This window comes from Labrus mixtus, chromosome 17 (assembly GCF_963584025.1).
Source record: "Labrus mixtus chromosome 17, fLabMix1.1, whole genome shotgun sequence".
NCBI classification, from domain to species: Eukaryota; Metazoa; Chordata; class Actinopteri; order Labriformes; family Labridae; genus Labrus; species Labrus mixtus.
In genome coordinates, this window is record NC_083628.1 from 13,584,495 (window position 1) to 13,718,471 (window position 133,977).

General features: G+C 40.0%; 3 protein-coding genes across 8 annotated transcripts; all 3 read left to right on the forward strand.

Annotated features, from left to right (window-relative positions):
* The first annotated feature begins 29,649 nt into the window (after positions 1-29,649).
* sh2d3ca (SH2 domain containing 3Ca) lies at positions 29,650-87,898 on the forward strand. 6 transcript variants are annotated; one of them, XM_061061992.1, is made up of 16 exons: positions 29,650-30,005; positions 31,126-31,413; positions 31,999-32,497; positions 36,794-36,833; positions 74,231-74,359; positions 76,511-76,660; positions 77,017-77,294; positions 77,398-77,475; positions 78,211-78,338; positions 78,417-78,789; positions 80,976-81,105; positions 81,279-81,394; positions 81,818-81,989; positions 82,099-82,210; positions 82,726-82,932; positions 85,585-87,898. In XM_061061992.1, the coding sequence occupies exons 1-16, from the start codon at positions 29,987-29,989 to the stop codon at positions 85,758-85,760; spliced, it is 2,895 nt and encodes a 964-aa protein (XP_060917975.1). In that variant the 5' UTR covers positions 29,650-29,986; the 3' UTR covers positions 85,761-87,898. The 6 variants fall into 6 exon arrangements, with proteins under 6 accessions (XP_060917975.1, XP_060917976.1, XP_060917977.1 ...); XM_061061993.1 differs by lacking the exon at positions 77,398-77,475 and having other exon boundaries at positions 29,651-30,005; XM_061061994.1 differs by lacking the exons at positions 29,650-30,005; positions 31,126-31,413; positions 31,999-32,497 and adding an exon at positions 34,480-34,574.
* Positions 87,899-92,069: 4,171 nt separating this feature from the next.
* On the forward strand, positions 92,070-102,954 carry urm1 (ubiquitin related modifier 1). The gene is made up of 5 exons (XM_061061438.1): positions 92,070-92,168; positions 94,240-94,310; positions 99,607-99,688; positions 101,460-101,508; positions 102,059-102,954. The coding sequence occupies exons 1-5, from the start codon at positions 92,134-92,136 to the stop codon at positions 102,125-102,127; spliced, it is 306 nt and encodes a 101-aa protein (XP_060917421.1). The 5' UTR covers positions 92,070-92,133; the 3' UTR covers positions 102,128-102,954.
* A 14,574-nt stretch (positions 102,955-117,528) lies between these two features.
* On the forward strand, positions 117,529-132,522 carry cercam (cerebral endothelial cell adhesion molecule). The gene is made up of 12 exons (XM_061061541.1): positions 117,529-118,028; positions 119,237-119,347; positions 120,724-120,841; positions 121,040-121,174; positions 121,251-121,455; positions 121,570-121,689; positions 121,829-121,905; positions 126,005-126,111; positions 126,841-126,973; positions 127,791-127,918; positions 128,459-128,662; positions 130,681-132,522. Exons 1-12 carry the CDS (start codon positions 117,826-117,828, stop codon positions 130,910-130,912), a joined length of 1,773 nt encoding a protein of 590 aa, XP_060917524.1. The 5' UTR covers positions 117,529-117,825; the 3' UTR covers positions 130,913-132,522.
* Positions 132,523-133,977: the final 1,455 nt, after the last annotated feature.

Below are 133,977 nucleotides of genomic sequence, written 5' to 3' on the forward strand. Positions count from 1 at the left end.
AACGTTCATCAAACTTCAAAGTCAATTAAAACAGCAGAAATAAACACACAGAAAAATAAAAACCTGTGAAATCATAAATGTCCGTTGAAAAATTAACAAAAGTGATAGTTATTTTATTGTTATTTGTTTTTGATAAATCAAACAATAGATAAAATCAATAATTGTTGCTTAATGTAATAATCATATGAAGAAACATGATATAAAATAATGAAGCTGTTTTTGCATTTATAATTACATTCATGTGTATGCTGCCATAAAGTAAAACACTTTTGCACGGTCCACGCTTCTATTTAAATGCTGAGTAAGGGTTTCTTGCTGGACCATTAGTTAAGTTTCATTATTTCACTCGTGGCAAATATTGAGGTCAAACAACTCCTTGATTCAACCCCTGTTTGTTTGTTTTTTTAGTAAAAGCCTAATATCAATATCAAAAAGTGTTGACATTTTTGCTGTGAAAGGATTGTGTGGTTCAGTAATTGAAAGTTGCACAAATTGGGTCTTGGCATTTGCCAGCATTCTAGTACCTGCTTCTTATTCTTGTCACTGCATGAGTGTGAAACTTCATTAAGGCTGCAAAGAACTGGAAATAGAATTTTATATATCAATCAACTGTTGCTACATTTAAAAGGCATCCGAAAGGCGTTACGCTGGAAGGGCTTTGTACGTGTACCCCTGGCCAAACACACAAAGAGACTTTAAAAGAGGAAAAGAAACAGAAGCTGAGTGAACAGATGTTAGCTAAAAGAGACCGTTAGCTAGATGATGTAAAGCAGTGAAACCAGCTACTCATGCTGGTGTATTTGACGGTGTCTTAGGTTGGCTTTGCAATGTGCCACTCGATGACTTTGACATAAGAAAGAGAGAGAGACAAATAGAGACTGAAAGCCAGGGAGGCAGAGATACACAGAGAAGAGCGAAAACTGAAGAGGAGCTCTGATTGCAGCATTGATCTCAACCTAGACGAATATTGGTTATTTTATATCAGCGGGTGACATCAATCCAGCCTGTCCAACATCTACTCCACATACTCAATCATCTCCTGTCAAACACCTTCTCCTTCGCTGCTTCTCCATCCTACACACCATGTCAGTACTTTCATCTTCCCCCATCTTTACATCCTTCCAATTCAAATCTGGCCGCCCCATCTCTTGAGATTCCCTCCAAACCGTAGCATCTACGTTTCTGTGAAGCACTTCAAAAGCTGCAGGAACAGGGAGAGAGCCCAAAGGGGAGAAATAGAGACATATATAGAGGCTCCTATATATATATAAACTGTAAAGCCCCTATTTTCTACATCCACATTCTTTCCATGCTTTTTTAAATAACTAGAATAAACAGTCTCAAGCTAAAGGAATTGACTATTTCATGCAGGGAGTAGGTGTTAAAAATGTGATAATAACCTCATATCACGATCACTGTTTATATATGTGTATATATATATATACACATATATATAAATATATCATGTTCATTATGGCAGATGATCTTGAAAGAAAATCTTGCATCTGTTTTTATGTGCTTGCATTTGCCAGTGAATTTTGTGTGTGTATGTGTGTGTTTGAGGAACATATAATGTCTGCCTAAATCCTTCCATCTGTTGACCACTAACAGCTTTCCTTTTAAATCAGGTTTGACTGTGAAAATTGTAAACAACAATATTCCAGATCACCAGTTTCTTAACTTTATGTAACTGACAATAATCACCAACTGTCAATTATGTCCTTTCGAATGTTTTAGTTTGAAAGGAAGGTCTGAACTTAAGTCTTACAATGTGACATTTGGAAGATGTTGGATTTGATTTAATGCCACGGTTATGTTATCTTGGAAAAATATTGAATTTCCAACCAGGGTATGTTGTTTTTGTGATGATTTACTGTCATACCTTCCTCACCAGGCAAAATCGTCTTGGTTTTGTCTTTTTCTCTACTTACTTTGTAGGGGCTTCATCAAATAATAAATAATCTTTGAGTATGCTTTTTTAAATCCACATGAACTGTTTAGGATCATGTGATAGCTCAGATAAAAAGCTGGAGATACTTTTAAGATACTTAAGGTGTATACCGACTTATTGTAATAACAACCTTTATTTAGAACTCAGCATACCTTTGTCAAGGTATTTAATGGGCAGGTATAACTGAGTATCATCAGCAAAATAACGATAAGATTAAAACCAATCTAAGACTGCACTAGAAACCCCGACCCCAGTGCCTCAGTATGTTCTACAGGATGTTTTAATCACTTGTGTCGAAGGACTTAAACTGAACCAGCAAATATTGATGAACAATCCAACATAAGTATCCTAAAATGATGTGCTTTAACTGCAGAAGCATCACTTTCCAAAGTGTTTAATATGAACTAGTTGTGATTGGCGGTGCTATGAAGGGGACTGGTTTGTTAATATCAGGGGCTAGCAAATATTGACAAAACAATTAACAATAAATGAAGGGCATTTAGACAGTAGAATTTAAATGCACTTTACTTATCTACAACACAAGCTCATCAAATTTGGTAAATTATGAATGAACATTTTCCAATGCATAACCAAAGCACACAACAGTCGTGACCAGTTGAAATCCAAATCAAAGCAACCTTAAAAAAAAGGGAAGATACCCAACAATTCAGTGGTGAGCACATAATATGTAATAGCAGATTTTTCAAATGTAACTGGTGACACCACATGACAACCAACCCGTGCTAGGTAGCAGCAGCTTGCTAGTGATGTCACATTACTGTAAACAACCGATCAAAATACCTTACTTTCAACCAAAAGCATTAAATAACTAACTAATAGCTGCCTTCAAAAGTATCTGGTTTTATCTCAAAGAACTCAGCACATGACTGAACTAGCCGAGTTGTAGCTAGAAACAACAAGGCCTACACCATTTCTTTTGGCTAGCAGCTGCCAGACAAATCATGACAGAAGTATTTTATTTTCTCACTCGAACTTAACCTAATAATGAAGCCCGTTCAAACAATTCTCCTTTACACCGCCCTACTCATTGTCCTTATTTTCTTCCATATTTGGCCTCACAGCATCCTCCCACATGTTAGAAATTAGCATTTTCATTGCTGGCCAGGTTAGCAGTCTGTGATGTTTGCCACTGGCTCCATCCACCTTCCCTCATTTCCAAACAATAGCAAAATGAATGTGGCCCGTAAATGGTGAATAAGAATAAAATATTATTGTCATTGTGATAGCCAGAGCCACAGAGGGGTAATATCACCCACATTCTCACCTCATTAGTTCTTCACCAGCACATGTTTATTTTGCAGTCGACCATACTAAAAGCTTACGCTCTTAGTTTGATTTGTAATTAGTTAATTTTTGCATTTGGTCTTTCCTTTTTTAAAATTTAGGTCACAAAGTTTATACATTGTAAGGTTAAACACTCATTTCACTTGTACAAATCATAATTTCTTTCTTTTGAGTTACCTGGATGTTTGGTGAGGGAACTTCCTGGTCTTGGCAAAAGGTGTGGCCAAGGGCAGACCAAGATCTTATGCTGAAGCCAGCTTATTGGAGCAGACCATGTGCTGTGATGTCATGGGGGGAATTTGGGTTTAGTTGTTTTTTCCTTGTATTTAGTTAATTGGGCGTACATTTTGTTACCCCTTGTGTTTGAGACACAAAAGCAAAGGACAACTGACCACTTGTACAAAATTACATTATTATTCGATCAATGTCTTCAATATATATGTACAGTATATAATCCATTGCATTTTTGTCACATGTGGCGGAAGGTTAAGGAGTAACTCATAGGTTTTTATGGGGGATTTAGACCTTGCTAGCACCAGTCCCAGTTCCTTCATGATATACTCTTACCTAGCCTGATATAGTTAAAAATATCAAAACCACTTACATGCTTCTTGTTCATGCACTTTTTGTGTATTTAATTTTATTGAAAGATATTCACTCAATTGTTTTCATTTGATCATCCGGGGCCATGTTGAGAAGAATATATGAAGCAGATCTTTGTTGATGCTGTAATGTAATGCTTCCAAATGAAACGGATCCAGGGTTTTCACTTAAATCCAGGCTATGAAACACCATGAAATTAATTAAATATCAGTGGGAGGCCATCTGCTGTAGCGACTGAATGCTAAAAAAAAGCATAATATAATGTAGTACTCTAATTTATTTATGATAACACCACACAGTATCATGGTACAAATTGACACCATAGGCATTAGGGTAATTATCTGATGATATCAATAAAAACTATCATATAATTTACATACAAAATGACTGGCAGAGGTACTATAGCCTATATTAGGCTTATTATATTGGTGCACATTTCTGGTGTCCGATAATTGAAATGTTTCTAATATGGAACAGTTTATTTAGATGCAATGCAAACCCCCCTGGACTGAGATCCAAAGGAGTACAATGTGACTGACTGTGACAAAAACTCCTCTCTTGCCCCAAAACATTTGCATATACTTTCATGCCATCCTAGTTCCCTAATGATGGTTCAGTTCAGGATGTGTTCTGGGGCTACTATGATGAAAATTAGCACAGGATATTTACATCTTAGGGGCTAAATCCACTTTGAATGTGCCCCAGGCCCTTAATCACCTTGAGTGAGTCTGGTATGTTAAGTTTAAAGATGCTAATGATGGTTCTGTTTTAGAGAGGCAGCTGTCTACCGCTCCTTAAACAGACAGCAGAGGGAGGTGTGTGTGTTTTTGCATGTGTCTGCATTTTTGGGTGGCCAATTGAAAGTTCAAACGGACACACATTCAATTATAATGTGTGTTGCACTAACTCGCCTCTTGGAAATGGACATGTTTGTTCATGAAGGAGTGTATGTGCAGGAAAATATGTTGATGTTTTCTTAATAGTTTTTATCATCCTGTCAGTGATAACTTCTTCTTAGAAATGCTTTGTTCTTTCAGTCTCTCATTTCTATTGAAGGACAAAAAGGCACAAACGTGTCAGGACCTGAGATATTTTATGACAGCAGATTAAGAAAAGCTCAAATGATTACACTGATGAAGCTTGACATTTACCATAACGCAAAAATGAAGCTTTTATTCAAAGTTACATTCAGATCTATTCCTATCATTCTATTGATTCAAATGGTTAACGTTTCTGATATAAATAGCTGTTTAGAAAAAAAAGGAAAAAGCAGGAACATTTCATAAAAAGACAAGTCCAAACAAGTCACATTTCACTTTGTAGAAAATCTCGTTTTCAAGGGGGTCTCTGCAAATACTATTTTGACACAGTTTTATTGGTTGGTCACCCCTGGTTTCTTGTGCTTGTCTGGGAAATAACTGCAGTCATTTTTAGATCAATAACATTTTGGTCTTGGCCTCTTCAATGGTGATGGCTGCACAAACTTCTGCACACACAAAGACCAAGATTAGCTTTTGTTAAAAAGACAGAAGGGTTCACATTTATTGAGGGACTAGCATCATGGACCTCGCGTCAGGCTGCATGAATCTGGTCTGGAAACTTCAGTTATGGTATACAAGGGTTATATCTTTAAGTTCAAAGGTTCAATAAATGGTCTGACAAAAACACACATGGGATGTTTCAAACATCAGTGCTGTAATGCCGTCTCATGTGAAAGTAAAAAGAATGAGTGCAAGGGAGTGCAGTCTTTAAATAAGCAGTGTCAGGTGAATTAAAAGTGATCTACAGGAAACATATAATTTCTTATGTTACAGCATTTAAGAAAAGACGTTTAAATTATGAGATTACAGGAAAATATTATAGTGTTTTTTTTATTTTTTTGATAAAGTGGCTTCTTTGTGGTCCTACAAACTACACAACATTTTCTGATTTCTTAGAATTGTCTTCACTTTGTCCTGACTTTCTTTATTAAGACAATGTAATCAATGGATCAAAATGAAATCTTCCTCTTGAAAGAATCAGCGGTCAAGCATGTTGTTGTTCCAAAAAAAAACACAGAAAGAGAAGAAACTGATCAAATGAATGAAAAATCCATCTCAAATGGTCTAAAACAAATGTATGTTTGACTGATTAGAGACAGGGAGTTCAAATGAAAAAGAAGGGAAACTGACGACAGCTTGCCAGTCAAAAACCTGTGTCTCAGTTGTCTGTTTTAGGTGCAAGTACGGGTTCACTGTGTATGTGTCTGCCTCTCATCTGCAGCCTGAGACTAGATTCACACCTGCTGAACATTTTTCCCAGACACTCAGAAATCTGTCACCTCCACATTTCATCTCTCCATGTCTCTTACTGTTAGGTTTTCAAAGATCTTTTTTTCCCTCCTTCCTCTCGTCTGGTTCCTTTCTTAAACTTAATTTTCACTCCTCCAATGAGTTTTAGGGCATATATATCTTTCCCAGAGATATTCTGCTTTTTCTGTGACCCTCTCACTTTTTTTTTGATGTGTCTCTCTCCTCCCACGATGAACCTCTCATTACTTCTTCCTTTCTCGGTTTCACAATCCCCTCTTGTGACTTGTTTTTCTCTTCTTCTATTCCCCTTAGTCTATTTTCAGAATAATGGGAGCTTCTGATCACACATAAGAATACATAACAGAATGAAACACATTTACCTTATACGATTTAAGTTGACTAAAAGACAGTTAAGGCGTATGTTTTCCGTTTTTGGCTTTTTGTTATCTAGACCCATTGCCTAGTTTATTATTTTGTTAGTTAATATCAGCTTACCATAAACACAAGCATGCTAACATAGCCACACTGATAATGCTAAACAGCTAATAAATTGAAAGTTGTCTACCATGTTCACCATGCAAGCTTAGCATGAGTTAAATGAAGGTTTTAGATATACTGGTAGTTTTCAGTTTTCTTTTTGCAAAAATAAATAAATAATATTAATAAAGGTAATAAAAAATACTAAACAAATGACAAGCTTTTCAGCCTCCTGATAGCACTAATATCTAATAGGAAAATGCAAAAGACATAAGGGCTTTCTTCTTTTTAAAAAAGTCTTAAAATGTCATGGCAATCAATCACTTTGTTGATGACATGTTTCAGTTCAGATCACACAAACTAAAAGACTGACAGACAGTGCCATCATTTTAGCCAAAGGGCGAGCATGGCTAAGAACAGCTTATTTCCTTTAGCTTTTGAAAGCTTGAGTGGCAGTTAAGCTAGCAGTCTACAAAGAGAGCCAGAGGGACACAGATTTTACTGTCAAATTGTGATTTTCCAGGTTGAAAAATTAAGCCAATATGAAATTACAAAAACCAGCAGTTCATCATGTGGGGAGCATGCCTATGTTCCCACATTTCTACGATTTTTTTCAAAATTAGGCCCTATGTTCCCACATTTCCTTTTTCATAAATTTGAATCAGATTGCATCCTCCTTTCTCCAAATTTGGTAGCCAATTACACCCAACCAATTATCCATTAGCAATGGACTACAGATGGAATGTAGATTTTAGCTAAATCTGGTGCGCCCATCTCTTTGTTTATTGCAAACATTTAGTGTAAGTGCACATTGTCCTTTTAAATAAACAAACTAAACTAAGTAGCACAGAGGCCTCGCATTGACTAGCTTCCGGTCAGATCAGTCGAATGAAGTGCAGCAACTGGACGCAAACCATAGTTTGCAGTGAGAGAGGGGGTGCTCCTGGGATGCTTGGAGTCACTTTCCAGCTCTCTGGAAATAAAGTGCTTCCAAAAAATCTTGTGGGAGGATAGGGCTTAAATTGAAGGGAAATGTAGGAACACAAGACCTAATTTTGAAAATGTCCTAGAAATGTGGGAACATAGGGCTGTGGGATCATTGGGCTGTGGGAACATAGGGCATACCCCATCGTGGGTCCGCTTGAGGCTTGCCACAGAAACACAGGAAGTCACCTACATTAAAAGCCCTGTTTAAACAGCAAAAACGATGATGTTCACAGCCTGATTCCACTATTGTTTACAGTCAGTGGGTTTTACTGGTGTTTATTTCTGTTTCTGTTAGTTTTGGAAGGAAGGATACGTCTAAAGATGATCTTGGCCCCGGTGATTCCCTCCGCTACATTAAACACTGAAGGAAAGCTGCATTTATAACAAGCTAAGCACTCCCAAACAAGCTAACGGCAGCTCAGCTCCCAGCCCCTCCTGATGTCACATTGGAGCAGAAGACACTGACGCAATGCGTAACTGAGACATTCAGGGGTTTTAGAAGTTTTATTCACCTTCTGTCTTATTTTTCCAAGAAGGAGACTTTTGTGGATCAATAACAAGGGATGAATTTGAGACTAAGATTGTAAAGTAACTTACCTGCTTAGTTTTGTTCATTCATTGTTCTGTGCAAAAAAAAACTTTACTTCAACTTTGACTGTGACATCAGACCTCAGACCTCAGATAAGGCTGATTTGAATTATCCATACAAAGCATTGTGCAGAGTTTCAAATGATTGAAAGAATAACATAGTTTGACACGCTTATCTGAGTGTTACCAAACCTGCCCCTTTCAGTCTGGACTTAAAGTGGATGTATCAACAGCTGGTCGTCATTGCATGCCAAACATGTGTATTGCAATTATTATATCCAATTATGTTCAAATTTGAGGGATGACCTGGCCTTGCCATGGAGGTAATCTCTCCCCTAAGCCATTAGTGAATCCTGTCCAAACAAAACATTGTAAATGTATCTTTGAACTCTCTCCACTGTGACTACTTGTATTGGTTAAGATTTTTTATCCAGTGTGTATTCAATGTTGTCATCAGTTTAGGTTGCAACACCCGACAGCTGATGGAGGTATTGTGTTTTAAGAGTTAGGATCAAGACAGGCCAGCTGTTTCCCAGTTTCAAGTTCTTTTTGCTAAGCTAAGCTTACTAACTGCATGCTCAAGCTTCATTTTTACAGATACGGCAGTGACAATCAACTCTCCCCTCATCTAACGCTCTCCCTCAGACTTGCTGCAACCCCCATGTGTAGGACTTTCCTGGTCTTTTTAATTGTTGTAAATTGTATTTTACCCACACGTTCTTGGAATAGCAAGACAAATCAAGGACATTGCTTCCTTAAAAACTCACAGACTAATTAGAGAATGACAGCTTGTTTTTTTTTTTGGATTATCATTTGAGTGTCTCCATCACATAGACACTTCTCTCATAAGCCAAATAAAGCTGTCTACATCTCTGGACCCATTTATGGTTAAAGAACATACTGAACAAATGTATCAGATGTCCACAGATTCACCTCAACCTGCAAACCCAATGGAGAAAAACTGCCTGGACTTATACATGTAAGAATTATCATTTATGAGTTAAGATGTAAAGGATGTAACACAACACCAGATTTTTTTTGTGAAACTTTTATTCCACCAATTATACTCTTTACATAAAAGTTTTGATAACAGAATGTATTATGTCATTGTAGCATATAAATGAGATAAGAGATCAAATAATTAGAGTTAATTAGATAATCTGTACCACCCCTGAGACCCAGCTGTGTTCTTCCTGTGTGGTCTTCAGCTTTGGTTTTTCTCCTGGTCCAGCAGATACATGCTTCCTTCATCCACACCCAACACCACTGTATATTTAGACAATGAGATCTTATTTTTAGCAGTCTATTATCCACACACATACAGACACTTAGAAGGCATGCATACACACATGGAGGGTCCGCTGCTATTTGTCAACAATGCTGTTGTACGGACAGTTGTTGCTTAGCTGGAGAAAAGATCATCTTTGCAATGAGGCCAAGATGTGTTTGGAATTTCCGTCATGCTAACCAGCGTTGTTTGTGGAATACATGTGTCAGGGCTGAGATATTTGCAGGACGACAACAAAAGACCCTCAGCAGACAGAAATAGTTCCGCAGAGTGGGGGCTTCATTACTGTAAGTGGGATTATTTCTGCACTTTATTAAACACAGTCATTATCAAGTAAATCACACTAGAGCTGCAGAGCAGAGGGCCACTTTTGATCCGTCTCATTATGTGCTTGAGCTATTATTCTTTTTGGCAAATCGGCTGCATGAAATAGCTCCTGAAATTTCCTGTCTAAGAATGCAATGGTGTAGTTACAGTCTGAGGATGGATTTACAGAAAGGGAAACATATTAACGGTAACCCTGCAATGGAAGTATTTATAGAGGTTTTTTGGAAAGCAGTAACAACCAAACCATCTGTTCCTTTTATTTTTACTGAGGTAGACCACCAGGAGAGTGAGTGTGTGTGTGTGTGTGTGTGTGTGTGTGTGTGTGTGTGTGTGTGTGTGTGTGTGTGTGTGTGTGTGCATGCATGTGTGTTTGAAAAAAAGACAGAGCCAGAGAGACAGAGAGTGAAATAAACAGTGGAGGATAATACTTTTACACCAATAAATCATTTGAAAAGCCTTCATTGAAATTCAAAACAGCCAAATGTAGAAAGTATGTACACCAGCAAACATAATGAAAATAATTGTGTTTAAAAAGATAGTATTAATGATCCATTTAGTGTACACAGGACAATAAAAAGCTATTAATCTTAAGCATGAGTGACATGACCAACACACTTTGGCTCTTCTTCCTGAAAGGTTAATGTTTTATTTGTTTTAAAATGTATACATTTGAGTGCTTTTCTTCTATTATAAAACATAACTGGAAAGGCTAGGGTTAAAAAAGAGTCATCCTGAAAAATTAGGTAAAAAGGTAAAACTTTATGTCACAATTCTGTAATTGTATATCATAACTCCCGCTGAAAGCCCCAACCTAATCCATACTCATTATACCTAAATAATCAATGATCATGTTTACTGGTCACGTGCCCCAAGGAGTAAGGATGAGTTCCACCAGGGACAGGCAACATAATGCCTCGGATCAATACACTCATACTAATTGGGTTGAGAGCCAATTGAAGTGGTCAGAAGTGAGGTCACACATCTTCAGATCAATCAGAAAAAGTGATCCGAGATGAGCTTGTGAGCGATTTACCTGTTACCTTCACCTGCACTCCTACTGACCTCAGAGGAAGAAAACCCTGATGTACAATATTTATAGACTGAGGTGTTTAGTTCAAATAAATAATAGCTACAGTGAAGTAAATGTATCAAATGTAGTGAAGTTGTTGCACTGAATTTAGAATTTCACCCACTCCCTCACCAGTAGGTAAAATGAATGATTCCCATTATTCATGTGATATGTGTATATCCGCTAATGTAAACATACACTTTAGTTTAAAACCACACAATATGACAAATATTTTATCATATTTTTTTATTGTATTTAGATGGGTTTTTTAAAATCCTGAACCACAAAGAGCTTCTTAAATGATTTGCCTCATGCAAAACCATTAAGTATACATAATATTTGTTTCACTCACTGTGTATGATTCCATTTTTTGTTTTGGACTATTTTCCCATTAAAAAAAACCTAATCAGGCCATTGTGCATCACATACATTTGTCCATCTCAATTTGAGTTTTTCTCCTGTTTGCTTTACTTTGTAAGGTCAGCTATCCACTGTTGTGTTTTTGCAGGCATGTGTCTTGAAAGAGTGCAGGGTCACAGTGCGTTAAACAATAACTGATGCAAAGCAGCAGCTAGGAGAACTACGAGATATATAATATAGAATAGAGTAGAGTAGAATCAAATCAAATCAAATCAAATCAAATCAAATCAAATCAAATCAAATCAAATCAAATCAAATCGATTAGAATATAATAGACTAAATCTTTATTTATGATATAATACAATGTCACCTGGATGGAGCAATGGCTGAAAATCATGCCTATCAGTAATATAAATGCTGGTTGTTAAAGGTTTTCTTTTAGCTTTTCAAACAAAATAATCGTGTTTTTGGTAATGCATGAGTGCTATTTTGCCTCAATCTAAGTACTGCCCTGCAATCCATTTATCTGATCTGAGATTGTAGTTTATGATTGATTTGTCTCATCAACAAGAGGACGATTAATGCTGGAGAACAATTTTTCATAACATACGATCTTTACATCCTCAATCATTCGGCTTAAGTCCGACAGTTACCCTAAAGGATCTTTCCTGTTTACTACTCTGGCATTTGTTTTTTTTTGTTTTTTTACAGTGAACTGAGCGCAGTGAGCGCTTCAAGTATAACTGAATTTGAAAAGGAAATTACTGCCAAGATAGAAAAAATGACCAGGAGCGATATAAGAAAGGAAAAAAAAAAAGCATGTATGTGGAAATGAGAATGTGTTTTGTAGAGCAGCATGGCCTCAGGTTACCAAAGGGAGGAGAGAGGGGAGAATAAAGGAGGAGGAGGAGGATGAGGAGGAAAGGAGAAATGAAGGATCAACTCCCTCTTTTATGAATCGGAACACCTGAGGCCCCATAACCTCTGCCTCTCTCCTGTGAGTGGCAGGATGACGGCATGATTCATCTTTTTGGAGCACAGAGGTATAAAAAGTGTGTTTGTGTCAGATAATGATACCACAAATAAATATTGTGCTTTAAAGCAACTATTATGTAACTTTTCCACCTTAAAATAGTAGTTTCAAAGGTTGATCTCACAGAACTTTCAACAAGGAGAATGGTGTCTCTCTCAGTGCGGTGCGATTGCCCGTTAACTGCAGTATGTAGCTTTGGCAAGAGGCCGAGGTCATCTCATCTCATCTTTGCAGAAAGTCATCTAACCCATGATGTGTTTCAGGTGTGCATACAAATAAATAAAACCATGTTGCGCCAGAAAGTTCTCTCTTTCCTCGTCGATCTTCAAGTTAGCTTGAGAAGTTTGGAACCTTGCAAACCAATCTCAACTAACATGTAATAAATGAACCTCTGAAAGCCCATCCACAAAGCCTACTCCACATGCAGTTTTCGAACAACGGGCTGCAGATGCTTGCAGAGTCCTTTTTGCTCAAATTCTGGTAATATCACTGAACCCTGTCAGTCGACATGGTTGTTTAGCTTCTTGAAACGTCTTCGCTGGCTTCACATCTTCTGCTTGTAAACAAATGTACGTTGTCTAAGATTAGAAGGCATAACAGCACCGTGTCTTAAGACAGTGCAGTTGCACTCAGAGACCTTTGATGGGCGCTCAAGTGCACCTACATCTTGTTGCTTTAGCTGCATATTTTTCTGAGCCCCTGAAGTCCCAAAAAGATGTGTGCACAACATAAAAACTTGTGCGGGAGAGAGGAAGGGGAATGACGTGGGAAAGGAGCAACATGTCGGAATCTCAAACGTGGGCTGCTCACTAGGAGGACTATAGCCTTTGTACATTGGGGTGTGAACTAACTGCTAAGCCCTCTAACCCCCCCACCAATGATACAATGACGTTTAATTGGCCAAAATAATATTGTGTACATTAATGTCAAAGACTTGAAGTGTAGTCCTGCAATTATTATTATTTTTTAAATCCCTTAAATTGAACATAACATAACAGAATTGGATAATAATCAAATTAATTCTATCCATTTGTGCATCAAGTTTTGAAGAGGAATGATGTTTTACAACACTTTCACGTTGTCTCACTTTGTAACATGTTCACGTCTTCTAAACAGTCTGTTGTTCCTTCACTCTGATGACCAGCAACTTTTTTGTTCCCCTCTTGCTTACTCATGGCAATCATGTCTGATCTTTGAATAGCCCGTTATTGATTGCTCAAAGGTTTATAAAAAGGTCAACATTCTGAAAGCTCCCTGATTGTTGCAGCTAAAGTCAAAAACTAAGAAGAATGAGGCACAGACGTTTTAATATTTTTCTGGGTGCCGCAGAAAGTTTCCAAACTAACACTTTTTCTGACAGACATGCGAACATTGAGATCAAGTAATGCGTCAAGTCACTTGTCAGGAGAGCACGGAGAGTTTAATAGGCAGGCAGCGAAGGCATCATTAGAGGCAGCAGCCTGCAGAGCATGTTGCAGATGCTCTCTGTGCTTGTCAAGCTGGATCTGACATGAGCGCTGAAGTGGGAGAAGAGACTTCTTCTTGCACAAATCAAGATGAGAGGTTAAGACAGGGCCAGCGACATGTACAGAGGTGATGTATTTATAAATACCAGCGTCTGTTTGTATCACAGCTTCTGTTAATCACCTCCTTGTGTTTGTCTGTCTGTCTGTCTGTCTGTGAGTTATGAAGGGTCTTTTCCTTTGCCTTGCCAAGTTCTCTGTGTCCTAATTGGAGACTTCCAGGCTTCATGTTTGCCCTTATGTCACAATAGAGGAAAACTCAAGAGACCCAGGTGTGCTGCTGGTCAGCCTGTGAGCCCTTTGAGTTAAATCTGTTGTGACCTCAGGTGAAAAATACCCCTTTAAGCTAAATGTTAGCCTAACCCTTCTTCCTCTGACCCTACCACATAGGGTTTTACTGATCAACTTTGCCGTTTGAAGCACATATGAATACTACATTTGGGGGTATTATGGACATGATGCCATGGTAGCATTTCACCAACGACTTCCTGAAACATAAACCAACGCATTTAAGCTTAATCAAATGCAAGGTTGTACTTTAATATCTACAATGCAACACATGTGTGCTTCCTGCTGTGCGTGTGAGAGAGAACGTGTGAAGGCGTGACATTGCATGATCAAACGTGTCGTGTATGTATTTCACTGATCCTCCATATTACAGACGAAGCAAACACAATAATTCGCCCTCGTCAGCAAATCCTTCACACACACACACACACACACACACACACACAAAAAAACACACACACACACACACACACACACACACACACACACACACACACACACACACACACACAGGGAGATGGGTAACGGGATACATATTTTTTTAGGGGGGCACACACACTGATTAGAAATACTTACTGTATAGTATGATAAGATTTGCTTAATGTAGCTTTCTGTGTCATCTCTTACCAGAGTGCACACCTATGGATATTACCTTTCAAAAAAAAAAATTATAGATCTGATGGACGATAAAGGTGAAATCCATATTTTCTAATTTAATATCACCCAAATAATCTGAACTAATTTACACCACAAGCAGTCACTTAAAACTGCTTCTCACACCTTCCCTGGGGGGATTTCTTTCAATTTTAAGAAAAACATCATTAGTTCCATTACTCACCATTTCCCTGTCACCTCATTACACCTGTTCACTTCCCTCTCCTCGATTTCTCACAAAGAAGTTGATTTCATCAGGTCTTGAGCGAAACCCTTTCAGGATTTCATCTTTAGATTCTTTGAACTTTCCTTGATATAAATTGCATCAATACATAGTAGGAAAGTGGTAATGAGACTGAAGCATCACCTTGTGAGTCACTTTGTGTTTGTCAGAGGTCGTGAAGCAGCACTACGTACAACAAACAACAGACCTGTGCACTGTGCAAGCCGTGAAGGTCAAACTCTGAATTAAAGAGTTTTTTTCCCCTCTATTGCTGCAAGGCAAGGACAGCGTACTGATTAGTGCTGCTCAAAGCGTCAAAAAATGACATTTGAAAACACCTTCAGCCTTTCTATTGAACAATCAATGTTTTCATGACTCAGAGTAACCCAAAGATGTTTCATTGTTTTTACAAGATGTTTCATTCTTTTCCATTCAATGTGAAAGTAGAGAGATAACCCTTTACAAAGGCTGTAACTTAGTGCAAATATGTGCATTGTTGTTTTACATTTTGTCGTATTGTAAGGCAGATGTTTAAAAGAAATCATATACAAACCTCCAAAAAGAAAAAGTGAACTACCTGCATGGCCTGGATACAAAAGGGACAGTCGATCACACAGAATGTCAAGTGACAGATAAATAAAAATATGTGTCACTTGGGTTAGGGTTAGGGTTAAATGTAGGTAAAATGTAAAATTTTATTTAAATTGACACCAAGCAATCTTAACATGTTTGAACCTGCAATTACAGACTTTCCCCCCCAAGAAAAGCTGTAATGCAAACAATGAAAAACTATATAAACTGAAAAAACTATTAAAAAACCTATAAAAACTATATACACATTATTAGGGTGCATTCACACCTTAGCCGTTTGTTCCGTTTGAATGAAACTCTGGTGCGCTTTGTCACATAGTTTGTTTGTTTTGGGATGGTGTGAATTACTTAAACCAACTCTAGTGCGGACAAAAGAACAAAACTCTGGTCCACTTAAAAACACGGGTCTCAGTTCGCTTCCAAGGGCAGCAGAGATCTGTTCGTCGTAGGTGAGAATGCATTCTGAACCGAACAAGAAAAGTAAAACAAAAAGCAGTGCATTGTGGGTTAAATTTGGCCGTCTGTAAATCATGTCAAATAGGTTTGACTTGACGAGCGTGGCTAACAGTTAGCATTGCTAACAACACCAGCCTTCAGCTCCCTTGCGGGTTAACGTGGATCTTCTCATTTGAGAGTGACCGTAGTCATTTATTCTCAGCAGCATTTCCGTACACAATTTCCCATAAGCCCCTGTCCCCAGGAACTAAAAGGGCCTAACTACTCTAATCTTGTCTGTACAAACAACCAATAAGGGGGCGAGCTTTGGTGGATGTAGATGTAAAAAAAAAAAAAAGGTATTGCCATACAGTATGAGACATTTGCCGCTCTGCAGGTTTCTTTTCATGGGAGATGTAGTTTTTTGTCTCACAATTGAACATGCTTTTTAAATTAAATCTTCATCACTGTGAAGACTGTTTATTTTTTAAAACTGCTTTAGCTGTTGGTACATTCACACATGGGCACGTAAACAAAATACTCTAAATTATGAGAAACAAACAGTTGATTGACTGACCTCAAATTCAAATCAGTATTTAGAAAATATGGACAAAATAATTTGTTATATAGCAACATACAACTACTACAGAATAAAGTAAATTATTACTTTTTACCAAAAAAGAAATCATCAGATGAGATGATTTGGAAAAATGATCTTAATAAAGAGGAGAGAATGATCGGTGCTGCTTACTGATACTTCACTCTTACAGGCAGAGCTGCAAAAACACCAATAAAGTTAAATAAAGAGACTGACATTATTTTTTTCACATTCCAGCTTTTTTTTCAGGAAAATAATTTTGTGACGTTGCAGCAAACAGGCACTCTGCTTATCCATCAACACGCTCTTTGCCAATCCAAACCCCTGCCTCTTATTAGATTTCACCCATAAATAATTGATGACTTTGCACCTCCCCCACCTCCCTCGATCTCTCTCTTTGCGTCTCACCCTCTGCAGCAGCTGTGGAGAAGGACACTCAAGGTTGAACAATGTTATATTGTGCGTGAATATGTGTGTTCGTATGTGTGTGAAACAGAGATCAGAAATCAGCGTCTTGATTTTATTCAATGAGGTTGAAACAAATGGATCTTTGAAAAAATATATATCCAGGAAAAAATAGAAACAAAGGCACAGAGTGTTTCATACATCACAAAATGTACACTACTGCATAATACAGTGAAGTGCATTAACTAAACAACAATATGATATAGATGGTGTGGATGAAATTTTTATGATGCGTGCAGAAATTAGGTCACAGTGCAGGAAAAAAAGGGAACCATTAGACAAATGACATGGATGCAGAAAAAATACAGCTTTTTATAACCTGGGGAACAAAACCTTAACAAGGATTGTCTCTGTGTGTTGGCCATTTACATTTACAGGTTTGCGTGATATAAAATGTTTACAGTTTAAGAGTGAGGAACTTCACATGAAACAGATCCACACATTCAAGCAGGTGATTGTAACCTGCTCTTAAAAGAACATGAACGCAGAATTATGAAAATGCACGGTGTACATCTGAATTTCAAAACACTTCATTTATCCCTACAAGCACAAGGATTCCCATACAGAACGACACTCTAACCGTTTAAATGTGCTGATTATGGATGTGGAAATAACCTCTATAAAATAAAAAAAAGAGATCAATTAATAAATATATTTTCTGCAATGATTTTAAAGTGGTTTACTTTGATCATCTGAGACGCTCTTAAATTCAGTAACGGTAAAAAAAAATACTAAAAGAGTTAAAAAGCGTTCAGGTGCTTACAGAGTTCAAAGATCAGAATCAGTCAGAAATCTGAGTCAGAAATGCTTCATTAATCCCCAGGGAGAAATATTGCTGTTACAGTTACTCGAAATATAGTTTTATCAATATAAATATGAATCAAATAAGTAGTGTAAAGTGTACACACATAAGAGACTGTTGGAGAAATACAGGACATGTTATTGAAGAATAAGCTATACTATATAAAGCCCAGACTATCACAGAAATTAAAGTAATAAATGAGTTATATACGAAAGCACAGAGAGTTGTAGGACAAATTAGCAATATATAAAAAGGCCAGTATTAACAGATTCTTGACCGGTTAAGATTCAGATTGTACTTTGAAGAATAATAAATAATATATAAATAGGAGGAGTTTACAGTTGTCAGTGTGAAATAGTCCAGGGTTAGACAGAGTGATGGACACTCAGAGGGAGGAGTTGTAAAGTTTGATGGCCACAGGCAGGAATGACCTCCTGTGGCACATCCTTGGGAAATCAATCTAGCACTAAATGTGCTCCTGTGACTGACCGACTCGCCTTTGAGTGGGTTGAAGACGTTGTCCAACTTAGACAGCATCCTCCTCTCTGACACCCCCCTTCAGGGAGTCCAGCTCCACCCCCACAGCATAACTGGCCTTGCACATCTGTTCAGCCTGCTGCCCTACCACACAACAGTAAAACAGGATAGCACTGGCCACCACAGACTTATAAAACCTCCTCAGCATCATCCTCAGCTTCCTCGAGAAGTAGAGGCAGCTCAGGCCCTTCTTGTGGGAGCAACTGAAACAGACTGCTTGCACGGTCGGCGCATGCACACTGCTCATACGAATGTAAGGTGCTGCATGACCTTGTAAGGCTTTAAAAACAAGCAATGCAATCTTCAAATCAATCTGGAAATCAATCCTAATAGTGACCGGTAACCAGTGAAGGTCAGCAAGAATTTGAGCGATGTGGTCAGTCGTGCTGTAATAAGTTAAAAGCCAAGCAGCAGCATCCTGGACTACTTGCAGCCTATGAATGCTTCCCTTACTGATACCAGAGTAAAGTGAGTTAGATGGAAGCACTAAAGCTTCATACTGTATACCAGTGATGCAGGAGAAGAAGAAGAATCACATCCGTGATAACAGTGTGTACATATGGCTAACAGCTCATTTGACACTGATTTTCTTTCTTCAGAACTGCAGAAAGCAAAACATCTCAATCTTATCACACGATGTCATTCAATTGATGAATTTCTTCAATTTGGAATTTTAGAAAGTAAAAGGTCAGTTTTTAAGTACATATCCCGTTAGAGGAAACTGGAGATAGCGCTGCATCATCAGTATAACAAGACATTCTATTTTGATGATCGCATGACGTGTTTTGATTAGACACCAACGAGACAATTTGAAATGATGCTACTGTTGATGGGAAAACTGACATGAAGATGGATAATGAGATGTTGCCAGATCACTTTCCTTGAATAAAGATGTATAGACAATAAACAAGTGAAGTGAGATAAACTCAGGATCATCTTCAAGCTGTGTTTAATTTTGAGGGTATAAACATTCACAATGATGCGCGGCACCATCTGCTCTCTTCCTTTCTTTGTCTCCCTCTCTCCCTCTGTCCTGGCTCTTTGTTTATCAGGTTTATTTTTTGGCACACACACACACACGCAGACGCACACGCACACACACACACACACACACACACACACACACACACACACACACACACACACACACACACACACACACACACACACTTCCTCTTTGTTTTCAGCAACAATACCTTCCGTTCTTTACAGTTTTTTCTTTTCTTCATTCTCCAGCTCACGGTTCAGTATGACAGTCACATGTTGACTGGGTCAGGGTCTGTGCCGGGTGATGCCGAGGGAATAAGAAAGAAGCTGATACAGTGTGTGTGTGTGTGGTCGTGGGTCTGTGTATGTGTGTGTGTGTGTGTGTGTGTGTGTGTGTGTGTGTGTGTGTGTGTGTGTGTATGCATGAGCGAAAGGCAGAAAGGAAGCTAAAAAAAATGCTTTCATTTCATACCCTTGATAAGCTTTCTCACTCACATAACTAAATGTTAACAATCCAAAGTCATTGTAATTTGCGCTTAATCAAGGACATCCGGAACTAGTGGAAATGCTTTTAGTACAATATGTAAAAAAAAATCCCTTGTAAAGTGGTGAGCTATCAGAAGCAGTGGAAGTAATACACATTTACTGTAAGTAGAGATTACGTCTTCAGAATGTTTACAAAAAAATAAAACTTAGCCAAATATTTTTGTTTGGCTGAAATCTAAAAATCAGTGCAAATAGACAGATAGGGGGGAAGTATTATTTCTTTGAATTCAGTTCTGATGACACTTTGACTGTACACTACCAGTATAGTGCACTTTGTGAAGACTTGCGTTTTGTATATTTCTATATTCCTTGTATTCTTTATTCGCCCCTAAACTCTTCAGAGTGTTTGTGGCACCTACAGGCATCCATTCAACTGAAAATACAGCGATAGTATGGATTGTCACACAAGGTAAGATAATCCTTTATTGATCCCCAATGGGGAAATTAGTGTTGTAGCAGTAAAAGACAAGAACAAGAGTATGCATATGAGTACAAATAAAATAAGAATATATAGGAATAAAATAAAAATAAAGATAAAGGTTCTATGTATTTACAACCAAGCAAGTATTACTTAATGTAAACTATACACCAATTAAGATCTTAAATATACACTAAAAACTATACAGGGCATTGAGACATATTAAGTTGTAGTTAAAGTGACCAGTTATGAGATAAAGCAATAAATATTAAACTAAGCATCTAGAAGTAATATGACATGAGTGAGAGAGTCCAGGGAATGTCAGTGTTTATGATGTAGACAGACTGTATGACCTGCCGCTGTTGTACAGTCTGATGGTGGTGCACAAACGAGCGCCTGAAGCCCTCAGTTTTGCACCTGGGGGGAGGGGGGGGGGGGGGGGGGGGGAATCAGACGATGGCTGAAGAAACTGCCCATCTGTCACAGCTCATCATGGAGAGAGTGAGAGGAGTTGTCCAGGATGGCTGTGATTTTGTCCCTCTCAACCACCGTCTCCAAGCTGTCCAGTTCTATAAGGCCAACAACAGAGCGGGGCCTTCCTCACCAGCTTGTTGAGCCTGCTGACCTCATCAGTTCTAATGCCACCCCGCCAGCACACCACAGCAAAGAAGAGTGCGCTGGCCACCACAGACTGGAAGAAACTGAGTGATCTGAATGTCCTCAGGAAGAACAGCCTGCTCTGTCACTTCCTGAAGAGGTCGTCAGTGTCGTTAGATCGGTCCAGTTTACGAATGATGTGGAGCCCAAGGTACTTGTAAGAGTTCACCGTCTCCTCTTCATCCCCCAGGACGATGACTGGGGCAGGGGGGGCCTCCTCTTCCTCCGGTTGTCCACTTCCACCTCCTTGGTATTGCCGATGTTGAGCTTCAGGTGGTTGCTGTTCCACCGTGAGACTAAGCTCTCTATCAGTCCTCTGCACTCCTTCTCCTCTTCATCCGTGACGCACCCAACAATGGAGGAGTCGTCGGAAAAGTAGAGACATGTACATGAAGTAAGTTTAAAAGAAATGTTGTCTTCTGTGATGCATCTAAACCAGCTTTCAAAGGAGAGCGGTCAGGATTTTTTAAGGCATACCTTTGAGGATATTGAAAAAACTGTCATTGTCTCATCAGGACAGGAAATGACACACTCTTTATTATCTGTGTCCCAGTTTCTAGGAATATGAATTAGTATAACTGGCTTTATAAATAGCACTCATCACAGAATTGCATCTTAATATCAGATCGTATTGTTGAGTAGTGATTGTTGATGAAATACACAGTCCTCCACATGAATCGATTTAACCTGTAGAAAGAGTAAAAGAAGTAATATATTCAGTTAAGTCCAAACATTTTATTTACATTGGTCCATTATCATCGTTAATTATCCAATCATACCACTAATGGGACTTTCAGGAAATCTTAGGCAATGATGTCAGCAACTATTTTTTTTACTGAGCCAGACCGACAAAGACATCTGTAATATTTCTGTAATTCCTCCTCTTCTTGCCCTTACCGTTTGTACTGAAAGCCCATTTGTTTGCACACTGACGTGAACCCTTTCAACAGGACGTACCCTACATTAGCAGAGTAATAATTCCTTTTTAATGGGAGTTGTATATTTGCCGTTCTTTTTTAAGGCTTTCTTGCATTTTTTCTTCTTCTTCAGTCTAGACCACTGTCCATGGTGCTGATCACTGCACGCGAGACAATTCAAACTACAAAGATTTTCTTTTATCTCTTCAGTGTCAAAAAGAGAAAAAGAGGAGATATATTTAAGCAACAATAAAGCAGACAACATGTGTGTGCGACTTCTTGCCCACAATATGATCCAGATCATTATTTTCCTTTACTGACTTATTCGATAATCTTTCTGCACCCAATATTAGAGAGTGTGCTCAGACAGACTAGGACAGGACCTGCCTCCGGCTCTCCTCGGCCAGGGAACCATTTGTTTCATAACTTGACCTCGGGGAGATCAATCGCAGTAATCGTCACGACCCCTTTGAAGCTCGATAGTGTCTGTCTGTGAATTATCATTTTACTCATTCAGCCCACTTGGGATTTATTCCTCACACAAAATCAATCACTAAGATTGAACTATCCATTGGTTGAAACTTACTTTACCACAGCGAGATCACTGCCATGCAAAGTTTTATGCTGCTACTGAGTTTTAAAACTTTCAAGTACAGCTAACATGATGTTCTATTGTGTTTTGAACAGTGTTGATATAATACATAAAATGCAGGGCTTGTCATTTATCTTGTCAGCCTCACGCCAGACTTCATATTTTCTTCATCAAACCATGGGCGGTTCTAGGCAGGGGCCAACAGGGGCCAGTGCCCCTGTAACACTGAGCTTGGTCCCCCCTGTGGCCACCCCCTCCAAAAGGAAGAGCCCCCCTCATAACACATACACAGTATTTGACTCAACAACCGGACTCACAATCTAGTATGAAATACTGTTACTGAAACAAATATAAATCATGGTATTTAATGTTGTGGTATTTAATGATGTGCGCTATTATTTGGCATAATATATATATTTTTAAAGAGATCATCTTTGTTTATTTTTCACCTGGGTTTAATGTTCCCCTCTGACAAAACAACTGGCCCCAGTTTGGCCCCCTCAGTAAAAGTGGTCTAGAACCACCACTGCATCAAACCAAAACACTATTGCACAGTAAATGCAGATCCTTCTTCTGCTGCAGTCAAACATCATTGTTGCTTCAGTGACACACAGTTCTATTGTGATACACTCTGAGTGGATTACATTAAATAAAGCACTCAAATTTGCATCTCACTGCAACTTCAGTTCTTTGCAGCCCTCTAGTGGTAAACAAATGTCAGTACAAAATGGTAGAAGAATGCACTGAATTTACAGAGTGCACCAAAGCATTTCTCTATTATTAATGCCGACATAAAATTGAAGAAGTTGCAGTTAGAGCTCAGTGTATCACAATACAACTAAGGGATTGTTTAAGGGTTTGTTGTATTTTGTCATTTGTAAAAGAAAAAAAAGTGGGTTTTGATCTGCTGGTAGACATAAGAAGCTATTTAAAAAAAAACACTTTGGACATTTGGGAATTGTATGAAGAATTTTTTGGAACTTTTTTTGACATTTTAAAGATTTTTTTAATCAGTTGATTGTTGAAAGATAAGCATATGTATCAATAAAAAAGAATAGTTAGTGACAGGCCTTAATACAAATACAGTATTAGAAAAGGCACACGCTGCCTTGATGTTGTGGAGAAGATCACTTAACGAAAGCAGCAATGTTGCAATGTGGAAACCTCACAGTTTATTGCTCTATAATCATGAGCTTGAGTTAAATTATTTTTATAGCCACTTGGCCTCCTGTGACTGTTATACAACACTACAAATCTAAAGCGAAGCAGCGCCTGTATAAATTTAGAGACGAGTGCATGAGTTGAAGGCCGGTGGATTGAATCCTTGGAACGCCAATCATACTTCAGATCATAGTAAGTGAAATAGAACTGTCTCATCCTTCAGCAACTTCCTGAAGTATTATTAAGTACTTAATCCCCAACTGCTCCAGTGAACCCCATCTGGGGTCTAAAGAAATGTGAAACACCGCCTCAGCAGAGTCAGAGCATGAGTGTAACTCCGTGTGACCTGCAGCTTTGTCCAATTAATATACAGAAGACATTTCTAAACAGCAAATTTGGCTTTTCCAAGCACAGACAAAGCAAGACGTTCACATTTTATAATATATTTCAGAATAAATGAATCCTGGCAACCTAGTAAATATTAAACAAAAAGAATGTTCTTCCTTTAAAATTCAGGTTGCTTGATAAACCCTTTTATTTTCATTTTGTATCGCCTTGGTGCACAATATTTTTTTATTACAGACTTTATTTATAAAAAGAAAATCTTATTTTGTTAAACATGCCAATTACATAAAAAAAAGTCAAAACTATAAATTGCTAAAATATTAGTGAAAAAATGTAAAACTGCATTTCTTATCATTCTAGTTTAAAATGCCTCATCTGTGTGATGATACAACAACCACAATGTGGGGGTTTTTTGTATTTAGTGACACTACTTTTTACGGATCTTATGAAACAGTATAGAGAATTGTTGGTTGCAGAAAACAAAACATTGCATGCAATATTGCAGGGGATTTTGACACTTTTTTTGGGGGCGCTCCCCACACGTTTAGATGTGTTTTCTCGTTACACGAATGTACAAGCCTTACAAGTTATACCTTGTTGTAAAGGAGAACAATCAGGCTTTCCAACGATATATAATACAACATCAATTAGTAAACTATTAAAGGGGCGAAATAATTTTTTGAGGAGTTTATACATATATGTAAACTCAACAAAAAGGTGTAACATTTGTGTAAATTATTTTATACTTCCATAAATGAAATGCTCTAGCAAAAACAAGTGGCTGCAGCTGTCATGGCTTGTAATGATATACAGAGGATTTTCCTCCTCAGGCTAAAACTAGTGAGCTCATCTCACAAGAAGTCATTTGTATTTGCGTCTGCAGGAGAGTACTTTTCTCTGGTTGCATACTCCTTTAGAATCTCGTTCAGTCTTGCTGTTTTATTTTATAGAGGGTTTTAATAGGCTCTGTAAAGCCTCGGGCCATGCATTACAGCTCCATAATTTCTACCCCTTACGGTACTTCTATTTTTCACGGTGTTGATTACACTATTAAAAGGTGTTAATAGCACATGCTTGTTGGTTAGTGGTGGTGTTGAAAGGGACTGCATCACATTAAGAAACACCTATTACACATGTCTGATGAAGTCATCACAAACAGAACTGTAAGCCCTTTGTAAAGATAGACTTTGCACAGAACTAAAGAACAGTTGTGTCTAATAATGTATAGTTATCTTTTCTAACAATTCACACATATTTTACAAAAGATATGGCTCAAATATAAACAAAGCAATGGAGCAAAGTAGGGGAAGGTTTTTGCAACTTCAAGCCAAATCCTTAATGTCTTCGTCGTCTTCAAATTTAGAGAGGTTTATTTCTCTTTTTCCCATGTTTAAAGTTTCCCATCTGTTGTTTTTTTGTAAAGGTCTCCTTTATTGCAGAGGGGGAATTACTTTCATCACATAGTCCTTTGCATGCCCATCCATTATCTAACTTAGGTTTTCCTCTTTTCCATTCCAGTATTGAGATATTTAGATATCAAGCAAACAATAATACAATCTTCATATTCTTAAACTTGGAAACCCATCAACTGTGCAGAACTTATCTGATAGTTTTAAAATTCTGAATTAATAGATGATACATGTGATTGGTAAACTAAAAGATATCAAATACACAACAGCAGCATATCATATGAACGTTTGTTTAATTAAATTGTACTTACGGGGACAGTAGGGAGACAGGTCCTCACATTGTGACATTAGGTACTGTAATGGTCCTCACAAGTCAGGAAAAACATGTGTGTGTGTGTGTGTGTGTGTGTGTGTGTGTGTGTGTGTGTGTGTGTGTGTGTGTGATGCTTTCATTTTCTCATTGATGACAAACAAGGCGTCAGTAATACAGCGCTCTGTCTCCCTTATGTTTGACAAATACCGACCGCGTCAATAGCACAATGTGAAACGCTGTTGACTTGACCTTTTCGCCTCTCACTCTCATTTATTTATTTTTTGTGTGTGTTTTTTTCTGCAGTGTCTCTCTTTTATTGGACAGTATACAATCATAATGACAGGTACTAGAATGACTGAAAAAGAACAAAGGTTGCCATGACGCAAAGGAAGAGGGAGACGTAGAGGCAAGGTTACTGGTTCTGTAGCCAAAATAATTTGTCTATTTTTCTTCTGTGATATTTCTTTATTTTTCTATGTCCATCTATTCAAATTTTGATAAATAAAACCATTAATTATAGATAAAACCTCATAACAGACATTTAAGTTGGCTCAGCATTGACTAATATATTCCTATATATTTATGCATCAGTGTTATTGTAATGAAAACCCCTTGCATGAAAATAAAACTTTGTATTAGGTTCTATTCCTTTCAGTACATTTACATTTCATGTATTTATGCATTAAGTTACAAAAAGTTTTCACAGCAGAGCAAGTTTTTTTCATATTGTTTTTTGCACCTTCCTGCAGCGTTCTGAGTGGAGTCCACTATAAATCTTAGTGAGAGCCGGTGTTATCAACCATCCACAAAGACAGCCGACAGCAGGATCAGACTAAAGGTCACAGTTGCACTCTAATAAAGACACTTAATTGTTTTTGGAGTAAAAGTAAAGACAAATGATCTTGAAAGCAGTTTGCACAGTAAAGCAGAACAGATACATCAGACATTTTAGAAGTCATGCACAAGTTTAGAATTTATGTTCAACAAGTGGCATCTCAAGTCAGTCACTTCAAGTGCTGTTTGGGTGCTCAAGGGGAGCAAACCTTTGCAAATCTGTATCAAAATAAAGCAGGCTTGGGGCGCTGGAGGTGTCCTCCAAGCGGGCGGCCCAGGTTCAAATCCAGCCTGTAGCTCCTTTGCCGCATGTTATTCCCCCACTCTCTCTCTCTCCATGATTTCCAACTCTATCCACTGTCCTGTCTCTCCATTAAAGGCACTAAATACCCAAAAATAAAAATCTAATAAAATAAAATAAAGCAGGCTTAGCTGGAGAAAGAAATACTGTACAGGCGAACAACAATAATATTCAAAACAAGCAAATGAATGTATGTAGCTTCACCAAAAGATGACGTTTCCTTTAATAGGATATGTATAGTTTGTATCTCTCTAAGCTAGAGTGCAAGGCTTTAAACATATATTTCTTTTTCAATGAGAGATAAGCATTTGTTAGTTCTGTTTCTTTTAGAGGTAATATAAGCATAAATGTATACACAAGTAATGTATGTTGTATTAACTATTTATTGATTTATTCCTCTAATTATGAGCTGCACCATACACATTTATAATAAACCAGGAAGCAAAAGCTTTTAAAGAACGTAAATAAGAACGGAAGTGATTCCTATTGAACATTTTTATTTTGTATTTCTAGAAGACAAAATGATTACTTTAATTCAGTAATTTCTGTATTAAGATGTATGATAAACTGATTGATGTTGCTCTTTATCACTGCACAGAATAAAATAGAATACAAGTAAACACACAGGGGGTGGGACTTCACACATTTCTATTTTGGTTCAAATAAGGTTTCGGTTTTGTGTGTCTCTCTCACAGGGTTGTGTGTGTGTATCAGCGTGGCCTTGGGTCAAAGTGACTGTTATTTGTCATCGTGTGAGGAGGGAGCGGGCTTAATAATTGAAGGCTTGTTTTTCATCATGGTGAAATTAAAGTGGCACACACCCGTCCTGCAGTCATTCACAGCAAATTACCTCTGTGGAAAGGAAAACACGAAGTCTAGCCCATTGCTTTGGGGCACAACTGTGTATTTGTGTGTGTGTTTGTGTTTATGTGTGTGAGTATATACAATATAATTTGACCCATTTTACTCAGTTTACCTCCATTCTGTTGGATTACAGAGTAGTGATTAGCGGTCACGTTCAGTTAGCTCTGTCTTTATAGCACAACTGACCTATTTTCCCTAAGGGGAGCCTGTCCTGATGGTCACATTACCTGAGAGACCCATCCATCCAATGGTAACATGCAAAATATGTCATCTCAAAAGTCAACAATTTAATGCTACACGTAGGATTTTGAATATCTGCGTATAATGAAATGAAATGAACCATTAGGCTGTTAATAAGACAATGACTGTAAGTCCTGCAGGGGTCATTACAAAATGTCAATATTCCTAATGAATCCTAATTGGAAACATGACGGCCAATTTGTCGGTAATTTTCCAGCTCAAACATGAATGTACTATCAGCATTAATCTGCAGTCAGGTGTGTACAGGGTAGATAGAGGTCGATGTGTTTTATTCAGGGACATTTGGTGCCCTCCAGAGGACAATTTGCAAAGGATAAGGAGGACCTGCTGCATGCTAAACTCTGTTTACACTGTTTTATTAGAACACTGTCGTTCTAGTTAAACTTCTTAGACCAACAGTGACACTTTCAGGTGATGAGACCTTAACTGAGCCTGTTCCTTTTAAAGCAGAATCTGATATATTGCAAAAAGTGTTATGACTGGGGATGTAGGTTTGCATTCAATAATCCATTTAGAAGATATATATATATATTAAAAACGTTATATTATATCTAGTGTTTGTTCTGGGCTTTCACAGTTCAACGCTTCATAAATATGTAGGATGGGTGTTAACACACAAACACAGAGCCACTTCCTGTGACTAAAGAAGCCACACACCTTTTAAAAGTCTACAAGAAGCAAAAACTTCAGTAAAAAACAACAACACTTATTTATATTATTTCACTTTAGAATCTTATCTCTTCTCTTCTACCTGACATTTGAAAAATAAATGTTTAACGTGCCAAAAACAGTAAATAACTAACATAAAGACATAAATCAGCAACAATCAAACTAAAAAGGATATCATACATTTTAGTGTTTGCAAACTGAATTACACTATTTTGGAAGTTTCAATATTCTACATAATAATAACAACAAAATATACACAGTTATAATGAATATAAAATATATATTTTAAAAGGTAGATAGGGGAAAATTCTGTGAATATTGTTTTACTGTGTTGTGGTTAGGATTTGCAGAAGTGTAACAGCTGCTGCAAAGAAACCATACCGTGACCGCTGGTAAAAGACAGGATGCTGAAACTTTTTGTCGGCCTCTTTTTTTAGGACCAGCCTTCGTCTCCACAATAAGGTTAGGTGTAGAGAACACATTAACAAACTGCATGCGCTGCTGATGTGCAAGTTAGTCACAGTTTGTCAGCGGTTAAAACACAAAGAGCCATTTGCAACCAGTGTTTCCAGAAACACGAGGAATATCTTGAATGAAAGACCTTCATTTAAACACGATAAACTTATCACAAGCATGACATAAATGTTTATTTGAATCAGGCCAGACTCTTTCATTTCTTCTTAAAATATAGACCTACTGTACATTATCTTTATTCCCCATGTGTGCAGGAGCGTAATGAGAGATTAAGAACATCTACCTTAATCAAGATGAACTCTGTGTATGAAATGCATTGGGGGAGATAAAAGAAGGCCTAGTTGTGAGTAATAAATGATATCAAAGCTGATTTTATGACCAGCCTTTTCATTTCAATGGGACAAAAGTCACTTATCAGCACTGTAATTACAACTGTCACAGTTTCCATCACCACTCTATCTATCACATCAGCACTTCCTGCTATAGGGCACTCTCATGTTTAATTTATTCATTTTTTTTTTTTATCTCACCCTTTCAGCCCCTGCCATCTTGTCTCATGTTTTCATGAGCTCTCACCATTGCTCATCTCGGCTTCACACAGGAAGTGTCACGTTCTGCCCTGCTCCTCTTGCTGCCTCGCATCTCAAAGTTTGGTCTCTTTCTCGCACACTCGAACTGTGTGCAGCATTTTCCCCGCAGAGAAGAACCGTGGTTTGAGGTTTGGCTTTCTGAGCATCGAGTGATCCTCCCTATCAGGTTCTTCTTTTTCTGTCTGTTTCACTGCATCTCCTCTCAGATGATCCATCTGTCAGCCACCTGCAGCTGTTGTTATACAGCCACAACATGAGCCTACGAAAACTGAGTAAGTTCTGTGTGTGTGTGTGTGTGTGTGTGTGTGTGTGTGTGTGTGTGTGTGTGTGTGTGTGCGTGTGTGTGTGTGTGTGTGTGTGTGTGTGTGTGTGTGTGTGTGTATGTAGAGCAGCTGAACTTTGTTTTTTTTATGTCTTTACACATTCTCTCAGCCAGGCTGTGAGCCTTTAGGTCAACCTGTGTTGACTGTTGTTTTGAAATGAATTTGAATTTGAATGAAATGCACAAAATTAACCTAAGTTGAATACAGTTCAAGAAGTTTTTTTTTTCTTGCAATGTGATTGCTAAATAAACTATATGATTCAATATACACTATGAGTTTTGTAAAAAAAAAGCAGTTTTTGTATGTAAGTGGAAAAACAAAGACAACCTAATCATGATGATAATACATTAAAAACTAAGTCCTGTAATTAAACCCAAATCAAGAACTGGGCAGAAAGAGACGTTTTAAAATGTTCAAATCAAAGCAGCATGTATTGATTGTTCTTGTCCACTAGGGGCCAGCACAACAAGTTAAAACACAACTGGTATAAACGTATCTCTATAATTTTTTTTTTTTCAAATAACACACATCATAGGAATTTGAGAAACATCAATTCATTTGAAGTAATTTCACTATAAACTAAACACTTTCAGACAAATATGTTATGTTGGCTTGTTTAAGATCTCATGAGTTCACAAGAAAATGTAGTTTGCTTATTTTAGCCGAACAGAAATATGTGGTGTAACCCTTGTGTTGCTAACTTTAACTTGTTCTGTTGCATGACTGAAAAAACACACACTATAATGTAGAGTTAAGAGAAGTAAGGCGGCAAAGTTTGGTTTGCTCTCTTCATATCTGACTATCCAGCTGTTTGATTCAGCTTTTGTTCTACCAGGTTCCTGATAATTTCAGTTTTCTCCTTGAAAAAAATACCAGCTCTATTCACATGTTCTTTCATCTAAAAGGAATAACATTTGATCAACCACTTAAAAATGTCGTAAGAATTAGAGTGTAGTGCAGAACAACTATCAATATGAAGAATGAAGACTCAGAAACATCCACTATTAAAACAGCATAAACTGAATTGTTTTTTACCACATTTTAAACATTTTCTTCTTCTCTGTTTTAGGTTTCAAATGGTTTGGTAGCCTCACCAACCTCACTTTCCGCCGCTCCACTGAAAAATCAGACGCAAAGTCCAAGTCCAAAGAGGGAGCTGGATCAGAGCTGAAGGATGGCACTGAATTTTGTGGTTCTGTCGCCGCAGCGAGCCTTGCTCCAGTTGTCGAGACCACAGTGGACGACATGGATGTCGTACGCCCTCGCACCTCCAGCTACGTCCGCTCCAGTGAGAGCTACACGCACATGGGGACGCTGCCACGGCTACTGAGGAAGAAGAAAGACAAGAGTGATAAAGGTAAACGTGACAGAAGTTCTAATCTAGACTTGAATGATATCTGAGTTGGGGAATAAAGTCGATGCAGAAGAGCAGAAAACTGAAGTTCCTCATGGGTCCTCTTTCTGCAAAACCCTAAAATCCCCATTAGAACTCATATTAAGATGTATGAATTTACAGCAGAAATAAACAGGTTTACAGCCTAGTACAAACAATGGTTTTGGTCTCTATAACTCATGTGTTTATCGATAAGAACTGTACACAGGAAACAGTGTTTTATAATTCATCTTTTTTTATTATATTAAGGCTTAGAGTTATGCATAATAAGGCATAATAAGGGTTGTGGAAAATTTAAATTACAGGTGAGCGTGTTGTAGCTGTTTGCAAGGAGGCTGACCTGCGCCTTCTGTCAGTTTTGTGTGTGTTGTTTTGATTGTTTGGGATAAACTAGAGCTAGATGAGCTAGATGAGCTAGATACACGTCATTGGGCTTCATAACCCCTCTTCAGAAACCAAAGGGTGACATCACTTTGGTTTGTGGGAAAGGTCCGGAAATAGGACAACAATTTCCACCAACACAAAACCTTTTTTCTTTTGCACCTGTAGGAGGCACAGGCAGCAGTAAGAAGAGTAAAGAGAAGAGCAACATCAGCAGAAGTCAAAGCCAGCGACCTGCATGTGGCCAAATTCGTCAGCAATGCCAGATCACAGCTACGTCATCAAAAGAGGCCGAGGATGGCCCTGGATATAGAGCTGAACCTGGGTCTCACCAAAATTATCTCTGTGATCCAAATACCCAACATGAGCCTTCAATTGAAACTAAAATCACAAAAACCCCAAGCGTCATCTCTGAGCCTGAAGTTCCAGGTAAAGATTTGTCTCCATCTGGTGGCTCAAGTGCTGCTCTTCAACCTGTGACCTGTGTCAAGCAAGGGCTTGAGGAGGCTCCAAAACCTGTACCCTGTGAGGAGAATGATCAGACCCAGGATCATGGGGATGATGGTCTAGATCTCAGGCCTGCACTCGAGCCAGAGGAGGAGGCAGAGAATTTAAAGCAGACACAAGGGGTAGACAGAGGAAACCAACACCTCAACAACAGTAGCAGGTAATGTTCTTCTCTCATTCATTTTTGGGAAGGTTAAGGAGATCACAAACTTTCTTTGTTCACTCTGCCACTTGCTATTGAGCTAATTTAAGTTTTAATGATATTAATCAAAGTTAATAAAGAAAACACACCCTAACCTCTACTTTTTAGACGGTCAACTTGTTTGTAGTTTAGAATCGTGCAATACCAAAGCAGAGTGTCATTTGTCTGGATTAAGATCATGAGGTGGCTCCTGCTTGCTTCCTGAACTGTGGGCCCTTTTGACAAGGATCAAAACAGAACCCGAATTGCATTTTCTTAAAGGAGCAATATGTAAGACTAAATCATAAAATGACCTACTATATCATTACACATTAAGGAGGCATGCTGTAAAGTGCTGGCTTCTCTGACAACAACGAAACAGTTTCAGTCCGGTCCAGAATGGTGCGCAAACTAGTTCACAAAGCCTCAGAAAATAAAAGATAAATATTGGTGATGCTTTTTTTTTTTTTTTTTTTTTTTTTTTTTTAAATGGAGAGAGGTTAGAGCGCAGAAAGGTTTTCAAGACTGATGCAGAGCTGGCTAAACACTGAAGCTTCCGTGTCAGTGACATGAAATTTCAAAGGAAGTAATAAAAATGTTTTTCCTGTTCTACTTAATTAATTATTGCAGAGCCCAACAAACATGTTACCTCTAAAGGCCCTGACACACAAAGCAGATGGCAAAGAACTAGTGGCGACAAAGGCAGACTGTGGCGTCGCCTCACATTGCCTCACGATGCCTTTGTCTTGGCCAAAAAGTTGCACTTTGAACACATCGCAAAGACTACAGCCAACGGCCAACCACAACGTGCATTCTGCGCATGCAAGAGAGGAAATAACTTTGCTTGCCAGCAGGCGGCGGTATTATGTTGTTATGATACGAGAAGACCTTTTTCACACTGCTGTTGCGTACCACTCGTATTATAGCCTACTAATCGAGAATAATGTCTGAAAATGGCACTGGCGTCGTCAACCGTTGGTCTTTTTAGTGGAAAAAGAAAAGAAGAGGTGGAGGCGACAAATAAGGAGAAACTGCACTAATGGGTGAAAGGATGGATACTACAGCGGCGTGCTCAAGGGGCTTTCCTGAAACCTGTGGTCGAGAGCTGGAGATAAATGAAACCTCCGAACAGCCAATCAGAGAAATTCCTCTCACCATCGTGCCGACCGAGCCGGACACACCGCAAAAAATTAGGGTGACGATCGCTCACCGACGGTCCAACTAGGACGATCTTCTTGGTGTGTCAGGGCCATTACACCTATTATAGAAAAAAAAAAAAAGTTTAAAACTCTAAGTAAAGGCTACTGTAAATGTTTTAAACATAACTTCATCAGTGTTGACAGTCATTTGCATGATATGTATAATATTGAATAATGACCTACTTGTATGGAGTATTTTAAATTGTTGTACTGTTTACTGATCATTAATTGATCAAACCACTACATTAGCTGAGTTGAAAATTCCTAGAGTGATAAAGAATCAACGAGAGAGACTTTATTCCAGCAAAGGAAAATTTGGCCTATACATTTAGGGGGTGGGACGCTGGACATTTGTTTTGCCCCTAGGCCTCAGAAATGGATGAATCCGGCCCTGCTGTTCCGTGTAAGGTAGGAGGGAGTGTAAGTGGGGGTGTTAACTTCTACGACAGGGAAATGTGGACTTTCCACCGCGATCTCACCGTGGAGTGACACTAGGACTTGTCCGAGACGATGAGTGTGGGCTGAGACGAAAACAGGATTCATCACTTCACTTTTTTTAAAGTCTGTAGGTAAAATCGATTACTTTTATTGATTTGAATGCGCTCGAAAGCTGCCGCACTGTTGATGTGACGTTATTTTATTTCGCATTGACCTTTTCTGACACACAGGAGACATATATAATAAGCCTTTGTGTGCTCTCTTTTTGTTTGCTTCATAACTTCGTAGTTGGGTAGTCAAAAAAAGGTCCGAACTTTTTTTCGAAGAGAGTGAGGGAAAATGTGCCCTCCTCCTCCTCCTCATTCTCCTCTCAGCCGAGCAGATTGCATTTCCTCGCTGCTTTCCCATGGCATCCCAAGGTCTCTACCTCCAATATCCCTTATGCATGATAGCAGAGTGTGTGTATCGTGTTACAGCGGGATTTGCACCGCACATATGTGCATGCTTGTGTGTAGTGCAGCATCAGCCCATTAGTTCAGCTCAGGGACCGTGGGAAATGTAACTGTATGTTGAAGTGCAGGTCCAGTATGTTCACATCAAAGAGCTGTCTCTGCTCTCTGTCCGTCTGTTCAGCCTTAAATCACAGCTCCTGCAGACCTCTGACTCTGTCCATTTCCCCCCAACAATTCTCATTCTGTCCAAAGTGCAGCTCTTCACTTCTGTGCCTGAAAACCAATTTAAGTTTATTCTCAGACAGTTTTGGTGGTTCCTTTGGGTGGCTGGTGTAGGTTTTGACTCTTAACTGAAGAGCTGTCATGTTATTTTTATGAGGAACTTGGAAGTTAACTCACGTTCAGCTCGAGTTGTAACAAAACAGTGAGTGTATGGATTGACTGATTGATGGACAGAAATTGCATCAGCAGCAGCAATTTTGACTTTTTGTTTTATTTCACAGAGAAAATAATAATAATTATGAAAAGCCGTGGAAATGACCTGCAGTTTTATTGACAATTAAATGACTCATTGCAACTTTATTCGGTGTCAATTTAAGAAAACAGTCCCAAAACACAGGTTGCTCTTAGAGTTTTACAAAAATGTACAATGTATGACAACCTAAGAGATCTTTTCACCATATAATACAAAGTATTCATCTTATAAATAGACAATGAAGCCTATTCTTATGAATGCATTATTTATTTATTTTCATATTTAGGTGGTTATTTTGTGTAATTATTTCAGGAGCTAGGTGTTCATGAGCTTAACACTGTACAACATCTCTAGTTTAATGTGCTGGTGTTCAGGTGCAGCGAATGGATTAGTACCCTTTACCACATGCTTCGTTTACCTGGAGAATTTTCGGTCGAAACTTCTTTAGAAATCAAATAAAAACACAGAGGAACAGAAACACCTGCAAGTAGGTTCACATAAGAAAGCCAACCCAAGTCATATGAGAGGTTTTTTTTTCCCGAATGTGAAAATCTACCTAAAGTTTTTTTAAACAATTGTTAACAGCACATTCCCAAGATCCACTTTCTAATTTTTCCGCAAATCCAAGATCATCATCTCCAACCACTTTACCTGAGTGATTGACCTTTTTTGATTTGGTTTGATTGTGCATTTTTCTGCATCCTGCTAATTTTGCGAATACAGGTTTTTCTCAATGAGCTTTAAGGCTTAAATTAGGATTTTAATAAAGGTTTGAATTAATATGATTGTGTGGAGCAACAGTTTCAACAATTTCCATCATTTCAAAGCTTAAACAAGGACCGTTTTATCCAAATAGCCCGTGTGACAATAACTGTAGCTCTAGAGTCTGCCTTCGTCCGAGATGATGTTCTGACTGTTCTCAGAGCCTCATGTATGATTGGTATGTTTTTGTACTCAGTTCAGTTACACTCTGTTCCAGATGAATACTGATGTTATCAGAGCAAATTATGGAGGCAAATATCTTTCATTTGCGCAACCTTTTTTTTTTTTCAAACTACCAGCACAGGCTCAGCTTGGGAGGGGTTTGTAAAGCTCCTCTTGTGGGACCTATTAACATTCCCGAGCCTGCTGACTGCCATGTTGGCACCCTTTGATCCAGCCTCTCTGTGGTCATGTGTAACAAGGCTTTGCTCTGGGCCCTGTGAGACCCATCATGCAATTGGGATCTGCGCTGATTGATCTTTAAACTTGTCTAGGGGGTGTAATAGCCCCCTTTTAGCTCACGCCCGCTCCATATCACAAAGCTGCGCAGTGCTATATGGCTCCCAAGACTGCAGCACAGCGGGGGGGTTTCGACACATGATCCGGATCCATCATGAGTGTGAAAGTGTGAGTTATCGCGCCCAGGAGGTTTGAGAGGCCAGCTTCAAATTCAGCAACCTTAGATGCTCAGTGGGGTTTGTTATCTTTCTGTTTTACATGACTGCTGCATCAACATTTTACTCACAGGAGAGGCTGCTGCAGAAATGGGTCATGGGAAAACAGGCAGGTTTTTTATGTCTGTAGTAACATGCAGTGCACCTGTTACCACATCAAACACAAGAGAGGGTTTCAATAGAGGTTTACAGCCTTTTTTTCTGTTATTGCGTTGACCAATGATAAGCCCTCTCTCATCTATTCTTCCCTCCCTTTTCTGTTTTCTTTTCTTTAGCAATATGGAGCCAGCTGAGAGCCAGACTGAGTATGTCCAGGTAAGTCTACTTTGTCCAGGTGTGTGTCATGTCTGCTTTCTACAGTATGTGTGTCTGTCTTCTAAAATATACTGTTTAATATTTGTGATACCTAAGATTCCAGGAAGTTTAAAGTTTTTATGTGCACCCAGCTTAGAAACTGTTTGAAGTCCATCCTTTATGCCATATTTTTAAACGAGATTCTTTTTTGTACCCCTCAGATATAAATTGTCTGGTTAAACAGTTGAGCCACATTCTGCAAGCTCACTCTGTATTTATCCTTATGCAGCCAGTCTTGTATTTAGATAATTAAATGTGGAGTGTTAGTGCTGAAGTCAGCATTGCACAGCTGAAGCATGCAGTCTGTGCTGCAGCCAGCAGGTGGGGCCGTAATCTTGAGATGTGAACTCTTGTGAGATCAGAGCGCTGTTTGTGTTAGACGAGCTGTTTCCTGATCTCGGAGATACATGATGGGGATTCAGACTTCCTGTGTACAGGAGAAAGATAGTGGACTTTAAACTGAGAGCAAAAGAGGGAAGTTGAGGAATGAAATAAAAAAAACTGAATAATAATGAAGGAAGAAAGAGAGAGAGAGAAGGGAAGGGAAGGGAAGACTGAAGTGAACTGTTGAGCTCCTGGGATCTGTTTTATTATTGATTATACATCACAGTCAAGGTGGTAAAAGCCTTCTCCTATGACCCTGACCTATTTACTTTTGTAAAACAAACATATCCAGCCACAACAAATTGACTGAAGTTAAATTCCAGCCTCCCGTGTTTCGATTTCACAGTCAAAGCAGAACAACATCAAATAAATGAGACACTTTTATAATATCTTCACTCTACTTCCTGGCTCAGTATGTTTGGTTTGACTTCATTTATTTTAATGACAGCCCAAAAGGGAAAAAAAAGTATTATAGAGAAGTTAATATAGGCTAGTTTTACAGCTGTGTAAAACTAACCTACACATATTTAGTAGATTGGAATCTCTATTCACAGAAAAGAGTTGAATCTTTATTTATGGGGTCTGGATTAAAGAATGGAAAGTGTTGTGGTTTTCCGTTTTTATGTATGTTTGTAGTCCGATTAGTTTTGACCTATTAAGTAGCAGCCTATTCAAAAAATACTGTCCATGTACTGTGAGAGCAAAAGTAGGAGGAACGCACACATGGCAGTGCAAAATCTTGCAATTATATATATTATATTATTTGGCAAATTAAAGATCCCTCCATTTCAAGTAAATCAGACTTAAAATGCTGAAGTAAGCCAGAGTGAAGCCTCTGTGGAACTCACTATTTACAGTTCAACTGAGACTCTTCAGAAACAGGTGAACAGACGCTCCTTCAGGGTAATGTGGACATATCTGTAGGGATGGACTTTTTCTTGGGTATTGAGTTCCTAAATATACTGTAAACAATGCAGAAAGGAGGGACGTCTTAGCTTGAAGTTATTTATTGCAAAGCTACGCCAAAAAGTTGGCTATTGTTTGTCGAGGAATATAATATTTGTCAGACTATAGCTGACTGGTTCTGAGATTGAATGCATAATGCAAAATACGAGCCTGAGAAGAATGTTGCCTCAGCTCTTTTCCTTCAAGGGTTATGTTTTATATATTTTATAGAAGTGTATTAAAGTTATATGAAGGCTTTACTTCAGGTGAGGTAATTCAGCCCCCTCCCCCCTCCCCGAAAATACTGGGGAATCCCGGCTTTGCATCAGAGCCTGTCAATCAATTACGGAGTCAAATGTTTTAATTTGAGAGCTGAAATTACTGCTTTAAAAATAGCAATAGAAGTTCTAGATTATGTCTGATTATATGGAGCTTTTTGGTAAGATTGCTGCATAATTGTAGGCATTCAGGTTGATGGGGAATTATTCACAATATACTTTGCATTTATCCCTGAAGCACTTAATACCATAACTAGTCCACTAACACTAAATGTTGCCTGTCATCTTCATTTTAAGTAAGTTTGTGCAAATATGTGCGGCTTTAAACACGATGTTCTGTAATGTTTATGTGTGACAGAGTGCTTTAAACATGGACTTCATAATCATACATAAAACATTTGATACATTTGAAAAAAACAATGAAAAAGTCACTGTTTTTCAAATGCATTTCCTCGCCGCAAATACTCGGAACTTCCTTTCTTTATTAACTCACAGGCCAAATTAGACCCCTCCCACCACCACTTGCAGCCCCACCCACTCCCTGAAAGCTGCTGGCGGTCCCTCCATCTCCTTCCATTTCTCTAAAATATTTATGACAGCTGATGTTTAAATCAGGAGTGTGCTTCGGTGTTCCCTGTTCTAATGGGAGAGACCACGAGGGCCAGGGACTCTGCCCTCAGTGTGTCACATGTGTACACTCACACACGTGCACAATTTCTCTTTTACATACACACACACACACGTTGTCTTTTTTTTTGTATTGCATATCTGATTCAAAGTGAGACAGAGGAAAAAAAACATAATTTCTGTGCTAAACAAATAAACAATCTGTAGAAAAAGCCCCAACACATGCAGGTCCAGTTATCCATCTTTTGTTTGCCTTACCATAAAATATCAATCATCATTCATTTTTAATGTAAACGCATGACTGATCAAGCCATATCCCCTGTTTTTGTTTTGTGACTTTATGAAAAATGCTGAAAAGCAATTCTGAAGTGTTTTTTGCTTTTAGCTGATGATGCTATGTTACGGTAAAAAAAAAAAAATAGCAACATTTATGAGCTTGTTTCTAAAAGTGTGTGTTGAGGTGTGGCCTATGTTTGTGGTGTCTTGCTCTATGATCATGTGCATTTTGTTTTCGCCTCCAGCCCTGCTTTGTCTTATTTAATGGTTTTGGTGCTAATTTGAGAAAAGGGTGGCTGGGGGCAGGAGGGGGGAGGTGAAACTGTTTGGTTCATATGTGGTTTATTAACATGCGTCTGGCACACTCTGTGCGTGTGTGTGTGTTTGTCGGGGAAGGGTCTCAGCTGTGTGTCTATGCTGTGCTGCATGTGTGATTATGGCAATGGTTTGAATATCTAAAATCTGTATGTGTCTCTGTGCGCCCTGATTAAATTAAGGCAGTGCCCTGTGGGTGCATGTAAGTGTGTGTGCGTGTGTGTGTGACTTTTACAGTGGATTGAATTAATGTGGCGCCTCTGTAAATGAGAGGGGGTGTAAACTGTCAGGGCTGGTCCACAGTAACACAGTCTTCAGTTACTGCTCCTTCATTGTGCAGACAGACTGACAAAGACTAAAACACAGAGACATAACTGCTAAACTGCTTTTATACAGTCTATAACTTCCAGTGTGTTGTCTAAAAATAAATTTGCATCTCATATGGAAACACTGAATTTCTGGCGTCAATTAGAAAAAAGGCCCAAATACACATTATATGTTTTTGTGGCACATTTAGTTGCCTGGAAGATTTGACTTATTTGACATTCAGGAAGTGAAAAAAAAGAACAAAACAACCTTAAAATGCAACCCTTAAATCATTATATCTTAACACACAGTGTCATCGTCAAGTTTATGTATTGATACACTTAAATCTATTCAGCGTTGCCGGTTAACGTACAAACACTTAAATCTAACAGCGACAATGCTAGCAGTAATGTTTACCCTGTTTGAATGTTAAACCCTTGTTTCACAACAGTTCTGCAGCTGCTCCTCCGCTCTCTTTGTTCGCCCCCACGACTCTTCCGTTATTCTTTTTACACATACAGTGAAGCATAACAGAGGGGTAACAGTCTTGCCTTGAACGTGTGGTGTAAAAGGGGGTTTAGCTACAAGTGTTAGCATGCTAACATTCGGTTGTTAGCATGTCAACCGCATGAGGGCCTGGAAGTCTTTGGATCATCAAAGTCGGATAGCTTCATCCTCTAGAGCCTAAGAAATTCAGTTGCAAATTTGGATGTCATTTTAAGATGTTAAAATGGTTAAAATGTTTCATATGTTTATACTTCAAGCAGAATATGGTGCTAAAGCATACCCAGAAAACTACCAAAGTCAGTAGGATTAATTGCCCGGGGAAAACATAATTCATTTATCAAATGTATCCAATTTAGAAACTGTTGACCATAGTGACTCACCAACAGACTGAAGGACAGTGCCATCTCTGAAGCTATGCCAATTATGTGCCTAAAAATGCTGACTCCCAGCAAGCGCACTTTGCTAATTGGCTTTGTACTTTTAATGTCTCCTTGTCCAGTTGCCTTTTTAAATGTGATTCACGGTGCAGTGCTGGATACCTGAACTCCTGGTGTTGCGACCATAAAACAGATGAAAACTACATTATGATATGTTGGGAGAACAGTCTCAAAAAGTGTTGATGGCACATGCAAGATAAAGGATGACTGCATTATCAAAGAGGTGCAACAGCATAGACTGATGACACTTCATTTGAAATTTGCTTCACTGAATGTCATTGAGAAAAAAAAAAAAAGCTCTTCTCTTGATTGAAAGGCTTTTATATCCTCAGGTGTTTCTTTGATTTTTTTCTTTCTCTCACTGTCTTCAAGGTCAGCATACTTGTACCACAAAGCCAAACACAAGTAGAGAATAATGACACATTGATTTCTTGAAGACTGTATTACACACTGCTTTCTTCACGCTGAAGATGTGCCTTGTTGCTACAGCAACACATTTGTGTAAGGTTAAGCCGTTTTAATGCGATTAAAGAAGGACAGCTGATTTGTAATTGCACAATTTCACACCTTTATGAATATTTTTTGCACGTCTGTGGGAGAAGAGTCATCGTTTTTTTTTTCTCTCTCCAGTAGGCCTCTTTCTCTTGCTGCTGATGTTTCAAACGGGCTTTGAAAGCCATATCTGCTGGTTCGATACGGATTAACCAGTCGGTGAAAAGGGTCCGCCCTGTGAAAACACACTGATGACAATCAAACACACACACACAGATCATTAGCAGTAGCCCCCCCAACTCACAACGGAGCCCAGTCTTTGTTTTTAGACACGCACACATGCCCACAGACACACACACAGAGATATGTGTCTACTTTTAATCTTCATCTGCCCTTGCTGTAGCTCTTTTCATCTCTCACACACATGCACACACACATTATACTCACACTCTTGCTGTCTTCTTTCTCCTTCTATCTCTGTGTGTGTCTCTCTCCCACACACACACACACACACAGACACACTCACTCCTTTCATTAGTGGGATGCTTGCAGCCACATGCAGGGATTCTCCATTGTGCTCCCTATCAGCCTGCGGGAAAAGGCTCACTAATTAATATTTAACTGAAGACCGCCTCCGAGCAGGGGAGGAGATGTGTAGATAGAAGTGTGGAGGGGATGGCCACAGAGGAGAGGGAAAGGACAGAGGAGAGAAGACAGGGAAAGACATGGATCAGAGAGAGAGAGGGGGGGGGGGGGAGAGACTGGAGGTAGGAGGAAGGAGGTGAGGCGAGTGATGAGAGGTCGGGATAAGGAGGAGAGACGAGGGGAGGCGCGTGGTGATAAGGAGGGTTGGAGAAAGGTTGTATTAGAGAGAACAGAGAGTGAGGAGCTGGGGGACTGCTGGAAAGAAAAAGAAAATAATCGGAAAAAAAGAGAGATTAACTGAAAAAAATGAAGAAAATTGGGGACAGGCAACTGTAAACACATTTTGTTTATCAGTGAATAATAAGGAAAAGAGTTGTCACGTTATGCAGTACAATACTGAAATTGGTATCTATACTAATATATGTATATTTATCATCATGCATACTTATCATCTGCACGTGTGTCCATCCGTATAGTCATCTGTATTCTGATATCTGTATACATGATCACCATACTGATTAGATATATATACCAGTATGGGCACAGGGATATCGATTTCATTATTATCGGGACAAACTTTGTTAGTGTTGTTATCTGTATCAGCCTTTGATACTGCCCAAAATATGGTGTCAGGTACTAGTGAGCATGGTGTTTAATATATACCATGAATAATTACCCCTCCCCCTTAAAAAAAAAACGGTTTTAGGTAGGCCTACATGTAATGACAAATACTAATGTTTAGGAGCTTGCCGATAATGTAATGTTTTTCAAGGCTAGCAAAATGTCAGCTATAGTTGGAGGGACAATTTGTATCAGACAATATCCAAGCCTAGGTATCAAAATCAGTAATGACAGGAAAAAATGAAATCACAAAATCTCTGAAGAAAATGACTTTAATGGTAGCTGAAACAAAGTAAGAAAAAGAAAAACGGCAGAGCATTCGGGGGAATGACATGTACAAGACACTAAAGTAAGAAGGAGACTCTCCACAATGGGGAAAAAGTTCAACAATCATTTTTTTCAATCTGTGAGGAAAGTTCAGTCTATTACATTTAAACGTCTTCTATGATATATAGCAGTAAAGGTTAGGGATTGATTGAACAGCTTACATTGTGTATTTGTCACATTTATCTCAGTTATACAATAACAGTTTAAAGACATTGGTGCATGATCTTTACTTAGTTATATCGATTTAATGTCTGGCTAATTGTCTTGATGAATTACTGTACGACCATGAAGGAAATGGATGTTTTAAGAATAGACAACCGTTACTGGCTGTTATGTTCACTGTATTGTTATTCATATTGTATGTGTGATTTGGACAGTTGGACATTGTGAATAGACAATACTGCTGACAGTTTCTGTATATGGGCATTTCAATAAATGTAGTCAACTGTCATTTCAGTTCAAGACAATGTTCTTCTTCGCTGCTGGATAAAAGTACAAAGAGCATGTTACCAGTGCATCAGAATACCTACCCTTGAGTGTTATATCATAGAGCTGAAGATATTTATATCTGTATCAAGTATTTTCAGAGAACACTGTGTGACTCAGTTGAATCTGTTGCGTTGCTTTTAATGTCACAGCTCGGCACAGCAGCCTTTTCATATCTGTTTGACTTCACTTAATTCATCTGAGGACGTGCAATGACATGTGGAAACACAAACTAAAGCAATCAGAATGCAGGTTTCTTCTCAACCATTGACTCAAGAGGCTCCTTTTTGCATGTTTCTTTAAATAGGCCTTGATGGAGGTGTATTATTAAAAAAAAAAAGGATATGTTTCCAAATAGGCCTGTCCCCGACTAAGGACTTACATAATCAGATGTTCTGATTCTTCAGATTTTGCCCATTGTCGACTGATCGTCAAATGTTTTTTTTTTGTTTTTTTTGCACCGATCCATATTCTCATTTTCAACATAAGACATTAACCACGTCATTAAACTGTTTGTCTTCTAGACTTGGAATAACATTTTTCTATGATAGGAATTTGAGCTATCATTTTTGTCACTCTTTTATTGTGGTGACCTTATAATGATATTACACATGCACATTTACAATACAGAAGGCTCACACACTGACAGCTCACGTGTGTGCAGATTCAACGACCACAGCGGCCACAATCTACACATCTGTCCGACCACCGACAAAGAAACAACGATTTTTACTGTCTTTTAACTTAACATTTGAAGATTTACTGTACTCTCCCGACACAATATTTAACCAAAAACGAGTTACCATTATTCAGATCCAGTTAAAGATTTGATCCAAACACATTACATCCATAAAGATCCTCCGATTGCTTCAAATTTACCTCTGCTGTTTCGCCGTTTGATGACACCTCATTCCAGCTTTTGTCACACTGTTTAGAGCCTAAAACAGCCAATGAGAGCCTGAGTTGAAAGGAGGTTCCTGCCCCTGTTCTGATTGCCAATTGAATGCAACTGTGCCGATGACTGACTTTTGTTGTAGCCAATGAAATTCTCAATACATGGACATGCTGCTTTTTTAAAATACTTCGGTCTGACTTCATACACACACTAAGGAGATTGAAGTATGAGTGGTTTTCAGAACTGCATTAAAAGTATTAATACGTTGATATTTGTACCAAGATAGGCTATGAGCCATGAATTATTTGGAGAAAACAGTCTATGTCTATGTAAAGATAGACGTTAGACACCCCCATACAGCTGCAATGGACTGATCCTTGTTTGGCTCTCTCGAAAGGAATCGTTGAAGATTCGACGATTTGGGCTCTCCCTTAATTCCAAAACAAAGTGCCTTATAGCTAATGCTACCTCAAGTGCAGTCCATTTTCATTTTGGCCTATTGGAGGGTAAATAATGTCCCTAACTTTGCCAATTTCATTGGAAATTGTGCCGCTAAAGTGGAAGATTTCTGTTTTTAACTCTGCATCCATACAGTGTGTCGCATATGTTTCCCACACACCATGTACTCTGGGTTATGTTTGTGTGTGTGTGTGTGTGTGTGTGAAGCAGCCAGATGTAGCGCGCTGTACATTGGGATTGTTTTGGCAAGGTATTACAGAGGATCGGGGGGGGGGGGGGAAGGAAAGCACAGGGCCCCTCTTATGAGATTATTTGTGTCCCCACTGTGTAATCTGTCTAATCCAGCGCTGGATGGTTTGAGATTACATTAAGAAGAGACGCTGTGGTTAATGAATCCATCCTATGCCTTGTAGGTCCTTATCTATCCCCCCTTTTCTCCTTGCCTGTGACTCAATAGCATGCATTCAAGAGGCTGATTAGCAGAGTGATTTGAGAGATTTAACCTTAAAGAAAAAGTAAATGACGAGAAAAAAAAGAAGAAGCATGTTGCGTTCGACTTTTCTGCATTTCGTCCATGGGTTTCTTGCCTTCATTATGCTCTCCTGCAGTGGTGCAGACCTGACTTTATGCAGTGTCAGAATTTAGGATGCTGTCAAGGCTCTCGCATTGTTGCCATGGCGAAGCGTCCTCAATGATGTCACTCACTCGGGGCCTCTGGAGACAGAGCCCCACCCCTCCTGCCTTCTTTCTGCCGGTATGTGTGCTTTTATCGGCGTGTGCGTTTGTGTGTGTGTGTGTGTGTGCGTGTGTGTCGCTCGCGCTCACGCACGCCTGTGTGAGAAATGTGAAATGGTCCGGTGAAAATCACACTGTGTTATCCTTGAAACACCTGCCTGTGTGTTTCAGCTTATAATGAGCTGTCTAGCTGCAGTCTGCCTAGCTTTTTAGGAGACACATCATTATATTCTGCTGCGCACACACACACACACACACACACACAAATAGAGGGATAACATTACTTCACCACAGGAACCAAAACCTCTGTAGCTCTTGCTATCTCTCGTAATGTAGTGTGTGTGTCAAAATGTAGGTGGTATAAAGGTGCATTTACATTTTTTTGTGTGTGTGTGTGTGTGTGTGTGTGTGTGTGTGTGTGTGTGTGTGTGTGTGTGTGTGTGTGTGTGTGTGTGTGTGTGTGTGTGTGTGTGTGTGTGTGTGTGTGTGTGTGTGTGTGTGTGTGTGTGTGTGTGTGTGTGTGTGTGTGTGTGTGTGTGTGTGTGTGTGTGTGTAGTAGAGATTTGGGGGTCTGGAGGGCACCCCTGTTGGGTTCCTTTCATTGTAAAAGAAAGGTTGGATTCCTTTGGGAGGCTTCACTCCTCCTCCTCTTTCCTCTCCTTCTCCCTGCGTCTTCTTAATTCATCGCCACATCTTTTAATTATCTTTACTCCCCCTTCCCACCCATCTTTTCTCACTTTCACCAGTGTTGTCCTGCCCTCCATCGTACCTCCACCCCTGTGTCAGCATTGTCTCAGCACTGGAGCTGGGGGTCTTCGGTGCGGGGTGGGTGGGGTTTTCTGACTGCAATTTCAACAGCACTTCTCTCCTCTGCTTCCCCCTCCCTTCATCCATCCCTCCCTCCCTCCCTCCCTCCCACCCTCTCTCTCTCTCTCTCTCTCCCTCTGGTCCGCCCTCCCCCCACCCACACTCCTTTCATCAGCAAGCAATGAGGTAATCCCTAGCAGCCGCGTGAAGTGCAGCAAGTGCAGTAAGAGCGAGAGCAGAAGCCGGTGCAGGGCAGAGGAAGAGGCAGCAGTAGAGATGTCAAGAGCTGTGGTATCACTCGCTGTTATCAGTACCAGCTGTTAGCGGCTAACTCGTGCCTAAAAGCTGATGTGGTCACCAGCAGCTGCTTGCAAGCTGTAGCTTTGGGTGTTAGCGGTTTAGCTCGTAGCCTGTCTTTTGGAGTGGTGGCACTATGTTTAGGGGCTGTTAGCCAGGCAAGGAGGGAAGAGAGGAAGGCGAGGAGGGCTGACCCGGGTGTGGGACAGGACTCATCAAGACACCCCGAGGAAGAGTAGGACAGATCAAGAAAGAGGAGGAGAAGAAGAAGAAGGAGAAGAAGAAAAAGAAAAAGGAGAGAGGAGAGAAGGGGAAGATTTGAAGAAAGAGGAGAACAGAGGAAGGTGTGTGTGCCCACCATGACGGAGAGGTGTAGTCTGTGGAGTGCCCTGTCGGCTGCAGCATGCTGCTTCTACCGGGGATCTTTCATGCAGGTGCAGGTGAGTTAGCATCTGTGTGTGTGTGTGTGTGTGTGTGTGTGTTTCTGTATGTTTGTATGTGTTGTGCCTCCTGGTGTGTAAAAAAAAAAAAGTGCTTCCAGTACATGACATGTCACAGCACACCATATGCTTTTTCTGTTTTTGCGTACTGTCCAAGTTTCCGTACATTTTGGTCCCTGCACGTGTGTGTGTGTGCATATCTGTAGGTTTGGGTGCTTGTGTGTATTCGTGGGAGGTTTGGCTCTCGTCCTGTGCCGGCAGCCAGTAATGTCAGGCTGCCTGCTCTAGCTGGCAGACCGATGATATCATAGGTGCTGTACAGTACTTGGGTGTCAGATGGACTGTGTGAAATCACAGCACGGAGGGAGACAGAGGGAAACTTTGAGGGAGGAGAAGGGAGTTAAGGAGTATAAGTATGCATTATATGAGTGTTTCCTTTTCAGAGGGGAGAAACGAGTGAAGGGTACAGTACAGTGAAGCGTACTGTATCGGTTTTACTTTGGTCTAAATCTGGCTTCATGCTTGAAACCTAATATCCGACCTTATTCCTGGGACAAAATGACACCCGCAGTCTATTTCGTGTGTGTATAGTTTGTACGTTCAGTGTGTCTATTGTGCTTGATGGCAGAAAGCTCGTGTTTTGAGACTGTCAGCTTTCCAGGGACCAAAAAAAAAAAAAAAAAAATCAAGTTTGTTTAAGTGGGATTGTGGGTATTTGTTTGTTATTCTCGTGAGGTTTGTGAAGGCTCAAAGGTTGTAAGATATCACTAAACATGAGTCTCCTCCAAAAGAAAAAAGTGAGCACTAACCGAGGAGAATTAGTGAATTGGTGAATAGATGGGATAGCGGGAAGTAGTAGACTCTGAGAGACCAGAAGGCGATATAGCCTGGGGTTATGAGACTGTGCTAGACTGAAGAGCTTGTGCTGTCGTAGAATATATTCAACTTCTTCTCTCTTCTCTCTGCCACGTTGTTGGTTGCCGGCTGTTGTAATTATAGTTTGCCTTTAAACTGGGAAGCCACAGAGTCCTTTTTTTGTTTGTACAGTTTGAATGCATGCGTTTCAGGGCAGTCATCCTTGTACTTTGTGTTGGCGTGTCCCACATTGTCCCTGCACGGCGGCTCGACTCCTCAATAAGACGATTTCAGTGTTTTTTTTTTGCTGGATTACTTTGCTTGTTGTGTTCTTAAACATGACATGTCAGAGAAACACATACAGAGAGAGAGAGAGAGAGAGAGGCTCTCTTTGGCTCTCTTTTAAGGTTTTTGAGGCGTCTGCTTTGTTAAGAGTGAAGTGTTTCAAAGCTCACACTAATGAAGTTATTTTAATTAATTCTGTCGTTTATAGTGGTGCTTGTGGTAGGGCTGTGTGTGTGTGATAGCGGGGGGGGGGGGGGGGGGGTAAATTAATTAGCAGTCAGTGAATGGTTAGAGTTAAGTGGGATCCCTTCCATTGTTAAAAAAAAAAAATAATAATTCCCTGCAACTTGGGTTTGTGTACACAAATAGTTTTTTTTTCCCCCTATAGACTCATTGATTCCCCTCAATCCATTCTAATTAAACATGGCCTGTCAGGCACAATACTGTTTGTCACATAACCTGAACAGAGAAGTGAAGCTTTCATCATTGGGTGTTCTGAAAATTCAATTTCTTGTCTGTACTTTTTTTTTTTTTTTTACTCCGATGAGTACCAATTTGTTGTCATAGTTACTTTTATCTGGGATACGGCAATTTCTGATTTCGGGCTCTTTTTGTCTGAATACATGAGGATTACTCATGATCAGATTTTTGTGTGACACTATGAACAGTCAGAAGATAACACTGATGTCAATCTTGATCCTTACCATGTGCGTTATGTGTGTGTTTCCAATTTTAAGTTGGAAAGAAGGAAAAAAAAAAAACCCTTCTGTCAGATAATGTAGATCAAATAAAGTATGACAAGAAAAGAAAAGAAAGATATATCCCAGATACTTTATGACAAACCCAGAGGATAACATGTGTGCAACAATTTTCCTATAAAAACTGAATAACTATTTTAAAAACATGACATGTCTCGAAACGATAATGCTTTCAGAGTACTTACTCAAAGTATCTCGTTGTTGTTTGTTTATTTTTCAGTAAATACAGCCTGGAAATCTGCTCCCACTACAGAACACTTTAACCCGAAACCTAAAATGACCACGTATATTTGTAATGTTTTATTGTTAAGCTTTAGAATCATGATTGTCCCAATAAAGTGTTAGGGACTGTAAACACATGTTTTGTAATTGATTTATGAATAGTTTATTAACCCTGCAGATGAGATGTAGAGATGATGTTGACAAAGAGACAGCGCTGTGTGACCTGAGCTCATCAGCTGTATCAGTGCAGAGAGATTACATTTGATCCCCTGGTCTAGACTGCAATATGCTAGCTATGCGACACACACACACACACACATGCACGCGCACACACACACACAGACACACACGCAGCTTAAGCATTGAAGCATTGTGTCTGCATTATACCCACTGCTTCCAGCATATCTCTGTAACTGGGACAATGTGTAACTGTCCACTGGCCTCCTGCAGCGTTAAAACCCCCCAAAAGCCCCCCAGAAAAAATGCACTCATACACTCACACACGCGCAAATTGATCCACCGCACACAAATGCAGAGATAGTTGCATGGGCACCAAATACACAGATACTGTATATCCCCCATTCTGCACTTTGATTGTTTTGGAAGTTAATCCTCCTCCCCCCCCCTCGAGCCACTTTCTCTCTCCTTCCCCTTTCCTCCTCCCCTACTCTGCCCCCCTATCTCTCTCTCTCTCTCTCTCTCTCCCATCCTCTCGACTCCCTAGTCTCATTCTCTGCTGACCCGACCAGCATGTGGCAGCCATCATGCCAGCCAGCAGCCGGCCCCTCTGTCCTTTTAGTGTTCCTGCAGTCTGGCTGTATCTGGAACATTGCTGTCGACCTCGAACCTAGCAACATGGCACCTCTCTGCCTCCCAGTCCCATTTACACAGTTAAACAAGTTCTGTTTCGGCAAAAGAGCCTCTTCAGCACATTCGGTTGTTTCTGAACACCAAAAAAAGGCTACCTTCTAAGCACACACATTTAAAAGCTATTATATTGTTGTTTTTTTGTTTACACAGAAACTTACCAAAGCAGGAAAAGCAGTAAGTTTTTCACCTTGATTGCGTGTCCTTGCGGCTACAGTGTCCTGATAACCTTTAGTTTACAGTAACCAAGGGACGCTTGTGACGTGCAAAGCTCAGAGGGTCCTCTGATTATAGAATGAGAAGAGACAAATGCAAATGAGCTGCTGATTATGCAGTTCTTGGAGGGGATCAAAGTAGGTAAAAGTAAATGGTAATGGCGTTGAAAATTGTACTGTTAAAACCATTTTTTTGGTATTCTATTGATCAAATGATAAATACTCATGAACTCACGCTTTTAAAATAGACATTTAAAAAGATATAGACACAGTTAATCATTAAAGAATTCAATTTAATAAAACTTTAAGAAACCCTGAACCAAACACATCATATATATTAAACTAGCCAGCTTTATTGCATCGATGTCCCATCTGATGCCTCGTCTGCACTTCACATCCCTATACCCAAGAGCAGGTCACACATGCTCAATAACAGAAATTGGAACGGTACCATTGGTGTGTCCTTTCTGTAGTACCTCATATATGCGATACATCCCTAATACAGCTGAGAGTCAGTTCTTCTATGTTATTAGTTTACAGTACCAAAAAAAGAAATTGTCATTATATGTATCAGCTTTCAGTGATGTCTGATGTTGTGTGTCCTCTTAAATGTTATTCTCAAAGATAAAGAGGGGCTTAGTGGGTTTTGGTCACTCAGTCAGTCACAGCAGGTTAACCAGCAATCAGCCTGTCAGTCAGATCCCCAGGGAGGGCAGTCCGGCAGGGGTTTTTGTACGAGCTTTACCCATCACCCCACTTTCTGTCTAGTCCCTGCTAAGCTAGCTGTAGAAGATATGGCCCTGCTAATGCCCTGATGTGTGCGTGCGTGTGTAGCTGTCTGTCTTAACCAAAGCCAATTGGTATGTTTTAGTATTGAAATATTCACCATGTAATCCCCTCCACTCCACTCCTCCTATCTCCCTCTCCCTCTCACCCTGCTCCCCAAAGCTTTTCACCACAAATCCTCTTCTGGCGTGCCTGCCTGTCACACCCTCTGGCACACAGTGTGAAGGGCAGCCGTGTGTGTGTGTGTGTGTGTGTGTGTGTGTGTGTGTGTGTGTGTGTGTGTGTGTGTGTGTGTGTGTGTGTGTGTGTGTGTGTGTGTGTGTGTGTGTGTGTGTGTGTGTGTGTGTGTGTGTGTGTGTGTGTGTGTGTGTGTGTGTGTGTGTGTGTGTGTGTGTGTGTGTGTGTGTGTGTGTGTGTGTGTGTGTGTGTGTGTGTGTGTGTGTGTGTGTGTGTGTGTGTGTGTGTGTGTGTGTGTGTGTGTGTGTGTGTGTGTGTGTGTGTGTGTGTGTGTGTGTGTGTGTGTGTGTGTGTGTGTGTGTGTGTGTGTGTGTGTGTGTGTGTGTGTGTGTGTGTGTGTGTGTGTGTGTGTGTGTGTGTGTGTGTGTGTGTGTGTGTGTGTGTGTGTGTGTGTGTGTGTGTGTGTGTGTGTGTGTGTGTGTGTGTGTGCTTAAATTGCCTTGTTGTTGAGTCCATATCCTCATTAGAGCACTGTGATGTTTTTGGCAGTAATGAGGAAAAATCATGTGTGTGTGTGTGTTTTAATGTGTGTATGAATATGTGTGTGTGGAGCCCGAGAACATCCTTTGATTTTGTTCTTCATTAAAATGTCTCTGGTCAATTTCCGTCCTTTGGACTATAACCTTTGGATTAAACCAAACATGGACTTATCAATTCTTGATAAATTCTTGGCATTTTCTACATTCAGAATGAAAAGATGGTGATTGTATTTCAACCTGCATTCCTATTTGTGATTGGTATTTTACGACTGAAAAATGTCATGATTATAGTACTTCTTGATGGATGGGGCATTACTTGCTAGATTATTGCAACATGATGAAATAAAATACACGTGTCCCATCACAACACGACATAATATGAGAAATTACAATACCATATCTGACACAATACCATACGATATATGATGTACTTCTACTGTTCCCATTGGAAAATTGGTCTGGGTATAAAATGCTGTACACATTTAGACAGTTATAAAAATGTATCTCCTCAGTGGCATTATAGAAACCAGAATCATAATAAGAGTAGTACATCATAATAGTAACTACAAAAACACATAGTGCAACTTATCTCCTTGTCTTTGTTTTCACTGGAGGGCTTTGCTGAGAAGCCATTACAGGATGTGTTGAATTGCTTTGACAGCATACTAGAGTCCACTGCAACCTTATTCTCCAGAAGTGCTTTGTCCTCCTGATACATTGTGCTCCGGCTGTCTTTTAATCTTCATCTTGGCCAAGGAGGTCAGAGAAAAGACTGTGCGTTAAGTGGTCCTTCAGTTATAAGTCACTACAGCAGCTTTCTCTGAAAGGTAGAGCGAGTACTTTGAGTCCTAGATGTCTAAAATATGGATCAAGAGAAGTGCTTATGTATGGTTCAGTGAGCCTCATCAAATACCATAAACTTGATTGCAAAGTTCATTGTACACAAAATAAAAGCATAGCGCTAAATGAGATCAGTTGTTACTCATACAGTAGGAGCTATGTTAGTTGATATTATAATTTAAATGAATGTGACCGGTCTCTCTCGATTTCTCAAAGAAATGTGTCTGTATGCTCATCCGTGCTTCAGCAAAGTCGAGCGTAAAATGTGTTCACCATTCAAACAAGTTAAAATGCAAAATCCAAATGGTGTCTTCATATCATGACTCTTGGCCGCGGGCCTGGGATCTCAGAGGTTTCCAGCTCAGTGCTTCATGTAATCATCTGCTCTCTTTTTTGACATGATAGAAGAGAAAGCTTTATAATAGAATAACATAAGGACATATGGTGTGTAGACTCTTTAAACAGACGCAGGTGGAGAACAGAGTTTATGCTAAAGAATACCTGCCTGCAGGTTAGAGATGAAAATGCCCTTTAACTCGGCATTATAATTATCTTCCGCTCTCTCAGCATTTAAGGAGTAGGGCTTAAAGTAATTGCTTTGGTGAATATTTACATATTTTATCTTTAAGTCCCTTTGCCTCAAAAGAAACTCATGAATGTTTAGCAACTGATCTCGGATCCTGCGTTCACAGCCCACGTTCCACTTTATTATCCTTTCTTCTCCTTCCTGAATCAAAGTTTGTACTATTTTATACGGCAGATTTGTTTGAATCGTGAATTATAAGAGCTGGGTAACACATGCCAAAGAATACTGTGTTGGGATGCTTATGATGTAGCCTGCAGCTGATGTTCCTAGACTTAAATGGAGGTACGATTGCTGATAAGTGTAGTCAAGCTTTATAAATGAAGAGAAATGATCTGGAAGTCATCACAAATTGTGAGCTGTGAACAAACAGTAGTATTAGTAGTATTTTTATATTGAACAATGGTTTTATTGAATCAACAATTAGCTAAATTTAATCCAGTTTGCTCACCATTGACTATAGCTTATACCATTTCTTTCTGTCATGTTGGGAAGCTCAACTTCAGATTATTGCTTTGTTTTAGGTTGTAGCCTAAGTCATTTGGAAGTAAAAATAAAAACTGGCTAATTATTTTTAAGTCTATGCTTCCATACTGAAGAGCAGTCAGTTGAATCCAGCCTATCTTAAAATGTCATTAGCAAGGAAGAGGTTGAATGCTAACATTATCTTTTGAAGTTCAATATAAAATAATATAGACCTACTAAACTTTGTTAACCAACATTGGCTACATGGTATCCTAAAAACTCATCAAACAACATGTTAGCATTCAGCCACTTCCTATCTAACATTTCTGCTACTAATGTTCTTGTTAGCTTGGAATTACAGCTATCCTATTAGCATTAAGCCACATCATGACTAATATTAATATAAGCTAGTAAGGGCTAAGTGTTAGCTTTTGTCTGGAAATTAGTTATTCAGTTTTGATGTAAACAGAATAGTTAATAACACGTTAGCTACCAGACATTAACAAATCTTTGGATTTAGCTACATCCTAGCTGACATTACAGTAAGCCAGAAATGTAAACCTTTCCCATAAGCTTACAAACCTATCATCGTGTAATATTATTGAGCCACTTCCTATTTTACAGTAATTTAAGCTAGCAAAGTTGATGAACGCAAACTCTTAGTGGAATGGCATTTAATGTTATTGGGGGTTATTAAATATGTTCTTCAGAACTTGAAATTGCACAATGTTTCCCTGGATTTCACTTCCTGTTGCCTTTTCAGTTGCTGTATTCTTAAGTTCATACAACGTCCTACCTCAAAAAACATCAATGGCACATTATAACATCAAATAAGCTTCCCACCTTAGGCATGGCACGAGGAAATTGGCCACTGTGTGAATATGGTGAACTGATCAAGAAAAAGGAATTATTCATCTCTCCTGCTTTTTTTTATCTTGTTCTCTTAGCTCTCCCACTCTCGTCCCTCTTACTGCAACATTCATTCACAAACTCTAATTCACAAAGTCTTTTGAGTTTTAAGATGAATGAAGTCTAGAATCTGCTAGTTTTATAATCCAACCTTAAGAACTGACAGGGTGAGATGAATAGAGTGTGTGTATGTGTGAGTGTATCATTCCTCTGAAGTCTCTCCACCCGCCTACCACTGAAGAAATCACACATGCCAGTAGATCCACACGTACACACACTGCGTTCACATATGCTGGGAACGTCACAGCTGAGAGGGAGTGTGGCATAGTGAAGGGATTTGGAGCAGGCGGCTGCCAATTGTTTGCCCTCTTCATCTTTGACCTTAGCTGACCTCAGAGGACGTGGAGGTTATTGGATCACACAGGCTGCTGCAGCTTGAAAGGCTCAGAAGTCTCAAGTGAAACAAATAGACGTTCCGGCACAGGGAGGTGTGCCGTCGTGCTTTTAACAACCCATTGTTTGATACAAAAAGTAGGGCCTCCTGGTTTGACGTGATAGACAATGGATGCAAACTGGGATTTACGCATCTTCTCAGCCTTTGAGATGGCCCAAATGTTAGCATGAAATAGTTGCCAATAGTAGATTGAACTTTTGCTATTCAGTGTTAGTTTTACAGTACCAAGAAGATTATATATTCTTGAGGTGAATTCTCCTAGCTTTCTATGCCAGTGCTGCTTTCTGTTCTGTAATATCTAATAAATCCCACTGGGTAAAAGTGTGTTTGACTTACAGAAGGCCCTGGACCTCTGTGGAGTTGTTTTAATGCATCATTTTAAGAGAAAAACCCGAGGCTGTTAGAGCGTCTCTGGGTGATTTGCAGGGAGCAGCTGAGAATGGCAATGAATGCAGGCTTGCACATGCTTGCTTTTTGCTCTCATACTGTACATACACACTCATTCACTTGTTTATGTGTGCATGCCTTCTCTTCAGATTGATGTACTTTTTTTTTTTAACTTTTAGTTTAATGTAACATTTTTTCAGTTCAGTCATTTGGGGAGTCTCTAAGCTGTTGGACAATTTGCAACACATTTGTAGTTTTCTTCATCCTACAGCTGAAAAGTTTTTCAAATTGTCTTTCAAATTATTTCCTTTCAGTTGAGTAGTTGCCTGATAGTGTCAGCAGATACACAAGTTTAACACGAGTGCTCCCTCGAAGAGATGTAGAAGGCAGATAGAGTGGCATTTCGTTAAAGGTGCTGATAACATTTTTTTTTTAGTTATTAGTGAAGCAGTTGGTGTGTTAATATGAACCAGACACAGATCCGGATAAGAGATTTAACAGATTTAATTGACTGAAATTTGGTGGCTTTGTTGGATGTAATTCAATTCAAATGAGATTACAAGCCTGCTAATAAGATAACATTTATGCGGTGAGGACAGTAGGATCGTGTGCCAGAACACATATAACTCATGCATGCACATAATCACCGGATTTTTGTAGAGATTAGTTAAAGCAGAGAGATAGATCAGAAGACAGGTTCAATTAAGAAAATATATACTTTTTTATGTTTCTGGTAAGAAGTGTCCAAATATAGACGAATAATGGACAAGGTTGAGAACATCCTACAGCAAGGCATTTTTTTTTTCTGTATGCGGACATCTCAGCTAACATTATCATAATTGGAGAATTGGCTTCTACCACATGGTATGTGGATTTGTATCTATCTATGGAGAGCATGTTGGATTTTTTTTCTCAAACAATCTTGCACATGACAGGCTGGCTTGCATCTTATTTTCACACGCGAAGTCTTGGAAGAAATCCCAACAGCTATCATGACAAACACAAGCCTGCGAGTGACATCATACTCTAAAAAAAAAGGCAGTGTCAGGGGTGAGCAGTGGGTGGTACGGGGGGGGGGTGGGGGGGTGGAAGTGTAAAACATGGAAGGCGGAAGGAGAGAGAGACAGAGAGAAGAGGAAGAGTAAACGTGCAGCACTTTGTAACAGGCTATCAGGGGCTAATTTCCCATGAGCATCCCTTTGAGGAACGGCTCCGGTGTCTCTCAGGGGAGTGTTTACGTTCACACCTTCACACACACTTCTACACACAGAAAGCGAGAGTCCTTTTCTGTCCGTCTTATGTTGCTTGAAAGCAGTAGCAAGGGCAAGGCTGCTCTGCTCTTGAAAGGTGTGCATGCATAGATAAAAAGAGGTGTGCGAGCGAGTGTGTGTGCATGTGTTGAGTTTGTTGCGATGACCTAGCAGGCCGTAAAAGCTCCATCTCCATTGCCATGACAACAGCCCGGAAACAACAAGGAAACAACTCCCATATCAACCCTCCCAACCCCCATCAGATGCGTGTGTGCAAGAAAAGTGTGTCTATGCAAAATTACATGCATATTTGATTGTGTGCATTTAAGCGAAGTGTGTGTGTGTGTGTGCGTGCGTGCGTGTGCGTGTGCGTGTGCGTGTGCGTGTGCGTGTGTGTGTGTGTGTGTGTGTGTGTGTGTGTGTGTGTGTGTGTGTGTGTGTGTGTGTGTGTGTGTGTGTGTGTGTGTGTGTGTGTGTGTGTGTGTGTGTGTGTGTGACAGAGAGAGGGTCCATTAGGCAGCTTCCCAGCAGGTACTGTCTGTGTCTCTGAATGATGGACACAGCCCTAATAGGTTTGCCTGTATACCTCTGTGGGGAGTGGTCACACAGACACACACATGTGCACACAGACGTGCACACAGACACACACACGTTCCATCGCTGCCTGTGTATGAATGGAAGTGATACCTCAGCAGCACTCTCCCACTGTCTGCCTCAGCTCCCATGCCCAACCTCCAGGAAGAGATGACATCATTGCTGGCCAATGGCATCACAGCTTCAGGGTGTGCTTCATTGTGTGAGTGTGTGTGTGTAAGTTCGCTGGTAGTAGGGAGATAAAACTGATTGATATGCGTCCATGGTCTACCTTTGGGATCAAACTGCTCCTCATTTTCATCGCCACATAAACACTTACAACTCCCTTTTTCTTTCTGCACATCCTCAATTCTCTCTCCTTTCTCTCCCATCTACATTGCTCTTTAACTTTTCTCCCTTTTTCTATTACGCACTATGTCCATTCTTCCCCCTTTCTTCTTCCCATTCTGTCCCTTTCTCTCACTCAATTTTATTTTTGACCTCTCCTCTTGCATCTTCAGCTGCATCATCATCTCATGCGGTTTGTTTGTGCGTCAAGCTCCAAGGCCAGTCAATAGGTCATTGTTTGTACTGTGACTCTGCAAAATGTATGCGTGTGCGTGCACTGACTCAGCATGGGGTAGGATGTCACTGTGACCGAGTTCTAGATGAACTCGTTTATGATACACTTCCATACCTTGACCTTTCATCTAAAGTGAGTTTTGTGCATCATGGATTCTTAGTCATGGCACTATTTCTATCTATGTGTGTTTATCTATAGGCAATATTGAGTTTTCTTTTGTTTTAGTTTTAGATGTGACCGTATAGTTCTTCTTTACCTTAAGGGATGTTGCTAAAATAGCAACTTTCCAAACTTTCCCCCTTTTTTTCAATCTTTGTGCTAAGCTAAGCTAACTGCCTTCTAGCTTTAGCTTAAAACTGAACAGTTAGCCCTTACATCAACAGCTCTGGTTGCTGGTTTAGCTCAGTTTGTAGAGCAGGGGCCCACACAGAGCCTGTAGTCATTTGTTTGACTGCTGATCTTGGCACTTTGATGCATATTTGTCCCTCTCTCTCTTCTCCCTCCTCTCCTTTTTCCAGCTTTCTATATCTTGGCTGTTTCAGCCAGTGAAGCTGATTAATCCTCTGCTGTCAGTCACTGATTAATTAATAAGATGCTGTGTCACAATGTGTGTGTGTGTGTATCTATGGTAACAAGGCTACAGCTAAACATACAGTTTTAACTGAAGTTCAAATTAAGAGGAAGTATAAGCAGCATATTTTGGGTTGACGTGATAAAAAGATGCCCTCGTGTATGTAATTTGAAATGTAATAGTCCACATTATGCATGTTGTTATTATGGAAAACAATTACCTTTTTAATATCCGTCACATTGTCACATTCATGAACAAATTGCTTTCTATTATAATATTCCTATTAAAATTCAGTGACAAATGCGGCTTACTATTTTCATTTTAACCAACGGGGCCCTCTCCTCATGCCTCACCCCCTCTCACCCCCCCCCCCCCCCCCCCCCACTCTCATGTGGCCTTTCTGCTGCCTGTCCTTCAGCTGCTGCTTCCTCCCTCTCTGTCCCTCTCCTGTTTAACTGCATTGGAGTAATGCATTGTGGGTTTGTGGTTTTTCCCCATCACACCTGTCACTGTTAAGATAAATGGTACTAGTATGGATGGTAATGGCACAGGCTTGCGGTTAAATGGCAAGTAAGGATTGGATGTGTGTGTGTGTGTGTGTGTGTGTGTGTCTTTTGTGCACATGATTGGTTGCAATATATGTTGAAATTCATGCACGCGTGTCTGCACCTGGACAATCAAATGACAAATGTGTGTGTGTGTGTGTTTGTGTGTGCGTGTGTTAAAAGAAGATGGTTAGTATTGATGAGCCCTGAGACCTTCCATCCATCAGTGTGAAGACCTTTTACCCCAAAAAGGCTGCAAATTAGCCATTAATGGGTCAGCCCAGGATAGAGGAGGATGACAGCGAGTGGCACAGGCCTAAGGGGTAATTGTGTGTATGTGTCACTGAGCAGCTGTGTCGAGACCAAGCTTGGGTAAAGGTGTTAGTTTTTGTGTGTTGATGCCAGTGAAGTTTAAAATACTATTTTTCCAGTTTTCTGACATTCATGATCCCCACAACACTCCATCTCTCTCCCGCTCTCTCTATACTCCACTGAGCTGCCAAAATAAAAGGTTAGATTTGTGTCTCCAGCTGAGTGAATAAACTGCCCAGAGCATCATCCAGCCATCCCAGTGGGTCCTGGTTGTCATAGGCACTAATGGCTCCTATTCCAATTAAAGGCAAATAGAGGATAGTCTTCACTGTGGGGGGAGTGTTGCTGAAATCAGAGAGGAGCCATCGAAATCAAAGCTTGAACATGACATTTCTGGTATTTATTCTGAACTAATTAGGAAAATAGCAAAAAAAATGATTAAATGATGAAGGGGGAGCTGACTTCCCAAGAATAAAACTTTGGTTATTAGAACTAAAAATTCAGCGACAAGTATAAAATAAAGGGTTTTTTAACATTATTGAAAAATATAGAGCTCTTCTACGTATAAATAAGCAAAAAAGAAAGAGGCTTTTTTAAATAACTTAGTGAAAATGATAGGTTTTTGAATGTAAGTAAGAGAATATGCATAGTGTTATTTAACATAACATAGGGAAAGCTTTCAGGCTCTTACCATGGACTGTATAAAGACTGGAGTGCAGAATACCTCTCCTCATGCCGGTGAGTGGCTTCTTCTGCTTTGTTAGGATGAGCGCCACTTGAAACGATGCCTCCGTTGCCGCATTTGCCTTCTTCATCAGCTCATCCACCTTTTCAGTTCTTGTCGTGTTGCCCAAATGTAAATTTGGAGCAAAGTTACCGTGAGCTGGAGTTTGGCGTTCTGTGTTGCGTCTATTGCTGCTGGTACCACAGATAAGGCACACACACACACTTCCTGTCCTTCACATTCTCTCTTTCCCACCCCCTGTGGAAATAGAATATTTTCTGCTTTTCTTGGCATGGGCACTTTTGGTGTCCATCATAAATGATGGCTAAACAGGCCTGCTAATGGCACCAACTCCTCACTGTAGCTCAGGTAGTATACAGCATACTGACCAAACATGGAGATCAATGGAAATTGCTACAACATTTGCAAGGTATGCTTACTGAAGACCTAGCTCACGGGCAAAATGTTGGAGAGCCCTGGTCTATGCTTCTTACCTTACATAACTAAGAGAAAAATAAAAAATATATGGGCTTTCTTTAGCAGACCTATACCAAAAAGTTAGAATAGAAAGAAAGCTTCAATGACTGCTCTGTAAGATATTTAAAGTTGAATATGTTCCACGATTTGGGTTGTCTAAATTGCATAATCAGGAATTCAATGAGAGTGGTCAAGGTTACAAAAGGGAATGGTTCGTTTAATTCCTTAAATATTCAACTCTTTTATACAGTGTCTACATTTCCTTCTCTCCCCTCTGCCTCCTAATGCATCACTTCTCCCTCCTTCTCCATCCATCTTGCTCTCTTTCTCTCGCTGTGTTTTGCTGATGGAACACGGTACTGCGCTCTGTTGTTTTATATCAACACACACACACACACACACACACACACACACACACAACCAGCTGAGATGGGATGGGTGAGGGAGAGAACACAGAGAGGGGAATGATATGATGTGTGGTCGAGAGGATGACAGGTGAGAGCAGGGAGAGAGAGATGAACTGACAGTGGAGAGATGAAGCGAGCGACTGAGATAGTCGATGATCAAGAGAAGGGAAAAAGGAGAAATTTTAGTTGAGATATACGCCCAAGGAATGTAATAGGAGTAAGACAAAACATGATGGAGTATAAGGCAGGATGAAAGAGGTCCTATTTAGAGAGAAGAGGTAGAATAAAAGATGCACCAATTATTGAGGATGCCAGTTAGAAGGGAAAATGAGACAACTGGCTTTACTGTTCAGTTTAAGAAGCAATCAAGTTAAGAGGTAAAAAAAGAAAAGCGCTGAGAGTGGAGAGTTAACCCAGGGAATGTTTGGAGGAGAAAGTTAGAACCTCTAAAAAAAAGTGTTGAGAAAACAGCAGTGAAGTAACAGAAAGCTATATGATGAGTCAGGCGTGTGTACATTTGAGGTGTCTATAAATTGCACTGCAGTGAGGGAGAAGCTCAGTATGAGAGGCAGAGGAAGCCCAGTTGGAAATGAACAGCAATGTTTCAGGTGTTTGAGAGCACTGGTTTACATCTATATCATTGCTCAGTTTGTATTATTAAGCTGCTAACAGGATGACTATCTCATAATAAGGTGTTTGGTAAAGAAGTTTGGTTGCATGATAAGAACAATGTCACACTTCTAATGGCCGTTTTCCTTTTTTTTAAGTTATATTTTTGGGCCTTTTCGACTTTTATTTACTATTAAATAGGACAGCAGAAGAGAGACGGGAAATGCTGGGAGGAGAGAGTGAGGGATTACATGCAGCAAAGGGTCAGATTCGAACCCACGGGCCGCTTTACGATGAGGACTACAGCATCTGTACAGGAGGTGCCTGACATTACTGCTAGGCTATCTGGCACCCCAAGCAACCTTTTTCCTGGAAGAAACACAATTCAAGTGGCCCTTCTAGATGCAGCTGCAACGCTAGGAACACAGTGTACTGAACATTTCATGCATTCTAAATATCCCATGCTAGTTGGCACTTAGCGAGGTGCAGTGTTAGGGTTTGAATGAACCTCTCTGATTCTGTGTTTGGCTGCCATGCTGCTGTGTGACAATTTAAAAATTGTATTAACAAAATCAACAACTACATCCCTAAATATCCTAAGGGGACTTTGTGTTTTGGAGCTATTGACCACTAGTAGTGCTATGGAACACTTTTGATTATGTGCACGTGACTGACTTACACATGGAAAGCAAGCAGAAACCTCAGGTTTTGAAAACTGAAGCCAATTTGGCAGTGTAAAAAAACTGCAGTTCCTTGAGTGTCTACTTGAGTCTGGCTCCAAAAGACCTGGATGTCCAATTAACAACCCAAATTAAAATGCCCAGATTGACAGCAGAGATAAACATGTTTACAGTCTGGTTCAAATCAACAAATTTGGTCAGAATATTTTATGTGTTTATTGGCACACACTGTAATGGGCTGAATATTTTATAACTCAGCTGTTTTGATTTTATGAAGCACAAGAGTTATTCATAATTCAGGGCTCGACTAATCCGACTATCAGCGAGTTGCTGTAGCTGTCTGCTACTTGGCTTAAGGCCCACTTCAGCGCCACCTATTTGCCTGTTGTTCGGTAAGTTTGACCAAAGGTTAGGTTGAGACAGCATTTCCACTATGGCGACCACCACTGGTGGACTTCAAAACCGTGTTTCAGAAACCAATCGATGACTGAACTGAGACTACATCTGCGTTTTATACAGTCTATGGTGTGAGGCAATGTCCAGTTCTGCTGATGGTTTCACAGGGAAGGACTGTTGGCAACAAGCTATGCAGAAATGAAAAAAGAAAGGAGAAGCCTGCTAAGCAAACATTGATGCAAGGTATCAAAGACACACAACGCCTTTTAGCAAGATGTAGTTAGCATGAAAATTACCTTTTTTACCAAAATAAAATCCACTGGGTACTTTTATGTCATATTGTAATGTTCAGATTTAATCATAACATGCTACAGGGAAAAAAAAACACTTAAGAGCTGAAAACATGACTACCAAATGTTGTTTTTGTCCCAAATCCTGTGTTTGGCAGAAGCCTGCAGGTCACCGCACGCTGTAATGTGTGTAAATTTAAAGCATGAGTCATTGTAAGAAAAACAGACTGTTGGATCGAGTGGGTTGCTGAGCTAATTGTTTACGCTGGTGCTGCTCCATGACTTTGTTTTCAGCTATTGTTGTGGTTGAAGTATTACATTTTAATTATTTTTGCTATGAGTTCAGATTTTGGGCAGTGTAGTCACATTTTTTTGTGCATTGGTATTTTTTCCTGTCTTTTCATTTGAAGTCTTGACGTAAATGCTCAGTGCTGTTTGGTCAAGTCTTGTCTGATGTAAGTCAGGGTTGAACTTCCTGGCCAACCAACTAGTGACTGAAATATAGAACCCAATCACACACACACACACACACACACACACACATACACATACATACAAACACAATCATACACACAACACCATGATAACTGCTCCAAACCAGTTATGTTTTCCTCTTCAGTACACACCACTGCACATGACAGAGCAAAGCACACATGGGGCACATTAACCTCTCTCCATCACTCACACACACCCACACCCACACACATTTCTCCTCAGGGAAACACCAGCTGGGGCATGCAGAGTATGGTGTTTCCATGGCAACTGCATCTATAGGTGTGGCATTGCTGAGTCGACAGGAAGGAAGTGGGGTGTAAATGTGTGTGTGTGTGTCATTTAATGTATGATAGTGTTCTGTGTTTCATTTTATGAGGGATATGTTACATGGACATCTTTCCATCTGTTCAAAGCTGCAGCTGCTGTTCTTCCATGTTACGATCAGCTAACAGAGATCTGCAGACAAACATTGTATTGCCGTACTCTTCCCCCCCCTGTGTCTGTCAGCTGCATGCTCATTTTTATTCAATAGTGTGATAGATTTAAACAAATAAAAATGGTATTGTTTCTAATGTGTTTTAGAGTTTGTAAAAGCCCCTGGCACGGTTTGAGAGTATAATTTTGTATAATTTTGGCCCTGTAAAACATCACGTCAGCGTAGTGCTGCTTTCTATCTAATGTATGTTTGTAACCATGACCAGTTAAAAACACTTTAGTCCAACATTTGACATTTTTAGTTGAAAAGAACAATTAAGTGCGTCTTTGTGGTCTTAAAAGCTGAATAGAGGTATTGTTTTGCTCACTTTGTCTGAAGTTGACCTTAGTATGTGGTTTTTCTTTGATGAATACATCATGCTGAATTTACTCTCTTTAAAGAAAGAAGGATGCACACTCAGAAAATATTCTTAGAGTTTGTTATTCATTTTTCAATAATATCTTATCTTTTATATTTTCATACAGTGTTGTGGAAAAAGTAGGCTCCATTAACTTTTTGAAGTAATGACATTTACATTCTTTTCATCAATAGGTGGACATTTGTACACTTATTGACCAACATAAAGATACTTTTTATTGGAGGTCTATTTAGTTTTACACAAAAATATATAACGAAATCGACCAACTTCCATCAGATTGTTATGATTTTTGTAGAATCCTGATAAATACAACATGATGTTACAGAACCTTTTCTGTGTACTTCAAACCAAGAAGAAAAAAAAAAAACCTGTTAAGATATGAACAATCATGTTAAAATGTATTCAGAAAAATAGATTACTCATGTAGGATTCAATGTCTCATAATAAGCAGCTGATTGAGATCATTTGTTTTCAACCTTTTTAAGCTGAAAATGTTATCCTAGGCTTTGTCACCCACACTCTGCCATCAAGTCGCTGGGCAAGTCGAGACTAAGACCTACACATTTTTGTATTATGTGTATAATTAACAGCAACACAGCATTGCTAAAATGCTGTGTCCTGAGCTGCATTAATAATCTTACAATCCATTGAGGGTATATGTATCACTCTAAATGTCCCATCAATGTCATCAGAACCTTTACTGTGTAGCTCTGTCATGCCTATTTTTACCTGTGTGAACACTTGTTTCTCACATTCTGTGTCTTTGTATTCATGCTACTTTTGTGGGTTTTCTTAGTTGTGTGTATTTATATGTGGCGTGAAAAGGAGGTTTGTGTATGTGCAGCAGCTTTGGGGAAATAGATTTTTACTCCCCTTGCAATATAAGTATGTGTGTTTTTGTGTGTGTAAGACATTGAGACGTGGTGTGTTGCCTATAGGCCTGCTTAGCAGAGAAAGCACAGGTCAGTAGGCGAGGGAGAGATGTGCAGTTAGGAGGTGAACTTCACAGTCAAACATCATTAAAATCTTCTTGGCTCCTCTGTGCGTGTACGTATGTGCTACTGTTCCTCTGCCTGTTCTTGTGAGGTGGGGATAAAGTTGTTTCTCTTTTTTTTCTATTTCTGTGTTGTTGGGGTTGCTTTTTTTCCATTTTTTCCCCCCTTATCGTCGCCAACAGCAAGTCAAGTTTTGTATAAGGACGACATAAATGAGGCAGAAACGATACAATCCCATTCACAGGAGTGACACAGTTGTAAAAGGATAAAAATGAAATCCACAAAACCAGGCTCACTCATGCAGTACAGACACATGCAGTCAGCCCGATAAGTCGGCTCATCGTCTGCATACACACTTCCCTGTTCGCTCAGTAATGGTCTTTTGATCTTAGTGCTGATAGATGTTGCTCACCAGGATGTAGAAAAAAGGGAAAGAGAGAGAGGCAAAGCTTTCCGGTCCGAGCCAGAAACAAGTAGCAAAACAAAGTGATTCACAGAGGGAGAGACAGACATTAAAATATGAATGGTGGAGTCAGACAGGGACAGAGAGAAAGAGAGCGAGAGAGAGAGATAAAGAGGGTGTATTATTTTTACAGTTTTGGTCTTCATTGGTATCAGTTTTTGAAACCGCATACTATACTACTAGTACATACTGATTTGGCCAAAATGCAGTATGCAGTATATACTGCATACTGATTTAGATAGTAGTATGTAGTACGCGGTTTCGAAAACAGCCTAACTCACATGATCATGATAGCTATCTAGAGAGGTCGTAGTTATAAAACTGTTCCATTGATTTTATTTTCTTTAATGATTATATAATAATTTTACCAGTGGGGAGAAACTGAAAGATATTAACACATTCTGCAGACTTAAGTTCAAGCTTTTGTGACCAAATGTGCTGAAAAGAAGCAAAGGATTTAGCCCACACTGCGCTTAAGTGCAAAAGATGATTCTTACAGACATTTTGGGTGGATTGAACACAAGGGTTTAATTTTCCACTTGAGATTAAGACAGACTTAACACAACTTTATATTTTCAAGCTTTCAAGAAAAAAATACTTCAACGATTGAACTTGAAATGTAATTAATGGCCAGAACAGAAAAGGGAAAATTGCACAGCTAAGGCAGCGAGAATAGTTGAGAGAAGAAGAGGGAACCCATGCAGTGCAGAGCTGCACTGTGCTTCCTGGAGTCTCAGTGGGAGTGTATCTGTATGTCATATCCTGTCCACCAGCTGTCACTCAATCCAGGGGGTCTGTTCTCTGAGTCCACGCTGACTGACAGCGCACACCAGTGCTCTGTGTGTGGATATATTTCTCAAGTATGATATATATTTATATCACATCCAGCTGCCTCCAGGGGTGAATGTCCTCTGTGTGTGCGTTTGTGTGTACATGTGTATGTGTTGGTAGGAAACACTTATTCAGAACGACAGTAGAAGGTCACTGTTAAGAGTCTTGTATTTTCATTCTGTCTCTTCACCAGTCGTCACTCTCTCTCTCTCTCTCTCTCTCTCTCTCTCTCTCTCTCTCTCTCTCTCTCTCTCTCTCTCTCTCTATCTGAAGACACTACAGCTGGTTTTCTGATAATGTCTGATCTCATGAGACACCAGTGCTGCCTTTTTCCTGGTGTTCTTTTTTCTTTTCTATCACATTCGAACAAATGCATGCCCACACTGCCACTTTGCTTGGGACCAACAGATGTTTGTACCTTTCTGTGTAATATTTATCTCCTTTTCTTAACATGTGAATCAGTAAAACACATTTTTTTTTTCAAATTTTGGTCTTTCATCCTTCACGTTTAAACTTGGGAAACCTTTTATTTTGTAATAAAACTTCTTGCTCTACAGGCAGACAGTCCTTATCAATGAAAGACACTTTTTGTTTACCCCCAAAAAGGGGCGGGGCCTATGTTGAATCTATAGTTTGAAGCATACAGTTTGACACTAAACCACCAAAACTTATAAATACAAAACGTATAAAATATACGTACAATGTTTGTCAGCTTGTTGCACAAGTTAGAACTTTATTTGGTAGACTCGATGTACTTCGATGACCTGCAGAGTGAAGGCCCCATGGCTGACGGGGAAACCTTAGCCTGCTCTGCTAACGAGCTAATCTGTTAGCTTAAAGCTGTTATTACTCTGTTATCTACAATACTTCACTGGATGGTGGTTGTTAAAAGAATTAGAGGTTTAAAAAAACATTGTCAAAAGGAATGAATTATTGTGATGGACATTTTTTTGTGTCTTTATTATTGCAGTGGCATTGAGCTGTGTACTTATAATCTAAAACTTTCTTGAATAAGTCTTTTGAAGGACAACTCACTCATTTAAGAACCTAAGGGACAACTCTGTGAAGGGCAGACTAGACGGTTGTACTTATACTGAAGAAACCCTCAAGAATGGTTTTCAAAATAAAAGTTACATAGTCAAGAAGAGATGAGAGAGTAAAGATATATAGATGGTTGATAAACAAGCTTCGAAGTCTTATTTTTTTTAGGTACAGATGAACTTCTTGCAGTACAAGATGCTATCAAAATGTGTTTCTTTGAAGCATTGCCCATTGTCTACTTTCTTTTACTCTGGTTCAAAATGCATTATAAATTTAACACACAAACCAACCACTCCCAATCATAAGCCATATGTCTTCCCTAGTTTTAATTTTTATTCAGCACATTATTTGTTATGCAACACGTAGAAAAATACTGAATCCACAGTTTCACTTTCTTTATTGCATCAGGGAACTTTCGTTGACTTTGATTTAATGCCGTTCGCCCCTTTTAAAAGTCTAAACAATGAAGTCTGATGTTACCAGCGCTCCCTCTAATGCTCATATCATATTACGTGTGTGTTGGAGAGCATTATACTCGTGTGAAGCAGTGAGAATGTAACAGTGGAATCAGACCGGAGGGCACAGAGGGATTATAACGGTCTGGAGAGCGGTGATATCAGCCACACTCGTACACAAAAACCTTTAAATTTAGCCTGTGTGTGTCTGTGTGTAGAGGTGTGTGTAATAGGAGATAGGAAGCTACAAGGGTCTTCATTCAGTAATCCTGGTCTTTCTCCTCAAAAGAGAGTGGACATGGGATGGGGGGGGGGGGGGGGGCAGGGCAGGGCAGAGAGAGAGGAGGTGATAGAGAAACAAGATCAAGGGATTGAAAGGTTCTTCAAAAATGACCCCTGATCCTGAAGTGTGTGTGTGTGTGTGTGTGTGTGTGTGTGTGTGTGTGTGTGTGTGTGTGTGTGTGTGTGTGTGTGTGTGTGTGTGTGTGTGTGTGTGTGTGTGTGTGTGTGTGTGTGTGTGTGTGTGTGTGTGTGTGTGTGTGTGTGTGTGTGTGTGTGTGTGTGTGTGTGTGTGTGTGTGTGTGTGTGTGTGTGTGTGTGTGTGTGTGTGTGTGTGTGTGTGTGTGTGTGTGTGTGTGTGTGTGTGTGTGTGTGTGTGTGTGTGTGTGTGTGTGTGTGTGTGTGTGTGTGTGTGTGTGCGCGCGCAAATGGCCGACCAAGAGGTGGGTCCCCCAGCCCTGCCCCCCCCTCTGCCACCACCATTCAGGGCGTTTCCATGACAACGGGGTTAGAGGCTAGCCCCACTAGCTGAAAAAAAAAACATGATGCATTCTGGCATGAGCTGAGTTCTAAGAGCTGCAGTCCTCCAGAACACATTCCTTTCCTTTCATTTCTTGCTCGTTATCCCTTGCATCCTTGCCAGAGACTTAATTTTGTTCCCTGCATGTTTTTAAACTTGTCATCAATTATCTTCCGTTTCATTTCTCATTCATGTATTTGCTCTCCTCGGAGTTGTTTGTTTTTTGTAAGCTGCATCCCTTTTAAATTGCTCAAGGTACTTATCTTTGTGCTTCTGCCTCAAGAATTAGCAAACAAACGAGTTCAACCACAAACAACAACGTGCTGATTTTGTTTTAACGCTGTATCCCACTGGTTGTGCATCGTGAATACCTGTAGCTGTGTACATCAAACACACGCAGTGATGAGGAGGGTTCAGTCTGAAAGTGGTTACTTTCAGTTTCATCTTGCTGTTTTCCCAATTAAAACTGAAAACTTGCACAAATTTTAAGCATGCAAACTAAAAAATAGATAAAAAAATATGAAATTCAGCATAAAAAAAGACAACATGGCAAAACCAAAAAAACACAAACACACACACACACACAGCGTTCTAAAAAAAGGGTGTGTGTGAATAATATATGTATAAATATGTGCATACATTTCGGATTTCTCCCCATTATCATCCCTTTCATTTATTTTCCTTTTCGATGGTCCCTTTTTTTTTTCCCCCCTCCCACTGATGTTGAGCGATAGCAAGGTCAATTTTCACTCTGAGGGGTGGGGGGTGGTAGCGATGATGTCATCAGACGAAGCCATCTAATTGGTTTTGAGGAATAACAGCTTAAGTGCCTGTTGGTGTAAATTAGATGACGGATCACACTGTGCTGGTATATATAACTCCTATTCACACATGTGCACACCCCGGATCACACTGTGGTGTTATATATAACTCAAGATGTACACACCCCTGGAACCTCTAAATAGGATAGCCCTGAATCCCCCTCCCCCAGCACCCCCAGAACCCCCACAATCTATTTAACTAAAAAGGGTTTCAATGAATATGTCTTTGCATTATATGTACTATTAGGTACCTTGGTGTTCCTTTCAAGCTAACCCAACAATATAAAGCAGAGCCCCACCCATTTTTATTTTTATTTTATTAATAGTTCCACTAAATTAGAGCAAACATATAAACGCACTCCTAAATGGATGATTGCACATCCACTTACATCCTGCATGTGCACAAACGCACACACCAATCACCTCCCCTCTCATTGCCTCCCTGGGGAAGCAAAGTCCTGCATCAGCTGCTAAATTGTCCAAACTCTCTCATCTGCTAATGGGCTACCTGCCTTCCTGCAGGTCTGCCCCTCTGTCTGCAGTAATGAGTTTCTGTCTGTCTGCCTGTCTGCCTGCCTGCCTTCCTTCCTGAATGTCTGATGTGTTGTCTCTGTGTGTGTGCTGGTTGACTGTTTCTGCTACCCGTCTGCCTCTTGGTTCATCTTTCTGCTGGACTTTCTGTGTTTTGATCTGACAATCTGCCGCTCTGTCTCGCCGCTGTGTTGATGAATCCCCTCTCTGGTCTGAACGTCTTTCGTAGGAATTCTGATCACGTGTTTGTATGCTGATACTAAAGGAGAAAGCCACAATGGATACATAAAGGAGTCTGTTAACATCCGTATTTCAGTATTTTCTCTGTTACTACAGCTTACAAATCTGTTTTTGGGGCTTTTATGAATCGATTAGAGAGGACAGTTGATAGAGTAGGAAATTGGGGAAGAGCGAGTGGGGAATGACATTTCAGGAACGGAGCTGCAGGTCAGACTTGAACCCAGGCCACCTGCTTGGAGCACTGCAGCATCTGTTCTCTTGTAACTCAGTTTACCTTTGAAGTGTGTGTGAACAATACTTTCAGACTGCAGTCTCTGTTAACAGACTCTCGTCGCTGGCTAAATAGTCTCCACATTCGTTGAGTGCACATGTGTTTGCTCTGTTTATCATGAACTCCAGTGTAAACATGGCCATAGTACATGCCAGCAGTTTGTTGTCTGTTGAAGTGTAAAATGTTCTAAAACCAGTTGGAGGAGGAGGAGGAGGAGGCTGCGCTTCGGAGAGTGCGTAGCATAAATTGCAAAAATGTTCAAAAAAAAAAGTAGCACAAAAAACTCACGAGCGTTTGTTTTTGTCATGTGAGCCAAATATTTTAACCCTATGTATTTTATAAACATGTTCTAAAATCAGTTTGAGCTGCTGTTAAAACTCTTAAGTATTCATAATCCTGAACATTCAAATTTGAGCACAGAGTATGATGTCATCATATAGAAGGACATGTCTCAGCACCTTAGTAAAAAAAGAGAGTTATTATCTAATAATCCCACTGCTATACAACATTAACACCAGCTTCAGGGGTACATGTTCTTTTAATATACTACTACAAATAAACGTGCAGCATACAACACACCCACACAAAAGTTTGGCAGTTGATATACTGCTTATGGATTACTAACATAACAGAGCGAGGGGCAATAATGTCGTCCACATTGAGCAGTTTATATGCTTTATGCTCTCCATGCTCGCCTAAGATGCTTGTTTATTGTTTTCCTAAGTTGTGTTTGTGCTGTGGGAACGCCCTTGAACATATTCTAGTGATATACGTTCAGAAACAGTAACCGTTACAGAAGATTCATCCTCCGGTCGCACGTTCTCACTAAAACCAAATTAAGCATTTCAAGTTGGGAAACGCGTGTTGGATACCATGTCCTGCTGTGAGGTGCATATGTGAAAGGAAAGTTCCTGAGAATGTCAGAGCCTGATATGACAGGGACGATATGTATCTCATCTTAGTTGGGTTAAACATAAAGCCACTGTTGTTGCACCAGTAGTATAATGCATTCTTTGCACATATCGTCCATTGTGTATCCCTATTGTGTCTGTACTTTTTACCTCCAACACTTTTCTTATGAATAGAATTTTCCTTTTCTTATTTATCCTCACCTCTTTTGTACCTCCTTCCTATTCTTTTTCATAACCAAATCTGTCTGCCATTACACCACACAGTCTCTGGAGTCGACTCACAAGCGAGAACAGGCATACAATATGCGCCAAAGATGGATTCACTCTGCAGTCTTACCATGCAGCAGATTCAGAATGACAAGAAGTGTGATGCTGGCGAGATCGTGTGCGTTTGACGCATACGTCCTATACTTCCCCTCATATGTCAGAATACAATCCTTCTCATTCCTGCGCCTTTTATTGTCTGTACATTTCCCCCCCGCACTCTCAACGAGTCCCTTCTGATGTCAGCCTATTCCATGAACCGTATCATAAATAGAGCCCCACTGACATTTCAATTTGCTCCATAACCCTTCATATATACGTATGTGTACGAACACACACACACACACACACACACACTGACACGCGTATATGCACAAAGTTCATCTTGGAGCATCAGTTCAGTGGCAGACCTCTCCTGGGTTTCCACAGAGACAGGGAAAAGCAATAACAGCACACTTGACCCTTCCGCTCTTTTATTGGCCTCCTCTCCCCCTTGCGCACACACACACACACACACACACACACACACACAAACGTATTTACACTCACACACCTCAAATCTAATCTGGGAGAGTGAGCCTCCATGGCGATATTCCTCCATCTCTCCCCCTGAGGATTAAAGAAGAGAGGCAGAGGAGCAGGAGAGAGGAGGAAGTTAATAATTTCATCCGACAGCGACCTGGAGATGATAAGATCGATTGTTTGGCTCTTGTAGTCTCCTCATATCACACACACACACACACACATGCGCACACACACTTGTTTGAGAAGGTGGAGTAACACCTTACAAATACAAATCTTCACACTTTGCCATCCAAGCATCACACTTGCTGCCTCTCTTTGTCCTACACGCACTAAGCAAAAGTTTAACAAGTTACTGAAACGTTTAGACTGTGAGGAGTGATGGTGATGAAAGGAAAGAGGAAGAAGAAATGTGAGCGAGACGGGGAATAGGAGAAAAAAAAACCTAGGTCCAGAGAGAGAGAGAGAGAGAGAGAGAGAGAGGAGAGATTGAAGGAAAATATTAGGAGGCGCGACAAGCTAGCCTTAGTGACAGGGCTGTTTGTGTTTATTTTGGTCTCCAGTCTCATTTCTCCTCATATTGGCAGAGTCGAGATGATTTCCTTCTTCGCTGTTTATTCCTGTGTGGATTGTTTGTGTGTGTTGTGTGGTTGTTTATGAACGAGTTTGTGTGTGTGTGTGTGTGTGTGTGTGTGCATGTGTTTATTAGCGCGTTGTCCCCTGTTTGCCTCATCTAAGATGAACTCAATTTCTCCATCATAAGTGGTTGGTACGACGCGTTCAGGGTCCCAATGTCAGAGTTTGTGTGTGTGTGTGTGTATCGAGATAAACACTTCAAACATGTGAATGTGTTTGTTTTTCCTCAGACTTTGTTTCTTGTTTCAACCAATCATGGTGTCAATTTCCCCCTCCAAAAATAATGTATTTTTTAAATCACAGATGGAGGCTTGTATTCATGTTCTACAACCCAGCTTTCCCCCCAAAACAGAAATGTAAAGCTTTTCAAATCTGAAACACGATCCGTTTGCTGGTGTGTGCGTGTGTGTGTGTGTGTGTGTGTGTGTGTGTGTGTGAGTGTGAGAGTGTGTATTCGGCATTATTGCAGCACAAGCCTTCCTGAGTGGCCACACTCACAAGCTAAAGCTCGGCCTCTGCAGAACATGAGAACAATAAGAGATTACTCGAGATGATTTCTGCCTCTTTGTAATCAGGTCAGGGTCAATTGGATTGTTTCTTGTGTGTGTGTGTGTGTGTGTGTGTGTGTGTGTGTGTGTGTGTGTGTGTGTGTGTGTGTGTGTGTGTGTGTGTGTGTGTGTGTGTGTGTGTGTGTGTGTGTGTGTGTGTGTGTGTGTGTGTGTGTGTGTGTGTGTGTGTGTGTGTGTGTGTGTGTGTGTGTGTGTGTGTGTGTGTGTGTGTGTGTGTGTGTGTGTGTGTGTGTGTGTGTGTGTGTGTGTGTGTGTGTGTGTGTGTGTGTGTGTGTGTGTGTGTGTGTTTGAGAGTGTGTGTGGGTGCTTGTTTGGAAGGCAGAACACAGTGTTGCTTCCCTGCAGTGCTGCCTTCTGTAAGGCAGGTGTGTGTTTTTGTACATCTCTGTGTGTATTTGGGTAGAAGGCCTTCTGCTGTAGCTAAGGAACGTTATGATAATACATCACATTACTATTATACCACCACACAATGGTTTCCTTTTGTTTTGCTTGAAACTAAAGTAACTTGTGTTATTAATATATTGATGTACTCAAATCCCTCAAGAAAATCAAATATTTGTGGATAGCCTGGTACTTCAGCTGACGTTTTGCTATCTTTCTTTTTTCTTTTTTTTTCCTACAGTTCTCCAAGGAGAAGTACCTGCTGGAGTCACCTCCTGAGAAACTTCGTAAGGAGCTGGAGGAGGAGCTGAAACTAAGCGCTGCCGACATCAGGAGCCATGGCTGGTACCATGGACACATACCCAGAGAGGTAAACACACACACCAGGAAAAAAAAACAAAAAAAAAACACTGTGTAGAGTCATTTTAAGAGTAGAGAGTATATTGAGTTACCAGAACACTGGAAGTCCTGAATGGAGGTTTAGGAAGAGTTGCATACATCCTTTCCAAGGCTTGTCTCACAGTTTGTCCCAGTACATGTACTGGTGCACCTAAAGGTATAGACAGCACACACACAAACATGCATATTATAAAAACACATTCTGTGTGTATTGCTCAAAGTATTTCTATTAGTTGATGTCCTTGTCAGACATTAGTAAGTAGTAAATGGCATTATTAGATGAGGGTGTATTTGTCCAGAGTGTGAGGCTCTAAAAGCACAGTTTAAAGGCGTTTACACACAGAATGACACTGATTAATGGATCCCATCATCTGTCACAGCTCGGCAGAAATTGCTTTAGCGCTCAGAAGGAGGGGAACCTCTGCCAAACAGACAGCTGTGTGTGTCGCTGACGAACGCAATTGAGTTTCACAGCTGGGGACTGAGACACAGATACACAGAGAGACATGCAGCATACACACACCCACAAACACACCCACACACACACACACACACACACACACACACACACACACATATACACAATGCATGCACATGTGGAGGGTACTCGCTCAGCCTCCGTGTCTTGATCAACCTCTGTTCTTTCACACACATAAACACAGATTCAAATCAGCCATCTGTGAGTCTTTCCTCTTTTCATTTGCATAAAATATTCATTTATTCATGGCTTTGCCCCTCGTGTAAAGTTGGGGAAACCCTGTGCCCCCTGGTAACCTAAACATTACTTAATGTTACACACTGCCTGTGTGTGGAGATAGGGATTTTACGTTAGCTTTTCTAAATGCTTTCACTTCTGCTCATTTCCTTTGTTTAGATTCCTTCTTCCTCTGTTTTAGAGACATGACCGGCATTGCTGTTTTTCCTTTTAATTCTTATTCATCAAGGTCCCTCATGTGATGTGTTAAAGCTCCATGTCGCGTGCATAAAGACTTAATATAGCAAAACATATTTACATTTTTGTACTTCAAACACTTGGAACTTTTTACAACACACATAATAATCAGCAGAACTTTTCTTTGAGCGCCAATTTAAACAAGAACAAGATTTAAAGAAACTCTGTCATAAATATACTCTTAATAGTCAGATAAAATAAGCGCATCCTCTCAATGATTGGTCAAGAGTAAAACAAAGGATGAATGAACAAAAGGAGTAAACGTTAAAACTTTCCTACGTGAAAAAGAAAAGAACCCTGCAAGTTTCTAACTGGCAGTATGAAATCATGATGAATTCATAAATGCAGGTATGGTTTGGTGTAATAAAGCACCACCTTAGAATTCAGTTTAGAAAAAGGAGGGAAAAGCGGATCCTGCACTTGGCCTGAGTTTATGACCTGTGTGTATGCTGCCCCCTGCTGGTCTGTATGACACTGGAAACACTACAGACCATGGGGCTGTGCTGCAGTACATCTATCTGGCCTTGTTTCCTCTGTAGAGTAAATGAAACGCCTTTCACCTCCTGCAATCATCAGCCATTTCTTTGCAGGTCCTTTTAAAATGTAATTCTGCTCATTTTGAAATATATCTCCTTTACTGCTGTGCTATAAGATCAATATTTGTGAACGCTAGTCGTCAGTAAACCAGACACACATCTGCAGTGTTTGACATCAGAGGGATGCACAGCCTGGAAGCGGCTCTGTTGAGAATGCGGAGATTGCTTTTCTTTGATTGCTTGTTTTGTCAATACATTCAAAACAACTTTCATGCAACAGTGAGACACACTCAATATAAAATGTATCCTCACAAAAAAATCACCCCGGCCATTGTTGCCAAAACTTAATCCATCATTGCCAATTCAAACAGCGCGCGGCGCACGGCAGTCAGAGACGGCTTGGCACTCAGAGAGATAGTTGTGTTTGTTCAGAAACTGTCTTCAGGCTTGCTGTGAATAATCGTGATTGTCTCAATTCAATTATTCAACAGTCAAAGTGTCAGAAACTAAATATTCACACTCCTGCTGTGAGACAACTTTGCTTCCAGCTCTTCGGTCCTTTGTCTCGTTTTACTCATTTAAAACATTTTATCTCTCTCTCTCTCTCTCTCTCTCTCTCTCTCTCTCTGTCTAGGTGTCAGAGACTCTGGTTGTACGTAATGGAGATTTCCTGGTGCGCGACTCTCTGACCAGTGTGGGCGACTATGTACTGACCTGTCGATGGGATAATGAGGTGTTGCACTTTAAGATCAGTAAGGTCCTGGTCAAATCCAATGAGACAAAGGTATATATGAAACATTTCACTGGCTTTCTGTGTCAGCACTAATCACTTCTTAATGATTATTTCTTTACACAAATATGCTCTCTTGTGTTTATTTGGTGATTTTAACTGACAAATATTATGATGTATACATTCAAAAACACATACATTAATCTAAGTTACTTTTTTCTATTGTATCTTGTTTATTTGATATTGAAAGATAAAAGAATCAAACAACAAACCGTCTTCTTAAAGTCTCTTATGCTGCCTTTAGATGAAGCTTGTTAGCTATTTACACAAGCAGCTAATGTAAAGCAGGAAATCCAATGAACAGCAGGAGTGCAAACCACCAAATGTGTTCCTTCTGTCTTCCTCCTCAGGTGCAGTATGTCCTCGAGTCTGACAGTTTTGACTCAGTCCAGGAGCTGGTGAGGTTCTACGTGGGCCAACGTAAGCCCGTCTCCCAGTCCAGCGGGGTCCACATCTACTGTCCCGTCAGCAGGACTCTCCCTCTGCGCTACCTGGAGGCCACGTTCGCTCTGGCCACTAGTAAGCAAGGCTCCGCCTACTCACCGTCCAGTCAGAGAGGCGCTTACATCAAGAGAAGGAGCGTCACCATGACTGACGGGCTGACAACGGAGAAGATGATACCTCACAGGTGAGCCAGAAAGGAAAAAACATTTTTTTTTTAACCCTGACTGTTCTTTTTCCATTCTATTTGTCGTTGTTTCATTCTTGCTCTATGTTACATTCATAATCAGTGACTCAGACAGTCCCAGTCCAGTTCAGACGCCAGTGGCACCACCAGAACCAGAGCCGGAACCTGTGCCCGACTGCAGGTTGTGTGTGTGTGTGTGTGATGTGTTGGCGCACCAGACTAGTGTACTTACCCCCCACGTCCCCTCACCTCACACTCACCTTACCCGAGCCTCGAGACCCCACAGAGTGAAAACGCAAAAAGACTCGTTCACTTGGCCACTTCTTCGACAGATCATTCAAGTTTCAAACAGAGCCCGAAAGCTGTTTGAAACTTTGAAACTACAAAGAAGGAGCAGAGAAGAGCGCTGTGTACAGTGGAAATAAATGTCAGCCTCATAGGGAGTATGGAGAGGAGTTCAACGAGCTGTCAAAACAGGAGACAAAATCAGTGCCGATGAGACGCTGCGTTTTCAAATCGCAAAAGATTTTGTGGGCAGCAATATATTTGGGCATGAGTGTTGAGACACACAAAAAAACAGATTTTGCATTTATTAAAATTAGCTCTAACGGGCCAAACTGCACTACATTCTCTGCTCCTTCTTTTAAAGTCTTAACGACAGTGCCAACCAAGAAATAACACAAGAATCCCTGTGTGTATCAAAGTGAAATAAAAATGTTGTCAAGGCTGCACCAACACGTACTTTCCCCTCCTCTTTCACTTAAAAACAATGCATCTGTAACATCACCGTTCCTGTCACTGAACTGATCATGTTGACACCCTAAACTGCATCAGTTTCCTTCACGATCACAGCACAGTTCAAACAGAATCTACGCCCAAAGGTTGTAACATCTTGAAAATGCTGTTTTTTTTGCAGCCCGTCAACAATTCACCACCACAAAGACGCAATGCGGAACTGTGCGATGAGCATGGACCAAATTCAGGAGTATCGCTGCACCTTGTCACCTGTTGGGGAAACCCCGCTGTCTCCTGCATACAGTGCAAGTAAGTACCAAGGAAAACCCAGACTCCGATACATGCAAACATTTAGAAAATGATGTTAAGACTCTTCTCCCGCTTTAGTCACCAGGCAGAGAGCTCACTCAGGCGGGCGGCTCCTTGCCGTCATCCCACCGTCCCCCGTGATGCGGCGTTCCAGTGACCCTCAGCTCAGCCCCTCGGCATGCGACAACCCACCAGAGCATCCCGCGCACACCTCCCACTCTGCACACTCCTCGCCTGCCCATCATCCTAGCTACCAATCGCATTCATCAGAAACAGCGGGGAGCTACTGTGACCTCAGACCGTGCCCCGCCGGGCCACCTAAACCCCCGACCAAGGGCTATGTAGAGCGATTGCGAGTGGAAGAAAGGAAGCAGAACGGAGGGAAGGATGAGGGAGAGGGGATGTTCAGCGCCCCACAGGTGGAGACGACATCCTCGTTCAGGCCATCTAGGTAAAAAAAAAAAAAAAAACATAGAAACACTCTTACACACGGGATCAGGCTTCCAATAAAAGCAAGCAACATTTAATTTCAGATGACAAGAAATGTATTGAAGAATGATTCTAAAGTACATTATTGCATCAAAGGCTTATAGGGCTTCTTGCAGATAAGACCACTTTATATGCAGCGTAGGTGCTGCTGGAAGTGCCATCTTGTACTACAAAGACTAAATATGTATATCATTATGTTGAAAAGAAAAAGAAACAGCAGACAAGTGCTTCCCTTTGCACCAACAATGCACGACTTCATGAAGTGGTTTTGTATTATTCCTGGCTTTGACTGAAAAGGGAAATAAGATGGAATTACATGACATGGGAAGAATCTGGATCAAGTTCACCAAACCATTTTTTTCAAGGTTTACATTTCATTTAATTAGAGAAGTCACTTTGCATATACAGTATATATAGCGCATTCAATGACAAGAGGTGATCCAAAGAGCTGGACAGCTAATGCAGATGGTTTGTTATCTGCCTCCGTATAGGTAAACATATTTCAAAAGCAGCGATACATAATGTTAAATGATACAAAAGACCCCAAAACTTTGTCATAAGATGCGTGTAGTCGTTGTCTTAGGTCGAAGATGAGGAACAGAAACAAGGATGAACATTTCTCTTCTGTTTGGTCTAATTTACTCCATAGTCAAGCTTCTGCCAAGTTCAATTGTTGGCTCAGTAAAGGCTTCTTTTTGAAGGGTGCTAAAGGGAAACTTAATGACTAACACAAGGGCATTACTGATGTAATTCAGTTATAACAGCAGTCTGTATAAAAAACATGTACGCAGACAATGTGATGTCATCGGTTAGTGAACATCCTGGAATTTGTCCGTGGTAATCTTCAAATTGTGAGTACCAGAAGAGACCATATTAGGACCACAGGGCTATTATGCATTTTTGTCTTTATCCAGGTTATCTTCACCCTAAAGCATGCCCAGCTTACCCTCTGTTATACCTGTTTGACTATAATTCATCAAATCGACATCCAAAAGCTGTATTGTAGAAGACTAGAAACAGAAGATTAAGACCATAGAATCACCAAGAACTTGTCTATTGAGTTAAACATCAATTACAAAGTAGTAGGTTGTTTTCTCTTCTGATTTCATACAATCAGTTCATTTTTTTCATCCAGTAAAGTCTCCCCCTGCTGGCCATTTGAAGGAATACAACCATTGCTTAATGGCTTTTCTTTTGGCTTTCTTTTGGCTTTCTTTTAGCTACGTCCACATCATATTAACAATCTTTTTCTTCTTCTTCTTCTGTTTTTAAATCTAACCTTTATTTATCCAGGTTAGTCCCATTGAGATCAGAGATTAATTTTCAAGGGAGACCTGGGCAGGAATAGCAGCAACACACAGTTTCAACAACAACACTCAAACTCATACAGTCCACATTTTTACAACAGAGAAACTACAGTCTTAAGTACAGAGGCCACATTGTGTAGCTTGTGCTGTAGTTTCTACTACCACACATCATCATCTCGGGGATGTGTTTAAAGGTCACTACAACTGCTGATTCTTTGTGAGAGATGGCATGAATATAGGAGTCAGGCATCTTGAACCAGGCTCTGCGGTCTGCAGTACGGGTTTGAGTGAGCAGGGACCGAAAAAAAACAGACTTGAGCAAACAGTTGTTAATCTTGTGAAAAGCAGCCCAAGGGCAGACTTTGTGCTGCGGTTTGAGACACGGCAGTACTTTATCGGGCTTACTGTGCCATGGGAGGACACAGCAGATGAAGCTTGTGAAAAGGAAATGGTCAGGCACGCTGAGTCGGCAGAAGCGATGGAGCAGGAAGTAGCTTCGGACATCTCAGTGTCCCCAGTGAAATGATGGTGAAGGGGGAATATATTGAATATTGTGTTAAAACAAAACTAGAACAAGTGTTAAATGCCACTGAAGAATATTTACAATGTCTATGGATTATTTGGTTTCATTTGCAGATGAAAAACAGTTCTTTGTAATTATCTCTTGTGGAAGGAAAGGTGGCCAAAAAAATCCTAACTGTATTTTTATGTTAAAAAAGGACTACTTTCTAATCCTTTAATAAAAAATAAATTTAAAAAAATGCCCTCTTCTTGTAATCAGTGCCAGTGCTCGTCCTGTCCTTGTTGTGTTTATTCTAATATGGTGTAATCTCTCGTGCAGGTACGAGTCTCGCCTGATGCCAGCTGAGAATAAACCTCTGGAGATGACAGTGCTGAAGAGAGTCAAAGAGCTGCTGGCAGAGGTGGATGCAAGAACTGCAGCTAAACACATCACCATGGTGGACTGCACGGTACAAACAAACCCACTTCACACACACATGCGCACACACACACACACCAAATGGGTGTGCATGTAGGCTCACAAACAGTAAATGTTAGCATAAGCACATATTCATTCACTAATAAATACCTACACACGCACACACCATAAGCACAGCTAATCTATGGTTTCTCTCTTGGACAGGTGGCTAGAATACTAGGCGTGACCTCAGAGATGCAAAGGATGATGGGAGTGTCCTCAGGGTTGGAGTTGCTGACACTACCACATGGACACCAGCTAAGACTTGACCTGCTAGAGAGGTACAAACGTGCATTTCTTCTTCTTTCCTCCCACGTCCTGGACTCACTCTTTAATTCATTCAGCTATTGAAGATCTGTGCTCTCTTGTGTTCTTCTCTTCTTCTTCTTCTTCTTCCCCACGATCTTCCCCACGATCTTTGCTCCCTTCTCTGCTCCGTTCTTACCCCCTACTAATGTGTCATCCTCTCTTTTCTCCTCTCACATTCATCTTACTTAAAGCTAACTTGATAAAAACTGAGTTTGAGGCGTCAAGCTGTGCATTGAAGCTTCGAATGACTGATACACTTTTCATACAACTTGAAAAAGCATTTGAAATTATTATCATCAAAACATCAAGGCTTTGCCCCTCCGTTCTTTTCTTCCCTGTCAGCTGCAGAAATTCTGTTTTATTTAAAAATCTTTTTTGTTTTTGTCCTCTCTCAGATTCTACACCATGTCGATCATGATGGCGGTGGACCTGCTGGGGTGCACAGGGAGCACTGAGGAGAGGGCTGCCCTGCTCCACAAGACCATCCAGCTGGCAGCAGAGCTGAAAAGCAGCCTGGGCAACATGTTTGGCTTTGCTGCTGTGATGAGAGCCCTGGAGCTGCCACAGGTGAGACTGATAAAAGTGACATTCAGTTGCACAAAAGCTCCAGGTTTCAATAATGTTTTCTTAATCAAATGCATTCTTGCTTTGTTTGTTTTATCGCTTGTTTCTTTAGATTTCCCGCCTGGAGCAGACATGGGTGACATTACGCCAGAGACACACAGAGGGCGCTATTCTGTATGAGAAGAAACTCAAACCTTTCATGAAGAATATGAACGATGGCAAAGGTGAGATCCTGATCTCCATGGTTTATATGTGTTTGCATACATTGCTCTCTATCCCTCTTCCTGCATCTTATCCCATCTCTCCCCCTATCCCTTTCCAAGCCCGGCGCAGTCTAGGCCTGTGAAGACTGTTTCGTCATGAGCCGGGGATCCGGCCGAAGATTTCTGCCTTTTAATAAGGCAGTTTTTTCTTACCACTGTAACTTTTGCTGCTTTGCTAAAGTGCTCATGATGGATAGGCCGGATCTTTGTAACATAGCAATAAGTAAGGTCTTTTACCTGCTTTTTGTAACATAACAATGACTAAGGTCTTTTTACCTGCTCTTTTGTAATGTTAACAGACAAAGAGTAAGGTATTTTACCTGCTTCTTGTAAAGTGTCTCGAGATAACACTTGTTATGAGTTGACGCTATACAAATAAAAATTGATTGATTGATTGATTGATATGTTGCAACAACAAAAAAAAAGTTCTAATATGTAAATGTATTTCCAACTCAAAACATTCCTTTTTCTTTCAGAGTCAAGTGCTCTGTCCAACACCTCCTTTCCCCATATCATCCCTGTGCTGTCCCTATTGGAGCGAGGCATGGCTCTCGGGGAGACTCTGGAGCCCTGGGAGAGCAGTGAGGTGGGAGTAGACGTCGTCATGTACCACCTAGAGGCCGCCCGTACCATCGCACATCACGGGGGAATCTACAGAAACAACACTGAGACCAAAATGCAGGGTAAGACCATGAAGAGGCTTTGGAAACATGAACAGAAGTAGCCACTGTGTTTCTACTGATGCTTGCGCTGTTACTCTGTGTTTGGTAATGTCGGTCTGTTTTGGTAACTTGTCCTCCTTTTACCTGAACATCCCAACAACTTTACGAGCATACTGTGTTTTGACTACAGCTTCGGTTCAACTAATTGAACAAATACATGGTTCTAATTGCCAAATAGAGTAAAATGTTGATTTAAACTTATCTCAATATATCAGTATGCAGATGATGCAGCAGTGTTGCCAGATGGAAAATACAGCAATATAGCAGCTTTAAAATGATCATATTTTACCCTAACCTTCCGTACATATAAAAAGAAACACATGAGACAGTACCTAAATACCACACTGAATGGCAAATCTATGCCCAGCACACCACATTAATGTTAATAAACAAACAAACTGGTGAAGTGTAAGTAGTTTTGCAAACTGCTTCGCCTCCAAACGCTGTGTATCTAAGCTAGTAGCATCTTAAGTTGTTGTGTCGTGCGTTTTCCTACAGACTGCCTACAAACTGAGGGCATCAGTTGATGATCTGATTAGCAGGTAGAGCCATGGCAGCAGAGAGGAGGGTGTGTTGGTCAGGCGCTAAATGGTGCTGACGTGATGGCTATCTCAGTCATGCTGATGTGATTTGTCGCTCTCAAGTAACAAAAAATGTTTCGCTGAGAAGACGTTAAAAAATGTAAAATTATCGTACATTTGGCCTTTTCTGGAGTTATTGATCGTACATCGCACTGAGGGCAAAATGATGGTAGATATCTGATAGTTATGGTATGTCTGGCAACACTGTGATACAGTCATGGCTGTGGTTAATCTTAGATGAGACTCTTCAGACGGCTTAATATACAATCTTTCATTTTATTGGTTTAGAGCCAGCAGCAGGGAAGATTTTTACGCATCCAGTTCATCACTTCATACAATAGATGGATTGCCATACATTCTGCCCCAGACAATACATCTGACAGTGTTGGTAACTTTTCCTCAAGGGGCAGATTTCTCAGCAACTAAATAATAAAGAACCACAATATTTTGAAATACAAATCCATGCTCCCTCAGGACAAAATATTTGTTTTAGACCAAAAACCACTTCTTCAACCTCTGCTGTGCTTTGCGTTTAGTACTAATGAACAAATAGCATGCTAAACATTACAGTTGGTACTTTCTGCATGTAAGCCCCGTCATCGTGACCATGTTAGCATGCTTATGTTACTGTAGTATTTATAGGAGCTCAAATAAAAGCTAACTAAAAGAGCAAACATGGCGGTCAACAAATGTTTTGAATAAAAAATGCATATACCAGGTGCCAGATAGCCTATCGGTTATGTCGTGTGCCTCATGTACTGAAGCTACAGTCCTCGTCGCAGCGGGCGTGGGTTCGGATCCGACCTTGGCCCTTTGCTGCAGGTCATCCCCCACTCCCTCCTCCCAACATTTTCTGTCTCTCTTCAGTTGTCTTATCTATTAAAGGCCAAAAAGCCCCCCCCTTAAATTAATTTTTTTTTAAATAATAAAAAATATCTTTTAAACGATCGATTTGTATTACTTATACTGTCTGTTTTTAACCCGTCAATAAAGACAGAAGAATCCTCAAAATGAAGTCAAATAAGCCTCTGACATTATGTTCCTGTAATGCAGTTGGTGTTGTCTTAAAATCTTAAGCTGTTAATGTATTGCTGATAATAGTGATGAGTGTGTTCAGTATGGGAGTAATCACGTTATCTAATTTGATGTAATGATTGTGTGTGTGTGTGTGTGTGTGTGTGTGCTCTTACTATGTTAACTGCATTGATCTCTAATACCTCCCCAATGGTTTTCAGTTTGAGGCCATTACTGCTTTATTGAACCGCGTGTCGATACCTATCAGCTCACATCTCTGTTTTCTCTTATACCTCATGATCGATCAGTCTGACCAGCTCAGTCTGTGCCTTTCATCTACAACTCGAGGAGACCAGCTGAAATGCTTTCTCGATACAGTTGTTGAAATGTGTTGATCTCAAGGTGTTAATTTTAAAAGCTATCTTCACTTACTCCAGAGGTTAGGGTTAAGGACTTGGGCTGTATTTATTCAATCAACATCAGGACAAAAAGGTTAAACTCAAAACCACATTTGATGACAAATGGAACTGGCTCATGTTTCATCCTTTGACTTGGAGTATAGACACTCTGTCACAAGTGTATAAATGCAGTTGAAATCTGTTTCTAAAAAGATATTTAGTAGACCTTGAGTGGGAATTATTTTTTCACACAAAAAAATGATGAAATTATTTCATGAAATATCTTGCATGTATTTATTTTTAGTGAAAGCCTTTCTTTATAGCAGTTTATATTGTTTTTAAAAAGAAGGTTATTTTTCTCTGCGATCCTCAGGGATTTATTTTTTGCATTTTTTCTTGTGTTAAATGTCTCAGGTCTCAAAAGTATCAAATTAAACTGAAATTTGAGTCTCTTTCATGATGTAATTCAAATGTATCAGCTGTATTTCTGTTTAAGCTTTTCCACAGTTTTGTTTATACTTATTATCCAATGATGGACTTGTTGATATACTTGTTCGTCATGGTTACAGGGTCATCCACAAAGACTAAAATCATCTTTTCTATCCTCCTCTCCTCTCCAGGTTTCAAGGAGCGAACAGAAATACACGAGATCTTCCAAACCGAGTTTCAGATGCGTCTTCTGTGGGGCAGCCGCGGCTCTGAGGGCAGCCAATCGGAGCGTTACGAAAAGTTCGACAAGGTCCTCACTGCCCTGTCACACAAGCTGGAGCCTCCAGTGCGCCACAGCGAGCTATAGCACCTGAAAAACTGAGAGGGGGGGGCGGGGTGTGTGTGAATGAAGAGGCAGCTAACAGAACGTGTGAAGAGAGCAATAGGGAAACAAAGAAGAGGGTCTCACTTATGAAACATGTTGCACTCACTGTGGACTCCTCCTTCTGTTCCTCCAAGTGGACTTCCTCACTTAGCGCTAAAACATTTGAATCGTATCAAATGGGAGACGAGGTATGTGGAAAGGAAGACGAGAGACTAAGATGACCAGCTTCTCTGCTCGGTACAAACAGAAACCTGTGTACAGTGTGTCCCGAGGGCCAAACAGAGCTGCAGATTTGGCTTTGCACCAATAAAACATGGACACTCTGGTGTTGCAAACAACTGCTGTCACACACTGTAGCAGAACTGATAACAATAACCTACATAGCTCATATCGATGTGTTGTCTGGGTGAGTGAGTATCTGTATGAGTGAGTTAACATTCCTACATTTTCCTACGTGATAAATGGTTCGTGGTTATTTATATTTTCGGTCCTTTTTGATTTGAATAATATCTCAACATCACAGACCAAACTCACAAGAATGTGTCAGTGCTCATTCTGTGGGAGCCATCCTCATAAAACCTCATTAAAAATGCATCAAGCAGTCCATTGAATCCCATTAAAAATGTATCAGGCTTGCATTAATAAATATACCAGAAATGAAATATTTGCCATAGCAATGCAGAAACTTAAATATGAGGGCTTTGTGAGTGGTTAAAAAAAACATAAAGTGGACAAAGCAACCCCACTTGTCTGTTGCTGTTTGACTAAAACATTTGATACTGTTTGTCGTGTGCACTAAATCTAGCTCAAGTACAGCACTATGTCCTAAAACAGCATGTGTACTCTTTAAATTATGTTAAAGTAATGTTTCACTTAGTATATACAATTTATGAACATTTTGTGGTTGTGATTTTGCATTACTAATTAAAAAGGTTAATGCATGTGGTTTTAAATGTCATACTAAGTGAAATGCTGCTTAAACCTCATTTAAATATATCGGCTGTATGCAGATGATAGAGTCATCTCTGTTGTTAATCTTACATGATACTGTACAGACAGAGAAATCTTTTATCTTTCAGTTGTTTATGCAGAGTCATGTCTGTGGTTAACTTGAATCATACTGAACACACTGAGAAATCTGTGTGTGAAAAAAAAAAAAAAAAAAAAAAGTTGTCTTATTTTCAGTGAATGAAAAAAAGAAGTTCCCAAACTGAGCCAAATAAGGAAATGTTGACCACATTCCTGCTCCAGAGAATGTCTTCTGGGTGGATGCTTTTATTTTGTGTTGTAGCAATAGAGCTATTGCTGTGGGATTACATGTTGGTTTGACTGATCTGTGTTCAGTCTTTGCTGTGTGTGCAGCACGTTGGGCCTGAGAGGGCTTGAGAGCCAACTCTCAGAGATATGCAATCATTTCAACCAAGGGCTGAGACCCCTGAGGAACAATGTTCCCAGTCCCAATGTTTGACGTTTTTTGCTCCCAATATTATTTTATTTTGAAAGACTCTATCCCATGTTCTTCCCAACTCATTTCAGATATCAATCAACCTGAAATAATTCTAAAACAAAATATCATGTACTTTGGAGTAGTATATCAAAGATCCTTAAAAGGATGTCGAGTTATCCTCTTTCTAACCCTCTGCCGTGATCATATCTAATGAAGATCAGTTAATGAGGTTAGAAGATATTAGCCAGTTCCCACTTTGATCCAACAGGGGGCGATCTCAAGTCAGCAAAAATCACTTAATCATTAATTGTAATACAAATGCACACAGGGAAAAAAAATCATGTTTATTGTTTGTGATTTGAGACCTATGTTTGATATCAAGTGTCTTATATAAGACCTACTGGTTTAGGTTGGATATCTGGTAACACTGATGGTGAAAAAGTGATGATGATGATAATGTGATATGTTTTTTTTTATTGTCCTCTGTTGAATGATGTACAGGAATGCTCTGACTGTGTGGACTCTCCTGTTTTTCTTTTTTTACGACAGGACTGTGTGAGATGAACGTGAAAAGCAGAAAGACAAGAAATGTTTTTCGGACTGATCTCATGTGTTTTTTACGTACTGTACATAGCAATTCACTTTTTTTTTTTCAAATAAACAATTGCTTGTCTCAAGGAGTTGAGTTTGTCAATAAAAAATACACACCTAATAATTGCTAAATATATACTGACTGTTATTAGTGCAAATACAGCATCGTGAACGATTAGATTCAGTTGGAAAAATGTCTGGTTCTTTTATAGTTTTCTTTTACTCATCAGATTCCATGGAAATGTGTTTATGAACCTTAAAAACTCTTAAGTTAGACCTCAGTTGTCCAAAAACAATCAAACAACACAACATTAGGCTAAACTATTGCACAAGGTGACAGGTTTCTTCCTCACGATGTGAGCTGTAGTTTATTTTGAGTCACCCCCCCCACCCCCCCCCACACACACACATACACACACTGCTTTAACATATTGACTGTACTTTAAATACAACCTGTAGCATCATACAGTATGTGGCTAAAGTCAGTGCCAAACAAATCTACTCTTATAAATATTATTATTAAATATTTTCTAAAACAAGAACAACATTTTACCCTGCTGTTTTATTAAATAACAAACACGTTATAGTCCAGACTAACACACACATGGTCTTGTTTCGGGATTTGTGGAGAGTAGTTAGTACTAGAAAAATGAAACAGTGATGATGAAAGCAAATAACAAAAGATATATTTATTGTCACTGTACAAGTACAACGAAATTAGGCTATAATATGGGCTCATGTTTTTAGTCATATACATTACAGACTATTTAATGATGAAGTTGCAGAGCAACAATTTAAATGGATTTATATAAAGGAAGGGACTGTTAACCACTTGCAATACATTTTGGTCGCCTGTAGGTGGCAGCATTTCACCATCAAACCCAAGCTGACCTTTCTATAGGACTGTAGCGCAGTTCCCCCTCATCCAGAAAACTGCAGCCATAAACAGCCTGGTTCATCCTTCTTCCTTTTTAGTCCACTAGTTTCATGTCTCATGCCCTGTTCTATAAACTTTAGCCACTTAACAAAAAGATAGGCACTTTATTCTCATTGTGTTCCATTTTGAACAGCTGCGTATTAGTGATAATAATGCATCGAAATCTAATGTATCATGTGTTGATGTGAAAGTGCACTGAGCATGTGTGACGTCGGAAGCATCACACATTTTTTTTATAGACAGACCCACGGAGATGGCAGTGGGAGGGAGACAAAGACAGATGGACTGTGTGTGTGTGTGTGTGTGTGTGTGTGTGTGTGTGTGTGTGTGTGTGTGTGTGTGTGTGTGTGTGTGTGTGTGTGTGTGTGTGTGTGTGTGTGTGTGTGTGTGTGTGTGTGTGTGTGGGCATATCCATGTATGCATGCGTGTGTTTTTTGTATCAACGCGTGCTTTTGTCAATGTGTATGTTTATGTGCACTAGAACACAGATGTTGCAGGAATACTTGCTGCTTACCCCCCTCATGAAGGAAGCAGCAGTGGGGCCTGGCAGCTGTTATACTGAATGAGGGGGAGGGTCCAGTTTATTTCAGGTGAGACATCTTCTAGGATAAACAGAACGTAGGAGAAATGTTGCTTAGTGACTTACAAAAAAGCTGTTAGTAAGATGATGAAAAGAACCAAACAAAGCAAAATACAATAGAATTTAACAGACGATGCCCCATATTCTACTACAATAGAAAATGTATCATTCGCTCTCGTCTTTGTCTCCCTTTCCCATACAGTTCCATAGGCGTAACATGTTATGGATGTAATCTCTAAGAGGATTCTCTCTGCTTGGTATCATGGTACATGTTAATTTCACCTCTTTATGTTCCTTATTGAAACAGACCCAAGATCTCCCAGGCCAGCCAACCAGCCCGCCAAGCGTCATCAATTCACCCCTAATCTCTCCCCCCAGTCCTTTTACAGCTAATCCATTGTGTTGGTCATTGTCATCTGATCATGTGTGACCCCGGCTGCTTTATAGCTGGTTCCTGGCAGCGTAACATTGACTTTTGACATCCATCTTCAGGCAGATATCATGGGGAAGGGGGCAGTTCAAACTTGGATTTGGCTTTTTATTTCCCTTTTTATTGTTATCCCTATTTCTCAACGATTTCAAGCTCTCTCGCACAACTTTTGGTACGAGAAGTTGTGGTGAGAAAGACTGAAGACTGGGTAGGATATCGACTGGAATGTATTTTGTTGGGACAAAGTTTAACAATACTTATGCACTACTTTGTTGAGTTTTTACTACTTTTACTGAGTTTTATCAGATTTTTAGTGAGTTCAGTCCGGGGTGAGGAAATTGCAGTTTAAATGCAACAGTAGGAATTAATGATTGCAGCTGTTTTCTTTCTTTAACCACAAATAATTTTGACTGATTTATATTTAAGCCTACTGCATACAGACATAAAAAAAAAGCAAAAGAAATCCCGACAACAGAGCCAAGGCGTACCATACACAGCTTTACATAAACCTCAAACCAGCTTAGCAAACACGATGTGACACCCAGTGATGGTGTGATCATTCCTGGATCACTCATGAACCGTACAGCCATAACAATCCCACCCGCACCCCACCCTCTGCCCCTTTACCTCCCTCTGAGCTCGCCCCAGGACTGTTTTCACTAGTGACGATACTCCTCATACTCCAAACACAAATGGTTCTCCTCATGTCTTTATCAGAACTTCCACTGCGGCCCCTCTGCCATCAGAGGACTCTTTTCCCGCCTCATGCCTCACCCACGCCTCACTCCTCCCTCACCCCACGCCAGGCCCCTGGTCGATCCGTCTATCTGCCCCTGCACTGACTCCTCATTAACACATGAATGAAGGCAGGGAAAGGCCCGCTAAGGCTTGGACGCCAACAGAAGGCTGCGGATTTGCAATTCAAACCTCCTCACCCCCCCCCCCCCCCAGCCCCTGTGTACTGGGACTGGAACTGTCACCAGTATGATTGAGGATGTATATAAGAAGGGAGAGAGGGATCAAGAGAGACAGATGTGCATTCACACACTCATGCCATGCTTATACACACTGTTATATTGACAGGCACAGTGCAAAATCATGCAGCCTTGCAAATGCACAGTGCAGAGAGAGAGGGAGAGAGCGGCTGCAGCTGCTGTACACCAATGACTTTCTAGTAAAATTATTTTCTAAAATAAAGTCTGAGAAAATACAAATTTACAAATAGCTTGTCCTTACATCTTTCAATTCCTTAAGACCAAAAAAAACATCTCTGACTGTCTTTCAATCCATGAAGCTGCTCAGTGAAGTAGAGAGCTCTAGCTGTTCACAGAGGACAAACCTGTAAAACTAATCAAACCTCCAAAACATGAGCCAATTTTCACTTTTAAACCTATAGGTCAACACTTTCTATGTCCCACACTGTCTTTGACTTCTCATTATTTACCACCATGTTCCCCCTATCAGCTTCACTGTCTATGTTTCTATATCTTTTTAAAGCACTTTTAAAAAATACATTGAAATGCACATTTACTGTGTGAAGGCCTATTGCTGTATACAATTTAAGTATCTTTGCCTTGACTTTGGATTTAAGTAGTTATTATTTGCAATGCTCCACAATCAAAGTTTAACCACTGTGTAGAGCAAATACAATAATAATAATAACAGAAGTCCACAATGCTTACATGTTCAAGTAATACATACATACATAAATACAAACAATCAAATTTAGAATTTGAATCTAATTGAATTTGATTAAAGGTTCCTTGGCTTTTCATTTAAAGGGGGCGAGGGGGGGCGTGAAAGCTAATTGATGTAAGCAAATTGTTTAAAAGAGAACAAAATCAAAATTATGATGTTCCCTTTTTTTAAATCAAAAACTAGTAGTGTGCAAACTTTGGGGTATTTTTCCTTTTAAACTACTTTTATTTAATATTTGTGTGTAAGCAATGTAGGCTACTTGATTATTCTTAGAAAATGTAGGAAAAAAAGGTAATTGTATTTTGACAACTTGAAGAAATAAAGAAAGAAGAAAGAAAGAAAGAAGAAAGAAAGAAAGAAGGAAGAAAGAAAGAAAGACAGAAAGAAAGAAGAAAGAAAGAAAGAAAGAAAGAAAGAAAGAAGAAAGAAGAAAGAAAGAAAGAAGAAAGAAGAAAGAAGAAAGAAGAAAGAAGAAAGAAGAAAGAAGAAAGAAAGAAAGAAATTATTTTATAAATAACTTGTTTTTTAAATAGACAAAGTTATTTCTATGAAAAGATGTGACAAACTTGCTCATTTTGGTGATTTGGTAAAAGCAGAGCCGTTTCCAACTACCGTTTCCAACTACGTCACTTCCGCTTCACTCCTCCAATACTTCCTGCATGTGCCGGCAATATGGCAGCGCCCCTGAGCATTCATCTGGAGTTTGGGTAGGCGAATTGAAAAGTATTTTTTAACAGTTTCGTCAGGCTGTTTTTATCTTCTGATAGCAGTTATGTGGGGACAAAATGTTAAACGACCGCTGTGTCTGAATATTTGGCCGACACAAGTTTTCGTTTATTTAAATTAGACCTCGAATCAGAGGGAAAGCTAGCCGACTGATGGATTTGAGTTTGTTTATGATTCATACATCACCACGTCGTGTTGTCGCACGGGTAGTGAGAGGTTGTGTGTTGTATACAGAACTGAAGGAAAAACTCTGAACTGTCATGCAGCATTAATTAATTAATTTAGTTTGGTGTGTATTTCTGTTATCTGACTGACTCTGACTAAAACATCTTCTTCGTCAATGAAGAGCAGACAATGAAACATTTCATACTGAGTAAATCAGCGCGTACCCAACAACACGTCTTATCTGTCCAGGTTAACGACGCAGTAAGAAAGTTACTTACTTACTTACTTACTTACTTACTTATCACACACAGAGGAATGTGTGTGAGGAATGAACACAAGACAAGAAACACTGAAGACAACTACAAAATAAATACATGAAACACTGAAGACAACTACAAAATAAATACATGAAACACTGAAGACAACTACAAAATAAATACATGAAACACTGAAGACAACTACAAAATAAATACATGAAACACTGAAGACAACTACAAAATAAATACATGAGACACTGAAGACAACTACAAAATAAATACATGAGACACTGAAGACAACTACAAAATAAATACATGAGACACTGAAGACAACTACAAAATAAATACATGAAACACTGAAGACAACTACAAAATAAATACATGAGACACTGAAGAATGAAAAATGAAGAAACACTAGAACATAGAGGGAAACATCAGGGAAGAATGAGATCTAAAAGATAAAAACCATCTAAACTGTGAAAAACAAAACTAAACAGAACAAATCATGACATAACTAAAGTTGATATAACGTTACAAAAGTCAAGTAAATCACTTTCCATTAAAAACCACAGAACTTAAAACAAGTCTGATTCATGACAAACAGGAGGGCCTCAGACCTAACTAGGAATTGGCTGCTGTGAAAGTCGCCCTACTTAACACATCTCTCCCGGAGGACTCGACCTGATTTGAGACAGGAATGAACATCAAGTCTCAAGAAGAAGAAAAAAAAAATCCCACAATAATAAAATAAAAACAGATTCATGTTTCATCTGCAGTGCTTTATGCAGGGGGGGGGATACAACGTTAGAATACATTGTTATTTTTTAAACATTTTGATATCCAATAGTGTCCAATCATTTTCATGCAAAGAACAAATATGTTTGAGTTATTCTTAGAAAGTGTCTGTCTGTCAGCTGGTGCACATCAGGTCAGCAGATAATGCAAAAGGAAAAAATGACTACAGGCAAGCATCGGATGTAACAACTGTACTGTGATCCTCACACACTCATCATGTAATATTTATACTAACATTTCCGACCCAATTACCTTCATTTGGTCCAGGAAATAAATAGATAACTTACCTTCAATGTTGTTGCCTTATTTCTGGAAAACTGCTTGTCAAATGAATGGATTAGATAACCAGGAACAGATCACAGAAAATAAACTTAAAAAATAGTGTATTAATGTCTTACATTTTCTGTGATATGAAGACAAGCAGAGGTGTATAGGAACAACTGTAACTGCTTAAGCCTTGTGACGAAAGCCAAAACCACCTCCCATTTAGTCTTAGTGGTTCATTTTAAGACACACACCTGACTTACTAAAACGTTAATTCATCTGTTTATACGGCTGCCTCACGCTCAGAGAAATGGAACGAGGAATAAATGGGTTTACTATATGTATTCCTAAGACCTGTTACTTCAGTTGATCTACCATTATAGTCGAAAATAAGAATAAACGGTTCACTTTGAAATTAAAAAGTAAAAGTTGAGGGCTCATTGGTCACTTACAGACATCAAACACATATCCTGTAGAACCACCAGAAAGGATTTCTCTTTTAGGGTGGTAGTGCCACATGTAATGAATTGCACACTCTTAATTGATGTATTTGACTCCCTTTTGTGTTAAGTGGTGGAGCAGAGCTGCTGTTTGACGGCGTGAAGGAACATCATGTGACTCTTCCAAGCCAATCAGAGCCATGTGAGTATCAGCTGTCACCTGTCTGTGATCGATATAAGGAGAGAGTCTTTGTGCAACAGTGACGTCCATACGATTCCCTTGTTCTTTCTGTGGCGGCACGAAGTCAGACCGTTTCATCTCAGAGATCCATATGAAGTGTTTCTATTGACAATATTTACATTACATACATTTTTTCTGAGAAGTGAGAAGCGTTTCCTGTTATCATGTCTCTCTGGTGTGTTCTGGGTATTTGACAATGTATTGCATCAGATTCCAGATTGATCAGCAACTGAAAAGACAATAAACAGAGACAATCTGAAGGGCTACTGCTGGGGCGTACTTTAAGTTTACACACAGTTTGACAACTCATTAGCTATTGGTGTAGCTAATCTTAGCCTTCAGCCACTTCCCTACTAACACTAGCTTTCACTTGGAATAAATAAATAAATGTTAGTGCTGACATTAAGACTCTTACTAGCTAGCATTAAGCCATTTGGCATTGTTATTTCACAACATGGTAGGAAATGTATTTTTTTCCAGTAACTAAATCATTACCTCGAGACTGGCTGAGATTTATCACATAAAAATGAAAAATCACCAGTGTAATGTCCTTATTACACACAATTGTGGCTATTATCTGAGAACAATAGACATCCTGCAGAGAATGATTTTCAGGATGAAAATAGTCACTTTGCTCCACTGAGTAGAACTTGATTCTGTCCTTTAATGTATGATAGTGATGAAACTGACAGAAAAACGTGTCTTTGAGTAAAACTGCTCATCCTCACAATATAGGAACAAAATGTAAGATGTGAGCCTAACTAATACTCCATCAAGGTCTTGAATGACATGTTTCAAGGTATAGATGAACCTATCACACAACAGGAATATGTTATTAAATGTGTTGATAATGCAGACCTTTCACCAGCGTTGCAGCAGTGTCATAGATTTTTTAATTTGGAAATCCCTGTCATCAGTTGCTTTGAAGTTTTCCTTTTCTCATTTTGCTCTGTGACTGTGCAGCCGTTTGTTCTGTTTCAAAACCTTGTTGCCTCCTTTATTTGTAATTTTTTTGCCAACTCGTAACGCTTATTGACATGCGTGTGTGAATTAGTGGTAGTCAAGGGTTTAAACTTGGAGTGCATGATTTTTCTCTGTGATATATGAAGAGCAGTGGGCGTGACAGAGCTCAAAAGCAGTTTGGTTATTTCAGTCGCTCATATTTCAATTAATAAAAACTTCATTGCTCTCCACAGGTTCCTCTTTGATTACATATATATTCTTGCTGGGGAGGGGGGTGGGGGGGATTTTGTTTCCCATAGGACACAGGTCATTCAGAAAAGCAATACAAGTAAATACAAGTACAATTAAGTGTAAGAAAAAGGACAGGCTGTAAATGGAAGTATTTAAGATTTCTGAAATATATAAACGTGTGTGTAAAAAGTGGGGGAAAAAACAAGAAAAATCTGTGTCTTTTGTATTAACTGAACAAAGGGTGTTCATCCACGGCGCTCATGTTACCACGACAACAAAAAGACAAAAGTTGACCACAACAGGGATTGCCAGAAAGATATGACCTTGCTACACCAACCAACCTGTGTGTGTTTGTGTGTGTGTGTGTGTGTGTGTGTGTGTGGTGTGTGTATATACATGTACAAGCTGAGATGTTTGCTATGCGTTGAATGAGCCTCGTACTTTCATACTTTAACTGTCACAGGTGCACAGACATTCTGACATAACATTTCCTGGTTGATTTACACATTGTGATCATAAGTCCGGTCTGCTTGTGTGTCTGCTGATCCTGAAAATGTTGCTCCGAACTAATTTCGCCTCACACATTAGTGTGCGTTTGATGAGTGTGTGTGTGTGTGTGTGTGTGTGTGTGTGAACACAGACGGGGTGCAGTGGAGGCAGATATAATTGGTTCTGAATCCTTCGTATTTCTCTTTGACCCCAGTCGGTGATTGATGACCCTCGACTGAAAGACCCCACCCCCACTCTCTCTCTCTCTCTCTGTCTCTCTCTCATTCTCTCTCTCCCTATCTCCCACACAACAAACCCCCCCCACCCCGGTCTAAGGATCACACACTTTCTGCCCCTCGTATCAGCAGAAAGATGGATAGCCCCCCCCCCCCCTCCTCACATGACCGTCATAATTGCACAAAGACAGAAAAGCAAAAGGAGGAGAAGGAAAAAGGGGGTAAAAAAAAAAAAAACTGCACGCACAAAAGAAAAGCGGTTTTGAATCGGCGTCAAAATGGCGCCTTTTCCCTCCCTCCATGTATCTTTTCCCACCCACGCAACGCAGATATCCCAAGATGCTCTGGGAGCGCGTGACGCATTTTCCCCTCTCTATCGTCTGTTTGTTCCCTTATTTTGTTCCCATCCTACCTGGTCCACAAAACGCCTTCAAATATCGTCACTTTCCTTCTGCTTTCCTCTCTTAACTCCTCATTTATTTACATTGTCCTCCATTTTTTTACGCAGTCCGTTTCTACAAAGCAGGCTGGTTTAAAGACCTGTGTGTCACCTTTTACAAGAGAGCCATTAAAAGGACAGTGCCCCATGACTGTTCCTGTTATAAAATCTCAACCGATGAAGGTTTGAATTATTATCGAGCTACGGCAGATTTGTATTTTCTGTGTGCAAAATTGTACGTGTCTGCTTGTGTGTGTGTGTGTGTGTGTGTGTGTTCAGGTAGAGACAGAAGAAATAGAGAGAGAGGGAAGGAGAGCAGGTTTATGAGAGAATTAAAGTGTGTGTGAGTGACTGAGAGAGAGAGAGAGAGAGAGCGCGCAAATGAAAAAGTAAATGGGCGAGCAGATGAAAGAGCGAATAAGGGGTAATGGTGGAGAAAAATTACCCATAGTGAAGAACAGAGAGAGAGAGAGAGAGAGAGAGAGCAAAGAAAGGAGTGACCACAAAGAAGGAGTTATGACTGCTGTGGTGATTAGTTCTGTTTTTAGCCCCGCAGAGGTCAATATTCACTGCCTAGAACTCTTCTGTGTGTGTGTGTGTGTGTGTGTGTGTGTGTGTGTGTGTGTGTGTGTGTGTGTGTGTGTGTGTGTGTGTGTGTGTGTGTGTGTGTGTGTGTGTGTGTGTGTGTGTGTGTGTGTGTGTGTGTGTGTGTGTGTGTGTGTGTGTGTGTGTGTGTGTGTGTGTGTGTGTGTGTGTGTGTGTGTGTGTGTGTGTGTGTGTGTGTGTGTGTGTGTGTGTGTCAAAGGGAGGTGTTTGTCTTTTTTATATGGAGGCCAGGAACCATAGAAAAACCAGCACTATCATTACACTACTGAGCAGGCCGACAGCACTGCAATTAACCTGCACACCGTTTCAGACACACACACACGCTTGGAACTGTACGTGCAGACACACACACACACACACACATGAACACACGGACACACTCTAACACACTCATCACATATCATAGCCACAGTGACCGCGCAGGTGCATCAAGACATTTTCCTCATTCTTGCAGCTCCATTTGAAATGCTGAAGGCCTTTCATTTAGATGTGTATGCCTTTTTTTTGGTATATTTTAAAAGATAATGTTTTTTTTCCCCGTGTTGGTGTTCGTACGGTTAATATTTTTTTTTACCATTGCTTGTTCTTTTAGCTCATTTCTGTGATTAAAAGAGAAATACAATGACATCTTATATTTAGCAAACGACACAACAGGCATTTTTGTCCGACATGTTGTTGTCGATTAAAAAATAAATTCAAATGAATCTAATTGTAACACATCTGTAAAATTATTCTCATAATCCTGGAAAATACAGTTGTTCTGGTGGGTGTCTGAATAATTAAATGCACCTTTAATTTCCCAGTAATCTTACAATCTAATAGAGTGATTTACCTAAGTGTTTTGCTCGGCTGTGGTTTTCTGAATGTATTTCTTGTAAAAAAAAAAAAAAAACTGCAGCTATTCTACCGTCTTCATGTGATGTCAGCTCTGCCTTTCATCCAGCTGAACTCCTGAGTCCCCGTGTGTTTCCACGTCTACCTGCCATGATTTCTCGGCTCTCCTTACACCTGGCTTGAGATGACTTACCGTCGTCCTCTCACCCTCTGTATCTGCTCCATCGGCTGCTGCTGCTGCTGCTGCTGCTGCTGCTGCTCTCCATTTTTTCTCGCTTTCTGAAACATATTTGCTGTCACTCCCCTCCATTTCATCAGTCTCTCCTCATACATTTGCACTCCTTCAACTCCAATTTTTTTTTTATTTCAGTGTAGGCTAGTAAAGGAGGCCGTTACTGTTCCTTTTAAGGTCGTCGTGTGTGTGTGATATGGCTACCAGCGTTTGCTGTGAGGCTCGCGAGTCATCGTCCTCCTGTACATTAAGTAGACAGCTGTGATCATACACACACGCTGCACACTTGAACGCCACAGCCAAAAAGATGGTCACTACCAAAATGAGACCGTTGGTATACGATTCCAGTTTTGTATATAGGCAAAGCTCACTTCTCAAGGAAACACACCAAGCATGAGCACAGACACCACCTTAAATCTTTACGTTACCAGCTGCCATAACTGTAATATATTCATTATTGCTTGTTTAGTGGGGATTTATCCTAAAACCTCTCTTTGTCGTTGCCTTTGTGGCTTTCCGTCAGCCGGTCTGAGGGACGCTCGACCTATTGTGGAGACAAGGTCAAGCTGATTGTTCAAGAGGTCAGACTTATAGAAAATGAAGGCAACGCTCAGATTGAGGCGAGGGCCATTTAATGATCGACTTCTTTATAGAAAAATATTATTATTAAAGTGAAAATGCTGTTCATTTTATTATTTATAAAAAAGTATACCGCTAGAGACACTTACATTGTGTTTTTATTATTTGCGAAATAGATATTTTGGGGAAGGTTCTGGCTAAATATTATAAAATTGTTCTTTATTCAAAAGTTGGAAATGACGTTTCAAGCTGACGCTCTCTGCTCTCAGTTAGGTTGACACACGCACACGTTTTATTTGTTTTATTTCTTTCTATACAAGGTATATAATGTCGCTCTTGGCCATTGACTCTCCTCAACCCTCCCCCCAAATTTCAGAGTCCTCTCCTCCCCCCTGAACATACACTTCCACTCATAAATATACATGCACACAGACACACACACACACACATGTATACGCAGCTTTGTCCTGCCTGGTGCTCCCGTCGCGTCACATCGACCGGGAGGCTGGAACCATGCACCTTGACCCTCAACCTCAGACCTCTGACCTCTGTTGTCTGCCTCTGTATGGGCTTTAATGTGTGTCTGTGTGTCTGTGTGTGTGTGTGTGTGTGTGTGTGTGTGTGTGTGTGTGTGTGTCTGTTTTTCAGGGGACGTGAAGCAGCTGCTGGTCTGGATCCAACGGAACCTGCTGAAGGAACGGCCTGAGCTCTTTGTCCAAGGAGACTCTGTGTGAGTGCGTGTGTGTGCACTTGACATACACTTGATCTCATTACATCAATACAACCTTACAGGATTTGTAATACATACACACAACCGCGTGATCAAAAATGTCACTATCAAAAATGTTTTAAAAAATGTGATCAAAAAAGCTGTTAAGAAACATCTGTCGAGGTTTAAAAAAATGTGAGAAAGAAAGGAACGTAGACGTTGCATGGAAGAGATTTCTGCAGCATTTCTCCTGCAGCTTAAAACTGCTGGGAGAAAAAACCAGAGTGTAGCCTTCAGGTTATGGGTTTCAGTAAGATGATTACCTGTGAGCAAGTGTGCATTGTGTGTTTGTACGCACACGTGTGTATGTGTGTGTGTGTGTGTGTGTGGGTCCAGGGCTCACAGCAGTGTTATAGGACTGGCTGACTTTTACTTCTGCCTTTGTGCAAGACTATTTATAGCTCCACCTAAACCAATGAATGTAGTAAAAGCTAGGCTACCTATAAACCTTAAAGATTAGGTGTGTGTGTGTGTACTTTATGTAGAGAGCACACACTGTTTTGAGCATACCCTCCTTAAGGTGTTTTTTCATTTTCTTATATAAAATATATCTAGTGGAATTAGTTTAGAATCTTAAACCTTTGTAATTTTTTGAACACAGCCCTGCTGCTGCTGTTGTGTGTGTTCATGCTTCCTGTAGCTTCCTCGCATGTTGCCCTTTCTCTCTGACGTCATAAAGCATCCACAACGTGGAGAGGAGCAGCATGAGATGAAGCAGTATCTGTAACGCCATCCACATTACCCACACACTTTTTTTTTTATTATTCAGAAGACTCAACCCATAGGTGCCTGATGTTACCTCCCCATCATCCTCTTTTGAGGGTGAAAGGAGTTTTTTTTCAAGGCTTGTAACATTTGGGCAGACAAAAATCACTCTTCACTTTTAGTTCATTTTAACATTTTAAAATGTAACATTTGAAATGCTCCATGTATATTTTCAGAAACAGACGATTAACTGTGCATGGCATAAGCAGCAGTGAGAATAATCCAAAAGTTCCTATTGATAACCTTGTTGATGTGAACATGAACATAACACACAAATACAGTCACACATGCTGAGTGATTATATTCAATTAAATACAACAGTCTTTACACTGGAACTTAACACAATTTATCTTGACTTTATTACGTGTTTTCAAATGATGATAAAAAAAACACACACCAGACTACTCCCAAACATATGTGTAAAAATATTTCAAAAAGACAGTTAAAAGCAGTAATGTCATTTCTAGACGTTTCTTTGGATATTCTTCAAATGATCTGTGTTTTTAAGAGCAAATGCATTGCTTCGATCTGAAATTTTAGAAAGAAATAACCTCTGTCCGTAAAAAGAGGCTGGACTACAATTGTTAAAAAGTTATCAGTAGTCATAATGAAGATATGCTGTGATTGCAGATTTAAAGGCTGCATTCGAAGACAAAATAAAGGATATACCTCAGAAAGTCATTTTTTTGTTCACTTTCTTTAGAAAACCTCTCATTATAGTGTTTGTATTTTAATGCATCTCTAATTGGGTGTGTTTTCTCTTGATTTTCTATTTCTTTAACAAATAGAAAATCATTTCAATTTATTTTATATGCAGTAAAATGTTAGAATTTTATTTCTCTATATCTATGAAGGCATTCCAGCTCTACCTGTCTGTGTCTTTTATACACGTGTGTAAACGTTTGCTTGTGAGTCAGTGTTACCTTTGGGAAATGTGTCTGACCCGTAGCCATGTGTTTTCCCTCAGGAGACCTGGGATTCTGGTGCTTATCAATGATGCAGACTGGGAGCTAATGGTGAGCACTGGGAGCCACGTTCAATGTCAGATTGTGTGTGGGGGTGGGGGGGTTCTGCAGACATCAAAACATGCATTATTTTTATTTTAAGCATTTTAGCCCCTGTTTGTTTTCAGGATGTACAGTTTTAGTGTAATATGATGGAGGATCGTGCATTCAGCTGTGTTTATGTCTTCATCCATATATTCTCTTAGCTATTTAAGGAATGCCTGTGTTCAAACAGGAGCAGGATGAGTGTGTGTGCGAAGGTTAGCCACTAAGATTGTTCATTTTCTCCAAGTCACTTCATGTTTCATGTAATGTAAACGCAGCAGCAGGACAAGTTTGTCCTTGGGGCCTCATATATCTGAACATATATTTACATGCACACACAGACTGAACGCTTCAATTTGAATCCATTGATTCAATTACAGGACGCAACACAGGATGTAAATGAAATGAAAAGTTTGTCATTGATTGGATAACATGGGGAACACAGGAGTATTTTTCTCCTCTGACTTCTGTAGAGGTGTTTGGATATTGAACGTTCTGTGTGTTTTCTTAACCTCAGGGGGAGCTGGATTACCAACTACAAGACCAGGACAACGTGGTGTTTATTTCCACCCTTCATGGAGGATAAAAAAAAAAAAACTGGTTTTAGGAAAAATACACATCTCTGTAACAGCCTTTCTCTTCACATGCTCTTTCTCTTTACCCCCCTCCACATCTTAAACACGTCACCCCATTGGATGCAGCCCGCACCGTGACATCTAAGGTGATTGGTGTTGGTCTGCAGGTATGAGTGGAAATTCGGAGATGGTTACCGAGAAAAATTTGGATGGAAAAACTGTGAGACAGGAATTCTGTGGACATCTGTGTAAATACCAACATTATTTATATATAATACTGGACAGGGTTAAAGGGCAGACACACAAAGCGCGGGTTGTATTGGTCACCTCACAGGTGTGTGTGTGTGTAGGTGTGTGTTCATAACTATGGTTGGTGTGTAAACCTCCCTGCATCTTCTATTCCAGCATGACTGTGAAAGTCTGCATTACCTTATCAGAGGGACAATAATGACCTTCATATCATAAAAATATTAAAAAGGAGAGGTTACATCCCCCCTGATAAGCATTTTATTTGAACATTTTCTAAATAGTTCAAAACACACTCTTAATTGGTTTAAGCAGATATAAAGACATTATGAGTCTCCATCATTTTATCTGTCAAATATTAGAACTTTTCATATAAATACATTTGTCAGATACAGAGAGTCCTGTCCAGTAGCCAGTTGCTACTGAAATAAACATAGTAGTATAATAGTTGATCCAAAAAAAAATATCTGGCCATTTTCCTAAAAAGTGTGTAATAAACTTTGTATTAAATAATTAATTGCTGCTTATTAATATGAATTATGGAGTTAAAGTTTTCTTTTTACACTTTGTGATTAAACAAAATACATTTTTATTTAAGGGCTTTGTTGTCGTTATTGCTTCTGATATCATACCTTCTGAGACTACTTTTTGTTATTTTATATATGAGCAACTATACATTTAACTAAATCATCTATATTAAATGTACATTATCCGAGATTTTTTTACGTATTTATTTTTGGATATGGCATTATTCCACGTTCAGTCCTGGTAAGAGGGACTATTTCCTGTCTTTAAGTAGCGAAATAACAAATGGGACAGGGTTTATTAAATTAGGGTAACCTTATTCTTATTGCTACTTTTTAATTTACGGAAAGTAGGCTATGGTTTCTTTTGTTGTGAACTTCTATATTAACGATCGTCCATTGTGGCTTTATTACTTTACTTCTTAATTTAACTTTTCTCTTATCGTATTCAAATATTGTGTTTTTCTTTCTTTGAAAAATCGCCAAAGAGTCCAGTTTTGGCTGCAAGGATCCAAACCTCCCTGCGTCGCACACAGAGGCCTTTCAGCCAGACGCTTTTCTCAATTAGGATTTCGCATCACGCTTCGATAATTCCTGCTGATAGCTTATATCTGATCGATTTAAGGCCTTCTCTGTGATCACACTGCAGTTTTAGGCTGATTAGAACAGACTTCAGGGAGATGTTACCGTCATATAGCCCCTCTCAGCTGGAATATTCATAAGGGGGGGGGGGAGGTGTGCGCGTGTGTTTCTATGCGTGTGTGTGTGGGGTGTAAACTACAGGAGCACCGCGGGAGGTCGAGGTCTTGCCTCCGGGTTGCCCTCCTCTAAGCGCCCGGGGCAACCTAAAACCTTTTCTCGGTGGTGGAGTCCGATTTGCAACGGGAAACCGGCCGATAATGGCGGCTAAAAAGGAAATGCTAATGAATCTAGGAGGGGGTTAGAGAGGAGAAAATGTAGTTCTGTTATAGCTAGCTGGAGTTCAGGCCTTTAACTTTTAATTCTTATCAAATAGCCTATTAAGATTATCTGATGTTTTCAATGTTATGCAGGCTGAGCTTATTTTTTTAAACTAAACTTAAAAAAAAAAAACATTTCAGGGTTTCCATTACAAATGCATGTTACCCCACTTTACCCACAGGCCTAATCCCTGGACAAATCTTACGTTTTTCTTCCCTCACGGCTTCCGTATTATTTACTTAGACATAATTCACACAGTTCTAAACGGGCTTCTGAATATCTTCCATGAGTCCCGCAGGGAATGGACTATTTTCCTGGGATCGGTCCACAATGCATCGTGACGGTGTTGGTGCAGAGACAGTGAACGCACCATCACAGATCACACAAATGCATCATAACCTCTGTGAACAGTCCGGGTTTCAATTTAGGGCATCAACAAACCCGTTTGATCTGCAGTCTTCAACACAGCCATAAAATGAAAACAACCAATTTAAACTAAAATACCAGAGAATGATTTTAAATAAGCCTATTACATGATTTACCTGACAGGTTGATACTTTTGTTTCATTCAATTTTTTTTGCGAAAAGGAGCACTAGATTGCACCCCTGCAATAATATTTAGGCTACCCCTCATATTTGGATTATGTTAATTTCAACTCGTTATTTATTAGAGATTTGTGCACGTTTGTGTATAAGTTGAGACTGGGAACAAGCCTTGATAAAAGTAATAGGCTGATCTGCTTTAGTTTTATGCTAAACACAATTATGCCAGATATTGCACATTGGGCACAAAGTTTCCAGCAGTGAGTGCTGAGACGCAGCCCATACACTGCTCTTCATAGTAACCTGACTTTTAATTCTAACCCTGTTGAGACACAGCTTTATTCCAATTCTCTAGCCTGTTGTATTATTTAAGATGCGTTTATAAAATGCTTTATTTCGCGTGTGGGGTGGTGGGGGGGGGGGGGGGGGACTTGAAGAAATCATGGATTCTTGCAGACAGGCTTTTCATCTAAAAATATTTATTTTGAGTGTATTCTGTAGAGTAGCCTAAACAGCACCATGCAGAGTCCTTACAACAAGGAAAGCATTCCTGCAAACATGATGCTCTGATCCCCGGGACTTAACAAAGGTTATCCTTTAATGTTCTACCAAAACACACAAAATGTTGGCTGTGTGTGTGTGTGTGTGTGTGTGTGTGTGTGTGTGTGTGTGTGTGTGTGTGTGTGTGTGTGTGTGTGCGCGCGCGCGTGGGTGTGTGTATGTGTGTATGTGTGTGTGTGTGTGTGTGTGTGTGTGTGTGTGTGTGTTTTGAATTCAATGTTGGGTCTACAACTGAAAACTAAAAATGTACAATTTAAAAAGATATTTGAAAGTTAAATATAATTCATAGGCAATATTCCAAAGTTTGAAGTAATGATTTAACACAGCACTCATTTTTACTGTTTACAAAAATAAACACTCGAGCAGATGTTAAATAATTTACTAACTTTTTCAACAGTAATTTGAATTATTTTCAGAATAAAAATATTCATTTAAAAAAAGTGAGCAAAGACAAGATTTTCTTTTTTTAAAAGGGCCAAAGAGCGTCCCACGTGACGTAGCTATTAATGACGCTGGCTCCACAGATCTGGCAGCATCAAACGTCAGGCCTCTCGTATTCTGTTTGGTTTTGCAACAGTATAAAAGCATAAATGCGGTTTTTATTGACTAACTAACAAGTATTTGTGTGTAAGTGTCTCCTGGAGAAAACTGTTTAGTTTTACCTTAATATGCTTAATTTTTGCTCTTGGACTAGTGAATAGGCTGCTAAGGATTTATTTAAGGATCCATTGATACAACCGAATGTAACTTTTAATTATTTTTTTCATAGCCTATACTGAATCTGCCTTCTTTTTGTGGAGTAGGCCTATTTCTTTTCGTCGTTTATGGCTTAATGTTTTTGATGGCCCAGCTTTTTAGCTTTGCTCATCTCCTCCTGCTGCACACACACACACACACACTCACTCACACACACACACACACACACAGGCCTCACTCTGCACACTCAACTCACTTCATTCTACTATTTTCCAAAAACAGTCGATACATCGATGCTTCCCGTCGATATTTGCCATTTAAAACAAACAGTCCTGATTAGATCTTCGACAAAGTGTAAATACCAATCGGGCCATGCGAATCACACAGCCAGAAAAAAAAGAAAAAAAACATGTTACATGAGGCAGAATACGGTTTCCTCCACTTTATTGGAGCATTTTCCCCCTAGCGTGCTTTGAATCTTACCTGGAATTGACACAATTAGAAAACAAAACGACACTAAAGGCCTTTCTATAGAAGCGTCTTTGTGCTGAGGAGGCCTACATTCTGCATGTGGCGTTTGGCCAAAGACAGCAGCAGTGATGAATGTGAGTCTGCAGCAACAGATGTCCATACACAATTCTTGGGGTTAAATTTGAGTTTACTCAAGAATTGCGTTTGGACAATCAGACGCTAAAGACTCTGTGTGTCCTCTGCCAAAGATTAAAAGACGAAAAGAAGTCATTTAATCGTTTAAATCACAAGGGTGCACGAGCAGGTTATTGTAGATGTAGGCCCAGAGCTGCACCTGCTACGAGCTGCCTGCATGCCCTTTGACAGAACCTCTTTCTCTTTTTTACTAAAGAAATGGAGTTGTAGCCATGTGCATCTTTTTTTTTTTTTTTACACTCTCTGATTAGCATTCACCTTTTAGCTTCTTTAAAAAGGAGCTTTCTCGCATGCATTTCCAACACTTAAGCTGTTGCAGCAGAATACAAACCTTAAGTATTTTTCTGCAACACCTTTAAACTTCAAAACTCCAAATGCCTCTGCACTCCCCCTTATTAAACCCCTTTATTAGACCTAAGTACAATTAAGAGCACATCCCCTCATTTGATCTGACTGGAAAGAAAGTGCACCATTAGGCTATTAGCAATTCTTTGATAGCCTAATGCAAAGGAGGCGCATTGTTGCAGCCACAGTCACTTTGTGACATTACTTTTCCCCCCCGGTTAAAAGCAGCATATTCTCCACGTTATCTTTAATCTGTAGCATTTACCTCTCCACGTCTATAGTTGTAAAGTTAACCCCCAAGTCAGTTCACATATCTCTGGGGCCTTAAGATGGCTGAAATGCATCTTTAAGTAAAAATGTCATTTTGTTTCACCTGGGAGCTTCACTTTCAAAGTGTGTCAAAAAAATAGCAAGAAAGCAAAGTGGACTGGACTTCTCTTCTCATCTTTAAGTCCGAGGTTCAGGACGCCAGGGGGGAAAAAAAAAATGTTTCGCCATTTCTGCACCTGTTTACTGTCATCGATTTAGGGAAAGACTGCTCAGTTGTGGAGCCTCACGATGCACAATGGCTTTCCACGGACGCTAAATCTAAATTTAAAAAAAAAAGAAAAGAAAAAAAAAAGCGGATAAAAGAAAAATCCCCCTCCTATTTGAAGAAAGACTTGGAGCATTAATGTTCTTTCCTCTTCTGTTTTAATGCCGATTTTCTTTCAAAGGAAACCCCCTTAGTTCCCGGCGGTGGTGCGTCCTTGGTTTCAGTTCCCACGACGTGCGTTTCTCTCGGATCTCTCCGCTCCTTAATCCTCCCGAGAACCAGCCAGCAGCGTCGGATGGTGACGAAAAGAGGCTGAGGAGCATGAGGAGAGAGGCTGGCCCCTTGCCTCCCTTTTCCTTCCATCCAACCTTCTCGGCTCTCTCGTACTGACTGACTGGCTAGATGCCCCCCTCGCTGTCTCTCTCTCTCTCTCTCTCTCTCTCTCTTTCTCCCTCTCTCTCTCTATGTGCCCTCCTGGCTTTTTCTCCTAACAATAAACGCTGCGTCCGAGGCGCGAGGCGGAGAGAGGAGTGGAGAAGGTCCTCGCTTGGTACTGAATTTGAATAACACCACGGGGTGATAAATGTCCATTGTACTGCTTAAGTAATGAATCTCCGCTGTCCTCTATGTCACACACACGTACACACACACACACTCACTCACACACACACACACACGCACACACGCCAGCAGCTGCGATGAGGGACCAGCAGCCCCTCTTAAAGACACAACAGCCCTATTTTCTACCAAAAAAGAGATTACAATCCCGACACTGTTTACTCTCTGACCGCACTGCATGACGTGCACTGTTTGTCTTTGCCCCCCTCTCTTGTATGAGCGAACTAGTGCAACGCTGTAACCAGGCACGCGGGCATGAAGTGGTGCCTTCAGCGCCATGTGCGGCCATTCTGCTCTACAGAAAGAGGGCAAACTACTGTATGCAGGCCTGTGTGGCAAGTGACAGAAAACAAGTTGTTTATATGATGCTCCTGTGATGGACGACTGTTTTTGGGCAACAGAGGCCTCGTTATCATATAGTTTAAAAAAAAAAAAAAAAAAAAAAAAAAAAAAAGGATAAATCGTCATTTGTGTTCCAAACTTCTTCTGAATAAAATGATAAACGATCCAAACTGTGCAAAGGTGCACAGATTTGCATTGCACATATGGGTCTGAAAACTCACATTTAAATGCACCTATCCCAAGTTTGAATCTTAGCTCACATGTGCACCTGTTTCATCATGAATGCTGTGACTATCGAGATCAGTTTAAGCATCTATAGCATTACAACAAAAAAACACAAAAACTTTCCAGAACGCTGAGCCAAATCTAATAGGCGAGATTGTTTTCTTTTTTTTTTAACGTAGTATCAAGAGCTGGAATGCTTTACTGTCCATGTGTAATTCAAGTAGACCTATGTAATAATGTCCAGACATACGAATTTGAGTAAAGAAGCAAAGAGTCTAGAGCTTGTGTTTGTTTCTCACTGGAGAGTATCGAATCTGTGTCGAGCCCATCCTCCTGTCGTGCATATCAGCAGATTTGAGTGCTGCGTTTGCGCTGCAGCTTTTTGATGCTTGCGAACGCCTCCTTTCTCTCCCTCTCTCTCTCTCTCTCTCTCTCTCACACACACACACACACTTTCCCTCTCTGCATCTCTTCCTCTCTCTCTCTAATAAATCATCCTGTCTGATCCCGCCCCGGGCGCAGGGGGTCCTCCTCTTTAAAGCTCAATCCGTTTTTTCCCCTTTTCATCCTTGTGAAGAAGCCGAGTTAACCTCTGCTGATCCACAGGGCCAGAGCCCCATCTCAGCTCTAGCCCGCCTCTCTCTTATTCATTCATTCAGCCAGTCACTCATTCATTGCTCTTTTTTTTTTTTTTTTTTTTTAACTCAGTGGTGAAAAGCAAACCCCTCCATCTCCACTTCTCTACCTCTCTACCTCCCTCTTTCTTTCTTTTTTTTTTTTTTTGTTGCCTTTTCACGCCCTGACTCATCCAGAGGCGGGAAACCCAGAGGGAGTCAAGAGGATCCCACTTTCACTCTCACCTTGACATCCTTCAACTCTGGTCGGATGTATTTCTCCAAAGAGTTTATTCAGTGAAAAAAAAGAGGAAGGATTAAATAAAATAAAATATTTTACCTCGAAACCTCTGTTTACGTTTACTATATAGATCATACAGAAATATGTATGGAGCTTTGAGCTGAAATTTATGACAAAACACTGATAGATTAAAAAGTGATCACAAGATAAGTGTGATCAGTTGAAGACCTTTAAATCCTCTTACTTTTTTTGAAGTAAAGATTATGTAAAACTAATTTTATGTGAACAAATGTCCCTTCAAATTAAGGTTTTTTTCAATTTTTTGTGTTTATTTGGCTTCATTAAGACAGAAAACACACAACTAAATTTGGATATTGCCCAACTTTGTCATCTAAATATCTAAACAAAACTATTACGGATAAGTAGTATCACAAAAAGGAAATTGAAACACTATCAATACCCTTAGTGTTTGAATGAAGGCCTTTTAGCTCACTGGCTTTCATGTTGCCCACTACTCTTGGTGGTGTATAGTCAGGGTGTGTGTGTGTACACACAGAAACAGTAGGGGACCGCTACACTCCAGGCAGGGGCCACTGTGCTTCCCTCCATTCACAAATCAATGTTTAACCCGCTGGCTAAAAGGCCTGGCAGGGGAGAGGGAGGCCCGATCGACGGGGTGGGCTATGAAACCGTCCAGAGGGAGAGACAGAGAGGAGCGAGAGGACAAAGGGAGCGGGGGGAATCCTTAAAATAAACCTCCTCTGGTGAAGGCATCTCCTCCCTGCTGCTTCAGGGCATTGCTGGAGAGGATGGAGAGGAGAGGTCAGAGAGTGGAGAGGCAACGCTGGGGCAGGGAATGTCGGATACATTTATAGTGGGAGGCTTGTTTGAAAGACATGATTGAGGGACATATGGAGGTAAATATCAGGGGGGGGGGGTTTCTAAAGAGTAGACAAACTTGGGTCTATGTACCTGAAAAAGATCATCATAGGAGAAGAAATCCAATTATTATATCTGGCAACCATGATAAAAGCAAGACTTGTTCAAATTGAGTAGAAGAAATGTAATAGAGATGCAGGAAACATGATTGGTCTGTATCATCTGCTGTTTCTGTGTGTACGTCTCTCTGTCCATTTGTCTCCATCCACCCTGCTCTCTCTCCGTCTCTCACTCAACCTGCACTTTGAGATGGTTCACCAATGAGTCTGGTTCTGCTCATGGTTTCTGTCTGTTGAGGAGTTTTTCTTACCAAATACTTGCTTATTGGTGACTTAAGATGGGTCTCTGTAAATACAATAACAGAGTGTATAAACTAGACCTTCTCTTTATGAAAAGTGTGCTGAGATAACTTTCATAAATCACTGCTGTGTAATTTAAAAAAATGATTGATGCACAACAAGGTGTACTAAATGAGACAATTAGAAGATTCCTCTTTGTAGTATTCCACAGTCTCATATGAACATGCATTTTTGTCTCTTTTTGCACATACACCTCTTGCATAATTTTTGAAAGATCAAATATTTCTCACATTTTGCACCATGAATTTTAAACTGCCATTTAATTTGACAGGAGATTGCTGCACATGTTATTTGGGTTGAAGAATTCGACCAGGCCTAACAAATGAAAACTCATTACAAATGTAACGCATGCATTTGTCTGAAAAAAAAACAAGTTTCTTTGAAGGAGCAAAGTTGACTTATCAGAAAGCAAGTTTGCAAAGCTTTAAACAATTCTTACTTAAATGTACAACAGAGAGTTTCCTGCTGCTCTCTATTCAGGTCCAATGCACACCTCTGGTACAACCACACACACACACACACACCTTCCCCCCCAAGCATGCCACTGCCTAAACATCCCCCAGAATTCTTTGACAGTGGCTGCATTGTTGCTTAGCAACGCGGCGACTGAAAGCGTCATCCAGGGAGCAACAGAGAAGATGAGAAGCCGAGAAGTCTGCACTAATCTCACCGTTACTTTGTAGAGATCACAGGGTTCAGGGGTACTCGCAGATATCCACATATTTGATACGTCACTGTTTGTAAGACCAGACAGATACAATTAGATGTAAATAGACATAGCTGTTAGAACATTTTAAGGTTTAAGATTTCTGAGATTTATAAAACAATTTAATCATGCCACATCATCAGAAACTGGCTAAATATACTTTTAAGTTTAATTGTAGAAGCAAGAAAGTAGAAGAAAATCAAAAAAAAAATCTTATTCCAAATCATGAAATCTGAGTGTTTTATTTGTGGCCTGCTTCATATTCATTGGAGCACATAATGCAATCATATCTGTATTGCTGAACTCATAATCTCATTATTTCAGGAGCTACCAGAGCGATCAGCCTGGATCATCAGCTCCTTCATGCTGACTAAGTGCTGTTGTGTAAAGATCACACTTGACGTATACAGGTCTTCTTTTTTTTTTACTCAAGCAATCCTCTTTAAGTGCCGGAGTCAAACAGCATTGTTGGCCACCTTGGGGTCAAGAAAGACAAAAAAAGCCCAGCCTACTTGCCTGGCGGTCAATTTATCAGCTTGCCCCTTCCCAACTTCCTTCTCCTCCACTGCTGCCTTTTCCAGAAACTTCATATCTTTAACGTTGAGTATTTGTGATTCAGACGGCGTTCAAAACAAACACATGTAGACACTGACTGGTCGTACATTTGTAAATACAATGACAAGAGATGCTTAGTGTAGAAAAGAGAGAAAAAAAAAGCTAAAAGTATGAATGCAACCAAATCTGTTTCCCTAAAAATGAAATCTTTAAAGAAACCTCACCAACTAATGTTTTATATACCAGCTCTTTATTTACAAAACTTACACACTTGTTTTTATTGAAATAGTCATTACATTTTCATGTTATAAAATCATTTAAACTTACTATTTAAACACCAAACACTGTCCTTTTGCTTAGAATCATGAGCTAAAACATTGCCAGAGAAATTGTCTTGTTGGATACATTTTACACATAATCTGAGGGAAAGGGAATATTCTTATTCTTTTTTTTCTTTTTCAACATTGCAGCATTTTTGTGGACATCTCAGAATTTTAAAAGTGATTTAATGCAATTTGAGTGCAACAAAATATGCACCCCCAAAACACCAATTTACCTATTTGCTCTTTTATTGTCTGAAATCTCCTGGTTTTCGGCCTTGTTAGAAAAAAAGGCTTAAACTTTCTTGAAATGTCTTGACATTTTTCAGTTTGTGAATTAAGTTTGATGGATAAAAATGGGTTGACAAAATTAATCAATAACAATATCTATTATCAACTAATCCTTTAAACTATTGCCCAACAAAGGTTCAAATATTTCAGTGTTCCAGCTTCTCGCATCTGAAATATGCTAAATAGAACTTGATTTTGAGTGAAATCATTCAAAAACAATCATTATTTACAGTCCTATTGGATTCTTTATGGATTTAGGTATTCTTCTTAAGAGGAAATAAAACACATAACACCTGAAACAGTGAAAACATTACACTCCTGAGGTACATATATGACATGGGAGGAGGGGCGTAGACAGAGTGAGGCCTCTGTAGCTGCTGAGTAAGAGGGTATGTGCCACGTCTCAGACCCTGAGTGACAGGTATTGACCCGCCCAGCCAAAAGACGTCTCTGTGGGAACGCTATTGATTATTGCCACAGCAATAAAGGTCCCGGAAGCTTGTGAGAATGTCACGACTCTGTGCTGCCTGAACCAGGCTGGGTCCTGATACACAAACACAAAGACAGAAACATTTGTCCCTCTGACACGTCCTAACCTACAGCCACTTACTAGCTCACGCTAACTAAAGGGCTCTGACTGGGTGGAGAAAAGATGAAAGGAGAGATTGGTGGCATGGTGGTTGATATGTGAATTTGTGTAAGGGTGTCCTGCATGAGTAGTCCTTAAAACATTTTTGACCTTTTGTTTAGCAGTATCATGCAGATATGGTTTGTTTGAAGTTAAAGACATTTGTTTAGTTAAGTTTATTGTTTATTTGATGAGGGACCATGTACAAAATATACTGTACATTAATCTCAATTAATGAGGGGAGATGCATTGCACCAGATTTAGCTGATTAGCTAGATTCCATCTGCAGTCCCTGGGCAGATACAGTATACACATAATGGTAATAAATTATAATAAAGTTAAGTAGCCACTCCAGTAAAAATGAATGTAAGTAAATGGAATTACATATTAGGTGTTCACAGCAATGCACATTTATAGTAAAAGAAAAGGGTTGAAAATGTTATGAATGAAAGTGAATGAAAGTTTACCAAGGTGCTCCCAGCAATGAAAAACAACAGCCAAAATGTTTTTAAAAAATCATTTTATTTCAACAAGGACTATGGATTATCTCAGATAAGAGCATAAAAAAGACCTGTGTCTTTTCAATTGTCTTAAGGTAATTTATTGTGTGTTATGGGTGCCATGGCATGTTTCCATTCACCACCACTGATTTGGAAGAATGCAGAAATCTTAGAAATATCAGCAATTACTGTAAAACAGAATGTTGTGCATGTGTATGTACCCACCATTTGTCCACTTATCTTCGGTATAGAGAAGTTCACTACAATTCTGAGATGTTTGTCACTTATTTTTGTGACACCCAATCCCAAAGAATGGAGGTAAATTACATTTTACAGCATTAACAAAGTACAGTTCAGATTGATTTCACTACGTTGTCACACAAAACTCAGTGGCTCATGCAGGGTAAGTGCAGAAAATATTTAAGTGTGTGTTACTAGTCCTAAAAACTGAATTCCATTAACCTCCGTGGGTTTCGGAGGAGGTAGAAATCTCAGAAAATCAAAGCAACTTCAGAATCAGATTTTTAGTCAAGTAGGTTTTCACATAAAAGGGATTTATCTTCATTTATCACATGTTGAAACCTGCAAATCTAGATGCAAATCTAGCATCTGCAAATCTGCATGGGTGGAAACCAGTTAAAATTATGAAATACATGTTTTTGAGTATTACTAGGGTTAATAAAAAAATTATGAAAAGCCAGACCACGAGCACAAGCTTCAAAAAATCAATCTCTCCCCAACAATCTGGTCAAAACAATACAGTTTTTTCCTTTGTTATTCTCTCCAACTCCCTCTGTCCTTTTTTCACACACCCCCTCACACAAACGCCATCTCCACCCTTGACCTCACTGTGAAAAGTTAGCGCACCCGAGGTTGAACTCTCCCAGATCTGCCACTGCCGCAAACGCTGGGAAAGTGGCCCTGCCATACGTGTATGCGTGTGTGCGTTTGTGTTTGAGTGTGGCAACACTTGGGGTCTCATGAATAGGAGAGATTTGACCCTCAACACCCCTGACCTGTCCACACAAATGGCCCCCTTTAACCCAACTCTGCTATTGTCAGCTAAGACTGCCTTGGTTTGTTCACACAGGCCACCAAAAGAGTCAAAATTCATTATATGCCACTTGGCTTATTATTTTCCACCAACGTTTATGCCTCTCTTTCTGTCAGCCTCATTCACTTTTTCCCGCTCCATTCACTGCTCTTTTTGCTTACAGCCTCCGTCCTGACCTGAAACTTCTGATCTCAAAATTTCACTTTAAAGCCCAGCAAAATGAGCCCTAGTACTAAAATATTAACTTCATTAAATTCAACACAGATTTAAATGTACTCAGTTCTCAACTTAAAATGTTCCAAGAATAGATGGGGTCTCAGTACAGGACTTCTTTAGTCTAGGTGATTCAGTTTTGACATTTGACATTGAATATGGCATTCCTCAAGGAAGTATTCTTGGATTAATTTTGTGAGACCAAAAATTCTTCTTTAGTCTAGGTGATTCAGTTTTGACATTTGACATTGAATATGGCATTCCTCAAGGAAGTATTCATGGTCCTACTCTGTTTTCTCTTTATTTCTCTTTGTGCTCCCTCTGGATAAATAGTGTGCCTTTTGACTTAAGTAAGATTTCTTCAAAGATGTGTGCATTATTGCTTATGTTGCTTAACATGGTACACTTTGCATTGTTCCTTTAATTTAGACATTCAATGCAGTCATAATGTGTGTAATATGTTCGAATGGGCTTATTAGTTCGGCTTATTTCTTCACAGCTTCTGAACAGAGGGATGTTGTCTGCTAAAGGATCTTTTTTGACAACCAAGTGGATGTTTAAACATACTGGATTTTGACAAATGATGTCCTAGAATCTTAGTGTTCTTTATTGCTTTTGAAAACAGTCTTGACAACAGCTGTCAGAGGAGTTTCTCAAACTGGGCCCCAGCGACCTCCAGGAGTCATTTAGGAGGTTCAAGGTGGTCCCTGCAGGAAACCCTGAAGTGAACACTTGTGTTGATCATGTTGAGGAACACAATGGGAAGTGGAGCCTGAAGTATGAGCTTATTAGGAGAAGAATGATAAATGAGAAAAAGTTGTTGACTCTGGGAATGACAAATATCAGAAACTGTTTATAATGGAAGCTATCTTATTAGAATGATTTAATCCTACTTTCTTTACCCATTCTCAAATAGGTTAGTGACCTAACAAGCCACACATTTAATCCTCTGGTCTGTCTGTTTGAAACTCATCCAACTCCTAAACTCCAACTCCAGAATATGTTAACCTCTGTCCTCCACTCAGGTATGAGTTGTCTAATGCCTACTCAGTCAAATGCAACAAATAAAAGAAGCATCGTTTGCCCCTTTTATTAACTGAGGCACTACTCTGTTTTATGATTTCTTGCTTAACAATGGACTCTGTGAGAGCGCCAAACTCTAAAGCCTCCTGAGGCTATAGAGCTGTAATAAATAAAGCCAGAGTGCAAATGGAAAATGGGAAATTACAAGTTGTATTTAAAATTTGAAGGGCCTCTTGGCTCAATACCTGGAACCATACAGTGTTGCTGTTGTGAACTGCTATGACTTCATTGATTCAGTTAGGCTGACTGTAAAGCCTATGGAATCCCTAAGAGGACATTGACAATATTTTTATTTTTTTGTAATTTCTGTTGTGCAGCAGATACTTTCGGGTATCCACGACAAACTATCTTATGCTCACGAGGAAACAGAAACAGAAACAGAAACAGAAACTATCCTGTGAGCATGAGAATGTATTGCGCACAAGATACTTTCTGGTGTTCATCAAAAAAGATTGCATGTGCATATTCTCATGCGCACATAAAACGTTCTCATGAGCACCAGGTACTTTTTGGTGTGGATCAGAAACTAAAAAAAAAAAAAAAATTCCTGCCAATGTCCGCTTAGGGTCCTTCGTATCGAGCCCATTGGTCATTGTGGGTTCTTCATTTAGCTGATCAAGCCTCTTATGTTTATTACTTTAAAATCATTATTTGTGGCTCTTTACACGAAAAAGTATATCCCATTATCTTACTTAATGTCAGATTCACTTTCAATGTGTCTTTTATTTTATTTTTAACACAGAGTGTGTGTGATGCTTTAAAGGAGCAACAGCAGATGCATCCTTTGGTGTTTTATAGAGCTCAGTGTTGCTTAAAACATATCAGGCCATACAACAATTATTGTTATTATGTGGTGGAAAGTCATTTCTCAGAGTAAATGTAGTAATACAACACAGTTGTAACATTTAAGGCTACATCAGTAGGGTACAAAAGTATTATAAGGATCAATGCAGATGCCCCCCCCCCCCCCCCCCCCCCCCCCCCCCCCATTTAATCTGTAACAGTGCATCATTTTTTTTTTAGTTTGATGTTGTCATGTGAAATGGTCCTTTCCATATTTTAAGTAACTATTGTTGGCAAATAAAAGAAGAGAAGTCAAAAGTACAATCGTTCCGTATGAACGAGAATAAAACACTGATGTACAAGCACAAGAAAACACCAAGAGGGAACATAACAGAACTTGAGAAAATGTAATCAGTTACTTCCCACTATTAACCAAAGACAACCACATGAATCACACAGTCAGGGAGAGCAGTGGGCCTTTTCTTGGAGCAAACCTCCCTCTGCTGGTCAATCTGTGAAACTGCTGCCAAAATAAACATCATCACCAACATGCCTACTATAGTGCGTTTTTGGTACAACTCTTTTTTTTTTAATAAGCTTTTCTGTTTTAAGTAGGCCTATTTAACAACATAAAGTATGTTAGCCTGGTGTAAACAAAATAATGCCAATCACCTCATTATGTTCCGGTTGACTTACACATTCTCATTAGATGTATGAAGGAAATACAATTCTCAGTTATATTTCTGATTTAGACTTTTACGGCATGAATTATTCTTTTTTTTGTTTGAGACGTGATCAGCTGATTTATTGTTTTTTTTTCCCCCTCACAGGATGTTTGGTGCTACACGTCATAGCTTCCCCACTATGTCAACGTTACAGAGATTTACTCAGAACTAGTATCAGGCCAAATCACGCCTTCATCTAATCTTTGGATTTATCGTTGTCAGACTTTCCTTGTGATAGGAACGCAATGCGGAAGTTGTAATTGAACCCCTTTTCGTAACTTGGCCTGGATTTCTTGATGGAAAAAACGAGTAGCTTGTCTTATAACTAGGGGGGGGGGTTGAAGTTTTTTTTTTTTAGGGAAAGCCCTTTTTTTCTGGGACTGCTGACGCGTCCTGCGTGCCGAAGCTGTGGATTCCAAAGCCTCACAGCTTCCACCATGTTTCTTCACTTTTTCGCTTTATGGGTCTTTGTTTTACAGGCTGACTGTTACTTCTCGGAGGAAAAGTATCCGGAGGAGTCGAAAATGCAGCCTCCGACCGTGGTTGTCGCGATAATAGCCCGAAACAATGCTCACTCCCTGCCGTACTACCTCGGAGCTCTGGAGAGACTCAACTACCCGAGAGACCGCATCACTGTGTGGTGGGTTCCCTGCATGGACTCTGCATGCTCTGTCAGGCTGTTTGTAGTGACTCCTTTTTTTTTTTTATCCCACTATAGCAGCCGTTCAAAAGGTCAACGACATTTAAATGACTTTGTGAAAGCAGCAACGTCGCACCCCTCCCCTGTTCTCCCTGCGCCTCTCACTGCGGGCTGCTCAATATTTCATTTCCGACTGTGGATGTCGTGACATTTTATGTACTGTGGAGATTCTTCTGACTAATTTGCTTCCTCAGACACGATTTTAATAAAGTCTGCTTCACACTAACTGTTAAAATACTCAGACAGAGCTGTCCTCTTAGGGTCTGCATTTGCCTCTGCTGGGTACTTGCATGCAGTTTATGTGCCATCAACCAACCCAGATGTCATTTAAAATCTATTCTGCTTGTTTAACTTGATGAACTTGCATCTTAAAGGAATTATTAACTGTTGCACGGCGTCCTGATTGTGCACAGTAGAGTTTGATAATCAGGTAAGACTGATTAATTGTCCGTAAAGATGAAGAAACATTTGGTGTTATATTTGTGCACGAAGGTAACAATGGTTCAGTGTAGGTGGTGTTTTCATGGCAGTGTGTATGCAGGATGGTCAAGAAAGACAATTTCTGTTGCACTTTATGACATTTCAAAACAGAATATCTTGATCACATTAAACTAAGTTGTCTGGAGTGTCACATTTCAGTTACTCCAACACATGAATAACCTGATAATAGAAATACATTATCCCATTAATCCAGTGTGAGTGCACTTGTTGATTTACTCTCAGGACCAAAATAGCCCCCCATAGTAAGAGATGTAAAGGGGAGATTTTTTTTTATAAACAATCATTTGCCAACCCTGCTTTTCACCAAGTCATATTTGCAGGAGAAGAAGTTCTGGCTCCCTGATGTTAAAGGTAATTTCCGTGTTAAATAACAGTTTCAAAGATTGCTTACAGTTACTCAGTGTTAACATAAGAGCCAGTGTGACATCCTGATTGAAAGAAACTAGCCCACTAACGAGTAGTGTCTTCCTAATAAAGGGATCCTTAACTCAATTGTAACCATCTACTCGGTGTAAGAAATCTTTCTCAGCTAGAAGTCACAATGAATATCATGTGCACTAATTTCCCCTCAATGAAACGAGCATTTGAAACACAGTGGATTGGTGCTGAGTATTTATTTGACACTCTGCTCTCTCTGTGCTGCTCAGGGCGGCCACGGATCACAACGCGGACAACACCACAGCCATTCTGAAAGAGTGGCTCACTGTCATGCAGAAGTTTTACCATTATGTCGAGTGGAGACCGATGGACAAGCCCACGTGAGTCCAAACATGTTTTAAAAATGTGTTTTCAGTACTTATCTGGGAGAGGAAAGGAACCAGGATTAGGGCTCATTAGATCAGTTAATACATGCTTTAATGCTGAAAGCTGGAAATGTGTTGTCTGATAAAATGTTCTGCTTGTTACTGTGCTGTTTGTTCTTTGTGTGAAACTTAATGCTGCTGTCATGGCCAGGACTCCCTTTTAAAATTGATTTTTTTAACTCATTGGAAAATTCCTGTTAAAATGTCTGGTAAGGGCCGCTGGTGGATGGTGCTCGCTCCCCCGTGTGTGGGGGCTGTGGTCCTCCGGGCGAGCGGCCCGGGTTCGGGTCCGACCTGTGACTCCTTTCCTGCATGTTGTTCCCCTCTGTCTCGCTCCCTGATTTCCAACTCTGTCCACTTTCCTGTCTTTACAATGAAGGCACAAAAAACCCCAAAAGAAACCTTAAAGAAAATTAATTTCTGGTAAAATACAATTTAAATGACTGCTGGCATACTTGATCAGGAGCATTGAATTTGAGGAAAATACATAAATCTGTGGACTTTCTTTAACTTGATCATGAGGTCCATGATCAAGTAGAAGTTAAAATAGTTAAAGTTAAATACATTTGAAAAAAATTGCACTTAAAGCACTTTTTTTCTGGCTATTTTTGTTTGATGCAAAACCAAAGTGCATCAATTCAACTTTCAAAGCCTCTAAACCTGTACTTTACTTATTAGCCACAATGGATCCACTGTGTAGCTTAAGACAGAATATACAGTATTTGTTAATCTGCGTTATTCGAAATGATGTGCTCTGCTTGTCCATATGATTAACTCCCTTCAAGACATTCATCTTTACAAGCTATCAATTGAGCTAAAATGTAAGCAATGCACTGACATATACAACATTTCTTTAGGTGATCTGACAGAAATTGGGAAAAAGGCTTTTGGGTATAATGACTTGAAACTCAAGGAGCTGGTGTCCTTACATGTTTTTAAATCTAAAATGAAAGACTTGGAAGCAGACTTTATATGTTGTTGATGTCGATGTTTTACACCTCCACTGCTTGAACTACTGACTCCCAGATTTGACTCCCAGATGGTTCTCTCTTAATGCACATTTTTTTGTGTTTTGTAAATGGTACTTTGTGTCTCTGTCTGGTACTTTGTGTTTTTGCTGCTGACTGTCTTGGCCAGGTCTCCCTTGGAAAAGACGTTTCTAACTTCAATGGGAGCAACCTGGTTAAATAAAGATAATAAAAAAATTGATTTACCCACACCCAAAGAAAATCTTTGTTTTAGGTCATTCTTTCTTTCATTAATTTATTACAGAAAGCTAGAGTGCAAATTGGAACCAAAACAAACAGTGATTTTTTTTTTCTCTTTCGCAGGTCATATGCGGGAGAGTTGGGTCCCAAACACTGGCCCAACAGCAGATACGAGTATGTAATGAAGCTGAAACAGGCAGCTCTCAACTTTGCCAGAAAACGCTGGGCCGATTACATTCTGGTAAGTGTTCAAATAATCTTTGTTGTGACGGCGGTGTAAGATTCATATCGGTCTCTTCTCTTGATTTATCTGATGAAATGTGTTCCCTTTCCGCTGCTCTTGTTTCATCCAAGAACAAGTTTTGGCATCGATTGTTCACAGCCTTTTCTTTTTTTTTTCTTCTCTCCTTCCTTTGTTTCCTCTGCGACTCTGTTTCAGTACGCTGACACAGACAATATTCTCACCAACCCAGAGACACTCAACCTGCTGATAGCAGAGAACAAGTCTGTCATCGCTCCCATGCTCGACTCTCAGGGAGCGTACTCCAACTACTGGTGTGGTATCACTCCTCAGGTGAGTGTGAACACACTTTTATATCTCTGCATGCTCACTTACTGTTTATCAAAATCCATCGCTCTCTTTCTCTCAGGGATATTATCGCCGAACAGCAGAGTATTTCCCAACCCGACATCGCCACAGACTGGGCTGCTTCCCCGTCCCCATGGTCCACTCCACCATGCTGCTGGATTTAAGGAAGGAAGGCATGAAGAAGCTGGCCTTCTTCCCTCCTCATGATGACTACTCGTGGCCTTATGATGACATCATTGTGTTCGCCTTCTCCTGCCGGGCTGCAGGTTAGTAACCAATTGTTTTTTATTCTGTTTTCTTATGAAACCGCCTTAAAAGATGTCGAGAAAAATAAATATTTTGTTGATTTAGTTCTGAATTGATTCAATTCTGATGCTCAGAGATACAGATGTACCTGTCTAACAAGGAGCGCTATGGCTACCTTAACGTCCCGGCAAAACCTCATCACACCCTGGAGGATGATCGCCTCAACTTTGTCCATGTTCATCTCGATTCATTAAGTAAGAGCACCCCTTTTCACCCTTTCTCACTATTTTGCAATGTTGATCAATCTAAACACTGACAGGGAACACAAAAGATGGAACACAGTTTTTCTTGTAATGTTTACATTTTCAATTTGTTGTCTTCCTCCTTTGTTAGTTGATGGTCCTCCAATGCATCCCTCCCGCTTTGTCCACATGTTCCCCAAACAGAGAGACCTCATGGCCTTTGATGAGGTAAGAGCCAATGTTTTTTTTTTCTGGTATGGATACAGCTTTTTTTAAGGGGCATCATTATTTCATAATATATGGATATAGTGTTTATTGGGGGACTGAATTCTTTAAACAGCTTTTGCATTGGCTGTTCACACTGTTCAATGTATCAGGACCAGAGACAAGAGTTTTCCACTTCAAGTAGAAAACTTATATAGATGCTTTTAATGGTCCCATAATTTTTCTTGGGTAGTTTAAGCTAAAGATAAAGGGACTTGCTGGATGCACACCATCATTCATCAGCAACAAACAAAGAGCACTTAAGTTTCATTCTCTGAGCATCAACAGTGAGAGGCAGTTGACGCGTGTCACACCCTCTGTTGATTGCAAGCTGAAAATCTGGGGCGGGATTTTCACGAAAATCCAAGCTTAAAAGAGTCTGAATCCGAAACTGCCAGCAGAACAAGCTCTGATCTGAAAACTAGGAAGGTCTTGTCAGCTAGGTGGGTGAATCGAAACTTGCTTTGAGTAGATATTGATAGTGGGTCGTTGTCAGGCTTTGTTTGGGCTGACGCTTCAGCGTGGCCACAGAGCTACTGCTTTGCCTATTTCCTCTGGTCATCTGCTAAACGCAACATGTGCTACAAAGACATCTCTGTCATTCATGGGAACAGGAAAAGACACATCTGTCATAGACAACGCAATCTTAACAACTTGTCTCTGCTTAAGAAAGCCTCTTCTACCCACCCTTCATTTACTTTTGGCCTCTGGAAATGTCAATCTGCTGTGAATAAAACTGAATTCATCCAAGCACTTGCAAAAATGTCAGACATTCAGGCACTTGCCCTGACAGAAACCTAGATCCGCCCAGAAAACACAGTCACACCAGCTGCTCTTTCTGTTGACACAGTGTTCTCACACACACCCCACTCTGTTGGATGTGGAGGTGGTACAGGTATCCTCATTTCTAATACCTGGAAATTCAATAAACTCTTCCCACTGAGCAACAACTCCTCATTTGAATATCACACAATCTTGGTTACTGCTCCTATTAAAATGTACATTGCTATCATTTACCACCCACCAGGGTGTAATCTGAATGATTTTCATGTGGAACTGGACATGCTACTCTCAGAAATCCCTGATGATGGAACACCACTGATTGTAATGGGAGACATGAATATACACACTGATAAAGCCCAGGCAACAGACTTCCTTGCTCTCCTATTCTCATTTGACCTCACGCAAGTCCCAACTCCTCCTACCCACAAAGCTGGCAACCCTCTTGATTTAATTCTGACTCAGAACTGCTCGACAACAAACCTGACTGTCACCCCTCTGCATCTATCAGACCACTTCTTTATTCAATTCACAATCTCCTTGCCGGAACTCCATCAAGCACACCCACAAATGGTGTCATACCACCAAAACATGCGATCACTCAAGCCATCTCAGCTGTCTAACGAGGTAATGGCTGCCATGCCTGTCCATGAGGTCTTTATCGCACTCTCTACAGACGAGGCTACAGACATACTCTGCTCCACACTAGCCTCATCTCTGAACAAGCTCTGCCCTCTGGTGTCCAAACCCGCTCGCAAAACCCACCTTAGTCCATGGCTCACTGAAGTCAGCAGAGGTCAGCAGAGAGAAAATGGCAAAAATTCAAACAGTCCGCTGACCTCAATGACTATAAGCAAAGACTTGTCTCATTCTCCTCCAGCATGAAAACGGCCAAGACAACATATTATCAGAACAAGATATGCAATGCCACAGATACAAGAAAAAATGTTTATGCTTTTAACTCACTGCTTCAACCACCTCCTCCTCCATCCTCCGATCTGTTCACACATGTTTGCCTTGTATTTAACTGAAAAGGTTGCAACCATCAGTAACCAGTTTTCTAAGCCTGACTAACTCAGCCCAAAGGCACCAACCAAAAGTGCCTCACTCGACTCATTCTCCTCTCTGACTGAGGATGAAGTATCTAAGCTTGTGCTAGACCCTCGGCCCACCACCTGTCCTCTGGACCCAATACCTTCAAGCCTCCTGCAGACCATTTCCTCTCCGCTTAATGCTGCACTTAAGCATATCATCAACTCCTCTCTGTCAACGGGTGTGGTCCCCACCACATTCAAGCAAGCTTGGGTCACCCCTCTGCTCAAAAAACCCACACTAAACCCAGCCCAGGTTGAAAACTACAGACCGGTTTCTCTTCTGCCCTTTCTGTCAAAAATACTTGAGCGCACAGTCTTTAAGCAAGTCTCGGAGTTCCTGTACAGAAACGATCTGTTTGACCCAAATCAGTCAGGCTTTAAGCGGGGCCACTCTACTGAAACTGCACTACTGTCAGTAACAGAATCACTACGAGCTGCCAGAGCTGCGGGTCAGTCCTCAGTTCTATTACTGCTAGACCTGTCTGCTGCCTTTGACACAGTCAACCATCAAATCCTCCTATCCACGCTCTCTGAACTTGGCATCTCAGGATCTGCCCTCTGCTGGTTGGTGTCCTACCTCCCTGGGCGATCCTTTAGAGTGTCGTGGAAGGGAGAAGTGTCCAAAGCGCACAGCTTATCCACAGGGGTACCTCAAGGGTCAGTGCTTGGTCCCCTTCTCTTCTCCATATACACAAGCTCACTTGGTTCAATAATCCGCTCTCATGGCTTCTCATACCACTGTTATGCTGACGATACCCAGCTCTTCCTGTCATTCCCGGCAGATGATGTTACAGTCTCAGCAAGAATCTCGTCATGCCTTGCTGATATCTCTAAAAGGATGAATGAACACCACCTTCAACTCAATCTTTCAAAGACTGAGCTCCTTGTCATCCCAGCCAGTCCATTTATGCAACCACAGATCAATATCCAGCTTGGAACAACCAAACTCATGCCCACAAAGTCTGCCCGGAACCTGGGTGTCATGATTGATGACCAGCTAACTTTTAAGGTTCAAGTAGCCTCGATTGCCCAGTCATGTCGATTTGCCCTGTACAACATCAGGAAGATCAGACCTTACCTGTCAGAACATGCTACACAGCTCCTGGTACAGGCTCTTGTGATATCACGCATTGACTATTGCAACTCTCTACCTGCAGGTCTTCCTACATGCACTATCAAACCTCTGCAGATGATACAAAATGCAGCAGGACGACTGGTCTTCAACCTTCCTAAAAGAGCACAAGTCTCTCCGCTGTTCAACTCCTTACACTGGCTCCCAGTTACTGCTCGCATCAAATTTAAAACTCTGCTGCTCGCTTACAAAACAGCGACAAAAATGGCTCCTCCTTACTTTAACTCTCTCATCCAGGTCTACACTCCCTCCCGCCCACTACGCTCTGCCAATGAAAGGCGTCTGATCCAACCTTCACAACAGGGTCCTAAGACGCTGACTAGACTCTTCTCCTCTGTCGCCCCCCCGGTGGTGGGGGGGCGACTTCCAAATTCCGTTCGATCTGCAGAGTCCCTCTGCACCTTTTAAGAAAAAGCTAAAGACCCAGCTCTTTCATGAATACCTACTAACTTAATGATGATGGTCTCGATATTATTGATGATGATGATGGTTGTGACGATGGTTTTTGTTTGATAACGACGACTTATAAGATGGTTTCTATACTGATTAGAGCTCTCAAGAACTGCCGTCAATGTTGTGCTTTTCCTCTGTGCAATGCCTGCCAGCACCTGTGTATCCAATCGGACTCAAAGCTGATCGTTTGCTCTTACTGACATTGTTCCCTTTTTTCTAGATCCTTGCTTGTGTTGTACTTACTCTCTGATGTACGTCGCTTTGGATAAAAGCGTCTGCTAAGTGAATTGTAGAAAGAGACTTAAGCAGAGGCTGATCCAGGACTATAATCAGTGCAGGTGTGTTCTTGTAAATGGAGGTTCATTTCTACCTCCTGATCCATGCCAGGAATGAAGATTTTCAACAACAAGGCCATCATTAGTGTTGTATGGTTTTAATCAAAATCCTGGTTTATGCCTGTTTGGATCTTCCTTCGTCTTGACATCTGCTTTTAATTCAACTTGAGAAGCTACACAGTATGAAGGGAAATAATACGAGCACATTATAGGTATGATGACATACGGTTAACAGATTTGAAAAAACAACATTTTCCTACTCTCCTCAGATATATCTGATTAATCTGCGGCGACGTAAGGACCGCAGAGACCGCATGCTGCACTCTCTGAACGAGCTGGAGGTTGATGTCAAGGTGGTGGACGCTGTGGATGGAAAGTGAGTGCACGCTCTAAAAAAGACCCGACATTGTGACTACACCAAATTGGCTCGATGGAGAGTGTGTGTATTAATCAAGACAAAAATAGTCGATACTGACAAAATATAGATTTGAGAGTAGTTCACCATAAACAAATAACACTGCTAACAGAAATGTACTATACTGATGATCAGCTTATAGTTACTGTATTATAGTATTGTAGTTACTGTACTGTAGTTACTTTAGTACTGTATTCATAGTTCTTGGTTATTGGATACAATTCTGATTTATAAAGAACATTCTGGTAATTAATATCTTTATTCAGATTTGTTATATGCTTCCTTTGAACCTTCAATTATCTGTAAGACTAAAAAATGTTTTTCTAATACCTTCTCCTCCTTAAGAGATGTAAGGATATGTTCAATAATCTAATGGTTCTCAGATCATACTGTGGGTTTATGGTACAGTTCTGATCACATTCTGAGAAAAAACAGAATGAGGACATCTAAGACTGAATGAATATTGCTTTATTTAACCCTATACAGTACATCTGCACAGCCAGGGACTGTTGTATTTTGGAGGTAGTGCTGGTGGAGTTATACATTGTAGAGTTGCACATGATGTAGAATGTTCATTTATGTATAATCTGAAAGACAGCACAATATTTACCTGTCATATCTGAGATTCTTTCTGAGAAGCAGGGTGCATGTGACAGTGTAAAATGTGCTCTTCTTTGTGTGTTCATGCAGTGCACTGAACAGCAGTGACATAAAGATCTTGGGTGTGGACCTGCTGCCAGGCTACTACGACCCGTTCTCTGGACGCACGCTGACCAAAGGAGAGGTGGGCTGCTTCCTCAGCCACTACTTTATCTGGAAGGAGGTGAGAACATCCATCTTTAGAGGTGTGACAGAATAATTAAAGCTGAGGTTTGATTCTAATCTAATCCATACTTGTTAAATTGTGAAATTGAATGCATATATCCTGCAAAATCTGTTGTTTGTATATACACTAGCGTTGTCTCTGAAAATTGAAGAAAAAAAAAAACAACACAGTCAAAGCAAGTTAGCAACATACAGTATATGAACCCCTCTCTTTCTTCTGTCTCTGCTGGCTATTCTTCTTTATTCATGTCCATGCCTTACACTTTACTGTAGCTATCATGATAGCGATTAAAGTTGCTTACCTTATAGGCTAAGATAATCTCTTTCCCACTGGCAAGAGATGTGTATTTGTTTAGCCTTTGAGTTACAAATATCACCCAACTTTTCCAGAATCTCATATAATTTAAAAAGTAACATCCTGTTTGTTTGGTCTCTACAAAAATGTAAGTGTAAAAATGACCGCCAGGCTAGCTTCTTCTTTTTCTTTCAATTTGTAAGTATAGCTAAATGAAGCTACGCCAACACCCGTATGGGCAGTTGAATTTATTAATCTAATATTAAACTCTCAAAATGCATGAGACCTTGGGGATAATTTATCTATAAAAAAACAAAAGTTTTCACATATTTATAAGTAATGAAAGAAAGAATGTCATCTGCAATGTGGCAAAAAAAACCTCTTCTCAACTTCTTTGAACTTTTCACTTAGGTTCACAAAAGGGATGATAATTGAAATGAACATGAACACAAAATCTGAGATATTTGTCCTCAGTATTCCTGAACCATCTCTAAAAGAAGATTTTTTCTTTTCCCCTCAGATGGTGGACTTGCAGATGGATAAGGCTCTGGTCTTTGAAGACGACGTTCGTTTCCAGGCCAACTTCAAACGACGAGTCCTCAGATTGATGGAGGAGGTGGAGCAGGCTGAGCTGGACTGGGACATTATGTAAGATTGATATGTCTTATGAAGGCAGTTCTTGTTATAAAAGGGTTAAACAGGGAAAGATAAGGTAAGGTTAAGTCTGGATGTTATATATGTAGTGTATATGTGAGGAACAGGGTCAGAAGTTCATGAGCAGGAATGCACATTACTCTTTATTTTCTGTTGCTACAGTTTCTAAAAGAAAAAGAAAAAAATGTTTGTAACAGAACAATAGCTTATTTATCAGAAAGATAAATAAATAAATACATAGAGCTTGGACACAAGATGAAAGCATTCAAAAGTGGTTGTCAGCAGGAAGATTGGAAATGTACCAGCATCTTTGTTTTCCACTTTGTGGTTGCCGTAGCTCTTTTAAAAGACACATGTTCAACAAATGCTGCAAATAAATGATCCTGCAGAAAAGAATTTTCCAACACATCTGGCCACAAAAGAACAGCAACAATGCACCAGTTTTCAGTGCTCAGAGGTTTCAGGTATTTGCCACTTTATTGTACCTCCTAATCCTTTTCCCCCCTGGCTTATTATGGCTTTATATTGCTGCAGATACTTGGGCAGGAAGCAGGTGAATCCTGGAAAAGAGGAGGCAGTGGAGAATATTCGAAACCTGGTGATGGCTGACTACTCGTATTGGACTCTGTCCTACGCCATCTCCCTGCAGGGAGCCCAAAAACTGCTCAATGCTGAGCCTCTGTCCAAGATGCTGCCTGTTGATGAATTCCTCCCCATCATGTACGACAAGCATCCAAAGTAAGTTTGACTACAGCTCATTGCTTTATTTGTACAGCATTCTATTCTCATACATTGTTTCTTTTCAATCATTTCCATTATGTCTTTGACTTCTCAGAACTCTACATCCTCTACTGTGAGACCTTTGAAGCTAAAAATGACGACCTCATAATTCGCTTAAAGCATTCCTCCCTATAGTTGCACAAACTTGTATACATGCTATGCCGGTTTATTTAGCCTGCTTTTGTGGATAAGTGGATTAAAGAGCTGACGGAAAGTCTGAGGTTTACTTCTTTTTTTTTTATAGTTTCTATGAAAAGAAGGTCAGTTTGGTGATAATATCTATGCCTGGCTGTAAAATATGTTAAGATTGTGAGCTCAAAAAGAACACCACATTCCAAAATAGCTCCTAAATCTTTCTGAAGATTGTCCTTTTCTGTTTAACAGATTTTGTGGCATTGTCTGCTCTGGGAGTGATTCTCTGGATTATGGGCAACTGTTTTAGTATAAAGTGTGTTTGCCAGATAGACCTGAACAGCTTTAAGTGGATGCAGATGAGCTTGTGACTGACTGTTGCTGAACTTTTACAAATTTAAAATATCACAACGATGGTTTAAAGGATTGGAGAATGTTGACTGGTCTGACTGTTGGTTCACTGCCAACAGAAACATCTAATTTAACTATTGGAGGGATGACATGAAACGTGTTATTCATGTTCCTTTTAGGATCCAAAAAAAGCTAACCATAACATTTTAACATGCTAAATGAAAACAGAGAACAATAAACTTACTATGCCTGCTTCAAATTGTAAGCATTGTGAATATGACATGCTAGCATGAATCTGTTGGTTTCTTAGCCTGACAGAGCTGTAAGCATTGCGTAAAACTGCTGTGTACCATCTGTATTTTATTTGAATGTGGCATGCCTGTGTTAGCAATTCTTAGCCTTACAGAGCTGCTAGCACTTTAGACCTTTGTTTACTTTCTTTTGTCATATTGGCACTGTGACATGTTAGCCCGTGCTAGTTTTTTCTCAGCCTAACAGGCGCTGGTATGGCTATTGTTAACTTATTGGCCTTGCCATTGTAGCACATATTCATGCTTGTGTTAGTAATATGCTAACCGGTATTGTCTCTAGGCTAATTTACCTCCTTTTACTATCATTGTTGTTATGGTATGTAATAATAAGCACATCTATTTTAGCGTTTTATCAGCCTCACAGAGCAGCAAGCATGGTTGTGCCCTTTTGTTTACTTTCTAGCATTGTCATTGTGATGTTTTAGCATTCCTGTGTGCACATTAGCCTTTGACAGAGAAGCTAGCTTGGCTTTGAACACTTTTCTCTCTTTTGTGCTAAACATCACAAGTGGTCCTGCCAAGGTTTCTCAAAACAGCAACTACATTTATGTCTTCTTTGTGGTCTGAAAAGTTGAACTGCTTCGTCTACCCACATGAATTCCTTCTTTATCACAAAGGCCTCCCCCCATTGCTCATATGTAAGTCTGTATCATCTGTATCTAAGTCGGGACTGATTTCTTACCCTTAACCTTTCAAATGAGCCCTTGCCGAAAAAGATTTCCTCACAGCCCCGCAGCTCTGATCAGAGTAACTGGGACCCATATGACTGTGATGAAATGCACCTTGGCTTTGCGAGGCCTGCAAACCAGAAGGCTTGGCAGTGTCTGTGTGACCCATCATGTGTGGAAAACTGGCTTATAGCCAACCCACTTTTTCTTTTCTCTCCCTCTTTCTCTCTCACCTCTGTTAGCCTAATTCCATATGCTTGACTAGTTTGCTAAGAATCCCAACAGTTTACCACGTTGGTCCTGCTGTTGCCCTTCAATGCTGAGAGTTCCTGAGCTGAGTTTGAAACGCTGTCTGCATCTCTTGTTAAATTGGCATATATTAAAAGTACATCAGGAATTATTAATCAAATGATTGGAAAATATAATCTCTTATTCTGATTTAATTCTGTTTTTTATGGTGCCATTTGAAACATTATAAGAATTAAACCAATAAAATCTGTTTCTCTCTCTCCAGTGAGGACTACATGTCCCATTTCCCCAACAGAAACTTACAAGCCTTCAGTACACGCCCCCTTCTAGTTCAGCCTTGTCACTTCGCCGGTGACCCAGAGTGGGTCAGCGACACAGAGACGTCGACTCTGTGGGACGACGACTCAGTACGCACAGATTGGAGGGGTTCCCACAAGACCCTGAAAGGGGCTGCTCCACCCGAGATGCTTTCAGCTGCCTACAAGGACGAACTGTAGTACGAACAGACGGTGCTGGACGTATGTCAAAGGTCAGGAGTTCACACAGCGAGACCCTGAGAAGAGCAAGTGTTTTCAGACTTTATTTCAATCCACTCTGTGTCACATCACTGACATGCTCAGTATCATGCAAACTGGACTTTGTTTTTTCAAAGCATGTAAGCAGGTGTTTGATACAAAATGATTTAGTGTATTTTTAGTGGGAAATAAACAAGGGATGGTGAAATTGAGAGTGTGTTTAAAGATTTGTAAAACAATGTGTTTTAATACTTGTACAGATATCTTAACAAAACACATTTTTCTCTTTCATTTCTCTTTTCCAGTGCTGCTTTATCCATCAGTCTATCCATTTTTTCTCTCCCATTTTTGCATGTCTTACCTCCTTCTTATCTTTAACAGATAGAGTTATGTATTACAGAATAGCTCGACTGACCTAAATCAACATCTTTCATGACTATTTGAACAGATTAAAAGCTGAGGTACCTCATAGTTTTAAGGAATGTATGTGACTGTTCAAGTGCAAGACTTTATTCAGGAAATATGTTAGTTTAACACATTGAATGTTTGCATCTAAATAATTAAAGTATTTCAGAATGTTTTTTTTCTCCTTGAAAATAATAGTCATGTATAGATTCACTGAAAACATTGATCTCATGTGACATACTTCTGCTCTATGGCTGTGTTTTAATATTTCACTTTTAGTCCCAGACATTAGATGTGAAGATCTGAATATGTTTGATTTTTTGTTTTTTTACAACATTAGTAATTTTACTTCCACCAGGTTACTATTATACTCTGTCTCTTAAGTATCATGATGTTTTCAGATGTGTTTACATAGATTTTAGATTCAAGGATATTATCTCTTGCACTTGAGAGATCACAAAAAAGACACACAGTATGATCTGTCATTACTCCATAAACAAGTGACTGTTGGCTCTAATATTGGCATAAATGGCATCTCAAGATGTTAACTCCAATTATCAAAGCGGAGGTTGCTCCACCTTCTGATTATCAACAGACCTTTTTTGCAAAGTGCAATTTTTCAGAAATATCTATCTACTTCTCAGTGCTTTATTTTATTTTGCCATATTATTACTGCACTCATCAAGCAGAGGTCTTTAAGAGCTTTTTTAAAACACAACCTTTTTATAGCTTTTTTGTAGCATCACTGGGATCCTAAAACCTAAGACTGTGTTGACAGTGTGTCCGTACAGGGTTGCAATGTAAGTTACTGATGTAATAATGATAACCCTCATGGATTTTCTTTAGGATGATTATGTTACAAACAATTTACACTTGTCTCTCTGGTCTTACTTCATTTATTCACTTCCTATTTTAAGTGTTGACTTCTCTTTTTATGTCTTTATTTATTTGTAAAGTCTATCTTGATGTTGTTAACAGATAAGTCCGATCGTTACATGGTGCAAACAATCAAAGTGCAATGGCTTTTCTGCCAAAATGGGTTCTCTCTCTCTCTCTCTCTCTCTCTCTCTCTCTCTCTCTCTCTCTCTCGCTCTCTCTCTCTCTCTGAGATGATGTTATAAATGTGGGTGTCTGGACAATTGTTAAGCAAACTTTTCAAGCATCAATAAATGATTTTTTTCCCCAAATTCTTAATGTCCTAATGTTAGTTAAAGTCTAGTTTGTATGGAGAAAGTACTACAACAAGTTGTAATAGCACACATCCACCACTAGAGGGTGTGATATCTTTCCTTTTTGCAATAAACAGGCAGACCAGGCATGGAACTTTTGCCTGCCAAGATAAGCATTTTTTGGCATGAATTTTTTTTAAGTCTGTTACAAGATTACTTTGCATGGTTGGTTGTTTTATTTTTAAACTTTATTTCACTTTAAAGTTTCATCAAACTGTCTCGATTTTACTCAATTGCATTTTAAAAATATTTTCAGATGCAGATGTTTTAAAGTCGATCCTGTCTTAAATGCTGCTGGAAGAACCTGTGATTGAAATTAAAAGAATGCACCAAAGGTCTTCACAAATTACAAGTATGTGGCTTTTTGACTGCAGGAGCATTACACACACACACACACACACACACACACACACACACTTACTCATGAAGTGTGTGTGTGTGTGTGTGTGTGTGTGTGTGTGTGTGTGTGCGTGTGCATGTTTGTGTATGTACATGCCATATTCGGAATGAAAAGCAGAGGCAACAAAGTTCAGAGGTCAGTTTAGACCTTTCCTCAGTTACTGATCTAAAACCGGATATGCACACAAGCACACAAAGCATAGGGACTAACTGATCGAGTTCTGCATGAGGCTGTATGAACTGGAGAAAACCTCCTATCACCGGAGGGAACCTGGATTCAGCTCCTGATTGGCTGCTGGCTTGGAGGTGTGGATTCAAGAGGTCAACTTGTCAAGCAGAGAAACTGCCAATGGCTATGGCTTCAAGGCATAAGGTTTCATAATGCAGGGTTACATCAGGCAGTTGTATTTGGATTGTATGTGCCTCTCACAACAGGGCCACTATATGTAAGCTATCCTATGCTTCACACAGATAAACTCAATACAGACATGACGTCATGTTCATCTGATGTTCTACTTCTGCATGGGCTGCTTTCTGGACCTTGAGGACTCACAACAGCTGCTACCCTGACTTCCCCCCAACACTGCCACAAATCTCACACTACACACACACTTTCATCTTCACTGTAAACAACAAATCATCTGCTATCAAGGTGCTTATCTGTGCACTGTCATTACGAAATGTCATTTTATATGACATTGTGAAAAAAATCAACAAATATTAAAGCATATAACAATACTTGTTTATAATTCCTGTAAAGACTAAACAGCCACTGGTGTGTAAATTCACTCAAAAGATCATTTAGGGCCAAGGAGTGCCCCACTGTTAAATCCCGACAGACTTTTCAGGATCTATTACCCCCTTTAGAACCATAAAGTGCCAAGGATCACTTATATATGCTATGCGGGGATATCAATCAGTAATTTTCAGTATTTCTTCCTTAAAATTGTATTGCTACATTTTACAAATAGTATTAGGAGGCCTACTTGTCCCATTGCAATACGTTGTGCAGGA

What these genes read in the sequence shown, in the direction of transcription:
- sh2d3ca (XM_061061992.1), top strand. An exon ending in CACCTCAACAACAGTAGCAG is followed by an intron (nt 32,498 to 36,793) that starts GTAATGTTCTTC and finishes TCTTTTCTTTAG; the next exon opens with CAATATGGAGCCAGCTGAGA. An exon ending in GAGCCCTGGAGCTGCCACAG is followed by an intron (nt 81,990 to 82,098) that starts GTGAGACTGATA and finishes TTGTTTCTTTAG; the next exon opens with ATTTCCCGCCTGGAGCAGAC.
- urm1 (XM_061061438.1), top strand. Translation starts at nt 92,134, where the DNA reads ATGGCAGCGCCCCTGAGCATTCATCTGGAGTTTGG. An exon ending in AGCATTCATCTGGAGTTTGG is followed by an intron (nt 92,169 to 94,239) that starts GTAGGCGAATTG and finishes TTTTGTGTTAAG; the next exon opens with TGGTGGAGCAGAGCTGCTGT. An exon ending in TTTGTCCAAGGAGACTCTGT is followed by an intron (nt 99,689 to 101,459) that starts GTGAGTGCGTGT and finishes GTTTTCCCTCAG; the next exon opens with GAGACCTGGGATTCTGGTGC.
- cercam (XM_061061541.1), top strand. Translation starts at nt 117,826, where the DNA reads ATGTTTCTTCACTTTTTCGCTTTATGGGTCTTTGTTTTACAGGCTGAC. An exon ending in AGAGACCGCATCACTGTGTG is followed by an intron (nt 118,029 to 119,236) that starts GTGGGTTCCCTG and finishes TGTGCTGCTCAG; the next exon opens with GGCGGCCACGGATCACAACG. An exon ending in GGTGTGGTATCACTCCTCAG is followed by an intron (nt 121,175 to 121,250) that starts GTGAGTGTGAAC and finishes TCTTTCTCTCAG; the next exon opens with GGATATTATCGCCGAACAGC.